Source organism: Labeo rohita, chromosome 25, assembly GCF_022985175.1.
Source record: "Labeo rohita strain BAU-BD-2019 chromosome 25, IGBB_LRoh.1.0, whole genome shotgun sequence".
Lineage (NCBI taxonomy): Eukaryota > Metazoa > Chordata > Actinopteri > Cypriniformes > Cyprinidae > Labeo > Labeo rohita.
Window position 1 is genome coordinate 3,871,896 of NC_066893.1, and position 144,179 is coordinate 4,016,074.

The 144,179-nt window shown below is 35.2% G+C and overlaps 5 protein-coding genes and 2 long non-coding RNA genes across 15 annotated transcripts in view; 5 read left to right on the forward strand and 2 right to left on the reverse strand.

The window, feature by feature from the left end:
* The first annotated feature begins 3,947 nt into the window (after positions 1 to 3,947).
* LOC127156205 (mixed lineage kinase domain-like protein) lies at positions 3,948 to 12,677 on the forward strand. The gene is made up of 11 exons (XM_051098950.1): positions 3,948 to 4,148; positions 5,363 to 5,815; positions 6,035 to 6,151; positions 7,801 to 7,978; positions 8,099 to 8,199; positions 8,299 to 8,434; positions 8,683 to 8,767; positions 10,712 to 10,851; positions 10,929 to 10,978; positions 11,088 to 11,231; positions 12,286 to 12,677. The coding sequence occupies exons 2-11, from the start codon at positions 5,368 to 5,370 to the stop codon at positions 12,324 to 12,326; spliced, it is 1,440 nt and encodes a 479-aa protein (XP_050954907.1). The 5' UTR covers positions 3,948 to 4,148; positions 5,363 to 5,367; the 3' UTR covers positions 12,327 to 12,677.
* Positions 12,678 to 25,409: 12,732 nt separating this feature from the next.
* On the forward strand, positions 25,410 to 31,223 carry LOC127156191 (NACHT, LRR and PYD domains-containing protein 12-like). Its single transcript, XM_051098919.1, is given in 9 exon segments — positions 25,410 to 25,477; positions 25,808 to 25,855; positions 26,214 to 28,025; positions 28,118 to 28,291; positions 28,608 to 28,735; positions 28,738 to 28,774; positions 29,068 to 29,241; positions 30,615 to 30,787; positions 30,897 to 31,223. Coding segments are annotated over 8 exon segments (2,610 nt in total). The 3' UTR covers positions 30,784 to 30,787; positions 30,897 to 31,223.
* Positions 31,224 to 37,973: 6,750 nt separating this feature from the next.
* On the forward strand, positions 37,974 to 92,524 carry rassf7a (Ras association domain family member 7a). Of its 5 annotated transcripts, none has more exons than XM_051099879.1 (7): positions 37,990 to 38,117; positions 38,210 to 38,328; positions 83,561 to 83,719; positions 84,867 to 85,729; positions 86,808 to 86,982; positions 88,438 to 88,524; positions 92,242 to 92,524. In XM_051099879.1, exons 3-7 carry the CDS (start codon positions 83,617 to 83,619, stop codon positions 92,271 to 92,273), a joined length of 1,260 nt encoding a protein of 419 aa, XP_050955836.1. In that variant the 5' UTR covers positions 37,990 to 38,117; positions 38,210 to 38,328; positions 83,561 to 83,616; the 3' UTR covers positions 92,274 to 92,524. The 5 variants fall into 5 exon arrangements, with proteins under 5 accessions (XP_050955834.1, XP_050955836.1, XP_050955837.1 ...); XM_051099880.1 differs by lacking the exon at positions 38,210 to 38,328 and adding an exon at positions 82,991 to 83,169; XM_051099877.1 differs by lacking the exon at positions 38,210 to 38,328 and having other exon boundaries at positions 37,974 to 38,117.
* A 5,830-nt stretch (positions 92,525 to 98,354) lies between these two features.
* Positions 98,355 to 99,324, reverse strand: LOC127156296 (uncharacterized). Its single transcript, XR_007825720.1, has 2 exons — positions 99,137 to 99,324; positions 98,355 to 98,697 (listed from the first exon to the last, which is right to left on the reverse strand). It is a non-coding gene; the product is annotated as an uncharacterized LOC127156296 (long non-coding RNA).
* Positions 99,325 to 102,106: 2,782 nt separating this feature from the next.
* On the forward strand, positions 102,107 to 120,798 carry phrf1 (PHD and ring finger domains 1). Its single transcript, XM_051099797.1, has 18 exons — positions 102,107 to 102,240; positions 102,890 to 103,028; positions 104,397 to 104,522; positions 105,000 to 105,187; positions 105,562 to 105,645; positions 107,429 to 107,559; positions 110,413 to 110,504; positions 110,591 to 110,748; positions 111,036 to 111,168; positions 112,086 to 112,198; positions 112,372 to 112,565; positions 112,671 to 112,793; positions 112,905 to 113,059; positions 114,910 to 117,912; positions 118,539 to 118,609; positions 119,362 to 119,454; positions 119,546 to 119,674; positions 119,878 to 120,798. The coding sequence occupies exons 2-18, from the start codon at positions 102,935 to 102,937 to the stop codon at positions 120,010 to 120,012; spliced, it is 5,022 nt and encodes a 1,673-aa protein (XP_050955754.1). The 5' UTR covers positions 102,107 to 102,240; positions 102,890 to 102,934; the 3' UTR covers positions 120,013 to 120,798.
* Positions 120,799 to 128,162: 7,364 nt separating this feature from the next.
* On the reverse strand, positions 128,163 to 136,420 carry irf7 (interferon regulatory factor 7). Its single transcript, XM_051099002.1, has 9 exons — positions 136,293 to 136,420; positions 135,683 to 135,842; positions 135,257 to 135,425; positions 135,087 to 135,178; positions 134,876 to 134,927; positions 131,476 to 131,571; positions 130,326 to 130,715; positions 128,873 to 128,988; positions 128,163 to 128,786 (listed from the first exon to the last, which is right to left on the reverse strand). Exons 1-9 carry the CDS (start codon positions 136,307 to 136,309, stop codon positions 128,640 to 128,642), a joined length of 1,239 nt encoding a protein of 412 aa, XP_050954959.1. The 5' UTR covers positions 136,310 to 136,420; the 3' UTR covers positions 128,163 to 128,639.
* Positions 136,421 to 141,487: 5,067 nt separating this feature from the next.
* LOC127156181 (uncharacterized) overlaps positions 141,488 to 144,179 on the forward strand; it is a 4,757-nt gene continuing 2,065 nt past the window's right edge. For 3 of the 5 annotated variants that reach the window (XR_007825689.1, XR_007825690.1, XR_007825687.1), the window contains exons 1-2: positions 142,553 to 143,584; positions 143,667 to 143,809. This is a non-coding gene — a long non-coding RNA (uncharacterized LOC127156181). The other 2 variants (XR_007825688.1, XR_007825691.1) reach the window with 2 other exon arrangements.

Below are 144,179 nucleotides of genomic sequence, written 5' to 3' on the forward strand. Positions count from 1 at the left end.
CCCTCCGGAGGTCGTATCCTTTGGAGGTCGCATCCTCTGTAGGATGCGTATGCGGAGTGTCCTCAAGCCTAGAAATAAATGAGATGGCCTTCGTAGGACGGACGGAAAAGGAAAAAGAAAGTATCACGTTGCTATGACAACACACTAACAGTCTACACTGGACTCCACAATGTTTGTCACGCTGCGGCCGCCTAGTTGCTCTCTAACACTAAATAAATAAAGGCAAATTATTTCTAAACTTGGAAAGTAATTTGAAAAGAAAGTGTTTTTTACTTGTTTTATTTTATTGCATATTTGAGGAGCTGCAGCATAAGTACAACTGACATCTGTTCCAGAAAAAAAGGAGAAGAAAAAAGGAGGACAGAAATGTATTAGTTTTACTTTTTATATTTAAACACCACATCGTCGCTTGCGTTTACATCTGCCAGCATCGCGATTTATTTTCAAATAAACGACCGTTGCTTACGAGGACGCAAAGAATTTTGGGTTATCTGTAGCAGCGAAGGATACACCGCATGTATCCTCCGAATTCCTGTGAAAGAAGGACGCATTCGAAGGTCGCATTTGGAGTGTCCTACTTGCTTTTCTGAAATGAGACAGCCTTTATGACGTATGTAGCCTTCGAATGCAGCCTCCGGAGGGTGCATCCTTCGTAATGAGACACAGCTAATGTAGGTCCCAGTTCGTCGATATAATGACGCCGAGGGGCGCCGTTGACGTCTTCATAGTGACGCTAGAGGCGCTTGACCGTTCTGCAGTTTTTGACGCCTCGGGAGTGAGAATGGGTTGTAAATACGCATTTCGTATGGAATTAAATAACAAGAACTTTGAGTGTCTTGTTCATCATATTTATTTTGATATAAAACAACAGAGCTGAAATTAACTGCGGTCAAGCCAGCCGCACTTTTTTTTTGGCTTGCGCGTGTAATCGTGCACTTACGGTACGGGTACTGAGAGCAGGCAAAATGCATGTAAAGAAGCTGTCAAACCGGCATTTCCTATATACTTTTTATTCGTATGTTTATAAATACATTACATTAGTCCATAAACGTTTATATTGTATTTTAATTATTCTAAATAATTTGTTAATGTAAAAAAATAATACTATTAATGTGTTTTATTCCGTTTTTTTTATTTTGATGTTTGTGTGTGTGTGTGTGTGTGTGTGTGTGTGTGTGTAGGCTCTCTCTCTCTCACTGACTATATATAGAAGAAGAAAAAGCCGTCACACCGGCGTTTCCTTTTAGTTTATGTAATTTTGTGCATAAACGTTTGTATTTGTACATTATTAAAAATAATTTATTAATGTTAATAAATGTTAATATAAAAGTGTTTTATTTAATCTTTTATTTTAATGTTTGTATGTATGTATATATATATATATATATATATATATATATATATATATATGTTTGTAAATACTTTAAATTTCTACATAAACCTTTGTATTGTACATTAATAATTCTAAATTATTTATTAATGTTGAGAAATGTTAACATTAATGTTTTTTATTTATTTTTTGTTTTGTTTTTCCAGTGTTTATATATATATATATGTCCCAATTTTTAAACACTTTTCTTTACAGATTTGCTCATTCTTTAAATTCACATTTGTTCAAAGTGATCCTGGCTATCAATGTATTAATTTCAAGTCATTTTACTGTACAGTTTCAGTGAAAATTAAAGGCAAAATCATCCCAAACATACTTGCACTTGTATAATTTCTTTATATAGGTTAGCTCATACAAAACAACATATGTGTCCTAGCACTTGGATTATTTCCATATATTTAAACACTCATAAAAAAATTTCCTCTGTAGGTTAGCTTATTCTTTCAATTGATGTTTTTTCAGAATGACCCTGACTATCGCTGTAGTTATTTTCAAGGCATTTTACTGTATAGTTTTGGAGAAACACAATAACAAAATAAGATAAGATAAATCTTTATTAATCCCGAAGGAAATTATTTATCCAGTGGCTGCATAATTAAAATACAATACAATACGACAAAAAGAAAAGTAGAAGAAAGTCACCCTAAACAACAAAATAGCTCCTAGCACTTGGATTATTTTCATATATTTAAACACTCATAAAAAATATTCCTCTATAGGTTAGCTCATTCTTTCACTCCATCTGTATTCAGAGTGACCCTGACTATCACTGTAGTTATTTTCAAGACATTTTACTGTATAGTTTTGGAGAAAAATAGAAATAAAATCACCCTAAACTACAAAATGAGTCCTATAGCACTTGCACTGTATCCCATTTTCCAACACTCATAAAAAATATTCCTCTATAGGTTAGCTCATTCTTTCAATTGATCTGTATTCAGAGTGACTCTGACTATCAGTGTAATTATTTTCAAGACATTTTACTGTATAGTTTTGGAGAAAAACAATAACAAAATCACCCTAAACAAAATGCATCCTGTTATTTGCACTGTATCCCATTGTTGTTTAGGGTGATTTTGTTATTGTTTTTCTCCAAAACTATACAGTAAAATGTCTTGAAAATAACTACACTGATAGTCAGGGTCACTCTGAATACAGATAGAGTGAAAGAATAAGCTAACCTATAGAGGAATATTTTTTATGAGTGTTGGACAATGGGATACAGTGCAAATAACAGGATGGATTTTGTTGTTTAGGGTGATTTTGTTTCTAATTTTCTCCAAAACTATACAGTAAAATGTCTTGAAAATAACTACACTGATAGTCAGGGTCACTCCGAATACAGATCAATTGAAGGAATAAGCTAACCTATAGAGGAATATTTTTTATGAGTGTTGGAAAATGGGATACAGTGCAAGTGCTATAGGACTCATTTTGTAGTTTAGGGTGATTTTGTTTCTAATTTTCTCCAAAACTATACAGTAAAATGTCTTGAAAATAATTACACTGATAGTCAGGGTCACTCTGAATACAGATAGAGTGAAAGAATAAGCTAACCTATAGAGGAATATTTTTTATGAGTGTTGGACAATGGGATACAGTGCAAATAACAGGATGCATTTTGTTGTTTAGGGTGATTTTGTTATTGTTTTTCTCCAAAACTATACAGTAAAATGTCTTGAAAATAATTACAGTGATAGTCAGGGTCACTCTGAATACAGATGGAGTGAAAGAATAAGCTAACCTATAGAGGAACATTTTTTATGAGTATTTAAATATATGAAAATAATCCAAGTGCTAGGACACGTATGTTGTTTTGTATGAGCTAACCTATATAAGGAAATTATACAAGTGCAAGTATGTTTGGGATGATTTTGCCTTTAATTTTCACTGAAACTGTACAGTAAAATGACTTGAAATTAATACATTGATAGCCAGGATCAAAGTAAAAGTATTTACAAACATTATATATATATATATATATACACACACACACACACACACACACACACACACACACACATACAAACATTAAAATAAAAGATTAAATAAAAAACATTTATATTAACATTTATTAACATTAATAAATTATTTTTAATAATGTACAAATACAAACGTTTATGCACAAAATTACATAAACTAAAAGGAAACGCCGGTGTGACGGCTTTTTCTTCTTCTATATATAGTCAGTGAGAGAGAGAGAGCCTACACACACACACACACACACACACAAACATCAAAATAAAAAAAACGGAATAAAACACATTAATAGTATTATTTTTTTACATTAATAAATTATTTAGAATAATTAATATACAATACAAACGTTTATGGACTAATGTAAAGTATTTATAAACATACGAATAAAAAGTATATAGGAAACGCCGGTTTGACAGCTTCTTTACATGCATTTTGCCTGCTCTCAGTACCCGTACCGTAAGTGCACGATTACACGCGCAAGAAAAAGTGCGGCTGGCTTGACCGCAGTGTGTCGTTCTACTTCCAGAGGTGAGAACTGTCCGTCTTGACTGCACTTATTTCACTCCTCCCCTCACTGCAGCCGACTACTCTCGCCTACATTTCAGGCGAGGCGAGCCGCCTCTAAAACGAGCCTAATGACTAATCCGGTTTCAGTTTGAAAAAGGAAGCTGCACATTAGGATAGTGAAGTAGAGGAGGAGTCATCAATCATTCAAACCAACGCTTCTCACATTGCTGTGTCAGACTGTCACCGGTTCAGAAAGGAAAATAACTTAAAAGTAAGTACATAAGTTATGTCTTTACATATAAAATGCATTTTGATTTTTGATTCATGTCATATTATGCCATAACCCTAATATGTGTAATAATGTGTTTGTTTGGGTTCTACTATAGAAGAACTAGCAGTTCTGTGAGCTTAAAAATAGTCACAAAGTTACATGCGAAGAATTACCAGGTCAAAGTCAGCTTTTTTGATTACTTTATATGAAATGTTTAGGTACAGAGGTCGATATTAATTTTTTTTTTTTTTTTGATAATGTCTGAAAGGATATTTCACAGTCAGCTTCCTGTTTATGGTTTCAGCTTGAACTGATTGTGAAAGTAAATTAGGTTGACTAGTATATGGACTTCTTCCCGAGATACAAGGAAGTCTAACGTTAACATTAGTATTGTATTTTTTTTTTCAATAATATTTCATTTCCTACAATTATTTTGTGTTATCCTATTCATTAGAAACATTATTAATGATTTTAAATCATGTTTCAACCAGAACACTGGGTTTAAGAGGAATAAGGAAATGCTATGTTTTGATTTGTTGCCGCAACTTTCACTTCCCCTTAATGCTGACATGTAAAAAAATTGCATACAACTTCTTACATTTTTTCGACATAAGTTATTGCCAGCATTTCAGCGGAAGAGTTTTTCCGTGACTGCATTTGCAAGTTTCCTTTCCTCATAATATAAATAAATAAATAATCAGGAGGCATGAAATATATCTACAACTATGTATTTATTTTTAAAAATTGAAAGCTGTTATAATACCATATATAAAACAGAGTACAACATTATTTGCACTGCTTTTGAACCTCTGTTAGCAATATAAACTGATGTTGTCCTATGAAAACATAGCTAATATTTAATCATGGATCCTGATTTTCTGTGTTAGTTCAAAAAAAACCTCTTTTCATAATGCATAATGTTTTAAAGCAGCATTATAATAGTTTAATGAACATGTGCATTGGGGTGATTTGTCACATTTGTTTGTATAATTTATACTTTTAATTAATTATTTTTAGTTTCTACCACTGATATTGATATTTTTGTATGTTACCTTTTCCAATTGGAAATTGGTTTGTATTTATATTGTACTGGTTAAACTTTTGGTAAATAGAGCGTATTTTCCAAATTTTTTCAACAGCGTCAAAAGAACATAATGCTTCAGTCATTAAAGATATTGCAAAATATTTAATTTTTGAATTGTTTTTATTCTCAGCTGCAATGGACATCATAGAACCAATCCTAGTCATCGCAGAAAAGCTGTACAGCCTCTGTGAGGAGGTGAAGGCCAACAAGAAGCGCTGCAAGCGCTTGGCTCACCGTGTGTACACCCTGGCTGAGCTGGTGAAAGCCGTGAAGGTTCATGGCTTTGGGACTGAACCCGAACAGGTTATAAATGGGCTTGAAAATCTTAAACTCACTCTGGAGTCAGCAGAGAAGGTAGTGAAGAAATACACTTCCTTCAGCTATTTGAAACGGATTGTCAAAGCGCATGACCTCGGCGAGGAGTTCAGCGGCCTAAATGAGAGGCTCAACGATGCAGCTCAAGTGCTTTCTCTAGCGCTTCAGGTTGAGCACAGAGCAAGTATAGAGAAAGTGTTTCAAGAAGCAACACGGTGGCGGGAAGATGAAGAGGACAGACAGAGTGACTCTCTGGAACTTCGGGATTGTAAGTTGTATGGATCTGAATTGGAATAAAATGGCTACTTCCAGGATACAACTGGAACCTTTAGACCAGGCCTGTCCAAACCTGTTCCTGGAGGGCCAACCCTAATTAAACACACCTGAACCAGATAAACATCCTGCAGGATGTTGACCCTCCAGGAGCAGGATTGGACACCCCTGCTTTAGACTGTGTATTGACAGAGTATAAATCTGTCTCCTCTAGTGCTCCAGTCTTTAGCTGAGGAGAGCAAAGGAACGAGCACAATGGTTGATGCTGTACAGAAGACAGTTGACCAAACTCAAAAAGAGGTGCTGGACATTAAAGAAATCCTGGAATCATGTAAGTACAGAAAAGTGGGTCAATGACAAATAAGAGTGTCCATAAAAAAAGAAAAATATTTTTAGAAAATGATTGTCAAGTTCTTAAAATATTGTTTGTATATCATGTTGGTTTCATATGGTTTAAAAAAAAAACTTGAAAGTTTAAATGCATTGGTGTTATTTATTTTAATTTATTGTCATTCAGAACATCTTTGTCTTAAAATATATTCATGAATTATTTTGCTTAAAAATCTATTTTTAGCAATTCTCATTTGGTACTTAAATCTACAACATTTTTAAAAACATATTAGATCAAGTAAACACAGAAACAACTTTGCGCTGCTGCCTACGGTCGCGTCAAGGATCAGACAAATTTGCAGGCCTGTCTTGAAAAGCAGATGTTTTGGAAAGTGCTATGCCATCTAGTGGTTTAGAAGAAAATTATATCAAAGGTGCCTTTTGAGAGAGAGTAAGTAAGTAGATAATGAATAAAAGAGGGCCCAAAACAGAACCCTGAGGAACACCACTGGTAACTTTAGATTGTTTTGATATGAAATTAAGTTGGATGAACTGAGTACAACCAGAGAGATAGGATCAAAATCAAGACGATGGATGGGGGCGTGCATGAAATCCCAAACGAATCTAGCCTTTAAAGGAGTAAATCAGGGGTGCCCAAAATTGGTCCTGAGGGCCGGTGTCCTGCAGAGTTTAGATTCAACTTGTCTCAACGCACCTGCCGGAAGCAAATTTAAGAGATGAAGAAACAAGAAACTAGTGAGAAGTGAACAATTTAAGTAACTAAAATGGCCAAAGATGCTAAACAGTCTTTGTATAAGTGAGTTGGTAAAGGATCGAGTGGACAGGCAGAAGATTTGGATTTCTGAATAAGACAAAGTATCTTCTCAACAGTTGGTGGAGTGAAGATAGAAAGATAGTGTGGAGGCACAAAAGAAACCGGATAGAAACTGGATAGAGAGAATCAGAGTTGTTCACAAGTAATTTTTGATGAATGATTTTAATTTTAGAGTGGTGGAAAACACATTTGGTTTGGGGAAAATCAGGTGGTGTTTTTTTTTTAATTTAGCATTCACTTCACCCTTTAAAATGTATAATTTAACCTTCAAACTGCAACGTGGGTGTCAGGTCGTGTGTAGGAAGGAGACGTAGGACAACGAAATATAACAAAATGGCTTTAATAAAATCCAAACAAGGGTACATCCAGACAGGAACAGCAGGGAAACACACACTAACATAACTTTAAGATCAGACGACAACCACAAAACTGAATACAACTTATAAAAGGGCGCTAACGATACAAAGACAGGTGTGAGTGATTAACCAATAAAGACTTAACAAGGAACGGAACAGGAAAGACCAAATAAGAGCATAGAAGGGAGAAAACAACACAGGGGTGTGACAGTGGGTAAATGTGCTCAAATACTAAATTTAATGTAAAAAAACTTTACATAAACACAAGTTTAAGTTTTTAATGCTTATTTGTTGTACCACATGATTTGATTTAAATGTTTGCCTAAAAGAGGTCACTAAGAATTTCATTAAATTAACAGGGCTTTTATGAAGTGTAAAGTAATGTTAAATTTCACATTGTTAAAGTAATGTTTTGAATGGTGCCTCATCTGAACAGTTTTATTTGTCCCTGGTTGCCAGTGAAAAAACCCCAACTTCATCTGCAAGACATTAGAGAGATTAAACCAGAAGAACTGACCTACAGTTTTCCTAAAAAAACCCTTATGAAGTGCAGCCATTCTGAGCTTTACAAAGGGACGTACAACAAATTCACTGTGGCTATCAAGAGATACTCATGTCCGACATGCACCAGCCCCAGGTAGATGATAAAAATTAATTGTGGTCAAATGTTAGATTTTATTCAGAGTGAAACCAGTCTATACCATATCAGTCAATTTCATGACTTATGTTTCCTTGTTCCCATATTCATTCTCTCCAGTGAGCTGAGGAGCATTTTTAACAAGGAGGTGGAAACCATGAAGCGCTTTGAGTCGCCGAATATCTTAAGAATGTTTGGGATCTGTGTCGAGAATGAAAACGGTGTGCCAATCACAAATCACTAACCAAAAAATAATCATCCAGTTGAAATTTACTGGAGGTAAACATGCATCTACTTATCATTGTGTCCTTTTCATACAGGACCAAATGCAAGTTACCTGATAGTGATGGAATACTGTGAGAAGGGAAACCTTCGACAAGTCCTGGACAGTAACTGCAATCTGCCCTGGGAGAGAAAGACTCAGATGTGTCTGGATGCAGCGCAGGGACTCTACAGGTCCAAATCTAGCTATACTGGCATAAAAAAACCCAGCATACTGTAATTCTGTTGATTAACGGCTTGTTCTTCTTCCTCTGTGACATAAAAAATCTGACTTTAACTCCTCCTGGAGTTTAAGCATACACAAAGCATATCATGACTTAACTTGAACTTTTTTATCTAGTTAATTTATTCTCATACAGTATGTTTGTATATAGAAAAGGTGTATTAGTCATCTCAGTCTCATTATTTTTTGCACAGTACAGGCTGCATCAGTCAGAGGAGAAGTTTAAAGTGCATGGCTCCATCAAAAGCAGTAATTTTCTAGTGGCTGCTGGCTACAGAGTGAAGGTAATGGATATTCACTTTCACAATATCAGCATCAGCATCATTTAACCACCAAAACAACCACATTTTTTGTAGTTCCCAAATCTCAAAAATCCCAATCCCCCCCCCAAAAAAATCCCAAAATCCCAAAAATCCAAAATGCCACAAGACACAAATCTCAAAAATCCCAATTTAACACCTGGATGTCAGGGTTGGAAATTAATGAGGGCTTGTGGCCAAAATGCCACCTAAATTCAAAACAAAGCAGCAAAAAATGCCCCTGCACCATTAAACAATGCATTACAGCTGTCACGATTTAAATGAAAAGTAAAAATGAATGAAAAGTGTTAATTCATGGAATTGCATTTAGATTCACTCACACTGCTTCTTTCAATGTTTTTACATGGTGTATCTTGCAGCATTGAACCTTACAACCAATCAAATGCATTTCTGTTGAATTTAGGAATGCATTGGCCAGTCAGATTAGTGATAGATTAGTCAGCGCTGCAAACAACTGAATTCCCTCATCATAAACAACACAAAACAGACGCGATGTGAATAAAACCTTAATTCACTGATTATACCAGGGTTTTTTGTTTGTTTGGTTTTTTTTTTGTTTTTTTGCATAACTTGCACTAGACTAGACCATGGTCATGGACCGTCTTGTTTGTCTGTAAATCCAGAATGTGACGTGCCCAAAATGCAGACACAAACAAAAATGTTTTTAATATTAGTTTCTATACTGATATTAATAATCATTATTACAATATAAAGACCAATAATCTACAATAATGATTTTTGTCATAATATTGAAGCCCTATGAGCTTCTGTTTTTTTACATGTAGAATTTAGATACAATATTAAAAAGTCTGTTGTTATTTATATCAGTTTAAAATATTGATTATCATTTTGTAATTGAGTATAAATTAAGTAATTTAATTAAGTATTTGACATTAAAGACAACATAGTATGGTGATTATAATAATAAGGCAATTATAAAAATGGAAAACGAATGGAAAAAAAAATGCACTTGGATGTATGTACCTTTTAAATGTATGCCTTTTTAGGGCTTTTAGGGCATCTAGGGCAATAATCTTATACAGTTTCATTTCTAAAGACTGTTTTGAATAGCTATATACATGTACCTGTGAAACTGCTTTAAATTACCTTTTTCACATCAATATGCTCTCCATACACCATAATGACAAAGCACAAAACAGGTTTGTAACAACTTTGCAGATTTATTAGAAATAAAAAACTGAAATGATTCCATTGCATAAGTATTTATACCCTTTTCTGGGATACTTGAAATTTAGCTTGGGAGCATTCATATCGCTTTTAAATGTTACTACACTTCGAGTGGAGTTCCTCTGTGGGCATTTAATTTGAATGAGTATATTTGCAAAGACACACACTTGTCAATAAAAGGTCTAACAGCTGAAAATCAGAGCAAAAACCAAGCCCTGAGGTCAAGGGAACTGCATATAAAGCTCAGAAACAGAATTTGCAACAAAACACCTATAGGTGCTTTAAGTAAGTACCGTTTTAAGGGTATGAATACTTATGCAATGTACTTATTTCAGTTTTTAATTGCAATAAATTTGAAAAGTTGTCACAAATCTTTTTTTGTTTGTTTTGTTTGTCATTATGGTGTAGATTGATGTGAAAAAAAAAAAACTATTTAAAACAGTTCAACATAAGGCTGCAACATATCAAAACCTGAAAAAATAAGAGGTTTGAATACTTTCGCAAGGCACTGTAATTTGCTAATAGTTTCAAATGACTCAAATAATTCATTTTAATTCATTCATTCATAACAATTATTATATCACATTAAATATATTTTATTTTCTTTATACATGAGAAAACAATTTTATATGTATATATTTTTGTTACTAAACCAATTTTGTCTAACAGAAGGTTTTTGGTTTGGGTTTCATCGTAATGTTCATTTGTATGTTTCGCAAGTTGGGAGGCTTTGAGTTGGCAAAAACAGAAATTTCTCTTCAGAAGAATAAATCCAAAAGGAGCAGTGCTTTACATTACAGCTCTCCCCAGCTGCTTCAGAATATCAACCATCCTTACGACAAAGCATGTGAGATCTACAGGTATGGCAGTCCAAATATCATACACGCACATCTTACTCAAATAAAGGATGGTTACTGACTATACATGCTCTTTTTAGTTTTGGCATTGTCTTGTGGGAAACTGCAACACGAGAGATTCCTTTCAAAGGTGTGTATCTCCAACACTATCAGTATCATTATTGCGTTTGTCCTGAATATTACTTGAATGTTATTTAAACTGAATATATGATACACTCTTTCTGTGCCTGTGTTTTTAGACTGTACAAACCCCACTCAGGTCTTCCAAAAAGTGTGTGCAGAGAAGGTCATGGAGCCACTTCCACCAGACTGTCCTAAACCGCTAATAGAGCTCATCAATGCCTGTCGATCATTCGAGCCCTTCCTACGACCAACGGCAGGAGGTAAGACCCTGAAACACAGGTGAAGTGGGTCGTCACATTTTCTTCTGTGATTAGTAATGCGTTACAAAGTACAGTACACAGGTGAACAGATCATGGAGAGCTAATAATGTGGCATATTTTCATTTCATTGATACTTCAGATGCTATTATGTAGTCCTCATTCTATGTGCGGCAACACAAAGAATCTCTTGTTACATCCTTTTCGCTGTGCCATGGACGGGCAATGGCAATTAGTTTGAATCACCAGAAAAAAGTAAAACCCGCCAATTGACAGTGTGACACTTTTCTCTTTTGTTATATTATTTTATTTTATTTATTTTTTCAATTAGATTAACAAACTTTTAACAAAACATTAAATGCTTAAACAAAGATAAGGCAAACATAATGGCTATAAATAATTTCTAAGTTATACATAATAAAACCGGAGGACAAAAACAGGAAGGGAAAATGATGATGAGAGACATTCCAAATGAAAATACACAATCAGCCTTGACTAAAAATACATCAGAGTTCATCAAATGTCTTGCACTTACACAAAGGTTTGGTGGGATAATTCAAGAAAGGACAAGCAGGCTATAATGAACCCAATAAAGGCATAATGTTACAATTAATCTTTACTCTTACTCACAAAACTGACATCACAAGATTTCGCAAATAGATTATGTGAATATGTGACCAAGAACACATGAACTGTCATTTTTGGTGATAGCAATACACTCTTAAAAATAAAGGTGCACCATTTTTGGTTCCACAAAGAACCATTCAGTCAAAGGTTCTTTAAAGAACCATCTCTTTCTTACCTTCTTATAATCTGAAGAACCTTCTTTCACTACGAAGAACCTTTTGTGAAAAAGAAAGGTTCTTCAGATGTTAAAGGTTCTTTATGGAACCATTTAGACAAAAAGGGGTTTTCTATGGCATCGTGAAGTGCCTTTATTTTATTTTATTACTTTTAAGAGTGTATAAAATCTTGAGGAAAAAAATTATGGTCTTATTTTCAGTGATTTTTTTTTTCTATATTTAATTTTTTTGTATTTTATTTATTTATGTTTTAGTATTGGTCGACAAGCTCATTAAAATGGTGGAAGAGGACTAATGGAGGACCACTGCATCTCTAACCAAGGCTGCTGGCAAAGTGTCCATATATATTCTGATGATGCAATCTGTTACGATCAACCTGGGGAATATTCCAGAAAGCAGGATAAACTTAGTGTCACCTAAACCATTGTTACCTAAAACCTTGTTTACTTGGGTTACATGATGCATATAATATTGATATTATTGTGAATGATTCATCCATGCACGTTTCTTTCTTTTTTTTTTTTGGACCATGTAATTTTTTATCAAAATGTCATAACTTACGTCGTAATTTATCTGTGAACAACATTCTTCTCTCTGCTGACATCACTTCTCCTGTCACGTGTAGTCCAAGATAAAGACAAAGTTGTTGAATAAAGATCAAAAGGTTTAATAAAATCGTTTACATAAATCTGTCAGTCAGTGCAGTTTCATTGTTATGACACACTGTGGCGGCAAGGGACTGCATCGAGTGCGTCTTTAAACTGTTCATTCTACACTCAACTACACGTTTAAAAATGCTTACTCATTCAAAGAGAAATGAAATGAAACACGTTGTTTAAATCATTTTAACTTTGAGCGCCATTTTTAAAGGCTCAGCTGACCAATAGAGCATCGATGCTAAGACAGTTTCCGTTTACCTTAGACATGACAACTTATATAATATGCATGACTCGGGCTGAAGGACAGACGAGGGTAATCGATCGCGCTCAGTCAATCTCTTTTCTGATTCGCTGTCTTGTTAAGTGCAAATATACTGAACCTAAGTACAAATCAGCATGGTACACATTATGTTATCATTACTAACTTAACATTCGGTACACATGCAAGTGTAAAATGAGAAGGGCATAACCTTACGAAAAAAGAAAACACGCAAATATCGTGGTTGCTGCTTGTTGCAGTCCTCTGTGGTTATGCTCGTCAGTAGCGCGGTATTGCGATATTCCCCTCCCTAATGGACGGAGGAGGAGCCAAGGTGGAGGTGTGGCCAACGACATCCGTGGGACGACCAATGGCAACCTCCCGGTCTCCCTCTTGAAGCCAACACGGAAGTGACTAAAACTGCAATTCAGCGACTGGCTGCAAAAGGGAGTCAATCCCATAGACTCCCCATGTTAAAATGCCCAACTTTACAGCGGAAAAAAATATGTTTACAGCCTGGTACAAAAAGTGGTTTTGGTCTGTATAGCTAATTTTGGCCTTCATGTCAACTGTGAGGGGGTGAATTTTTTTTTTATAACTCATCCGTTTAAATTATATTAAGCCTTAATGTTCTGCATAATTTAGGGCGTGGCCACTTGAGTGACAGGTGGATTGTCGCAGCTGTCAGAGCCGTATAGAGAGAGAGTTGCGACAACTCCATTGACTCCAATGGACCAGTTTTTTACAGCAATGGCGAATCATGGAGGCGCGCAATAGTTCCCGGAAGTTAGCGCTAATACTATCAGCGCCATAGAGATGCAGCAGAAGAGACCGCTGTGATCCACTTTTACAAGGTAAGACATTTATAGAAGAAAACTATATATTATCAGAGCAGCTAATTAAATTACCTAATGCATTAAAACAGATTATTATTAGATTATTCCTCACTAAATTAGTAGATTTAGGGGGTATTATTCGTTCTCTTAAAGCAGTTTAATTCATCGTTGTGTAATTGAGGCTTTTAAATGTGATTTTTGCTGGTGGAAAGTTAAATATTAGAATTAAATTTATTGCAAAGGATGCTGATGGACCTAAGTGAGAATGAAATAGAGGCAGGCAATTTTCATTTGAGAATCATACCAGGCTAAATTACCAGAAATATATTAAATACCACTACTGTATACAGTTGAAGTCAAAAGCTTACATACACCTTGCAGATACTGCAAAATGTTAATTAAAATAATTTATATTACCAAAATAAATACGTTTAAACATTGTTTATTTAGTACTGACCTGAATGAGATATTTCACATAAAAGATGTTGTTTACATATAGTCCATAAGAGAAAATAATAGTTACATTTATAAAAATGACCCAGTTCAAAAGTTTACATACAGTTCATTCTTAATACTGTGTTAATATTGGTAAATTAATTCAAATTTTGCAGATTCTGGAAGCTGTATGTAAACTTTTGACTTCAACTTTAATAAATGTAATCACAGTAAACCTGTACTTTATTACTGTGTTTTATATTTACTGTACTTTTGTACTTCTTATCTACTATAGAAACACTGTGTGGAGGAGCAGCGATGCCACAGGACTGATATGTGATAGAGCATCACTTTACCATTTCTCCCATGTTTTTCTCCTTCTCTATTTTGCTCTCAGAACAAGAACCACCTGAAGACTCCCTGTAATGAGAACACCTTTGAAGAGATGACGCCAACTCTGAATAAACACACCAAACTACCACATTTTCTTTGTATTATAATCAACATGATCAAATCATGTGATCATTGCTTTATTGTATTAATTGTTTCTGCTGAATACATGATGTTAACTAACTGCATGATTTGTATAGCCTAATTTTTCTAACATTTCTAACATTTCTGCCAGATGAACATTACTTTAACAGTTACACCTGTTAACAGAACTCTTATTTGTAACGTAGAAACATTAATTTTCCTGTAAAGCTGCTTTGAAACACTGTATAATAAAAAGTGCTATACAAATAAATGTGAATAAAATAAAACTTGATGCATCTTTTTTCTCCTCTCCATGTCAGTAGGAAAACCATTCATTCATTCTGCTTTCTGTGAGTGACTCTGGAGCATTCCCATTTAGCACAGGAAACTACAAGGACAACATGCTTTTCCGTTTATTATAAATGAATAAATCAGTTGCTGTAAATAAGTGTATAACATATCAACATACGTAAAATATATGATTAAATGTGTAAAAACAATGTTTTAAGTTGAATATACTATGAAAATATTTATATATTAATAATTATGGGGTGATCAAGAATCAAAAACATTAAACAAGATGAATTTTCCTTAATTTAATTTTATAATTTACTTATTTGGTATTAAGACAACATACCAACAAGACAATACCATTTCAAAACAGCAAATGCAGTCTTTAACCAAAGTTACTTTAGCCTAAAATATGTTAACAAGGCAAGTAGCGATAGTTGACCACATTAATCCTCAAATATTAGCGTATTTTATATTTTAAATACAACACCGATATATCTACATATACATACTACATATGCATATCGATGTATTTTATAAATGATGTAAATACATTCTTTTATTTTCTACTAATTAACCAAAATCGCAGTTCTGCCTCTCCAACTCCATGTATTCCAATTGCCCGCTATGAACTTCCTGGAACTATTTGAAGTCTCCACGAATCACGTGACTATCGAGCGTTTTGAACTTCCGTTGTCGCAACTCTCTCTCTATACGGCTCTGGCAGCTGTCACCACCGTCGTGCTAGGTGGGCGTGGCTTCAGCAACCAGCTCCACCCACGCCCCGCCTTTGCCCATTTTCGATTATCCGGGAGTGACGTGCAGTGACGCGATTCCAAGATGACTACGGCCGACTCCCGCCCACTAAGAGCTTCAAAAATGCTCTTCAGAAACCTAACGGTGACGTCACGGACACTTCACCCATATTTTTTACAGTCTATGGGGACGACAGATGGAGACAGAGCCGATCTCAGGGGATCCCAAGGTGAGGACGGAGAGCTGATGGAGCTGGGTGACACCGCTGGCACAGGAGGCCAAAACAAAACTAATAGTTCATAATGAAAATAGCAGAGAATCTGTGACATCTGTTTACATCCTGCCCTTTCTTACTATTGCAAGCTCGCATTCAGATATGCTTCCATCCAATCAACAACCAAATGACAGAATCATGTCACTGACTATGGCCGTGTACTTTATTTATTTATTTTTATGATTAGCCATTTTGCTTTCACATTTGTGATGACACGTACCACATATGTATGAGTTTCATATTGTATTTCAAACATCCCATTACAAAAAGACAAGCTTGTGACTGCAGATCAGCGGTGTGTCAGATGAGAAAATGTTGCATTCAATATTTGTGAGGTAAAATAAAAATTGATTTGTTATAATGCTTTATAATTATAGAACATTATAATACAATATTGGCATAATCTGTGCCATCGAAAATTAAAATCTCACTGCTTAGCAAATGTCTTTAGTCTTTTGTCTAAACACTGCATGAAAAGTTATTAATATTCAGATATGACCCACCCTACATCGCATTTGTCATATGACATCATGACTTCTGAATGACATATGGCACCAAAAGGATACACAAAGTACAGTACCATGACTTTTACTATAGACTATCCAATATTTACTTATTTACTTTTTTTTTTTTTTTTTTTTTTAAACAGACATTCTGGTGGTGAGGAGATGTTTAAACATAAAATGTTTAAACATAATATCAGTGTGAAGTACTACATGTTTTAGTCAAATAAACTTGAAAAATCAAATACCGCATGTTGCCATTGTTTATATGCTTAATATTGGCAAATTTGTTCTTATGCTATATAAAATTAAATAGCATAATTACTTCCTGAATATATGGTCACATAGCCCATTGTTGCTAAAAATGACACAAATTGTTAATTGTGAATGAAATTTGTGTAATCCTGGTTTTGATTATAAGACGATGACGATGTTTAGCAATCTTTTTGAGCGTGCTTAATTTCCAAAAACTACCTCAAGTACACTGCGTGTATATGGTTCGTCTTGTACAATTAACAGCTAAACTCTGATGACTTCAACTCCCTGACCAGAGTTCTGCAGCGGTCAATAACATAAATACCAGCTGTCAGTGCACTGTAAAAACTCCAACTTGCAAATTGTTCACTCAGTTTAAAAATGTAAGTCAAGTGGACACATTTTTAAGCAAAATGTTGAGTTTACACATAAAAACAAGTTAACTCAATGTTTACTATATTTTTCTCAATGAACACAAATAAGAAAGTTGAGCAAACTCAGTATTTTTATTTCTTCATTTGAGCGGTCAACTTGACATTATTGCGCATGCGCAAAGTGCCGTCGCTGAACTATACACGGAGTTTACTGCTTCAAACATAAACAACGATGGCAAAGGGAGTGGATGTCTTCTTTTAAGGTAAGTTCTTTCTGCCCAGATTTAATATAGAAAGTAAGCCAAATAAACTACACAGTTAGGTTTGTAAATGTTCTTTAAAGAAAGAATAAACATTGTTGAATGAAGCTAACTAGTTAGCTAGCTTTGTTTTTCCAAGCATGATCAGCTAACGTTAGCATTTGCAAGGTATGTATACAGATATATTTTTATAGATACAGTTCAAATGTCGATTAAACGAGTATATAATTAACCAGATAGAGGTTAATTATGTGTTGTATTTCGTTGTGCTAGGCGATATAACTTACTAGTTTATCTGGCACACAGTTGTTGTTGTTGTTTTGTTTTTTGTTTTTTTTGTGAATCCGCAATACTGATGCATATATGTGAAAGTGCAAGACGTGTAAGATGATAAACGTGCTTATTGACACACAACCGAAGCGTGCAGAAAATATGCGATCACAGATTCATCTCTCTGTAGCACAGTGGTTCTCAACCTTTTTTGGGCCAGCGCCCCCCTACCCATTATCCAGGTCCCTCACTGCCCCCCCATCAAATAAATCGTAGTCTAATTGTCCTCACTGAATATTAAAGTTGATTATTATTATTTTGTGTTTATAATAAGGACTGTTATTATATTTACAGTAATTCAAATGTATGGGGTTATTATGATTTTTAGGAAATTACTTTATTTCAAGAATGCATTGAATTGATCAAAAAAGTGTAATAACATTCATTTACAGAGTCTTTAAGCATGTTGGTGGTTTTTAATTGCAACAGCTTCAGTGTTGTTGAGATGTGGATATATCTTGTTGCCCCAAATTTAAAAAGACTAAATAAAAATGACACAGTGGACATTGTTATTTTGGTGAGTAAATACCACATTTACTCATGCTTTACTTTACTTTACTTTACTTTACTTTATATTTACTACTTTACTATATTTTATAGATTTTGTGAGAATATTTCAAAGTTTACTTAAAAAAAAAAAAAACTAAGTACAACCCTAATTCTAGAAAAGTTGGGACATTTTGTAAAATCATAAAATCTGTAATTTGTTCATTCTATTTAACTTTTATTTAATTGACAAAAGTACAAAGAAAAGATTTCCAAAGTTTTCACTGACCAACTTGTATTTTGTAAATATAAACATATTTTTTATTTATTTATTTATTTATTTATTTATTTGAAGTATGCATCCCACTCTAAAAAAGTTGGGACAGAGGCAAAATAAAAGTGAAAAGGTTATAGAACAACCAAATAAACTGTTTTGAAACACAGCAAGCAGGTGAATTGGTAATAGCTGAGGGAATCATGTTTGGCTATAAATGGAGCTTCTCAGTCTTCGCAAGCAAAAATGGATCATGGCTCAAAATTTGTTTATATTAACAAAATAAAACTAAGTTGGCCAGTGAAAACATTGGATTTGCTATAGTCAATTAAATTTCAAATCTTGCTTTTCTGTCAGTGTGTTGTGCCAGCTATAATAATAAAGAAGAAATGTTTCTTAAGCAACAGTCAGCATAATTTCTGAAAGATCATGTGACACTGAAAGCTTTAGTAATATACTGTAGCTTAGCATGAGAAGAGAACACATTTTAAAATATATTCAAATAAAAAGTTTTTTTTTTAATGATAGATTTACTGTTTTTAATGTAGGCTGTTTTTTTAAAAAAACAAACAAATGCAACCTTTTTTATGAACCCATTAACAAATCATACTGACCTTTTTTAATGCTAGTGTATATTATAGGCTATATTTTATTTATAATATATAGGCCCGTTTTGAAAGCATGTATCTTAACCCTTAAAACAGCTCATACATAATATCATTTTTTTTATGTCATTAAATGGCACATGACATTCATCACATTTTTGATTTATCATTTGAAGTATCATTATCATCAGAAGCAAAAAAGAAGCAAAAAAAAAAAAAAAAACCAACGTGGATATATTAGGCTATAACTGTGAGCTTTGAATAAACTCCTTAGTTATTTGGTATTCAAACCAAATGCAGCCAATCAACAAATAAAAAGTATTAATATTAATTTTTCTAAACAAGAAAAAACATCTCTTGCTTTATCGTGTATAAATGCTTGATATTGTTTTGACGCAGCGGCTGCGCTACAGAAAGTCAAGCAAACTGAAGTCGTTGCTAAGGAAATGATACACCGTCAGGTCTAGGAGCGGGAGTACTGGTGTAAACTAGCAGCGAACACCACTACTACACAGGCCGCGAACAGCGCGACACGTTGTGTTAAAGCTCATAGATCCCGTTATAATCAGTCGTTCAGTAACAACCGAGCGCGAGCGCTACAGTAAACGGAAGCCGCGTTCTATTTCTGCCTGCGCTGCCGACAAGTTGAACAATAGATATAGAAAGTGCGTTTTGAAGTATCCAGTCAAGACAGCGTTAGGATGTGGCAGACCATTTTCTTTAGCAAGTTTCAGCTCATACATCTTTGGTTTAAACTCGTCTTGACCAAACGCCCCCCAGGAACAGCTCAACGCCCCCCTTTCAAAAATATTGCTTCCAGCGCCCCCCGATGCTGTCCGAACGCCCTCTGGGGGGCGGTACCACCCCCCGTTGAGAAACGCTACTGTAGCAGCTTAGTTCGCTTAAATTGTCAAATACACATAAAGTTATGTCAAAATGTGATTATTTACATAAACAATCACTTGTAAGTCTGAAATGAGAGTCAACGTCTGAGATAAAATCGCCTGTGTGTCAGTAAATTTGATCCGTGCATTAACGTTAGCCTCATAAACCTAAATAAATAAATAAATAAAAAGCTAAGACAACACTGACTCCTCTTGACTGAACAAATTTAGCAGCTTCAATAAGAGTCAGTTTATTCCATACAGTGAAGATATGCAGTATTTTTTTATACATGTATTTTTTTGTATTATTTCTGACTTATTACTGTACTGGTAAAAACTAGTCCTTATCCAGAATTGTATTATTATTATTTTTGTTATGTTTTAAACATTTAATGTCAATATTTAGTAGGAAATATAATTTCTTTTTTTTCTTTTTTTTACTGCAGGACACAAAGCCAGAGGATGTCCACACCAAGGGTATGAAGATGAGCATCTTAACCATTACTGGAAGATGATGTTGTCATCCACTCAAACCTAAAGGTGCCTAGGATGTAGTACTAGAGACACAGATTGTGTTGGAATATATACATGGCCTTACCACTGCTGTTGCTGTCCTCTTTGGCTTAATTTAGATCATCCAAAAAAATGAAAATTCTGTCATCATTTACTCACAGCCATGTCGATCCAAACCCATAAGACATTTGTTCATCTTTAATACACAAATGAAGATATTTTTAATGAAACCTGAGATATTTCTGTCCATTCACTGAAAAACTATTCACCTAAAATTCTGATGCTTCAAAATGTTCATAAAGAGATTGTAAAACAAATACATAAGAATCGAATGGTTTAAACAAAGTCTTCTGAAGAGACGTGATCACATTACACATCACGCATTTCACACTAAATGCTGCTCCATCTCTGCAAGTGCTGTGAGTTTGAGCCTTATATAACATGTATTAAAAAAAAACCCCAGAAATTGTATTATATTTTAGTTTTCTATACAGTGACAGCTTAAAAGCTATCTCAATTAGCACTGCATTATAAGTACACTCTAAAAAGATGGTTCTTTAAAGGTCTATTTAGAACCGAGTTTAGGGTTTTTTTTTTTTATTCCTGGCTTTTTTAAAAAAAAAAAATAAATAAATTTGTAACTGTCAAAACACCTCATTACTCATTTTCTGGACATCAACTATCCAGCTACACAGACTATCAACACAGTTTCAACAGGTGAAGTTCTTTCTTACAATGTCTATAAAATGTTAACTTTCATATTGTAACTTGTTTCCCATTGCCAATAATGTCTTTTTCTTTTTTTTTAGGTTCTTTTTTGTGTGACCAGCTCTGTTCGGTTAAGGATACTCTCTTCTCCACTAAGTAATAGAGGTAATGAGTTTATTCATTGTTAGATTTTTCTTAAAATTATTACTTGAGTCTATGCTTAAGTGTTAAAGCTATATAAAACTATCCTAAGATCCCACTTTAAATCACTTTTTCTTTTTTAAATATTTTGAAGGGCATACTGCTTATATGTCAATTTTTGCTTATGGCCTTCATAAGCATAATTGTTTTTACATAAACACATGGACACTCTTTAACTGTAAACTCAACTGTGTATTTCAGATGCATCATATTCACAACCTCATCATCTGCAGAGAAACTGCCACTCAATCACACCACATTGATGGGCTTAAAGGCATCACAGAGGATCCTGAAGATACATTATTCCTGGAAATTTTGTCATTTATTTTCTATTTCTATTTTTACTTTCTGATGTATTTGTCAACTGTCATTTATTATTTGTATTTAGCCAATAACTGTTTTTAGAGCATTTTCATTTTTGCTTCAAGTTCATGTCAATTAAAAAAAATAAAAGTACCTAACTGAAACTACATGCTGTTTTGTTTAGTTTTTGTGTGAGTGTGTAAAACCCTAATACAGGCTAAAATACTTTATAGGAAAAACAAAAATGTTAATAGATAATATATGTAAATAATATTAATAAGTAAAACTAGTATCAAAGGTATAAATATACTAATATTAATGAAAATAAACTATTTTCAAATGTACTATTTTCTAAATCCTATTTCATGCATCCCTACAATTGCGTCTCTTCAGGAGACTTAAACTGCTCAATTCATATTAACTTATATATTTATTTAATTATTTATGATCTCTTTATGAACGCTTTGAAGTTTTGGGTGAACAGCCTTTCAATACAGAAGTCTCTCAAATTTCATTAAAATATTTTAATTTGTGTTGAGTGTGAACAACGGTTTAGAACAACATGGGAGTGAGTAAATGATAAATTTTCAGAATAATTTTGCATTATGGATGCGCCAAAATAATAGATGGAGCAAGATGAACGTTTAAAATGACGGTAAAGTTTAGCTTCCTTTAAATTATATAAAAGTTTTTTTGTGACTTTTGATTTAAAACTTTACTTAAGGCTGCAGAATTGTAATATTTTTAATGTTACATTTTTCTGGCACTTAAAAAAATAATTTTTAAGTGTGTGTTTTTTGTTTAAGAGTGTTTTTATTGTAAATAGTCACATCCTAGTTACATCATAGTTTGAGTGGAGAAAAGCTAAATTGTGTTCATTTTGCAGAATGCCAATAAATACTTTCTGTAATGATGACAAAATCTTGTTTGTGTTATATTTACAGTATTGTTCATACTGCATGCATTTGTATTCTTAAAGGATGTGGAGGAGCATACAATGTGGCTTAGAGTCTGGATGTAAGATTTAAAGTTATACATTTAAATAGTAATAAATGCAGTTGAGTTGGCTTAAAATACTAAAGCAACCGGCTGCAAAGCTTTTTTGAGGTTACTGAACTTCAAGCAAAAAATTACTGGCACAACTTAGTTCTTGAAGTTCAGTAAACTCAAAAAAGCTTTGCAGCTGGTTACCTTAATATTTTAAGTTGAGTCAACTTAACAATTTAAGTTAATCTGCTGCAAAGCATTTTTGAGTTTACTGAACTTCAAGAACACAACTTCCCTCCCTTAAAGTTGAGTAAACTCAAAATTGCTGTGCAGCAGATTAACTTAATTTTTTAAGTTAACTCAACTTTTTATTTTTTACAGTGTGGGGCAATCCCCAACAAATTTTTTCAGCTTTTTTACTTCCTCTCAGAGCCTCTTCTGAAATGAAATTGAAATTGAAATCCGAAGTCAGTGCTTTGGACCAGGCTGTCAGCATAAAGTGAGTATTTAGACTTCTTGTGTAAGAAGTGTATCTATATGCTCGATCAAAATAGTTAATGATAACCTTTATGAATAATGTAATTTACAAGATAAAAAAAACTAATGATACATTCAAGTTGTGAAACACTATAAGAGATTTTGTCATGTGATGATCATGTGAAAGTGGTAAACTTCCTAAATGTTAGAGCCATTAAAATATAAATGCAGTTCTTTAGTTTGTTAAAAGAGTTACATTTATTATTACTAGATTGTTTAACATATAAATAGATATGCTTACTTTAAACATTTATTTACATATAAAGTTAAAAGACAAAACAACATTCTTTCTTAGTTGTTGCTGGCTGTTAATTTGTTGTTGTTGGCTGTTAATAAAAAACAATAAATCGTTCATCTACAGTGCTTGCACAGACACTCAGTTTTTTTTTTGTTGTTGTTGTTGTAGGTTGTACTCCTTTCATATATTCGGAGATGGGAAGTAACGAAGCACAAATAGTTTGTTACTATACTTAAGTAAATTTTTTTGGTATCAGTTACTACACTATTTATTTTTCTGACTACTTTTTACTTTTATTCCTTACATTTGTACTGAAATGTCTGTACTTTCTACTTCTTACATTTTCAAACCAGGCTCGTTACTTTAGTTTTAATCAGCAATTGGTGGATCACCATTCGATAACAAATCTCTAATAAATCATGGATTGGTTAGTCTTGACTGGCAAGTCACTAAAGTACTAAAGTACTAAAGTACTGTCATCACTCAAAATACTCTATGCTAAAGGACATCATTATCTACTGTAAAGTTACTGTAGTAATTTAGCAAACAAATGTTATAAAACATAATTTTGTCCATTCAGAGGGAGCTAGGGCAGATAACAACACAACCCTTATGAAAAAGAAAACCAAAATCCATGGTTACTATAGTTAAACCATGGTAACCACAAATGAACCATGGTTTTGCTACACACACCATGAGATGTGTAGTAAAACTATGGTTGTAGTGTTAAATTAAAACAGACTGTAAACAATCTGACAAAAAAAAAATGGTTACTATATTGCTGTAATAAACCATGGTTAATTCTGGTAAGAGAAAAATATGATATTTGATATTTTTGTAAAGATATTGTCATGATGAAATCATTATTGTATTAATTTTGACATTTAGGCAATTTAGAAAATATAGTTTTCTTAAATCTATAGTATTTAAACCATTTTAAGATAAAACAACAACACTTGGTCACCTTAGGCCCCAGACTACGGTTTTAAACATTTATTTAAATGTGATGGCCATACAAAATAAATAGGATTGTCCATGGTTTCAGAATTTGTTGTGGGTGTATGGGATGGCCTGGATGAGTGTGAGATTTCCCAGCCTGAAATGTTGTCCCAGTACGGCCCTGTTCTACATGGTGGATGTTTAGTCTTGATACATTCATTAGCTAACAACTTTTAAATGTTATTTTGTATTATTGTGTCAATATGATGTGAGGTCCAGTTACCAGCGTGACACTAAAACAGGTAGCAGTAATGGGTACTTTTTATTTAAGTACATGTCTGAGCCCATACTTCTTTACTTTAACTTAAGTAAAAAAGTTTAGTCAGTACTTCTAGTTTTACCAGAGTATTTTTAAACATGAGTATCTGTACTTCTACTTGAGTGAAGGATGTGTGTACTTTTGCCATCTCTGCATATATTACATAAAAGAAGTTTAATTGCTTTGCTTTACTGATTAAATTCAGAATCAACGGAGGACATCAGTGCCCCTCTGAAGCTGTTTTCCGACTAATGGAGGACATACAAACATTCAGAGATGGGTATTTTTCCCCAGGATACAGGTATTTTCATTAAATATGTCTTGTTTAATGTTTATCTGTCAAGTATTATGATTAGGTCAAAGTTAATCACAATTAGACTCACAAAACCCCAGCTGTGTGTCTATTAAGAGTGAGCAGTTACCAAAACCTCTACCAGGTTTAGGAGATGAAGACATTCCTTGTGATTTTATGTAAATCTAGAAATACAATAACCGCTAGACTGTGTGTAATTTTCCATTAAATCAAATACTTCTCAAATCAAAGCCCAATGATGCAGATAAGATCTGCTTCAGTATAAGAATCAGTTGTACTGATCAAATCATAATGTTTACTGACAATATTTTATTAGTCCAGTCCAACAGAGGAAGGTCAACTCACCAGAGCCCAGCTGTGTGTCTATGAACAGTGAACATTCATTTCTACGTTCCATTGATTTTAAAGATGAAGGCATTCCTTCTGGTTTATGGTAAATAAAGATTATGACTGAATGCTTTAACAGTGTTTGTAATTTGCATTTAATGGGTTAAAATCATTTGTCATTTTTTGTTTGTTTGTTTGTTTGTTTTCTCATTGGATTAAAAAAAGTTAAAAATGCATGTATATCAGACAACAAGACCAACATGTTCTCGTTCCTAACTTGTCACATATTGACGCTTGGTCAGGACCCCTTTGGCGTCACTTCTTGACGCTCAGGGTACACATGCCATATATATATATACTGTATATATGACACTAAAATTATGTCATACATTTGAAATGCTAAAAAGTAAATGTTAATTTTATATTGTTTTTTCAGTGTTCAACAGGAATCAAGTAAACCTAGGAGGAACATTACAGACAGAAGGTGAGGTACATTAAGACACAGATCATTCTGAACTTTGGCACAGCAATATCATATGAGCTCTTAGCATGTGCTTAGGATCAGTGATACGTCAAACCTGTTCACCCTCTCTGTCCACCCAATATTGTTCTGCTTCATGTTCACAGTACCGTTTAATAAAGAGGCAAAAAGTCTCAACATAATATGAAGGGAAAAACAATTGTTACAGTCACTGTCCGTATAAATTTTATTCATTTGATTATTTATTTATTTTTGAATAAATGAATAGATTGGACAAAATATCGTATCATGTCATTTACATATTTAAAACAGTTTATATTTTGTCCGTGATGCAATAACCTCATGTTTTTAATTCTTATAGCGATTTCTCTGATGTTCCTGCCATCCACAACAAACTTAAATCTTATCTAACTGATAAGTTTCAGTGCTTGTATGAGGGAACAGGAAAGCAGGGAAACCCAGTACTGCTAAATGAGATCTACACAGAACTCTACATCACAGAGAGTGAGACTGGAGAGATCATTAATGAACATGAGGTGAGACAGATTGAGAAACAATTCAAGAGAGCAGCAACAGAGGACACACTGATCAAATGCAGTGACATCTTTAGACCTTTACCTGGTCAAGACAAAGCCATCAGAACTGTGATGACAAAGGGAGTTGCTGGCATTGGAAAAACAGTCTCTGTGCAGAAGTTCATCCTGGACTGGTCTGAAGGGAAATCGAATCAGGATGTCCAGCTCACATTTCCACTTTCCTTCAGAGAGCTCAACATGATGAAGGACAAAAAGCTCAGTCTTCTAGACATTCTTCAAATCTTTTGTACTGAAACAATAGAAACTGACATTTCAAGCAATAAATACCAAGTGATATTCATCTTTGATGGTCTAGATGAGTCCCGCCTGGATTTGAATTTTCAGAACTTTGTGAGACTGTCTAATGTAATGGAGTCGGCCTCAGTGGACGTGCTGTTGATAAACCTCATTGCAGGAAATCTGCTTCCCTCTGCTCTCATCTGGATCACCTCCAGACCAGCAGCAGCTGATCTCATCCCCTCCAAGTTTGTCAGTCGAGTGACAGAGGTACGAGGCTTCAATGATCCACAGAAGGAGGAATACTTCAGGAAGAGAGTCAGTGATCAGAGTCTGGCCAATAGAATCATCTCACACCTGAGGTCATCAAGAAGCCTCTACATCATGTGTCACATCCCAGTGTTCTGCTGGATCTCAGCCACTGTTCTAGAGAAGATGTTGAGTAAAGCAGAGAGTGGAGAGATTCCGAAGACTCTCACTCAAATGTACACACACTTCCTGATCATTCAGACCAACATCAAACATGAGAAAGACTATGAGAAAAAAATAAAAGATAAAGATATGATTCTTAAACTGGGGAAACTGGCTTTTCAACAGCTTGTGAAAGGCAATGTGATCTTTTATGAGGAAGACCTGAGAGAGTGTGGCATTGATGAGACAGAAGCATCAGTGTACTCAGGATTGTGCACTCAGTTCTTCAGACAGGAGTTTGGGCTGTACCAATCGAGAATGTACTGCTTTGTTCATCTGAGCATTCAGGAACATCTTGCTGCTGTTTATGTTCACATCTCCTGTGCAAATAATAAAAAGAATGCTTTTGAACAAAGTACCCAAAAGAGTCTGTTTTCAAAATTTTTTAACTTAAGGATATCTTTATCCAAACAGCTTTCATTATCAGGCCTGCATCAAAAAGCTGTGGATAAAACATTACACGCTAAGAACGGAAATCTGGACCTTTTCCTTCGCTTCCTTCTGGGTCTTTCATTAGAGTCCAATCAGACTCTTTTACATGGCTTAATGGTGCAGAATGGAAACACCCCCAGTAATGAAAAAACAGTCAAATACATCAAACAGAAGATCAGGATGAATCCTTTTTCAGAGAAGTTCATGAATTTGTTTCACTGTCTGAATGAACTGGGTGATCATTCACTAATGCAGGAGATTCAGGATTATCTGCAATCTGGAACAATAAGTAAAGTCAAACTCTCCTCATCTCAGTGGTCAGCATTAGTTTTTGTGTTGTTGACCTCAGAAGAAGAGATAAATGTCTTCAAATTAAATGAATTTGTTGGAGGATGTAATAAAGCTGATGAAGTTCTTCTTAATCTGTTGCCAGTGGTAAAAACATCCAGATCAGCTATGTAAGTAACACTGACATCAATCAACTGTTACAATGTAAATAGTTAGGCATCTAACCAGAAGAGTGAAGAGAATCTACTTGTTCTTTTCACAGGCTTGAATACTGTGGTGTTACAGATGAAGGTTGTGCTGTTTTAGGTTTCGCTCTGAGATCAAACCCCTCACATCTAAGAGATTTGAATCTGTCATGGAATAAAATAGGAGATTCTGGCTTGAAGCTGCTCTCTGCTGGACTGGAAAATCCTGAATGTAAATTGGAGAGACTGTGGTAAGATCATGTCCCTCGAGTAAGAAATGACATTCTACATAGTCATCTCATAGTCAAACTAAGGTATAAATTTACAATGATATACAATTTTCTGACACAAAATTTGTAAAATGATTAGTTAGCAGTATCAATTTATTGCCATTCTGCTGGACCCCACCACTGATTTTAATATAAGACACTTAAAATAAAACACTAAAATCAAATTAAAACAGTAATTAAATAGATTAAAACTCTAACCAGTTAAAGAAAATGTGAATCTGCTTATTTTAAACCAAGAACTGATTTAGGATTACTATTGTAATATTGTTCTCTGTAGGTTATGGAAGTGTGGTGTCACAGATGAAGGCTGTTCTGCTCTGGCTTTAGCTTTGAGATCAAACCCGTCACACTTGCGAGATCTAAATTTGACTGGAAATAATATTCAAGATTCAGGAGTGAAGCTTGTGGGCTGAAAAACCCTCGTTGTACACTAGAAAATTTGTGGTAAGGCCACCTATCTCAGAGTCAGCCATTATCTCCTTTTGAGTTAATCCTTCACAGTCATAAAGGTCAATTTCCTGTTATGTTTTTTGCTGCTTGTTTCAGGATGGTTTGGTGGACAAAAGCTTTCAAATATTAATAAATGCTTTTTTTAGTATTATACATTATATAAGTTTTCATTCTGGCACATTTAGGATTTGGCACATTCCACACACACACACTGGACTCGTATCATTTGCTGAAATGAGCAGATCACCAAACTGACTGAGCAATGAGTAGCTCATTGTTTTCCACAGGTTGAGGGATTGTGGTGTTACAGATGAAGGTTGTTCTGCTCTGGCTTCAGCTCTGAGATCCAACCCGTCACACCTGAGAAGACTGAATCTAACTGGGAATACACTCAAAGACACAGGACTGAAATTGCTCTGTGATGGACTAAAGAATCCTCTCTGTAAACTGGAGATACTGTGGTAAGAACATCTCTGTGAATCTGCCCTGAAAGAGACGTATGCCACTTCCTTTGCAAAATGTGGAATTTATGGAGAAAATTGATAAAGTATACAATGATTTTAGCCTACAATGGTTTAGTCTACATTAAATGTTCCACTTTCATTAATGGAGATAGGCCCTGAAATTACTTTAAGCCATCACACAAAAGTTAAACCAACATTTTATGAATCAAGACATATTTGTTTGCGCTTCATCACTTTTCCTGTGGCATGCTATGTTTTAATGACAGCAAGGAGTGCTATAGGTGCACAATAATTCATCTTTAAACAAAACTGCAGATGTTTTGAAAAATTGTTTTTTTTAGCAAGAACATTGATCAATAATGTGCACTTACTTTGATATTATGGTGGACACTGTTGGAGTCGTTGCTCGAACGGTCCATTGTCTGGTTTTAATAGGTTCAATACATAACAGCTTACTGTACGACTGCAGCTGCACGGAGGTGTTGATGTGAAGGCATCTCCACAACATTATGAAAAATACCACTGTATTGGAAGGACACAACTTGAAGAAAACTTCAAAATTTGCATGTTTCCTGTTTTTACACTGCGATAAATATAGGTCTATCTGTTTCCACTAAAAATAGTTGAAAGATGTTTATCTTAGCAAAACTGCATAAATTTAATTTTATTTGAATTGTTTAATACAGTCGAAATACTAGTTGGCCTGAAAAGAATGAGATCAACTCTATTCTAAAATATATCTGAGAACTATTTTAAAACAGTTTTGTTTTTGTTTTGTTTTTTCATGGATATTTTAAAATATATATACTAAATAAACAAGGATACTCGATGATTTTTAGCAATAAAAATGTGTGTGTATGGCACAAAATGGCATTTATTGTTCGTATCTCTTATTTTTAATATCTTGTATCTTTGACAGTGTTAAACATGGTGTCACGTGGATGGTAATATGCATGGAAATGATATGCAGATGAGGTTATGCATAGTAAAACAAGGTGTTGTCAGCTCCATATATGGTGATTTCGGGGAGGAGACGGAGTGGAGATGCACATATGCACAATCTTCGCCTGACTGGGATTTATAAAGGGATTTTTGCGTAGGTTCTGGCGTACGAATGGTTTTAGAAATCCGAAAACTTTTGTGCATATGTACGCTTTTAGGATGAAATCTGAAAATTCTGAAAATACAAACCTTACTAAATTGAAAGTTTTTGCACCAATCTCTCTTATCTCTTATCCCTCTTTTTTTCAACACCTATTTCTTGATTATTCAGATTCTTTGTTGATCTTTCATCTGACCTTCCACTGATAATAAAGCTTTACTGTTTTATGTTCTGAGTTGAGAGAGTGATGTGTGTTCATTCTCTGCAGGTTCAGTAACTGTGGTGTTACAGATAAAAGTTGCTCTACCCTGGCTAATTCACTAAGATCAAACCCCTCACACCTGAGAAAACTGGATCTGACTGGAAATAAACTAGGAAAATCAGGAATGGAGCTGCTCTCTGGTCTAAAATGCAATCCATATATACACTGGAGGTAGTACTGTGAGTAGTAATTATTTTCTACTAATATGTAACTTACACATTATCAATATGCTTCTAACAGATAGTGTGCAAAAGTGACAGTCTGTGTATTTTATATTTGTACTAACAGGTTTTAGATGGGTGTAATCTACTGATGGAGAAAAGGAATCACGACTTCAACGTCACCTTCAACAGAACCAATAAACATTAGAAAAACAGCGACATCAAAGTGACATCAGTTATTTTACATTTATATCATACCGTGATAGACCTGCTGAAGTGATAGACTTGACTATGAACAGTTCTGACATTTCAGATATTAAACATTCAACTGAATGTTAGCTGAAATTGTTAAACTATAAGTTTAGAAGGATGTAGGTTTAAGGTTAAAATTTAGTTAATAACCAGTTTAAGAACGTGCAAATGGTGAAAAGTTGACATCTGTACAATGCTTATCTGACTTTTATTTCTTCTGTTATTCTTTTATAAGTGGACTGTTTATAAAAGACTTTTTGTTTGTTTGTTTTGAACTGTGATATATCTATATATGAAAGTGCAAATGACAGTGCTATAGCCACTTTCTTTGCACGTCTTTTTATGTAAATCATCACTTCTTTTCAGTCAAATATCATGTATGTTACCTCAGTTTTTATTCTGGCAGCTAGGTGTGGAATGTTCGCAGGCTTTTTGAAATTACTTTTTAAAAATAAAATGGGTGAATTTATCTATAATTCTTTTTTGTTTTTTTGTTGAGGGCATTTAAAACCATTAGGGTACCATTTTCCCCAAAATATCCACAAAATAAAGTCAAGATAAATTTTTATGCTATGGACTACCTTGACAAGAGAATTTCAGTATTTCAGAGAAAACGGATTTCACAGTAAATTATCTAATTTTCAGCAGTAAGAAAAAAAAAGTGTTTTAAAGCCTGTTGTTTTGTAGAACATCACAGTTATATATAATATGAGAATAGTGGGGCCTGTAGATATAGATAGGGAGTAGGTGTTATTTAATAAAAATATAATGCTGCATTTACGCCATATCGTAATTACCGTAATTTTGAGATTACAACATGTGACGTTCTACTCGGAGCTGTTCACGTCCTCAGACTCGGATTAATGCTTTTCTATAGCAACACTATCAACGCCCAGCCAGGAGCCTACGTTGGTCAGGTCATACAGAGGTCATGTGGTACAAGTCATAGCTCTCAGAAGACTCCCAGTTCACAAGTTGTAATTACGAGTTCTACAAGGACGTGAACACTTTTTACAAGTTGGAATCTTGTAATTACGGGAATTCCGATATGGCGTGAACGCACCTTAATTATATTCTAAGAATTATCAGAATTGTTTTCTCAAACGTAGTCAGTGGGGTAAAACGCCCCCAGGGGGCAATGGGCAATTATTGTAGATATTCTGTTCTGAACATCGAATCCTTTGTTTTTCCATCAAATGTATTCCAACTAGTCGGGTGAATAAAAATATTAGGACTTTTTAAAAAAAAATTACCTCAAATTAGCATCAGGTAGCTATTTAGCTAGCCAGTTAGCATAAGCTAACAACATTTTTCAAACAGGCTATTATAATTTTGTAATTTAGAATTTTTGATTATATATTTTTTTCAGGCTGAAACTGCCTTACTCTTTCAGGGGGTGTTTTCTCCCACTGCACCCTACAATTCTAGCTCCAGCATTTTAAAAAAAATATCTTAATGTACTACAAATCCCACTTAGCCACGTATCCAGGAAGTAAGTCCCGTTGCTAAGCAAACTCACCTGCTTGTTGTACAGGCAGGCAGAAGTGAAGCGCTGAATCCTGACACTGAATATAAAGTTGTTGAGGCTCAGAAGGTAAGACGTTAAGTACTGTGCTATAAGCACAGCTGTGTCTGTGAAAATAATAGGCTACATATTTATTTCAGGGCAGGCCGAACAATTTTTTGCAAATGTTGAGTAAATCATCGATTGAGTTTAGTGGATCCGGTTTATTAAACCCCAAACCTGCTGCTGCTGATTCTGAAGAGCTGATGATCGATCAGAGTCTTTTACCTGAGAAACTGGTACGAGCTTAATGATGAGACTAAACATCAATTATTATTATTATTATTATTATTATTATACTCATGTTGAAATAGAAATGTGCCAAATTGTGTGTAGCCCTGCAAACAAGCACAGCAAACATGGACTTAACATTAATGTTAAGTTGATGAATAAATTAATAAATTAACAGAAATGTTTCTTATTTGGTTTAATATTTTTATTATTGTTAATATTATTATAATATTATTTAATAATAATAATAATAATATGATTATTATATTTTAAATAACAGTTATTGTTGTAAGTAATAATTCGCAAATTTATGGTACTTCTAATTATTATTATTATTATTATTATTATTATTGAGAGAAGAAGAAGTAGAAGATTTTAAAATATTTTGAATAGCAGTTGTAATTTTCATCAGAAAAAAATCTAATTACATTTTTTAACCCCAAATTGTGCAGCCCTATTGACACTCATAAATTGTTAAATGTGATCATCAGCACTCAGACAATCAACATAAACCAATAATACACTTTGAAAAACTGACGCCCAGACGTCCACAAACAGCCAGATCTGCATTGCAGAGACTTCCAGACCAGAAACACACAAAGTGATACATTGTGATTAGATCCGAATAGGTCATGCATCTTTACTGCAGGTTTACACACTTACAGAAACACTTTAAAGTCTGAATCACTAGGGGGCGCCATCTGCATTATGATACCTGCTGTTTGTCTCTGCTTTATTTCAGAACTATTCCAGGTGTGATTGACAGGAGAGTCTCATGTGATCACTGATACAGACTGGCATTCATGTCAGATGACTGTGATTGTGAACTCTGTTCTCCAGCAGCGCAGCTTCATCTCTGGCAGATCGCTAACATGTCTGCTCTTGCAGGTTCAGTGTTTGGAGACGCAGGTGCAGGACTGTTATTCCACATGTTTCTGAAAGATTTTCCACAGATGACAGTCAGATAACAAACACCGCAGCATTCCACAGACTCGCATTTTGGACAGAAGCTTTTTTGTGCTCATCCAGATATATGTTATTAATATTTGGAAAATGGGGAATGGAAAATTGTTAATAAAGGCAAAAGCAGTCTTTCTTTTTTATTAAATGGGGTTTTAAGGATATGAATCTTGAAACTTTATCAACAATTAATATTTACAAATTATGTAATCTTGAATGTCATATATTAAAACAAAGAAATAACATACACTAATATTTAAATGTTTAGGGCCAGTAAAATTGATAGCTTTATTTATTAAATTAATGCTTCTATTCAGTAAGGGTGCAATAAATTGATCAAAAGTGACAATGAAGACATTTATAACCTTGCAAAGTATTTATATTTTAAAATAAATGCTGTTTTTTTAACTAGGAATCCTAAAAAAAGGATGAAGCACAACTGTTTGTGATAATATTGTTATTGACAACACTGATAATAATTGGAAATGTTTCTTGAGCAGCAAATCAGTATTTCAGAATGATTTCTGAAGGATCATGTGACACTGAAGACTGGAGTAATGATGAAGAAAATTCAGGATTGCATCAAAGAAATAAATATGTTTTATTTGAAAAGAAAACAATCTGCTCTGTGCATTGAGATAAATAAACAGGCCTGCTACACAGTGGCGGTCCGTGTGGAAATTTTTAGATATGTAAATTAATAATGATCAAAGCAATGACTGATTTGAGTTTTTTAAATGTAGAATTGTTGATAATTATGCCCCCATACTCAGCTGAAATACTTCTATATTCTTGATATTTAATGATGCATTATAGTCACTTTTCAGTATATTAAATCAACAGAACAAATCTTGCAGTGCCAAATACAGACTATAACCATTTTAAACATTTATTCATCAATAGGGAGCTCCATCTTGTCTATGTGAGGAACTCCATCCACCTGAAAAATGTATAAATTCTCTTGATAAATTCTGAAAGATGATACTGAAAAAACAAAAACATTATAAGCATCTGAGTTTTGTACATTTGTTGGTTAATTAGTAAAAATACTGTAAAAAAAAAAAAAAAAAAAACTAAGACAACTGAATTCCAGGTTCTTCTATGTTTATATGTTTACTCAGCTCGACTGTTTCTATTTCTGTTTCTGTCCCAATGTTTACAGATACAAAGACAAAGTCATTATTGTGTATTGTTCAGTTCTTTGGGTCATCTATTATCGTCGAATCCAACATCAACATGAGTTTGTCAACCATCCCCACCAGTTTTCCTGCAGTGCAGTCCTCATCTCCTGAGCTCTCAGATGAGCTCACCACTGCCTTTGCCGCAGGCCGATAGTGGGCAATAATGGAGGATTCTTCTCCATTATCTGAGGAGCCTGAGTATGGGGACCTTACCTCACTGCAGTGGTGGGGAACAATGGAGGCAGGAGAAACTTTTTGCCCCACATCCCTGGTCTTTAGTGATGTATCTGAGAAGGCTGAGTCCCTGCACTCAGACTTCCCGGATGAAACATTGAAGACCAAGCAGCCGTGGAGGCAGAAAAAGACACACTTGTGCCTCCCAGGTCCCAACAGGGAGCACCTGTGCCTGCCTATACCAAGAAGAGGGACCACGCCTCATCCCTGGTCTTTGGTGAGGCATCTGAGAAGGCTGATTCTCTGCACTCATGGTTCTCAAATGCAAGAGTGAAGACCAAGGAGCACCAGAGGAAGTGGAGGCAGAAGAAGCCTCAGGGTCCACATTTGCCTGCTAGGTCTGAGAAGGCTGAGTGTGGGGACGGCATTCTCACTAAGCAGGGGAAGCAAGAGCAAAAGAACTGGAGGCAGAAGAAGCCTCAGGGATCAGCTGAGCCTGCCAGGTCCCCACAGGGAGCACCTGAGACCTAACGGAGAGGAAAGCTCAGGATCCCTGACTATCTTAAACGACATATGCTAAAGGCCGTTTCTGAACTGGAAGCACCTGTGCCTGCTAGACCCCCAAAGGTAGTACCAGTGCCCACAGTGTCTCCTCAAGACACACCCATGGGCACCAAATCTCTACAGAGAGAATCTGTGCCTGCCTCAAAGATGCCAAAACCAAAGGTCCCTGAGCTACTGAGGCAGCAGCAGAAGCCTCAAGCCTCCTCTGTTCAAGGAGCACCCGTGCCCAACAAGACCCGAGAAAGGCAAAGGCCTAAGATACCTGAGCAGCTGAGGCAGGAACTGCTTCAGGTTATACCTCCAGACTCTTCTGTGAAGGGAGCACCCGCACCCAGCAAGACCCCAGAGAGGCAATGGCTGAAGATACCTGAGCCACTGAGGAGCTCTCGGCTCGAGCCTCTTCTCAGAAGGGAGCACCTGTGCCTCAAAAGACCCAGAAGAAGCAAAGACCAAAGTACCTGAGCAGGAGTGTCTGCCAGGTCTCCACCGGCAGAGGCAGTGCCCATGCCAGCTGAGCCTCCGAAGGGAGCAGCAGTGCTCTCCAAAACCATTACGACAAGAAAATGGAGGCTTGCTGAGCATAAGAGCATGCCTGTCTCTGCCACCCATGGATCACCCCTGCCCTGCAAGACCTCAAAAGTGGTGCCTGTGTATTCTGGGACCATACATGTGACCAAAAGTTCCCCACAACAGAGAACAAATCCCAAAATCACGGAGCAGCACAGGCAGAAGCGGAGGGAGCAATGGAGACAGCAGCAGAGACAGCGGAGGCAGCAGAAAGCTTCGGTAAGTCCCTTCTATCTCTGTGGTTTAATTACTTTCAGATTTATTCGAAAAGTTAAACACTGCCTTCACCTAAGCTACTATGTTGTCTAGGTCATCTGTCCAAAATATTTATATTTATGGAAACACTCCTTTAACCTGCACAGCGTTCCATGATTGTGTCTGTTCCTTCAATAGGACAATGTTTTGTGTGAGCCGCCTCCACAAAAAAAAAATGGGTGTGGAAACTGAGAAGGTGCAGCTGAAGGTCAAACGGGGGAGGCAGAAACACCAAGCTCCTCAGCCCAGGTCCCAGCTCACCCTGAAGATTGTAAGTCCCTTCTCTCTCTCAGTTTAACTTAGACTTATTTAAAAACACTAAAGCTACTTTCTGCATCCACTATGCATCCCTCCCCCGCACATACACCCGCCATCGCCCCCCCCCCACCCATAGTGAAATTGTAGAACCAATATGTCTTTAGATTTTCAGAATCACTCATTAAATCTTCTCAGTGTTTCATAAATATATCTTTTCCTTCACTAGGACCATGCAGGTGTGGGCCGCCAGTTGCCTCGAGAAAAAAAGGAGCGTGTGGCAGACAAAATCAAAGGCCAGCAGTTGGGACCAAGCGACTTAAAGCATTTATGCAGCATATTCATATGCTTAATGAAATATTTCTAAATATTTAATATTTGTATGTTGTATTTGAATGTATTTAATATGATTGTATGCATAATAATAAAAAAAATAAGAAATACAATCTGTGTCTATCTATCTATCTATCTATCTATCTATCTGGGACAACACACATCTATGAACACTTTAAGCCAATATTGATCATTGCCTGCACCAGGACTTTTTCTACTGTACTTCCATCAGTACAGCAAAAAAAATAAATAAATAAAAAATAAAATAAAATAAAATAAAATAAAATATTTTTTTTTAAGTTAATCATGTCATGAACCATTTTTGCTTGATATTTTGACATGTAAGAGGTCATTTTATTGTACTAAAGATACTGTTTCAGAACTTAAAACTTCCTCTGCAATTCGAAAAGAACATTTATATTTATTATCCTTAATTTTATTGTTTTTACTACAATAAACACTATGAAAGTGTAAAATATCCAATGAGTTAAAAAAGAAAATATATATTATTGTAATTTTTACTGATAACAAATTTCACCTTTTTGGTTGCCTATAAGCAGCAGTTAGAAAGTGAATTCATTTTAAATTCTATATTTTAAAATTACACCAAGCAAACAGAAACTATAATTACTATATATAATTATCTTGGAAACTGGGAATTTTTCTTCATTTGCACACCTTGACTTTCCACAGTAAACAACAAATAGCCAACTTCAATACAGTTTGTTACGTTTACAATTATTTCGACTAGATAAACACATTTGGTAGCTTAGTAGCTCGTCTTAAAGGTCAAATATGGCAACGCGCGACACCGATATCGACGCGACGCACGCGTAAGCGAAGTCTTTGATTGGTCAACTGACATCGGCGTCACCTGCGCGTCGCGTTCACTCAGAGTACACTGGTTGCCATGGGAGAGTTCTGAGTTAGTGGCGTCGTATAGCTTGTTTTATAGCACATACACGGACGAAACAGCGTGCGAAGAAGTGCGATGAAATGCAGTACGTTCGTGGTAAGTGTAAATACACATTCTTAAACTGGTATAATCGATGAATTAAGTTTGCACGTCAAACAAATCTACAGCTAAACGCTTCTTGTCTTCAGACGCTAGTTAAATGACGAATGAACACCTGCTAGGAAAGTAAACATCCACTTCATACATCCACTAAAGTCTACGTGATATCCGTTGGATAAAAATTACCGCAAATATGGCTCAGAAAAGTGTAAGTCAGTTCTTAGAAAAGCTGCAGTGTTTGTTTGCTTTGATATTTTGTTAATGAAGTGACATTTGTTTTTGTATTTATTTGTTTAGGAAATTAAACCTGTAACTTACGTTCATAGATTGATCTGGACTGTAAGTGTAAACCATACTCTGCTGCTCATTATCTTTTTAATGCAATATTTTTTTTTCCATTGCTGAGCAAGAAACGGATATTAACTAGAAGTTCACATGCCTGTGTTATGTGCATTCAGATGACCATCACTGTCACAGAGCTCATGTGTGCTAATGATAGCAGTGTCTTGCTGGAGCTGTGATGTGATGTTTTGTGTCATGTCAGATGTGCAGTCATTATTTACATGTGTGGCGAGTGATTGATGTAGAAATGACATCTTTGAAAGACTGATTGAGTGGCAATTTTGACAATGTACATTCACATAAGATGGAGTCTCCAGTCGTATCTGTGGTCTAGAAAAAGCAGTTTTAGTCTACATAAGCACGGTCCCTCTTGTGCTGATCACCAGCCGAATGCTAGTACTTATTTCTTTAACACTTGTGTTATTAGATATATATGGTTGCAGACTACACTTACTGTATGATGGGTGATCAATTCAACAAATAGGGTGTTTTGATAGTTGTTAATTGATTTTTTTTTCCTTTTCACCATGCCAATAGATGTCAGTAGAGACTTAAAGATAATGGCCCTAATATAAACAACATTTTTCTTAAGTTAATACAAATTGGCTGTGCAGAAAATCCTAATTTGATGTTCCTGGTGAAAAAAAATAACCAGCGTTTTAAAAAATTGCTTGTAAATCTTTCATTATACTGTGTTATCACAAAAACTTAGAATCAATTCTTTATCAGCTTGTTTTTTAATTTTCGTTTGGACAACTTTAAAGGCAATTTTCTCAATATTTAGAATTTTTTTTTTTTTTTTTTTGCACCCTCAGGTTCCAGATTTTCAAATAGTTGTATCTCAGCCAAATATTGTCCCATCCTAACAACATCAATGGAAAGCTTATTATTCCAAACATAGCCTTAAAGGGGAAGTTCACTTCCAGAACAAAAATTTACAGATCATTTACTCACCCCCTTGTTATCCAAGATGTTTGTGTCTTTCTTTCTTCAGTCGATAAGAAATTGCTTTTTGAGGAAAAAAAATTAGGAATTATTTCCATATAGTGGACTTTACTGGTGGGCTCTAAACAATCCCAGCTGCGGAAGAAGGGTCTTAACTAGTGAAATGATTGATCATTTTCAAAACAAATTGACAATTTATGTACTTTTTAACCTCAGATGCTCGTCTTGTTTAAGTCTGTGTGAGCTGGGGGTTTTTTTTTTGGTTCGATACGTTCAATACAGTTAGGGTATGTCAAAAAACTCTCATCTTATTTTCTTCCCCAACTTCAAAATCATCCTACATTGCTGCAGAAGTACCGACCCAGTGTTTACAAAGTGAATGTGCAAAGAAGGTCAAACACCCTTTACAAAACAAAGGTAAGACATCGATGTAGGGTGATTTTGACATTGAAGAAGAAAACAAGGCGGGAGTTTTTCAACATATCTTAAAGGAGAAGTCCACTTCCAGAACAACAATTCACAAATAATTTACTCACCCCCTTGTCATCCGAGATGTTCATGTCTTTCTGTCTTCAGTCGTGAAGAAATTATGGTTTTTGAGAAAAGCATTTCAGGATTTTTCTCCATATAATGGACTTGATTGGTTGACCTTCCAAAATGTAGTTTAAATGCAGCTTCAAAGGCTCTAAACGATCCCAGCCGTGGAAGAAGGGTCTTATCTAGCAAAACGATCTGTCATTTGTTTCGGAAAATAATTTTTTTTTATACTTTTTAAGCACAAAAGCTTGTGTAGCACAGGCTCTGGGATGCGCATTCACGTACTATTGAATCACGTCGAAAGGTCACACAGAACTACAGACCCAGTGTTTACAAAGCGAACACGCAAAGACTAACAAAGTGCAAGTAAGTCAAACACTGTTTACAAACGAAAAGGTACAAGGATGTCGGACGATTCTGAAGTTGTAGGAGAAAATAAGATGGATTTTCTTAGCCATATTTTACCTTTTTTAGCCGGAGTACACAGACAATGAACTTAGACGTGATTTGTAGTAGTGATGGGAGGTTCAGATTATTTTTGAGTCTCGTTCAGCAAAATGAACAAATCTTTTTTTGAGTCATTTTGTTCATTTTAGCAAAATATAATGAAGTTGTTATGTGTTATTTACCTAACACATCTACTGCTTACACAAATGTTGATCACACTACAAACAAGACAAAACTATAATGCTATAAGAAACAGAAAAGATTAATTCATTGTTTATCTGGGTCTGTAGTCTATGATTAGCTCACCTCACCTCTTATCTGACAAGTTTTCGGGTTCGAGTCGCTCATTCATCACATGACAGACCCATAAGATGAACGAATGACTCGAAAAACCTAAAGACTCGAAACAGGTGAACTAATTCCAGTGCAGAACCTAATAGGATGTTGTGCATGCGCGACTGAACGAATCACTCCCTGAGACGACTCATGAATGAATCGTTCAAGAACGACCCATCACTAATTTGTAGCATTGTGGACACGCATCTCAGAGCCTGTGCTACACAAGTTTTTGTGCTTAAAAAGTATAGAAATTTGTATTTAAAAAAAATAATGGCCGCTCATTTCACTAGATAAGACCCTTCTTCCTCGGCTGGGATTGTTTAGAGCCTTTGAAGGTGCATTTAAACTACATTTTGGAAGTTCAAAATCGGGGCAACAATGAAGTCCATTATATGGAGAAAAATCCTGAAATGTTTTCCTCAAAAAACATAATTTCTTTACAACTGAAGACAGAAAGACATGAACATCTTGGATGACAAGGGGGTGAGTAAATTATTTGTAAATTGTTGTTCTGAAAGTGGACTTCTCCTTTAACTGTATTGACCCAAATTACACAGACTGTGTATCGCAGAGACGAGACAAGACGAGCATTTGCATATAAATTGTTAATTTGTTTAAAAAATGACCAATCGTTTCACCAGATAAGGCCCTTCTTCCGCAGCTGGGATTATTTAGAGCCATTTGAAGCCGCATTTAAACTACACTGTAAAAAATGAAAAACACAATTTGTTGAGTCAGATTAAAATAATTTGTTACCCTGCTGCCTTAAAATTTTAAGTTCAGTCAACTAAAGTAAGTTTAGTCAACTTGAAATGATAAGTTGTACTAAGTAACAACTTAGATATTTGTGTTTGTTAAACTTAACAAATGGGTAAGTAACTCAGCTCCCTTAAAATTTTAAGTTGATTCAACTCAAATATCTAAGTTGTCACTTAGTATAATTTAACATTTCAAGTTGAATAAACGTTTTTTGAGTTGTCTGAACTTAAAAGTTTAAGGCAGCCAGGTTACAAATTATTTTAAGTTGACTCAACAAATTGTTTTTTACAGTGTATATTTAGGAAGTTCAAACTTGGAGGCACTACTGAAGTCCACTACATGGAGATAATTCCTAAAATGTTTTCCCCAAGAAACATAATTTTTTATCGTCTGAAGAAAGAAAGACATGAACATCTTGGATGACAAGGGGGTGAGTAAATTATCTGTAAATTTTTGTTCTGGAAGTGAACTTCTCCTTTAAGGTGTGTTCATATTTACCATTGTTTGGTGACTTTTTGAAAGAAAACCAGTCGTTTCAATAGGAATGCACATGAACAAGAAATTTGAGTGACGGCACAAGATTTGCCCGCGCAGATTTTGCAGAGGGTTCATTTGTTCATGCGAATTCACTGTGACAGACAAGTGACTTCTGTGTGAGCTGTGCTTATACATTGCTACACTATTGACAATAGACAATGAATCTTTTTTGCCTGCAAAATTTTGCTGAAATTATGCTAATGTGACAGTGAGTGCATATTTACAGGAATAGTTTTTGCTGAAACTCTTCTTACCCTCAGGCCATCCAAGATGTAGATAAATTTCTTCATCAGATTTGGAGAAATTTAGCATTACATCACTTGTTCACCAATGGATCCTCTGCAGTGAATGGATGCCGTCAGAATAAGAGTCCAAACAGCTGATGAAAACATCACAATACTTCACAAGTAATCCAGTTCATCAGTTAATATCTTATGAAGCCAAAATCTGCATGTTTGTAAGAAAAAAATACATCATTCTGATGTTTTTAACTTCAAATCTTTCAAACCACTTCTGGCTAAAATACAAGTCCTCTATCCATAATATTGCTTTTTCTAGTTAAAAAGTTGTTTGTCTGAATAAGGAGAGAAATCTGCAAAATTTGTCAAGCAAAAACAGATCTAAACAAATTTGTCTGTGAATTGTGATGTGAAAGGACAACAGGAGATTGACTTTTTCACCAGAGGAAGTGTATGGATTATGGACTTATATTTTAGCCAGAAAGTTTAAGGTTAAACACCTTAATGAGGGATTTGTTTATTTTACACATGCATCTTTTGACTTTACAAGATGTTAACTGATAGACTGGAGTGGTGTGGATTATGTATTTATGAGCTGTTTGGACTCTCATTCTGACGGCACCCATTCACATCCATTGTTGAGCAAGTGATGCAATGCTACATTCTCCAAATTTGATGAAGAAACGAACTCCTCTACATCTTGGATGACCTTGGACGATACATTTTCATTTGTGGGTGAGCTATTCCCTTTAAGCAATTTGTAATATTTCCTTTGTGAATTCCATTCATAACAATGTTCGGTAATTTCCATGATAAATTCCTTGCACTCCCTCCTCCCCAAACGTGATTTACCGTGTTCTTTCTGGATAACGTGGGCTAGTTTTTGGCCATCATGGGAATTAAATGGTGTCGGTCTCTCCCTCCTGCAAAAGCTCTTCACAGTGACTCATCTGTCCAGCTGCTGGATGGATTGAGAACAAAAAGCGCTTATGTACCAGCTGGAGATAGCGCATAGTTCTTCACGGGCACCCGCTTCACATCGCACACACACATGCTTTTGCCTTCCAAGTTACGCTTAAGCTTTACATTTCCCATGAGAGAAATATGTCGGGAATTACCCTTAAAATTACTGAAATGCAATCTTTAATTACTGCATTGCATTAAATGTTCTTGAATAAGACAGCTCAGAAGAAAATAATGAGCACTGCAAGTGATATCATTGCCTTGTCACATCAGTTTCGGTTTATAGAGTTTTGTAAAAGGAAATGGGGAGTCTTTGGTATTTGTACTAATATTTTTGTAAAACCAAAAATATTAAAGGAATAATTCACCCGAAAATAACAGTTCTTTCATAATTTACAATTGTCACTCCAGACTTAGTTGACTTTTTTTCCCATGATGGACAATGCAAAATTTGTTCAAAAATATGTAAAAAGAAACCCATAACCACTACTTCTAAATTCATTTAGATCATTTTTAGGTGTACAAATGTCAGGGTGATGAATGGTGTAATAATTAAGAAAAGATGTTTCATTAGAATGATTTTCTCTGGCTCGTTTCCATGAAAATATGCACTCATTGATGGATTTCTTTGACCTTTACATGCATGTTTCACATCTTTTGCAGTGTATTTGCACATGACAGAGCATTTTCGAAATGCTCGAGTTAAAAGAAGATCTATTTATAAAAAAGCGTGTCTCTAAACGTTGTGTTTTTTTCATTACAGCCCCACATCTTGCATTTTTTTAACCACAAAAACACATTCTGTGTGAACGGCCCCTTAAGGGGTTTTTGCATTCCACTGTGCTGCTTTTCTAATTGTTTTTCTATGTAAATATGCATTAGATGAGCATCTGCACTTGTGGTACTCAAGTTAAAAGAAATCTCCAGAACGTTTTTCTTTTTCTTCATTAATCTGTCCTGCATTTTTAAGTGCGTTAAATGTGTTCTTTGTGAAAGAAGACCCCTAAGGAGTTTAGAATATATTATAATTTAGGAAAATAAGCAGTGTTGATGTTTTGTTTGTCAAATCACAGTCATGTGGTGCGTGCAGCCAATGTGTAGAAATGTGTAGAGGGAAAAAAAAGCAGGAAATGATATAATCATATTTAGCAATCATTTCTCTTTAGATGATTTGTTTTCAACTTTTACAATGTCTTTTTTATACTTTTTAATGCATTAATGTTTTCGTACTATCTGCCTCTGCTGCTCTAAAGAGGAAGGTTTTGATGTGAGGTTACAAGCTTCATACTTTTTTCATAGAAACAATTTTTTTTAAAACAACATTTTACAAATGTGTATTGAAGTCGTAAAATAACTAAATTTTCCTGTGAGATTGTGTTTTTTCAGAATTAACTTATAACTCTTTTTATGAGCCATTTTAGGGTGAGTTTTCTGATTAAATAAATATTTGTTATGAGCCATTTTAGATTGAGTTATCTTTTTTTATTAAGTAAATAAACATTTTTATGAGCCATTTTAGGGTGAGTTTTCCAATTTTTAATGTAATAAATAAACATTAAATAAATTAAATAATTTTTATTAGCAATTTTTATTTTATTTCCAGTTTTTCATATAAAAATAAATAAATAAACTAATTAAATAATTTTTACAAGCCATTTTAGGCTGAGATTATTTGATTAAATAAATAAATTAAATATTAACATTTTAGAGTGAGTTATCTTTTTTTTATTAATTAAGTAAATAAATATTTTTTTATGAGCCATTTTAGGTTGAGCTGTCCCATTTTCATGTACTAAATAAATAAATAAATAACTAAACAAATTAAATCAATTAAATAATTTTTATTAGCCATTTTAGGGTGAGTTTTCTGATTAAATAAATAAATTAAACATTTTAGGGTGAGTTTTCTGATTTTTCATGTAAAAATAAATAAATAAACAAATTAAATTAAATATTTTTTATATGCCATTTTAGGATGAGTTTTCCAGTTTTTCATGTAAAAAATAAATAAATAAACTAATTAAATCATTTTTACAAGCCATTTTAGGCTGAGTTTTTGATTAAATAAATAAATTAAATATTAACATTTTAGAGTGAGTTATCTTTTTTTATTAATTAAGTAAATAAACATATTTTTATGAGCCATTTTAGGTTGAGTTGTCCAATTTTCATGTAATAAATAAATAAATAAACAAATTAAATTAATTAATTTTTATTAGCCATTTTAGGCTGGGTTTTTTGATTAAATAAATAATTTTTTAAATTTTCATGTAAAAAAATAAATAAACAAATTAAATAAAATAATTTTATGTGCCATTTTAGGGTGAGTTTTCTGATTTTTTTTTTTATAACAAATTAAATAACATTGTTATGAGCCATTTTAGAATGAGTTTTCTGATTTTTCATGTAAAAAAATAAACAAATTAAATAAAATAAGTTTTATGTGACATTTTAGGGCTAAAAAAAATAACAATTTAAAAATAAAAAATAAAATATTTTATGAGCCATTTTGGAGTGAGTTTTCAGATTTTTTCTGTTTAAAAACAAACAAACAAATAAATAATATATTTTTATGAGCCATTTTAGGGTAAGTTTTCAGATTTACACTAATAATACATTCTGAATTATAGCACTGAAATATGTAAAAAGTCAGATTTTCATTTTCATGATATGTTACTTTTAATGGCTGACCACTATTAGGTTAAAGAAACATTAAAAAAAAAAAAAAAAAAAGCTGAAACATGTCTCATTGTGATCAGTCCCTAAAACAATGCTGTTTGAAATCACTGTATAGTGGCTTTTTTTCCCTCTACTTCTCAGAATATTTATGTTTGTGTGAACTATTACAGATTTAATTTGAATAGCTCTTCTCACTTTGCTTTTATGTAAATCTCCTTGGTTTAAATCAATAGTACGAGTCTGAATGTGTCCTGCTCTGCTTGAAATCTTCAAGGTTGCACGTTTTGCCTCCAAGTTATTAGCATTCCAGTCACAGACAGATCAATCAAGAACAAAATGGATCTATTTTCTGGATCCAACTGAACTGACAGTTTAGCACAGAGACGAACTGTTGGAGTTTATGGAGCGTATTATTGCTCCATGATTACATCAGAGTCAGTGTGATGATTGTAGGGCACTTAACATGATGAACCTGATGAAACAACATCATGAACTCACTGGAAACACAATTCAACAAGATCAGTTTAATAGTTAAAGAGAAGGTTTATGATCCTCAAGTGTGGTTTTTAACTTGTTCCTTCGAGTCTGGTGTTTTTACAGATTCTCGGTGATCGCTAAAGGTCACGGCTGAGCGAGCGGCCCCTAAACAAGCATAAAGTTGGAGCCTCACCATGGTGGGATCTCTCGCCGTTTGATTTCTTTTGTGACTCTTTCAAGCGTCCATTCCTCCCCCAAATGCCCCGACAACTCCTGCCCGCCCCAACCCCACTCGTCAGTTTTTGTGTGCTGCTCAAACCCTGGTCATGTGACTTTTGTCCCAGCACAATCGAGGCGCCTCGCCATTGGTCGTCCGCTTTGAAAGAGCATCGGTTTCCCGGGTAACGGAATGGCGGCACCACTTCAGATGGTCTCGGCGCCCCCTCCTAACGTTTCACACAGACTCTCACGTAGCGAGTCAGGTGCCTTCGACTGTCTCTCGCGCTCACACGAGTCTTGCACTTTCTAAAGATAGCGTTATAGGTGAGTAACCTGTTTTTATTGCCATACTGGGATGAGCTTTTTAAAGTCATGGAGTTTGTTCAAACTTGTGGGGTGTAAAAAAGTTACATTTGCAAGAAAGTTTGACAAAATAAGCTTGTTTATTTGGTGTTCTGTTCCATTTATTTACTCTAATCTTTAAATGTGCTTGTTTGTGGTAATTGGATGCATTATTTTGTGATACCGTGGTTATGTGATTTAGTCAGGTGTTCTTCAGGGAGAAACAGGTGAATTTGAGAAATGTGCTGGAAACATTTGATGCTGTTGCTGGGGAGAGTTTTTATCTTTATTGTAGCTTTGAATGAGAAATGATGGTAGTTTAGCATTTTGTTTTAAGGTTTTTCCTCCTTTTTTAGTGCAAGTCTAATTGTTGCCTGCAAAATGTATGAATTTCATTGCATTAGATACAGAATATCAAACCAAGTGGCCTCTCACTACAATTTGTAACTATTTTTTGAAAATGATTATTATTATTGTTATTTTTTTTCTTATTATTCTTATTTTATTTATTTATTTTTATTTTTTTTTTTTGGCAAATTTGTACAGCCTCCTTCGTCTGTTTTCATGCAGTCTGCCTCTGCTGCATCAAGTAGGAAGGTTTTGGCATGTGGTTATGAGCTTCGTACTTTTTTTTTTTTTTATACAAATTATACTTTTATACAATTTTTTTTTATTTTTTTTTTTTTAAACATAACATTTTACACATTTCCACTAAACTTGTAAAATAACTATATTTCCTGTGAGATTGTGTTGAATGATTTTTTAAGAATTAACTCATAACTCATAATTAACTCATAATATTTTTTAAAATAAATAAATATTTTTTATGTACCATTTTATGTGAGTTTTCTGATTTTTTATTATTATTATTTAAAAATTTAATAAATAAATTATTTATTATAGGAAAAAAAATACATATATATATATATATTTACAACCCATTTGAAGGTGTTTTCTGATTCGATAAATTAATTAAATACATTTATGAACCATTTTATTTTATTTTTTTTTTAAATAAATAATTATTTTTATGGGCCATTTTATTTGAGTTTTCAGATTTTTTTACATTTACAAATAAAAGAAATAAATTCTATATTTTTATGAGCCATTTTAGGGTGAGTTTTCTGATAAGGAATAAATTTTATTTTTCTGAGTTTTTTATTATTAAATAAATAAACAAACAAACAATACATTTTATGAGGCATTTTAGGGTGAGTTTACTGATTCAATTTTATATTAAAAAATTTATAAATTGAAATAAATAAATTATATATTTTTATGAGCAATTTCAGGGTGTTCTGATTTTTAAATAAATTAATTAAATAAATAAAACATTTTTATGAGCTATTTTAGAGTGCAATTTCCTTGGGGGGGGTATTTAAAAATAAATAAATAATAATAATAAATAAATAAATCAATAAATAACATATTTGCATGAGTTTTCACATTTTTATTTTATTTAAAAAATAAATACATAATTTTTATGAGCAATTTTAGGGCAACTTTTCTGATTTGTTACAATTAAAAGTAAAATAATATGAGCCATTTTAGGATGAGTTTTCGGATTTAAAAATAAATAAATAAATAATATATTTTTGTGAGCCATTTTAGGCTAAGTTTTCAGATTTTTTTAAAAATAACTATTTAAATAAAATATTTATGAAATATTTATGCACCATTTTGAGTTTTGTGTGAGTTTTCTTATTTTTTTCTGATTTTTAAAAAAATAAATAAATAAATATATTTTTATGATTTTACTGATTCTTAAAATTAAAAAATAAGTACAATATTTTTTATGAGCCATTTTAGGGTGAGTTTTCTTTTTTTGTTTTGTTTTGTTTGTTTTTTTTGTTTTTTTTTATAAATTTGAGCCATTTTAGAATAGGGTTTCTGTTTTTGTTTTTTTTTTTTTTAAATAAATAAATAAATTAGTTAATAATTAATATATTTTTATGAGCCATTTTTTTTTTTTTTTATTAACGTCATCATTTAAATAAATACATATTCACTCAAGTGTATATGTATACTGTGTAGACACATCACTCAAGTGTCTACAGTTTTTAGGCCCCCTGTACTTGTACAGTTTACATTATAATTCTTCTTTTGTATACTGATGAGTATATAAGTGCTTATTGAATGACAGTATGTCATTACTAGTTTCTTGAACAATCCTGAAATTCGTGTTGACCTGGTGCCCTCAGGAATGATTCCCTGTCTGGAATCCACCCAGTACTGTCATTTACACAAACCTGCTTTATTAACACCGTCTCAGCACCACCTACAGCGCTCCTGCAGCTAACAAAGCTTCATTCATAGTGCAGATCTGCTGGCTCCGATTCAGTAACATCTGTTGGATACGTTCAGAAATTGTTATGACATTTGGTTATCAGGCTCTACAAATGAATTAACAAGACTAATTCCTGTGAAATGGAACAAGAATATCTTTATGCGCATCTGCTGCGCTGTCTGAAGCTCTTTGGTGGTGATGAAGGATGAAAGTGAAATGTTTTGAAAGCGTCATTGTTCTCTGTGTTTGGATGTCTGTCAGACGGTCGTGCCGGGGGCCTTTGAAGGATGAGTTCACATGGCTTTTGTTTCTCGTGCCCCATGACCCTCAGGTGATTTTGTTCTTTCCTCTCTTCCTGAGCTTTTAAAAGCCTTTCTGACGGAAAGAAAAACAACCGTCCCACCCAGAAACGCCCCTCTGAATTTGTCACCTCTCGCTGGAGATGAGATCTTCACATACTGTTTTACTGTCTTACAGTTGCAGAGATCTTCAGCTAGTTAGTTGTGTTTGCCGACGCAGGCATTGCTGTGTGATTCCTCTTACTTATGGTTGGGGATTTACTAGTCTTAGCTGGTCTTAGCTGGTCTTAGCTGGTTTAGTTGGTCTCCCAGTCGGGCCAGGCTGGTGTTTATCTGGTTGACCAGCTGGTCTCCCAAAATGGCAAATGCCCAAAGCCTCTCTAAAACCAACAAACAGACCAGCTTGACCATGATTGGGCACCTGCTAACCCCCTAAGGCTGGTTTAAGCTAGAGATGTGCAAAACTACAGATTCTGTGTGGGTAGTTGATTTTGATAACATTTATTAAAGGTCCACTACTCTTCCCCTGAATGGGGGTCAGTGGCAGCCCTGTGATGGGTACATAGAAAATTATGATAACTGGCACATTTGTAGTGATGGTCATAAATAGTGATTTGATCCATTTTGGACTCTTTAGGAGCAACTCTATAGCGCCACCAGCAGTTCAAGAATTCAAACTTTAAATGCTTATATCTTTTAAACCCTTTGTTCTAGAAAAAAAAAATATTACAGTTGATTACTCTCCTCATGCTGATCATATTCAGTAGCGTATATTAATTAGAGGTTTAAGTGCGTAGCGCTGAAACCCAATTGTTAGAATGGTCACAGATCAGCAATCTCCACGTAAAACTGATCATGCAGACCCAACTGTAAATCGTAGAGACTTGAAACTTGGAGGGATGGTGGTACTCAGATTGTCTGCATCAGGGGTGGTCAGCCCTGTTCCTGGAGGTCAACACACCTGATCAAACACACCTGAACCAACTAATTAGGATCTGAAGGAGCACTTGATAATTACAAACAGGTGTGTTTGATCAAGGTAGGAACTAAACTCTGCAGGAAGGTAGATCTCCAGGAACAGGGTGTCAGGGTTGGGGTGTAGGGAAGTGGCGAGGACTCAAGTTGCAGGAGAATGGGCTTTTTATTTAATCATACAATAAAACGAAACAAGAACAAAAACTACCCCAAGGGGGAAAAAAGACTATCTGGCTGGCAGCACAGCTGGACAGGACGACATAGGACAGGACACAACAGGATGCATACGATGACGAAACCCCCGCAGGACTGAAAACACAAGGACAATAAATAGAGAGCAAACGAGGCAGGTAATGAGGGAAACACAGGTGGGGCAAATGAACCAATTATCAGGAAACAAGATGGGTGTGGTCAAGACAATAGGCATGAGAGCACATGGCACATGGAAACAGGACAAAAGCCATGCGCTCATACAAAAACAAAAGACAAGACAACACAACAAGACAACACAAAACAAATCACGTGGACAGAAGAGCATACAGACCGAGCAAGTTCGAGACCGCATGCTCCCACAATAACACAGAACATGGAGCATGAGTGTCCGAACCCCAACACAAACAGAACGCCACGCTCCAACAAGAAACAAGGCACGCAGGCAACATGAAAACAAGACATGATGGGAGTGCCAGGGCTCTGTCACAAAACCACAAGAAACCTAGACAGAAGTGACAGAACCCTGACACAGGGTTGGGCACCCCTGGTCTACATTGTCACCAAGGTTCACCCCAATCGGCCTGACGGGGGCGCTACAGCGATCAAAAGTACGAAATGGCTTCTAAACTGTTAGTCTCAAGTGTCTTATGTCGTTGGAATCCTTGGCTTGGATTTGATCGTCACAAAATTTTTGGGTGTTCTGCGTTTTTTGAAAAATCTACTTTTGCGGACTACACCTAGGTTTTTTGCAAGATTGGAACCAAACCAGTGCAGGAAGATTCTCTGGAGCATGAATATCAATAATTATCAAAATAAGTTGAACTTTCGACTCACCGACGCAAAGGGACACCAAAATGTTCAAAAGTGGCAGGGCTATGAGAACTCATACATCCTATGTAAGAGCTCAATCTGAGGTCACATGAAAAAGATGCAGAGCTTGGCCACTTGGCCACAGTCTTGGTCCAAAGTGCCACAACTGTCTATAAGGATATTTGCATATCTCAGAAAACATGGGTGCCATTGGCTAACGCATTTTGAGCACCTATTCGACAAGGTTAATGGAGGTTTGACTCAAGGCCATAAAGGTCTGTGAGAAACTAGATAGAAATCGGCCACTGGGGGGGTGATATTGCATTTTTCAGGGGCGTAAACGATTGTATATTGCATGTTTTTTCACATACGATAGACCTCCTTATTCCAGACAGCTTTGATTTTATAACCACTGCTGTCAATCAAATCGTTTGTTAAACCTACTTTTACGTACTTCTAGGTTTTTTGCCTCAAGGGAACCAAACCAGTGCAGGAGGATTCTCTGGAGAGTGAATGTCAATAATTATCAACTTTTGACTCTGCATTGCAAAGGGGCGCCAAAACCTGCGAAAGGGCAGGGCCTTCTTTACTAAAATGGCTATAACTTTTGAATGGAATGAGAACTCACAACGCCTATGTAAAAGCTGAATCTGAGGTCACATTAAAAAAGTCTTGGCCACTTGGTGGCACTATAAGACCGGAAAAAAAATACAAAACGGCTATAACTTCGCAACAGTTTGTCCTATCGACTCGAAAATTGGTACGCACAGTCTTGGTCCAAAGTGCCACAAGTGTGTATAAGGACATTTGCGTATCTCAGAAAACATGGCCGCCATTGGCCAATGAATTTTGAGCACCTATTAGACAAGTTTAATGGAAGTTGATTAGAATGAAACTTGGTGGGCCTGTTTGACTCAAAACCCTAAAGGTCTGTGAGAATGAAAACAGTTATGCTGCCAAATATTTTTGTGGAAACCATGATATATTTGGTAACATTGTACAGTTAGGTTCATTAGTTAAGTTGTGTTGTCACAAGTTGTGTTTGATAACATTAGTTAATGCACTGTGAACTACATGAACAAACAATGAACCACTGTATTTTTATTACCTAACATTAACAAAGAATAATAAATGGTGCAATAAATGTATTGTTCATTGTTCATTCATGTTAGTTAATACATTAACTATTGTTAACAATTGACACTTTATTGTAAAGTGTTACCGAAAGTTCAAAAGAACAGCATTTCTTTGAAATAGAAAGCTTTTGTAACATTATAAACATTGTTAATTTTTAATCAGTTTAATACTTCTGAATAAAAGTATTTCTTTCTCAGCCAAAACAGCAACAATTTTTCTTTAAATATTAGGTGAGTTTTAAATATTAGCATGAGACAACATCACAGCAAATGTAATTTAAATGCAAAAATATGGGATATCTATAAATTATACAAAAATCTTAGAAATTGACCAATATGGTATAGCTGTATCATGCAGCCCAATGCAAAACTATCAAAGGCAGGCTAGAAACTAACAAGCACTGAATGTTCAGGTGCAACTTAGGTCACATAAAAAATATCCAATAACATAATTTAGGAGAAAAATGCAGCCATCGGCAATTAAATGAGCTGAGCTGAGCAATCACAAAACTTCTGCCCATTTATTCCTTTCCAGAGAAGAGGAATCAACATAGAAACTTTTCTAAAAAATGATAAATAATGTAACTGCAGAGTTGTCAACTTTACTTTGAGGAAATTACCTAAATAGTGACTAGAAAGATCATATTCAGATAGTCTGTATTGTTTTCTCTGGCTATTATAGACAGAGTGTTTTTAGTGTAAGCTTATCTTCTATTGAACGATAAATGTTTCTTTAAAACCTTAGATGTTGTTGAATATATTTTGCTTTAGGGCTGCGTTTAAAATAGACCTGAAACCCAAGACATTCTGAATTGTCTTGAGCCTGAGGAGAAAGGAGAAAACTTTCATTGTTGACAGTGTGATTTGGGGCTGTCCTGTACTGAGTTATGGGAGTTTAACTGCAGAATGAGGAGTGTAAGTTGCACTGCACACAAATCCCAGCAAACGACAAAGAGCTCTGTCATCATGTGCTGACCGTAATGACAGAGTCGGGCTATATTTAACCGCGCTGCCTATAAACAACAATCAAGCAGTGCTACCTTGTTTTGTTCCTGCTTTCGCTTCGTCCCGCACTTGATGTCAAAGCGAAGTATCTTATGGAGAGTCTTTATGTGTGTTTGTAAATCAGTCTGTTCCAAACTGGACTACCTACACAGAAAACTGTTTTTAAAGCATCAACACTTATGACACAAGGGTTTTGCATTTATGTAAATTGCAATATTACAAAAGAAAATTGACTCAACTTGATTCCAGTAGTTTAAAGCTAATGTATATGCATAAAAATACAATCTGGATCATAATGTCTACAATTAAAAAAAAAAAAAAAAAAAAAAAAAAGTCATTTAAACAACAAGTTTAAAACACACATGACAAGTTCTTAAAAATGTTTCCTTTGCATTCACTTGAGAAGAAGAAAAAAACCTGTTATTTTCAAGAAAAATGTAAATTGAATGACTCTAAAATGTGAAGTATAAAAAACATATTTTATATATGTTAGTGTAAATATATTAATTGTTATTTTCAATTAATATTTTTACATTTATTTTTCAAGGAGACAATGTAATTTTCACTTTTCATATATAAGCTTATGGCATTTAAGCATATAAGAAAGAGACGTTACATATTATTAAGCAAGGCTGTACCCGCCTAAATTAATGAATTAAAAAAGCTTTTTTTGGCAAATCCAGGTAATTTACTATAGAAATGATATATATATATATATATATGTATATGTATGTATATATATATATATATATATATATATAATTTTTTTTTTTTTTTTTTTTTTTTTTTTTTTTTACATTTACGTCTGTTATAGTGCCAGCTGTTGTCTGTTCCCCTTAAAACTTTGCATGCTTGTTTAGAATCACCTTTTGTACATGCTCAGCAGGTTTTGTTTTCCTTTAGGCTTTATATGATTTTGGGTAAATTTGGCCTGGCGCCTTTTCTAAATGAGCCTGTTATAGCTATATATGAGGAGTTTTATCGTATAATATGAATATCGTGCGTATGTGCGAAAAAACGTGGCGTACTATCGTCAACGGCCTTAAAAAATGCAATATGGCCCCCCCCAGTGGCAGATTTCTTTCACATTTCTCTCAGACCTTTCAGGCCATGAGTCAAACAAGCCCACCAAGTTTCATTCCAATCTGCCTCCATTAACCTTGTCTAACAGGTGCTCAAACTTCGTCTGCAATTTTTTTTGAGATGCGCAAATGGCACTTTGTGTGGCACTTTGGACCAAGTGTTTTTTTTTTTTTTTTCCCTCTTATACCGCCACCAAGTGGCTAAGGTCTGCATTTTTGGCCTGTGACCTCAGATTGAGCTCTTACATAAGTGTTCTGAGTTTGCCAAAGTTATCTCATTCTGTTCAGGAGTTAGACATTTTACTAAAATTTTGACCGTGTTGGTGTCCCTTTGCGACGGTGAGTCGAAAGTTCAACTTTTGTTTGATAATTATTGATATTCACTCTCCAGAGAAGCTACCTGCACTGGTTTGGTTCCAATCGGGTGAAAAACCTAGATCTAGTTAGCAAAAGTAGGTTTTTCAAAGCATGCGAAATACCCGAAAATTTCGGCACATTCACGATCAAATCTGAGGTGTGTGTTTTATCCGGTGTGAGCCAAGGATTCCAACGATATAAGACACTTGAGCCTGCAACTAACGGTTTAGGAGTTGTGAGCGATTTAGAACTATGATCGCTGTAGCGCCCCCATCTGGCCGATTGGGGTGAGCTTTGGTCACATTGTAGGCGGTGTGAGTACTACCATCCCTCCAAGTTTCAAGCCTCTACGGCTTACGGTTTGGTCTGCACGATCAGCGGATATCGCTGATCCATGACCATTCTAACAGTGCTACACACTTGAACCCTTAATTATTGAAATAAAAGTAATAGCATTAGAGTTGCTGGTCCCCATTGACTTCCATAATATGGAAAAAATACTCTCAAAATAATCTCAACCTGTTCACACAAAGCTGGCACGCCTGTTTCAATTATGGGCATATTCTTTTTTTTTAGTCAAGGTCAGATTGTTTCATCAAGCAAAAATGTTTCACTTCCCTCTTGAAGAAGCACTTTGCTGGTTGTTTGTAACAAGAAAGGTTCACAGCCTTAGCAGAAACAGTCATCCAAGGTCACTGGTGTAGATGCGCACTTAAAAGAACATGACAGTCTCTCCATCATATTCTTTAAAACACGTACAACTTTCCTTTATCTGTGAACTCTGAGGAGTTTGCGTTTTTGGATGAACTAATTCTCTTAATTGTGGTGAAGTGCTGATTTATAATGTTGAGTCATTGTTGTGGGTTGATATTGAAGTCTGCAGCCTTGGCACTGGTCTGCTTTGAGCACCTGTCCATGTTTTGTCCACTGATATAAAGAGACTCAAGTGTCTCTGTCAATGGATTCTTTAAAGTGCACCTGCGCTTTGAAAACATCTCCTGCACGAATGAGGAAATCTGTTTGGGGAAACTAATGGGTCGCATCTGTTCACATTTTATGTTGAAACAAGTTTATCTGCTTGGCGTCTTTTCTTTATGATGGAGTATTTATTCTTTTACAATGTGCCGAATGGCTTTGTTTGCCAATGGAAATACAATGACAAGACAGATAAGGTAAGAAAGCGGTCACGTTCATATTCATGCAAATCCTTTGGCAGTTCAATTGTGTTTCCTCATAAAGTAGGTCATGCGGTTATCATGCTTTTCTGGTGTCTATAAAAGGTGGATGCCTTTGAAGTTTTGTTTTTTTTAAAGGTGCAGTTATTAAGTTACTCTTGGCAAGTCTGTTTAAAATTACAAACTCGTTTTTTTTTTTTTTTCTACATGAGGGTAGTCTCCCTCATAGAGGCCACCATTTTGAGATCACATGACCAGGCCAATACAGGCCAATTTCAGACGCTTTTATGTGAAAAAGTCACCTTTATTTCTATAGCACTTTAGAGCAGCTTCACAGAGATAAACTGAAAAATAGCAGAATTAGATCAGATAGGGCTGCACAATAAATTGTATTTCTAATTGTGATCATGATTTCCGCTTCTCTTAATTTGTTAAACAATGACTCTATGATTTTGAGATCCATCTTTTCACACTGAGGACAACTGAGGGACTCATATGCAACTATTACAGAAGGTTTACACTCACTGATGCTCCAGAAGGAAACACAATGCATTAAGAGGTGGGGGTGAAAACTTTTGAACAGAATGAAGATTGTACATTTTTCTTACTTTGCCTAAAGATCTCACTTAGTACTGACCTTCAGAAGCTACAGAAGATTCTTACATGTTTCCCAGAAGACAAAATAAGCTAAATTTACTCTGATCTTCAAATTCCAAAAGTTTAACTGTTTAAAAGTGCAGTTCAACTGTTCAGGAACAACAAGTGACTCATGAACAACTATCACTAAACAAAGCGTATGTAAACTTTTGAACAGGGTCATTTTTATAAACGTCTTTTATGTGAAATATATTATTCAAGGCAGTACTACATAAAAAATAACATGCATTTTGTATGATCCCTCTTATTTTGGTTGATTCTGCAAAGTGTATATAAACTTTTGACTACAACTGTATGTGTATGTGTTGTACTACGGGTGAATCTTGGAGTGACGTTAGAAAACCTCCAAAATAACACAAAATTAGCGCAGCAGTCCTAAGATGCCATGTTCCCTAATTACAGTAATAATCTAATGTTAATTTGATCTCTGATTTAGCTAAAGTTTTTACCCCACCACCTGCTTTACGTCATTAACAGCAGTTCAAACTAGAGGTGTCACGATAAACCAATCTCTGCAATCTAATCTGAGCTTAGTTTTTAACAGCAGATGACACTTTAGGCTAGTTTTTAACCGCACATTCAAACGCTCATGAAGAAGAGTGCTTGTGCGTTCAACTGAGTAATTTAAGTGTTTTTTTTTTTGTTTGTTTTAAGCTTTATGATACGAGATTAATGTAAATATGTTGCGCCAATCTTTTGAACTTTATGAACGATTATTTTAAATTCAAGTGGTGTGTGTGTAAGGAACTAGAAACAAGCAGAGTACGGCTATTTCTAAAACACGCAGTACCATCTGCTGTTAAAAACTAAGTTCAAGAGAGAATCGCGATGCATTCAGAAAATCGCAAAATCGATTCACAAATTGATTTATTGTGACGCCCCTAGTTCAAACCAATGTGATTTGAACAACAGATGTGCGAGAGACTTCCTACATTTCAGGAAACCATAGGTGTAAATCACGTGGGGGACGGGGTGGACAGGACCCCCCCATCTGAGGGTTGTCCCACCTAAAATTATCAGTACAAGCGACTCTGTGTATTGTAAATAATACAATGGACGTATACTAAAAATATAACTATATAAACGCGAAAAAAAACGTTTTAAGTTCAGAAATGTTTTATGTCCCCTCTCCCTTGCCTAACAGTGGTTTGGTCCACTGCCTCCTTTCCCCAGTGCTTCCAAGTTGGGCTACTTTCATACTGTTGGCGCAAGTTGTTTTCATGTCCGCGGGTTGAAGCGACCCCAATAATGTAATATTTAGCCTCTGAAATGCTATTTTTACCAGAGAAACCCCACCAAAAAACAAGGGACCCCATCGAAACGCAATTGGGCTATTTTTGGGCTAGTTTTGAGTAGCAATTATGTGGGTTTTGTTGTGATAACCTGGCAACCCTGGCTTTCTCCTCCTTTGCCGATACACACGAGTCTGGTGGGAGAGCGCAGAGTTTTTCAGTAGTTATGTGTAAGTAACTAAAGGCTGTCAAGGCTATCTTATTCACTTTAAACATCGGGTGAAGTGATTCTTTTTTTCTTTAATACAGATGATGCTGGATCACTAATAAATTAGCCATGACAAAAAATGATGATATCCAGTGTATTTTTCTATGAGTGATTATAAGGTTATTAAGCTTCGTTTACCGTAGCTTGTCACCCACTAATAAGGCTGTATGTGAACTGATATTAGGCTGATATTGTAGACCTACCAATGTGTTGGGTGTTGCTCAATATGTTGTTAAGTGGCAGATTAGTGGGCTTGCTGCGGTTGAATATCTAAATAAGAGACGTCCTCAGTCCCAGACGAAACCTAAAATACTATGTGGAGGACGCAAAATAATTCAATAATCATATTATGACCATGTGATGAACCTATGAGATGAACTCATATTTAAACAGCATGCTGTGTACACATATCTATCCTTACAAGTAAAATTGTGGCTGTATTATTTGTGTCCCCTTCAAAAATTGCTCTTAAGCAATTTTATGTTTATTGTCCCTCCTACTGTTAGATGAAATTTATGTCCTTGCAGGAAACAATTGTACTGTAGCTAGGTAGCTGGTTAGTTAATCCAACAAATCATCATATATGGTAGTTAATTAGCTAATTACGTCATTTTTCGGGAAACACACCCTAGTGTGACAGTACATCCACACCAGTAGGTGGCAATATAGAGTGTAACCACTGATGTGTTTCCTAACGTTTATACACCAAAATATTTGTTGTGTGTTTAATTCACACATTTTGAAAGAAGATTGTAACCTGATACTGAGGGAATGTAAACTTGCCCCGGGACGACTGTGGTGAGTGTGGGGGGTCTGAGGCCCTGCGGGGGATGGGCCGAGATTACAGGTTTAGGGAGTTTCCCTCAGGAATGTGAGTGTCAGTGGAACGTAAAACAGACAAAAAAAGACTTAGAATCACCTTAATCCCTTAATGTTGGCCAATCTGAGACTAAACCTGACTCATTCACACTTCACTGAATCACAGACAGTATTATTTATCTTGTATTGGCAGTGAACAGAACGTGTTCATCACGGACCGCTGTACTTATGTAATACAGCACTGGTGCAGAAGGTGATTGTTTTGCTCTTGATGGTATATGAAGGGAGAGGACACATTAATAATTGACTGATGGTTTTGTTGTGTGCATGTTTGTGTGTGTCGTGTGGACAAACATGCTGATGGAAATCAGGCCAAAGGCTCAGTTGTTACTCATTATGCAGTCACTGTGACAGTGCTGTACAGGGCTGTAAATACCATATGTTTACATCTACAGTATATGGCTGTTGTTTCAGTGTATGAATAGTTGAATTTCACAAACATGTCTATGTAGGTCACATTTCCAAATTCAGAAGACATATATTTTGCATGAATAAAATGATGTCTAACTATGTATGTTTGTATGTATCTATTTACATTGTGATAACATTTTTCTAACAAATCACATTTTCCAAATTCTCATGACTAAATGAAGAAATGACTAAATGTAAACAAACAAACATTAGATAAATAAATTGATATAAATAAATAAAATGACTCCTACAATACATATAATGCATAAATAACCCATTAGGGTTTGTTTATTTGTTTGTTTGTTTAAATAAGTAAATAAATGTCTCCTACATACATGCTGGACTTATATGTAATGCATAAATAACCAGATAGGACTTTATTTATTTATTTATTTATTTATTTATTTATTTGCAAACATAAATAAATAAATATCTCCCAAATTAACTAAAATGACTAACTAAATGAAGAAATGACTAAATGTAAACAAACAAACATTATGTAAATAAATTGATATAAATAAATAAACAAATAAATAAATAAATAAAATGACTCCTACAATACATATAATGCATAAACAAGCCATTAGGATTTATTTATTTATTTATTCATTCATTCATTCACTCATTCGTTTATTCATTTATTTCATGCATAAATAACTATTTATTTATTTATTTACAAACATAAAAAATAAATACATAAATAAATACTTACATACATACATACATACATAAATGTCTCCTACAATATATATAATTCATAAATAACCTGATAGGATTTATTTAATTAATTCATTCATTCATTCAATTATTCATTGATTTAATGCATAAATAATCATTTATTTATTTATTTATTTATTTACAAACATAAATAAATGAATGAATGAATAAATGTCTCCTACAATATATACAATGTACAAATAACCTGACATTAATTAATTAATTAATTTATTTATTTATTTATAAATTAATTAATGAATTAATGAATGAATGCATTAATTAATTTATAAATAAATAACCATTTAGGTTATTCCGTTATTATTTATTTATTTATTTGGAAACATAAATAAATCTTACTATATATACAGTGTATGTGTATATATATATATATATATATATATATAATGCATAAATAACCAGATAGGACATTTATTTATTTATTTACATAAATAAATATCTCCCACAATACATATAATGCATACATAAGCCGTTATGGTTTATAATTTATTTATTTAATTATTTGCATAAATAATAATAAACATACATACATTAATAAATGTTTCCTACAATATATATATAATTGTTAATAACCAGATAGGACATTTATTTATTTATTTATTGTTCACACAAATTTCTTCTGCATTCTTTTATTTTCTATTAATTTATATTTATTAGCTCATGTCTGTAGTCATTTTTGTAATTTATGCAATTGTTAATACATTTGTTTACTCATTCATTTTATTTATTCATTTAAAAATCTGATTGTGATACTGTGGATCTAACAAGAACATTATGAATAATAAGAAATCAAACTCTAAAGTAAAACGTATGGACACATTAAGGTAATGTGAAATGACAAGGGAAAGGGAAATTAGCTTAATTGGCAGAAAAATATTTATGCTTGCAGGCTTGGTTTTCTTTGAATTAAATGCAAAATTTAATTTCACTTGTTTTTGTGTTGTAATATGACACAGACATCTTTTCAGTAGATTCACCCTCATAACCATCATGTTTTGTGATGGAGCTGTTTGCCCACTTGAGTTTTTGCTGTGTTGTTTGGTTTCTATGGGAAGCTGATGGTCCGGTTTCACTGTTTCAATAACAGCACATCATTACCAACAGTAAAGAAACTTCGCAGATGAGATCTCAACTGATTCGCCTAGACAGCACCGAGATTAAATCCAGATCAAACAGAGATTTAAGTCTATTTTTATTTCTTCTAAAGTATTTTAACGGAAACATCCGAGACAAAACTGAGACCTTCATTGAATCTCCCAATCTGTGGGCAATAAAACTATCCTCTGAGCACCCGAAAGACACACAGATCTGTTTGAATAGCTAAACATGTGACTTCCGTCACAAGCGTCTGGTTACACTCACACACAGATAGCTGACTGGAAAAAAAAAAAAAAAAAAAAAAACACCTCCTGATGCTCACTCACGCCAAACACACACTGGGATCAGGATAACAACAATATTATCTGCACAAGATTTTTTGTTTGTAGATTAGTACATTTGTATTTAAAAAGTCATTCATTGTTGTATTTATTGCAATTTTGTTGTCTTAAAAGCATTTGGAATATAATACTAATAGATACATTTTACGAAAACATGTCTAAGTCAATTCTACATACATAGGTACATTTAAAATGTTATATTCTGTATTATGAATGAACTCATAGAGAGTATTCATGCACCGGAAGTCTCACCCATAGGCTTACTTCTGTGTTTAAACATAAGGTGGATAAGGTGGGAATGTTTAGAACACACATTTAAAAAAGAAATGTAAAGTTTAGATTTTGTACTGGTACTCAAATGAGATTGTATGTATGTAGGTATGTATTTATTTATTTATTTAGTAGATTGTGTCTTATTTTCTAAAATATTTTGTGCAAATAATGTACTTTCAATTATGATGGAATTTTACTGCTACATTAAAAAATTAAAAAAATTACAAGAGTCGTAATATTTTGAGAATAAACTCAAAATATTTTAAGGAATAAAGTCAAAGAAATACAAGAATAAAGTCAAAATATTTTGAGAATAAACTCAAATATTTTGAGATATTTTGAAAATAAAGTCAAAATATTTGAGAATAAAGTCAAAATTACAAGAATAAAGTCAACATTTTTGAGAATAAAGTCAAATATTTTGAGATTTTGAGAATAAAGTCGAAATATTTTAAGGAATAAAGTCAAAGAAATACAAGAATAAAGTCAAAATATTTTGAGAATAAAGTCAAATATTTTGAGAATAAAGTCGAGATATTTTGAGAATAAAGTCGAAATATTTGAGAATAAAGTCAAAATTACAAGAATAAAGTCAAGAAATAAAGTCAAAATTTGAGAATAAAGTCAAAATTACAAGAATAAAGTCAAAACATTTTGAGATATTTTGAGAATAAAGTCGAAATATTTTGAGAATAAAGTCAAAATATTTTAAGGAATAAAGTCAAAATATTTTGAGAATAAAGTCGAAATATTTTAAGGAATAAAGTCAAAGAAATACAAGAATAAAGTCGAAATATTTTGAGAATAAAGTCAAATATTTTGAGAATAAAGTCAAAATATTTTGAGATATTTTGAGAATAAAGTCGAAATATTTTGAGAATAAAGTCGAAATATTTTAAGGAATAAAGTCAAAGAAATACAAGAATAAAGTCGAAATATTTTGAGAATAAAGTCAAATATTTTGAGAATAAAGTCAAAATATTTTGAGATATTTTGAGAATAAAGTCGAAATATTTTGAGAATAAAGTCAAAATATTTTAAGGAATAAAGTCAAAGAAATACAAGAATAAAGTCAAATATTTTGAGAATAAAGTCAAATATTTTGAGATATTTTGAGAATAAAGTCGAAATATTTGAGAATAAAGTCAAAATTACAAGAATAAAGTCGACAAATTTGACAATTCTTGTATTGCTAATACTTTATTCTCGTAATTTTAACTTTATTCTTAAAATATTTAAGCTTTATTCTCGGAATGTTGACTAATTTAATTTTTCTCAAAATAGGATGAATTTTTTTTTTTTTTTTTTTTTTTTAAGTAGCACTATAGTTTTAGTTTTCAATAGAATTATGTCTGTGTTAGCAAAGTTAGCAATTATAATTAGCTTTGTAGAAAACCGATCGAAAACTGTTCTAAGTACTGTACTCCGTCCTCTAATGGATGGGCGTCGATAGTGAGTGACAGAAACTGCTGAAAACAAAACAAGACACTCCTCCTACCTGGAGATGTGGGCGGAGTTTTGCCATGTCAGCACAGTTCAGTGAGGCGGAGAGAGAGAGAGGGAGAGAGTAGCTGAGAGTGGGAAGAGCTGTCAGCGCCGGAGCATTCCTGAGGAGCGTTCAAGAGCGGAACACACTCACTCACCGCCACACAACATCTGCACATCTGCTTCACACTCGCTGAAGAACTGCATCCGTCTCGGAGGAACTACAGGATATTTCTGCTTTTGTGTGGAAGTAGCAGTCGAAGCAGGAGGATCTGTGTTGTTTATGAGGTAAGAGAACGGAGTTCTCTGCATGTTCGCTCGCAACTGTAAATCAACCTGTGGCTTCAAATCAACCTGTTGGTTACGAGCCGCTGCGGTGTCGTTTGTTAGAGCGCGGAGATCTCAGGGTCAATGTCATTTTACATTTAGAGGAAAACTTTACTGCTTGCCTCGGATTTCATTATTTCATTTAAGCACTATCTTTATTTCTAAAATATCTAGAAATAGACACAAATCAGAGAAACTGAATGAAATGAATGTGGATAGACTAACTTAGCTCAGATGAATGAATTGGTTTTTGGATGAACTTGAAAATGGAGATGTTTGCAGATTTTGGTGAATCTGCGAACAGTTTGAGATATCTTCTGAAACTCTCTTTTTATGAAAATTAACCATGGTTTTATTATAGTAAAATCGTAGTAACCGCGTTTTATTGGCCTATTGACAATAATTTGTATAACCACAGTTTGACTACAAATACCATTGTTAAACATTAGTGTAGTGTAGCAAAACCATGGATAATTTGTAGTTACCATGGTTTAACCATTGTTTTATGGTTTTATTTGTAGTAACCATGGTTTATTTTCGTAAGGGTTAGATGAGACAGTTTCTTAGAAGAGTAATTTTAGTACATTTAAGCAAAAGGCTCACTTTGCTCTCCATTTAATCTAATTTTGGTCTAGAAAAACCTGTGAGCTATTAAACATCTTAGTTATTTTTCTAAACTTATTTAGGAGAAATAACATTTTTACTGCAGTAAGCATAAAAGAGCTATATAAGGGGTGTGTATGATATAAAACAAGAATCTGATGAAAAATCGAAGGGTTTATGATGAGACTTTGGTATCTTGGAAATCTGAGTACAGTTTGAGACTGTTGAGATCTCTTCTAAACTCTAGATGAGACACGCATTCGATTATTTGAGTCTTTTTTCTCACAAGTAAAATCTGAGCAGTAAACTTTCTATCTAGAGAAACAGTTGGGAAACTAAATATCTCCTTTGAGACTTTTTCAAAACTTTCTCTGAGGAAATCAAAAAGCAAGCATATAACGGAAGTAGAAAAGAATTTGGTAAGAAATATTTGAGTTTACAATGAGACTAAATTGCAACCTTTGCTATCTTGCAAACTCTAAGCACAGTTTGAGACTTTGAGATTTCTCCTGAAACTGTCCATTTGAGATGTCCAGTTGATCTCCATTTAGTCTCCATTTTTTTGTCTTGAAGGTAATAATGTAATCTAGAGTTTTTCTTTTTTTAAAAAATGCATGCTTTCGACTCTTTTCCAAACACTCTCATGATAAATGAGACGTGGCTCATAATGTGATGGGTAATTGATGATAGCATGGAGCTTGGATTTAATTATGCGTCCATGTGTTTAGATCCACATTAATCATGCTTCTTCAACTGGCCACTTCTCACTAAGTCCTTCCTGAACTCGCTGTTTGCTTTTAATCTAACCAGATTCCCCTGTCAGTCTGCGTTTAACCACATTGGCCTGCTAATGACCAGACCGCATGCTTTAAAATCCAGCACACCACCAAATCTGGTTAGTGTATTATTAGGAGTCGTGTGATATCATTATCTTATTCCAAACATAAAACCTTCCCAAGTGTTTATGACGAATATTGCAGATGCAGCACTTGTGGAATATGGCTCACGTGATGTTTATTCATGACTAATCAACTTAAATCTGTGACGTGGAGTCAAAGGCAGCAGGTCAGCTCAGCTCTGGTGAAAGTGACGGTTCAGCACTTGGCTTATTAAGCAGATCAGGGCGATGCTGATGTGATGTACTGTCAGATGGCTCCGTTTAGCCCTCGTCCTGTTGCTGATGAGAAACAGCAGGTCTGAGAAAACAGCTGTCCATTAGAGATGCAGGCACACTGCGGTGCGGCGCTAAAACATCGATCGAGGGAGAGACGGGTGTGGGGAGTGCCAGTAGTGACTGGCTGTGCTAAGAATTATTGCATTATTGCACTGGAGAGTGAGGCTGATGATACACGGGGCACCATTTTGAATAATTTTGCTGGGCAACTTTTTTTAAGTGATGTTGCTTGGGCACTTTTCCATTGAGAATGGGTAACACATTTCTGTCTGGATCCATCTTGGGCCCTGTGTCTCACCTGGTTGCCCATTGATGGCAACATTGCTCAAAAAGTTGCCCCGTGTATCATCAGCCTGAGTGTCAGTGATCTTGAAGTTTATGGTGTGTTTGTGCACACTTGTCATGTAGGGTTCGATTGCTCTGTTAATGCGGTTTATTTGAGTAAGGGTTTGTTCAGATTTGTTCAATAAAATCATGTGAACTTGCTTTTGATACTTTACTTGAATTAATTATTATTGCCCCATTGCTGTTATATATGTATTTTAAGTAATTTTGAAAGCTATTGTTCGCTTGGGTCTATTTTTATTACTACAAAAAATGTTATAGAATTATCTGAATACTCGATTAATCGCCAGAATAATCAACTGATTACTTGATTGCCAAAATAATCGTTGGAGCTCTAATAATATGTAATATAATGTGTTGCAAGGGTATTTGTATTTAAAATATCTCCTGTTGAAAAAATGGATGAATGAATGGAGAATATTTTATTGCATCATTGTGCATTGTACATTATTTTTATGCATAAAGTCAAGATAATATATGTCTCCTTTATGATTTTTTTGTCAAAGAAATAAAATAAAGGATGCATATAGATAATGAGCTAATAAAAGCAATGTGAAGAGCCTAGAATATTAGAATTTGATATGTTTAAATTTATAATGAGTTGTTGGACTTAGAAGTAAGTATCTTGAAAAATCTGAGCTCAATACACAAATAAGATACACAAATAAGGCTCACTTGATAATTTCTATATAGAGAAACAGACAAGAACATATATAGCTAGATGTCAGAAGAATGTGAGGAAAATGAGTTTCTAATGAGATGTTTCACGTTTAATTGCATACTGGTATCTTAAAGGTGGCAAGCCAAAAGTGACTGTGGTAAGGAACCAAAACTCCATCAGTGACAGAGAAAAAACCTTGGGAGAAACTAGGCTCAGTTAGTTTCATATCCCATGGTAGTAGGAAAGACATCATGGTCTTTTACTGGAAATTGATGCACAGAGTGAGTTTCATTGACTGCTCTGCTGACCACTAAAGCTTCGTTGAGTTCTCTGGATCAATGTGGAGAAACACACAAGCTTTCATCAGGGTTTGTGAATGCTCCTGTGCTTTAAGATGGACAGTTTCACCTCACATGCAAATCATTTACTTGCTTTGTAAGTATTCGATAAAAACCTCTGCTGGTTATCTCTGGATCTTTGTAGTTCTCTGTAGTCTCTCATAACATGTAAGCCTGTCTTTTTCACACCCCATTGACAAACTCAGGAAGGTGTAAAAATATGTGTTTGAAAGTGTGAAGATTCCCAGATAACACAATAAAAAGCCTCTGATTTACTGTCAAGGTCAGAGTTTCTAGACAAATCAAACCCACATACATGTTTTGTGTAAAGACCTATTTTTTAGAAACATTTCCAAACATTGCATTTTAGAAATGGCAGCAGAAACATAAAAATGGAAGGTCTTAACGCAAGTAGAATGTGGGTGTAACGTTTCTGGAAATGTCTCTTTTATTTCTATTAACTTTGAAATTTCCAATAGAATTTTTCCTGAAGAACATTTCAGTGAACAGTTCTTAAAGGAACCATTTTTAGAACATTTTAATCATCCAACGAACCTTTTTGCACTATAAAGAACCTCTTGTTGAACAAAAAGGTTCCACTGATGTTAAAGGTTCTTTGTGAAACCATTAAAGCCACTAAAGAAATTGTGTTGTACTAATTAATCTAGGCCATTGTTTATATCTTCTGAACATTAAGAACAGTTATTGAGTGAGTAGTACGTTATTTAATGTATTTAGATTGGCAAAGTAATCATTAAATGCTTTGTATTAACATTCTTGATTTTTAATGCTCCGAAACTGTCTCATCTCTCATCTAGGCTGTATACAATCCACATTATTTAAACATATATACTGTACATATATACTATAATTTGTTGAGCCAACTTAAAATAATTTGTTCCCTCCGGGTGCCTTAAAATGTTAAGTTCAGTCAACTCAAAAATGTTAAGTCAACTTGAAATGTTAAGTTGTACTAAGTGACAACTTAGATATATGAGTGGATTCAACTTAAAATTTTAAGGCAGCTGGGTAACAAACCCAGCTTTTAAGTTTAACGAACCAAATGTTTTGTTTAGTCAACTCAAATATCTAAGTTGTCACTTAGTACAACTTAACATTTCAAGTTGACTAAACATATTTGAATTGACTGAACTTAAATATTTAAGGCAGCAGGATAACAAATTATTTTAAGCTGACTCAAATTGTTTTTTTTGTTTGTTTGTTTGTTTGTTTAGGAACTGTTATTGTGGGGAAAAGGTGCTAACACATTTCCACTAGATGGTTTTTGTTATTTATCTTGATATAACAATCCAAAAAATGTCTTTGCATTGCTTTGTAATGTTTCAGAAGTGTGTTGTTGAATATAGAAAAGATGAACCAGCTGCAACCAAACGCAAACAGTTTATGGAAAAGTCTGTAGTTGTCGACCTACCCTTGAATTGGTGTGTTTGGCCAATCGTAGAATGAATTACCATGAGATTTAAATGCTGACGTGAGATATGAACCATCTCCGCCATACTTGAATGGAGGAAGTGAAAGGTGTTTGTTTGACACTGATTCATACGGCAGCTCCTGTCTGATGTGATGGAAAAGCAAAACAACCACAAACACTGATTGTCTGCTTACTCAACACACAACAGCTGATAACATCCTTAACGCTATCATCTGTGAAAATCTGCAAGGACACACAAAGATTTTGTCTTATGAGTCGAAACGTGCATGTCAAAAGACATGGCATGCTGTTTTGAATGGCTCTTTGATTTTTTTCAGAGAAAAAATATATAATTCATACATCACTTCAAAATTCATTTTAATATTTTTTAAGCATAAAATAAAAAAATTTCAGGGTGGTACAACTGTCCTGATATCATGATAAGGGAACCTTAGAAGGAGTTTTGTTTTTTTTGGCATGTGTTTGTAATTTTTAAATTCAATTTTTAAACATTTTGAGAGCAATGCAGTTATGTTATATAATATTATAAACATTTGAAAAACTTGTCTGCCAAAGCAAAGTCATTTGGTGGAACCATTATGCAGAAACTTGAAGAACAAACTGGAAATTTTGAACACAAGTGTGAAATCTCTTAAAATAGAATATAGTATCAACTTTTTATGACAAAGCAAGGTTAGTTCAGGTTGTAAAATGTCATATTGTACAACCATTTTCCAATAAATCCGAATATCATAAAGTGATATTTATGAATTAATGATTTATGACATTTGTAAGAATACTTTTAACTTTTTGAAAGTCATGATTATTGTGTACAGTATTCAAGGTGAACAGAAAATGTTTTCAGATTAATTTTTAGTCTAAATTTAAATAGGAAACTCAACTACAATTTCTAAGAACTTGCCACATGCATTTTAAACTACAATTTCAATAGATTTTACTTATTTTGAATGCTCTTAATTGGAAATGTTGGATATGAGATATTTTCAGATTCAATTGTCTGCTTCCTTACTCCAATCTGAAACATTTTTAAGTCTCACAAAGTGTGAATTTGCGAGACAAGTGATGTTATTTTTAGCGAAGCACAGTCTTAATGTTTTTGAAGGTGAGAGATGTTTCTATTTTCTTCCTCGTCTCAGCATCTGCTGTTAATTTTATTCTGCACAATCACAGTTCAGGGAAAGGTTTAGTTTGTCTCATTTTCTCATGTCTCATCCTGACACTCTTTACAGCTTTTCTCACAAAGCTCAGTTGTTTGATAATCTTTGATAATCTGAAAAAGCTTAGATCTCAATCCTCTGAGTTGTAACTTTGTTTCATCCTCGGTTCCCATGTCTTGACTGAAGAATCAATCTCCTATGGTAGGATTTGCACGCATACTAATTTAAACGCTTGTCTGGTCCGGGACGCTGGCATAGACGTTGCCTTTCTGCAAGGAGACTGGCAATCGTGTGAAAACTCCAAGTGCTGACGCTTTCCATGTCCCAAGGCTGTCTGAGTAATTATTTAGCAAAGCTCACATAATGAGAGAGTGAGTTCGCTATGCTTCGGCAGCCTTCACCCATATAAATATCCTCCCTTGGAAACCACAAGCTGTTCGCCACTGTTGCTTAGAGCCGTTGCCCCAAAGTTCCCATCTGTGCCTCTGCTTGACTGCATAAGTAGACCAGCCATTGATTGGCAGTTTAATGCGTTACAAATTACGCCATAAGCGAACCCAACAGCGACCGCCCACTTTCTCAACAATCTTCTTAAAGACTTCTGCACAAGCATAATGTATATCATGACTTAACCTTGAAAGTTTATTCTAGGACTGAGTAGGGTTCAACTGATGAGTGTTTCTCAGGGCAGATACCGACTGTTACAGCTCAAGTAGACTGATAACCAATATTTTGAACTGGTGTAAAAATGAAATGTCAAAATTAAGAATAACAAGGGCTCTGACAAAAACTTATTTTAAATGCTTTTAAATTATTTTATCATTAAATCAGTGATTATTGAAACAAATTGCACAGTTCGATTTGATTTCCGACAGACTTTGTTGACAGAATTTGAACACCAAATCTGTATTGACAGTGTTATAGTGATGCGCATTGACAAGTTTGGTTTCAATTGTAGCGATCTGTCATGCCATATTAAAGGTTGACAAAACGGTACTTATTGTTTAAATTTTGTTTTAAAATTGACAATTTAACATGATTCTGACTGCCTAAGTAGAGCAACCATTGACTGGCAGTTTAATGCATTACTAATTACACCATGAGCGAACCCAACAGCAACCACCCACTTTCTCAGCAGCCTTTTTAAAGACTTGCACAAGTGTACTGTATGTCATGAGTTAACTTTGAAAGTCATGATAAATCTGTATTGAAATGTTCATTCTAGGGCTGAGTAGGGGTCAACCATGTCTTTTTCAGGGTGATACCGATTATTACAGATCAAGTAGACCGATAACTGATATTTGGAACCAATGCACTTATCTGGTGTAAAAATGAAAATTAATGTCCAAATTAAGAATAGCAAGGGCTTTGACAAAAAGGTATTTTAAATGCTTTTAAATTATTTTATCGGTAAAAAGCTTTTTGAAAATGGCTGATACCGATAACCATAGAATTGCTTAATATCGGCACAGATAGTCGGTCGAACCCTAGGACTGGGTATTGAAACAAATTTCACAGTTCTTGAAAGTCATGGAATATCTGTATCGAAATGTTCATTCTAGGACTGTGTAGAGCTCAACCGATAAGTGTTTTTCAGGACCGATACCGTTTATTACAGATCAAGTAGACCGATAACCGATATTTTGTACCAATGTGCATATCTGGTGAAAAAAATAAAAATTAATGTCCAAATTAAGAATATCAAAAACATATTTAAATGCTTTTAAATTATTTTATCGGCAAATCGGTTTTATTAATCGAAAATATTAATAACCATAAAAATGCTCAATATTGGCACTGATAATTGGTCGACCTCTAGGACTGGGTATTGAAACAAATTGCACAATTCGATTTGATTTTTGACAGACTTTGTTGACAGAATTTGAAAGCTGAGTAAATCTGTATTGAAATATTTATAGTGATGCGTATTAACACAAGTTTGGTTTCGATTGTAGCGATCTGTCATCCCATATTAAAGAGTGACAAAACTGCATTTATTGTTTCAATTTTGTAATAAAATTGACAGAATTTAAGATTATTACATCTGACTGCATGAGTAGACCACTTTCTCAATGACCTTCTTAAAGACTTTTTTTTTTTTTTTTTTTTTTTTTAATTATTTTATCTGCAAATCGGTTTTGAAAATGACAAAACCGGTCATTGAAAATATTGATAACCGTAAAAATGCTTAATATTGGCACTGATAATCAGTTGAGCCCAAGGACTAGGTATTGAAACAATTTGCACAGTTCGATTTGATTTTCAACAGACTTTGCTGACGCAATTTGAAAGCTGAGTAAATCTGTATTGAAAATTTTATAGTAATGTATATTGACACAAGTTTGGTTTCGATTATAGCTGTTATAAAATTGACAGAGTTTAGTATGATTACATCTGTATTGAAAGGGCTAGGTATTGATGCAAAATTCACTTCGATTTTGATTCCGATTCACAAGCTTTTGGTATGATTTCAGTTGAATCTTATTTTAATTTTATTTGATATCAGTTCATTTGGATATGTATCAGAAGCAGCATGTTATTTTCTCTGAGAGAAAAAAAACTACAGGGAACCCTGCCTGTTATAAGTTTATTAAAACATACATTAAATATTACATTTAAGTAAAAATAAACAAATAACAAATATGTAATATAGTGCATATATTTAGCAAAATGCTCCCCTCCTTAGTTATTTTTTCTGTCTGATGATGATCTTTCAATGGCTTTCCTGAGATAAATGCAACATTACATGGCATTTTTTTACAAGCTGTTTTTTTAATGGTGTCTTTTTGCAGTTAAAATGCTGATTGAGTGATTATATGAAACGTGGTACATTTTAGTAAGTAGTACCATTTCTTTCGTCGCATTATGATGTTCATTCTTGTTTATTTCATGTAGTAACTAGTAGTAAAGTTTAAGAGATGATTGGTTCATGTGCCACTTGCACTGAAGAGATTACATTGATCCTTCGTGCCACATTCAACTTTGTGTTTATTCATTTCATTGCAATTTAGTGGAAAAAGAAAGCAAGGCAAGTTTATTTATATAGCACATTTCATACACAGAGGTAATTCAAAGTGCTTTACATAAAAGGAAGTAGAATAATCATAAAAACAATCATAAAAACAATGATCACAACAATAAAACAAAAAATGTAAAATGTAAAAACTGATTAATATAATGATTTAAAAATGATTTAAAAATTGATTTAAAATAAATTTAAGACAGTTAAAAACAGAAAATGATTATACATAATGCAGTCAGTTCGGACGAAGCACAGTGCTCATTCAGTAAATGCACAGCTAAACAAGAAGTTTAGTGAAGTTTTGTTTATGCATCTATTTTAAACAACCGACTTAAAGATTCTTGGATTTAATAATCTATGTCAGTTTATCAAAATTAGAGTCTATTCAAATCAAGAAATTAATATTTTCAACCCCACCCTTAAAATTCTAGTTTTTGAATGCGAACATAAATGAGATTTTTACTTCTTTATCCCAACTGCTGCATTCTGTTGGTGACAGGAATCGCCTCATCCACTCTTTTGGTGGATGAAAAGCCTTTATCGTGGATTTTCAGCTTCATTACACTTGCTGGAATGGTGATCTGGAATAGAGCAGGCAGGGGGATGTCAAGAATGCACACACTTCTCAATGCTCCCACACCAGGAATGTGATGTTTCGTAACACACGCATTCCACCAACGCTCTGACTGTGAATCAACACTGAGGTTTCCCGCCACAGGGACTGGATGTGTCACCTGAAATTGCGCATTCCAGACCTTTTCCAAACAATCCCTGAAACTTGAAAGGGCCGAATAAAGACCCTTGACCTTCACCAGTGAAGGAATGTGGAAAGGTGATTGAACGGCCATGTGCTGTATTGGTAGGGGTTGAATTTAACACGGTTTTTGAACAAATCTTACTCCTACTGAGTATAAAGATAGCTTTGGTCAGATTTCAACTTAGCATGGAGTCTAAAACATTTGCTTGTTTGAATGAATGTTCAAAAGTGGTTATCCGGTGGGTTTTCTGAATAACATGCTGAATAGTCTGTCTTAAAAAAGCCCCAGGCTGGTTTAAGTTCTTTAATAGGGTGACAGATTTAACTAAAAAATACTCTGAAGAACTATAACTTTATTACACAAAGCTATCATAATCAGTGTTGCCAAGTCCACAAGTCCACTGTTTTCCCGCGGAATTGGGCTACTTTTACACTGTTTCTACAGGTAGTTTTTGATGTCTGTGGGTTGAAGTGATCCCAGTAACGTCATATTTAGCCCCCGAAATGTGAATTTACCAGGGGAAACCTGACAAAAATGTGTATTTTATCCCCCAGAACGCGATTATTAATGGGGGACTCCCCTCGAAACGCGATTGGGCTAATTTTGAGTAGCAGTTGGGTGGGTTTTGGTGTGAAACCTGGCAACCCTGATCATAATCGTCACAAAACTAAATAATTGTGTATAATAATGGAAAACGTAGATGATAGAAAATATCTTTATGGTTAACAGGCGTGAATGTTACTGTTATGAAGAATTCTTTTAGACCATTAGCACGCTAAAGTGAAGCACACCACTAGTATAGAAGCTAGTATAGTATAGTAAAGTTGTCTTTAAAATCCATCCTTATTAAATCACCACACCTAGTTGGTTAGTAAAGATTACTTGCCAAATCAAGTATTTAAAAGAATAAATGTGAAGTTTTTCTGCTTTATTATACTGCCTAGATCTAGATCAACTTGCTAGTCAACCTTACTAACCGACTAGCTGGTTAGAATACTGTATAAATATTAAAATTTAATCTCCAAATGTATTCACAAAAGAAATCTAGATCTTCAATTTAAAAAATCTAGTCACCCCCTTGTCATCCAAGATGTTCATGTCTTTCTGTCTTCAGTCGTAAAGAAGTTATGGTTTTTGAGGACAACATTTCAGGATTTTTCTCCATATAATGGACTTCATTGGTGCCCTGAATTTGAACTTGCAAAATGTAGTTTAAATGCAACTTCAAAGGGCTCTAAACTATCCCAGCTGAGGAAGAAGGGTCTTATCTAGCGAAACGAGTGGTCATTTCTTTTGAAAAATAAACATTTGTATACTTTTGAAGCGTATACAAAAAAAAGCTGGTGTAGCACAGGCTCTGGGATGCGCGTCCACGACACTACGAATCACGTCTAAGTTCATTGTCTGTGTACTCCGGCTCAAAAAGGTAGAGTATGGCGAAAAAATCCATCTTATTTTCTCCTACAACTTCAGAATCGTCCAACATCGTTGTAGCTTTTTGTTTGTAAACAGCGTTTGACTTACTTGAACTTTCTTAGTCTTTGCGCGTTCGCTTTGTAAACACTGGGTCTGTAGTTCCGCCTACGTTCGGTGTGACCTTTTAAGATGATTCAATAGTACTTAGCGTCGTGGACACGCATCCCCAGAGCCTGTGCTACACAAGCTTTTGTGCTTAAAAAGTATACAATTTTTTATTTTCTGAAAAAAAAAATGACAGATCGTTTGGCTAGATAAGACCCTTCTTCCTTGGCTGGGATCATTTAGAGCTCTTTAAAGCTACATTTAAACTACATTTTGGAAGTTCAAAATCGGGGCACCAAGTAAGTCCATTATATGGACAAAAATCCTGAATGCTTTCATCAAAAACCATAATTTCTTTACGACTGAAGACATGAACATCTTGGATGACAATGGGGTGAGTAAAAAGACAAATAAAACTTAATAGACTTGCCAGTCAACCTCTCACTGACTAGTTGGTTAACCTCACTAAATGAGTAGGTACTGAGTATAAAATACTCAAAAGTATATTTACAAATTTTGATATTACATTTAGTAATAATAACTTCATCCTTGAAGCACAACCATTTTTTTTTTACTAGTTTGTGCTAGTTACTAGTTGAGAAGCCAACCATCCAGACCCATCCCTAGTAAAAGCTTCCTCACTTTACAATTCTTCAGATTACAAAGACAGACTTTTTTATTTTAGGAATTGCCTGCTTCATTGAATTCTAAAACTGTGCTATAAGTAAACTGGGTCAACTTTAAATTCATGTTAACTTCAAGAAGTTTCTCTTCAGAAGGAATTTGATGGTGGATGTACAGTTTGTGCACCTGTTAAAAAATCTCCACTTCTTTACAGTCTGACCACAAGGGAGTTTGCTCTTGTTTTAATATAGCCGCTCACAGTAGGTGCACCTGTTCTGTCTTGCATTGAAAATAGGCCAATGCCTCAGGCCTTCCTTTGTTGGCGATCTGTCTTTTACACCTCAGGCTTTGATATTCATCATTTCGATAAATTTGGAACAGAATGCAACTTTATAAAAACTGCGGAACATGGTTTTAAATTATTTAGCGCAGCAGGCATGTAACAGTATTAAATAACTTAAAAACCTGAAGTGTAAAGCTACACGCAAGCAGATTTGGAAAACAGAGATGGTCTGGCTGTAAAGACGATGCATACACTAGCTAAAATTGGCTCGCCTGTTTAGTAATGTCTGTAAACAGATACTTCTTATTTCATTTCCTCAGTGGAAAAACACATTTAATTGGTTATGACGAACAGCAAAGAAAATAATGTTTCAAAGCTGGCTTCTCTCATCTAGGGCTAATGTTATTTTCTCTGCAGATTCCCTCATGGTCCGCTTACACCTGGATGGTTTCTCTCATGAGAAGTGAAAACCGCCCACCTGTCTTTAAGACTGAGAATTACAACCCATGCGTTATACTTAACGTCCAACAGATTCTTGCGGTTGCACTCAGAATTGGTTTTCCAGATGGTGTTGGCCTTAATTTGTGATCTTATTGCGAACTTCATTTAGAAGTCCAAAATGCAACTTCCATTGGAGGCTTGACAAAAATGCTTGCCCACACACTTGCAGCCTCTCTCGCTGTGTGTTTATCCCACTTGTCGAAGCCAAGATAGGGATTTTTGGGCAGTGAGTGGAGACAGCCTCTTTTGTTGTCCCAGGCTGCCTTTGTTTAGGTTAGAGGTGAAGCCTGGTCACTTTTGGTGCCCTCAACATTCCTCTGTCTAAAAGCAAAGGGTCACGCTTCTAGAATTCATGCTGTCGAAAAAAAGGATAATGCTGCATTGATTTAGTGTTGAAGTGAAAAAACTTTTGGATACTGTGAGCGGAATTCTGATTGGACAGTCTACAGTTAGACTAATAAATAATATTAATGACATATAAATGATTAAAAATGTAATAATATATTGAAACTTATTGATGTCTTTTATCAGGACAGTTGTTCACTACCAGGATGCCTCCGGATGACTTAAAATGATCTAAAATATGATAAAACAACTAAAAATAAAGATATTTCTTATTTGAATTCACCCCCATTTTTAAGAGCCATGTTTTAGAGATATGTATAGAATATATGTATTATGTACTTAAAGAATTTTCTTCTGCTCACCAAGCCTGCATTTATGTGATACAAAGTACAACAAAAACAGTAAAATTTTGAAATATTTTTACTATTTAAAAGTACTGTTTTCTATTTGAATATATTTTAAAATGTAAGCTGAATTTTCAGCATCATTTCTCTGGTCTTCAGTGTCACATGATCCTTCAGAAATTATTCTAATATGCTGATTTGCTGTTCAAGAAACGTTTTTTTATTTTTATTATCAATATTTAAAACAGTTGAGTACATTTTTTTTTTTTTTCAGGATTCTTTGATGAATAGAAAGATCCAAATTAAGCATATTGATAAAGTGATGATAAAAACATTTATAATTTTACAGATTTCTATTACAGATAAATGCTGTTCTTCTGAACTTTCTATTTATCAAAGAAATCTGAAAAAGTCTACTTATCTGCTGTTTTCGAAATAATAATAATAGTAATAAATGTTTTTTGAGCAGCAAATCAGAATATTAGAATGATTTCGAAAAATTCCGCTTTGAAATCACAAGATAAATGACATTTTAAAATATATTCAAACAGAACATGAACAACAGTTATTTTAAATAGTAAAAATATTTCAAAATTTTACTGTTTTTGCTGTACTTTGAATCAAATAAATGCAGGCTTGGTGAGCAGAGGAGACTTCCTTAAAAAAACATAAAAATTCGTACTGTACAAAAACTTTTGGCTGGTAGCGTATTAGTTATAAATATTTTTTTTATAAATTATATACAAACTAATATATATATATAGTAAATATTGTTGTGTCTAGACCTACAGAATTCATGTAAATACAGTTTTATTTGATAAAGAATATACATTTTTCATATGTATTTCTATAAAAATATTTTCAGAAATCTTTATCCTTAATTCATATACAGTAAATCACAAACGACTGGAAAAAGAAACAATATTGTCATGGACAAAGGGGGATTTTGAATTAAAAAATGCAGAGAACCCCAGTTTTAGGACCTTAGCTGTGAAAATAAATAAATAAATACATAAATAACAAGATTATTTACTTACTTTTTCAGTAAAAACAGCATTTATCTGACTCAAAAACTAGAAAAGTAAATATTTCAATTTAAAAAAGTAATATTCCTCACAGCAGTGCAGTGACTCAAAATAATAAAAAAAAAACAATTGGAATTGCCCAAACTAATTGTTGCTAAACTAATTTGTAAATTTGGTAATTTAACCATTTTGATAAAACAAATTAGACTGATGTAGTGTTGGGAGATGTGTTTGGAATTTATCTCAAGATCATATCTGCTACATCAGTGTACTGTAAAATGTATAATTCAGCATGTGTTATTTAATTCTTAGGCAGAACAACTAAGCAGTTTGCGTATATTTCTATGAAACACGACTGACCATGGCCTGCTGCATCAAAGTCAACATAACACAACATTCCTAACCCATTTGCTTCCACAATCTGATGCATTTTAGAGTGAAGCAAGATACTCATTGAAAACAAATCTCGAGTAGGACTCGATTTTATCTGTTAAGAATTGCATTTATGAAAATATACTTTTTTGGAAGAACATTTACCAATGAATACTTACCCATAAGGCCAGAAGTGTGTATTGAGTAAACAGAAAAATCCATTATGTCATGTTTATTTTAAACATCCGTCTGGATCTGTAAATCAGTCAAATGGCACAATAATAGACTAAGTCCAATTTTGGCATTTGTTCCTGGCAACAAGACCATGATGAAAGAAAGTCTGTTCAGGTTATGGATGGAAGCACTCAATGCACACGGATCCGGCTGTAATTCATGCGTGAAAGCAGTGATACATTTGTAGGTGTGTGTTTGTTCAAAGAAGGCTAATCAGTCAATCAAAGAGGAAATACATACAAAAATGTGAACCACTGGATGACTCACCTGTGGTTTTGTTTGTGGGGGGCATGTTCTGGACTTGTCTGGAGTTGTTAAATGGTTATTTGATTGCAGAAGTGGGCATACTATGAATGGGTGGGTGGTACTGTGGTGTAACAAAGGAAATGTGTACAGCGCATCAGCATAGCATGCGCACAGATAGATTTTCTTACAGTGTGTACCGGGGTTGCCAGGTTTTCATAACAAAACCCACCCAATTGCTACTCAAAACTAGCCCAAAAGTAGACCAATCCCATTTCGAGAGGGGTCCCCTGGTAAAAATAGCATTACAGGGGCTTAATATTACGTTATTGGGATCGCTTCAACCCGCAGCAACAGTATGAACGTAGCCCAATTCTGCAGGAAAACCTTGGACTTGGCAACACTGATGTGTAGCCCTACACAATTCTATGAAATAAAATATTCTTAATTATAATTACAAAGCTAAACTTGACGAAAAAAGATTAACATGGACAGAATCTTAAAAGGGTCTCGGATCCACTATCAGACCTTAAGTGTCTTTGCTTTGAATAGGTGTGACCCTTTATTTGAGTTATTTTATACATGAACCACCCTTAGCCAGAGATCTTGCTGATGCATCGCTTCTGCGGAGTGGAGATGTCATCCAAATAAATCACCTTTGAGCCATAATGAGTAGAGACAGTAATAATTCTCTCTCCTCACACCCACCAGACAGTCCATGACACAACCTCTCTGCTTTCTCAGCACCGCATTCATTCAGAGATCAACTGCTGAGGAAACATTAAATCAGAGCCACACTACAGCTGACAGAGAACGCCGTCCCACCCTGCCCTTGGATTTTACAACGTTTTTGTTTGTTAAAGCTGCAGAAAATCAGACATGTCAGGCCATGTGTTTGTGGCAGAGTAGGACACAGATGCGTTCTCACTCAGGTATTTTTTAAGAAAGAGCAGTTGTTGTGTATATAAGGGGGCTGACGATGACATGCACCATGGGATATATACACCTAAACAGCTGCAGCAGAAAACAGTGTCCGTACTGCATGTGAGACAAACGGCCTTTTGTGTGGATTCAGATTGTATTAGTCAGATATGAACATGTGTAATTTCGCTATGGCGAGTGACCTGTTTGACAAGATATGTTTGTCAGTATCACTGTAGGGTGCCTTTTGGTGTCCTGTACATAAGTAACTAATTTGCCATGATAGCTTAATATAAAAATTACTATGAAAGGGTGTGTTATATTAGTCTAAGTTTTTATATTCATAACAAAAGCATTACTTGGCTCTTTAGATACATTTTTTTTTTTGATTTTTTTTTAAGTTTTTGTAGGAGTATGCATGTCCCATGCACTGCTCATTAAATTTGAATTAGAGTAGAATATAGTCAGATGTTCTCCTGTTAATATTTTGTTAAATAAGAGATTACTCAATTTGACACTATTGATCATTTGGTAATAAAAACAATATTTTTATTTAATAAAAAAGAAGAGTTTGTCCACCCTGTCGTATTGGTGGATAGCTGCTCATCCAGCCTGGTTTTAGAGGGGTTTTGGCCACTTCCTTAGCTGGTCAGGCTGGGAGACCAGCTGGAACAACCAGCTAAAACAAGCCTGAACAGCCTGGCCAGCCTTGGAGACCAGCTAAAACCAGCAACTTCCAGCTAAGACCAGCCAACCAGCTTAGGTGGGTTTTAGCTGTCTTTTTCAGCAGGGAGCTAAGTTGCTAACAGAGAGTGTGTCTCTCCTCCCTTGAGGTGCAAGATGACGTTTACACGCTACATTCTACAGATGTGTGTTTGTTCTAGTGTGAAACTTCTCTCTCTGTTTTTAGAGGATCACTACTCTATCTAATACATTTTCAATGATTTATTAACGGTGACATTGCACAGTTGTGGTTTCAATAAGAACAACTGGCTAATTAAATCTGCTAGCGTTAAGAGAAAGCACCACGCCTGCACAATAACAGTGCGCTTGTTCCTCAGGACATATTCCCAAAAACCCGCAAAACATAAAGAGGATGATGAGAGAGAGGAATGGGATAATTCCAGTAATCATAGCTTTTGGAAGACACGCTCAGAAGGGAGGAGACATGGAAGTTTTAGATGTGTCTGGGGTGGGTCTGCATTTCTGAAGCAGTGGGTCTGGACATGTGCGAGTGATTGTATGTGAGAGATGGATCCATGTGACAGCGATCCACCCTGATCTCAAACACAAGCCTGATGTGAGTCAAGTCGTAATACTAAAATATATATTTTTCTGTTCTAACACGAATCCAGTGAACTTAAGTGTGAAGTGGCCGACTAGCCCAATGTGTCTGGCACCTGTTGATTCCTCTGCGATTCATCTTTCACGTCTAGTACTTTGTTGTCATGGTGACCGTGGGCTGCGTTGAGAAGTGTACCCTGAGGCCATGGACTTGATTTAGTAAGATCGAGCCTGTTAGAGGTACAGGAGACAAAAGAAGATTTGTTTTACTCTCGGCTCTCTGCTGCACACGGGCCAACAAGGTAGCATTCCTCCATTTCAGTCCAGATGGAATTGGGGGGAGAATGCTTCAGCGATGGCCAGTACTGTTTGAGAGTTTTTGAAGAACAGAAAAACAATAGATCAAGAGGCTTACAAGAGAAGGTGGAAAAAACAGATATCAAACTTTAGAAGATTTAAGGTTGGTCAGAATTAGAGTTAATCAGAATACCTAGGAAAAAAAGTCAAAATTGTGAGGTATAAATTCAGAATTTTTAGGAAAAAAGTCAGAAGTGCGAGGTTTAAAGTGAGAGTTCCTAGAAAAATAGTCAGATTTGTAAGGTTTAAAATCAGAATTCCTTGGGGACAAAAGTCAGAAATGTGAGGTTTAAAGTGAGAATTCCTAAGGGGAAAACAATTCTGAATAGTGAGGCTTAAAATCAGAATTCCTGGGGAAAATGTCAGAATTGCGAGGTTTAAAATCGCGAGGAAAATGTCAAATTGTAAGGTTTAAAGTGATAATTCCTAGGAAAAAAAGTTAGAATTGTGAGTTTTAAAGTGAGAATTCCTAGGAAAATAGTCAGAATTGCAAAGTTTAAAATCAGCATTCCTAAGAAATTTCTAGGAGAAAAGTCAGAATTGCGAGGCTTAAAATCTTATTTCCTAGGGAAATAATCAAAATTGTAAGGTTTAAAGTGAGAATTCCTTGGGAAAAAAAAGTCAGAATTGTAAGGTTTAAAGTGAGAATTCCTAAGAAAAAGTCAGAATTCTGAGATTTAAAATCAGAATTCCTAGGAAAAAGTCAGAGTTGCAAGGTTAAAAATCAGAAATCGTATGAAAAATGTCACAATTGTGAGGTTTAAAGTGAGAATTCCTTGGAAAAATAGATCTGAATTGCTAGGGAAATAGTCAGAATTTCAAGGTCTAAAGTCAGAAGTGCTGTGCCACTAGATTTTGTAATCTATGTTGTTGGAAAATTTACTCAAGACAAACTCTGTTTGTGGCCTAAATATCAAATGACTCATACATGTGTTCTCAGGCTGGTTTCTAATTATTTATTTAGATGGCTCAAATGCCAAGTGGCTGCTTTCAGAAACATGCTTAGGGCTGGGCAAAATATGACCCTGGTGTGTTCTTGTGAGTTGGAAAGAAATGCTCTTTTAAACATGACTTTAAGGCCTAGAGATCCAGAGCATCCATCATTGGGCACTTGGCAGCTGCTAAATGGTCTGCTTAGTAGCTTAGCACTGCTGTTAAATGTTTCATAAGTTAATGCAGTAGACTTTACTATAGAATTTCCTCACAAAGGGTGTAATATGCAATATTCCAAGTGCACAGAGCCAACATGTCTCGCTTATATTAATCTCACAAACAGTGGTTCATTCAATATCTGCATGACTGAAGCATTTGAATGCTACAACTTACCTTAGCAGCGCCATCTGTTCCTGCTGTGGGCCTTCAAAGTGGAGTCAGACACACATGCAAGCACATGCAGTCTCTGAACAACTACGTTCTGCTTGTCTGTTCCCTTAAGCATTCATCTGCTGAAATGCCTTTGAAGAGAGCCAGCAGTACATTTAATTGGAGTGGAGTTATGAGTCCATCAACCTCCTGCTAATAATAACTCCTGAAATTTACTTACCCACTGGACCTGATGTTCAATCACGATTTCATGTCTCATGGCTGGAAATCCTGCAGGATTTGAGGAATCAGGTAGAAACAACTAAAGTTGAAAATAGCTTGCGTTTTTTTCATGGATGTATTTTGGACCTTATTTAAGAAGTTTAGACTCAGATGGACAATTTGGTCATTTTGTCTACTCAAGTTTTGAACTCCATAGACTATTTTAACTAAGTACTTGAGTACTTAAAGTTGGGACCATGGATTCTTGTGCACTATTTGGTTAAATATTCTATGCAAATGTCCGTCACATTGATGTCTTTATCCCCCATGTACTTGTAGACTTGTACCATTGCTTTTAGAATCAGACTTGTGAAGAATCAGGGGGTTTTAATGGCCCTCACTTTTTGCTCTACGTTGTAATCTTATTCAAATTGAGAAGACATTACATTAACATGTCACTGTTGCTGTTTTGTCGTTTCAGAATCCAGACATTACCATGCATTGCTAATATAAGCTGATCTGTGTTTATTGTCTCTGATGGAGCTGAAAGTTTGGGTGGATGGAGTTGTACGAGTGGTTTGCGGCCTGTCAGAAGAGACATCATGTCAGGACGTAGTCATTGCACTTGCCCAAGCCATTGGTAAGTACCTCTGAGAAGAAAGTTTTGGGATATGGTCCTCAGTGTGAAACACAAGATCCAGTGGGCAAGGCTGAATCCAGATCCAACTCCTCCCACCTTACATATCCCTAAACCTACCCATCTCCACCCCCTGATCCTTAAACCTACCTATTTCCACCCCTAAATCTGTCCATCTCCTTTTCTGGTTGTGGATGTACACCTGCCCCCTGGATCTTGTGTACTGCAGTGAGAGCCTATTAACTTTAGGTGGGGAGGTTAGAGGGCCACTGTCTTGTAGATTTTAACTCCAAACCTATTCAAAAACACCCGAGCAAGGGGAAAACTCTGCATAAACGTAAAACTCTGCAAGGCAGTGGCCCTCTAGAACCAGATTTGAGGAACCTTGGGTTAGATGTTTGAACATCTGGGCTAGTAACCAGTAGGTTGTAGGTTAGAGGCCCACAAATTGGTAGTCCATGAGCCTTTGCCATAATAGTAAGTACCTCTGAGAAGGAACTTTATGCGGGGAGGTTAGAGCAGGGTTTCTCAAATCTGGCCATATAGGGCCACTGTCTTTTAGAGATTAACTCTAAACCTATTCAGATGCACCTGAGCATGCTTATCATTGTCTTTAGAATTACTAAAAAATTACAGTTAAGTAATCTTGATCAGGGTTCAAGTTAAACTCTGCAGGGCAATGGCCCTCCAGGGCCAGAACCTCGGGTTAGATGTTTAAAGATCTGGGCTAGTAACCAGTAGGTTGTAGGTTAAAGGCCCACAAATTGGTGGTCCAAGAGCCCTTGGACCATAAGACCCTTCCATAAGACACTTGAAGTAACCTTAGGACAGTTCCCCTGGATCAGAGGTAGGCAAATTCAGTCCTATAGAGCCACAGTCCTGCAGAGTTCAGCTCCAACTGTGAAAAAAACCCTCACCTGTCTATATCCTTAGTAATCCTAAAGTCATTGATTAACTTGTTCAGGTGTGTTTGATTGGGGTTAAAGCTGCAGGACTCTGCAGGACTGCAGCTCTCTAGAGCCAAACTCACCTACCCCTGCCCTAGATCCTAGATTTTTTCACAGTTGGAGCTGTGGATTATCCACATAATAAGAGTAGCGATACAGTATAGCACATTTTTAAATTCTAACTACCTCTTTGCACTCTACAGGCCAGACGGGTCGTTACGTTCTCATTCAGAGACTGAGGGACACTGAGCGCCAACTTCTGGCCAATGAGCGCCCACTGGAGTCCCTGGCCAAACTGGGCCAACACAGCAGTGAGGTGCAGTTCTTCCTGCGGAGGACTGGTCCCAGTAGCAGTGAAGAACAAAGTCAGCACAACCGCACCCTCCCTCACTCCAAGCCTTCCACATCAGAACCCAAACGGGGACTGCCGAAGAAGTCTTACACCTTCAACTTGGGCCCCTCCAGTTCTCCCCATGTGAAAACTAAGGACTCTCGCAAAACACCCTCTCCTGAACAGAGGGCATCCCCAGTTCCGCACGCGCAATACCTTCCAGGGCCAACTAAAGAGGAGGTGTTCCGGCATGTTCTCCAGCAACGGGAGCAGCTACGTGCCCTCGAGTCCCAACTGTTGGCTGTGGACAAGGAATGTGAGACTTGGGAACAGGCGCCTGCTGATGAATCATCCCTTCAGGCAGAAATGGAAGTTTTGGAGAAGGCCCTGTGGAAGAACCAGCAAGAGTTGGTGGACGAGGAGTTCTGGGAGGAGGAACTAAGGATAGAGACCGAAAGGGAGCGTGGGATGAAGCGGCGGTTAGGAGAGCTGCATGCTAAACTGGATGATTGTGGGCAAAAGTTGCATGAATTCAACACTCGCGCCATGCAGCTGGAGGAGGACATTAAAAGAGAAATGCTGCAGGTGGACATCTTGCCCACCCAGTCTGATTCAAAAGACTCTTTGGAGGTAGTCGAGGCAGATCTTCAAAGTCGACAAAAGCAGGGGGAGGAATTGGAGGCGGAGCTTTTAGAGCTTGAGAAGGCTTTGGGGAGGGCGGAGACTCTGCTGAAGGTAAGCAGAGAGGGCATGGCTCTAGAGAGAGGCTTGTAGCTGTTGGCTCCAAATGCTGGAGGGTATACATCTCCCCCTTTGTGGAGATGTATGAGGAATGAACTGAAAATTTTATAGTGAACAAATGAACTCATCGTTTGAAATTACTCCACACGCCGAGCTTATGAATTCTGACTTTGCTGTGTTTAGAAACAAATGTTTTTATTTGGACAAACATACATTTCTTTTATTTCCTGTGCATTTTATGCCCTGAAAGGACAAAATAAAAGCATAAACCTATTGAATGAGTTTCTTTTCCTGCTGGGCATGCATGAATTTCAAACTGTACATAATTATGCACCAGCCTCAGTTTTATAACCGCATTTCAATATTTCAGTATTCCAGTGACTTAAATCAAAGACTTGCAAGTCTGTGAAGATGATCTAAACTATTTTATACCACAGTGCCACTTAGAAGTCCTCCTTATGTGTTCTTCCAGAAAGCAAGGAAATCAACCATAACTAACCTGATCTTACATAATCAGAATCTATTCCCTTAAACAAGTCATGCATGCAGATTAGGTTGATCCTTTAACACACCATGGTGAATTATCATATTTTCAAATAGCTGCTCAGGTGATTACTTGAGTAACATACTTTGTGGTTACCATTGACTTGTCTGTATTTGAATTTGGCTTGTCAGTTGGTAAAGTCAGAAAGGTGTCAAATATACCCATAGAGAACAAATCCTAAGATTACTGTAATCACAGCCGCAGGGCACAACTCACTGCCATGGCTGTTTTTGCTGTTAAAACATGGCGCCCCCTTGTGACTATTGGTGGAATTACAATACAAAAGAAAACAGAAGCAAAATTGTTGTTTATTATGTTGTATTTAGACAACACACACAATGATTTATAGGGATTGATTAAAGAACCAAAATTCTAAAACAAAATTGATAACATATAAAACGTATCCAATAGTAAGTCATTTGTGACATACTACAATGCAAAAAAGATAGTGTCAGATAATTCGTATTTGCATTTAAACTTTTTTATTCTAGTAAGCAGGCTGTTTGTGATTGTTCTCTCTGTGTGTAGGCTAAGCAGGAGGAAGTGGAGGAGTTGAATAAGGAGCTGCGACAGTGTAATTTACAACAGTTTATTCAGCAGGCTGGAGCTCTGCCTACACATACTCAACCCCGCACAGACATCACTGAAAACCCAGAACAACAGGACCCGAGTCAAGAACAGCAGGACAAACATAAAGACAGTGGTATGACCTCCACACACACACACACACACACACACACACGTCTGGTTTATTATCTTTGTGGGGACTCTCCATAGGCGCAATGGTTTGTATACTGTCCACACTGTATTTTCTATCCCCTTACCCTAACCCTACCCCTAAACCTAACCCTTACAGAAAACTTTCTGCATTTTTACTTTCTCAAAAAATCTCATTCTGTATGATTTATAAGCTTTTGTACCCATGGGGACCACAAGCCGGTCCCCACAATGTCAAACATTTCAGGTTTTACTATCCTTGTGGGGACATTTGGTCCCCACAATGTAGCAAAAACAAGTACACACACACACACACACACACACTAAATAATAATAATAATAATAATAATAATAATAATAATAATGGAATACTAGTTTACTAGAATACTGTTTACTGCATACTACACAGTATATACTGTATACTGCTAACTAGTTCTAATTTTATTTTATGTAATATCATAGCGTTTATGCACACATACTCACGCATTTTCAGTACACTTTGAATCCTCAAATGATTTACTCTACTACATTTGCTATAATGTGCAGTACACAGAACACTCTCGGTATACTATATCCCACAGTGCAATGTGCTTAACTTGACCCTCCATTTTTGATGTAACAAATGCAAACTGCAAACGTATGATCTACGGATTTTCTTCGGAATTGTTTATTTTAAAACAGCATGCTACTCTAAGTTTTTAAAACAAAATTGCACTAAAAATGAAAGATAATCGCTGGATAATGTTTGCTAAATTCAAAGGAAACATTCAACGTGAAGAGCTGACGTGACGTTGTAGCATACTACTGTTTCAAATGTTTATACTTGCATAATGCATACTGTTTCACATGCTATTTTTTAAAATAGTACTCAGTACGTCGGCGCCAATAGCCTTGTGGTTAGTGCGCCGACATATACCACAGCTGTGCTTGAGGCAACCCGAGTTCAAATCCTGTCTTGGGGTCCTTTGCCGATCATGTTCCCCTCTCTCTTCCCAATACTTTCTAGTCATCTCTCTACTGTCCTGTTTATTAAAGGCACAAAAAAGCCCAAAAAAAAAAGAAAAAAAAAGTGTACAGTATATACTTTCAGTATGCAGTATACAATGCTAAATTGTCGCACTCTATAACATATAACATTGTTTATGCTTATTAATTTACAACATAGCATCCAGTCATCTTGAATTTATGTTTAAATTTCAATTTAGTATGAATATGTCTTATGTAAAGAAAGAGATGCTAAACATCTCAGCTCATTTCTTACTTTTGAAATGGAAAGTGCATTGCAACACAGAGTGATTTTTGATTGTATACTGCATTTTGTTTTCATGCATAAACATTGCACACTGAAAAACAGTATGGTTATATGGTCATTAGTAGTACAGATATTTCAGTATTTATATGGACTTATGTTGTTGTTGTTGTTGTTGTATATTTCCCACAGATTCGCCCCCACGTCCCACTGCCAAGCAGTTCTTGGGTCATCCACGCAACCTGCAGCACCCCCTGGTGTCCAGCCTGAATCCTGAGGGTGTGTATGTGTGACAGATGCTGCTGCCGCTACTTCCCTGCCTGCCCCGCACCGCCCTGCACCGCCCCGCAACCCCAGCTGCCACACGCCCAGTGGCGGCAGCCCTTTTCTGGGTGAAGGTGCCTGCATGGTGGCCCTCCTTAACCTTCTTCTGATCAACATGCCTGATTATTGTAGCACTTTAGCTGAAAGGCATTGCATCAACTAATTTACGCAACATAACCATATAGTTCAGTCCAAAACTGATATATTTTCAGTCGCTGTATATTGCTATTAATATACAGCACATGCTAATTTTGTCTGTAAATATAGATGGTATATATTACAATGCTATGAAATCAGTATGTAGTGCCTTTCAAAACAAAGTGTGAACACAACCTGTGCTCTTCAACACTTTAGTTTAAGGGATAGTGGGTTGGTTTCAAATTACATCTTACAAGTTGAGATATTTTTGCTTATGAAGATGTAATTTGGCTTAAAGTTTGATGCAAACTAAAGTGTTTCTGCCATGTTCCCTTGAGTTCTACACTCCTATTCTTCTTTATACTCTTCTGTCCCAGTTCGGTGTCCTTGCGTTGTGAGTCCTACCAGCTGTTTTGCTGATTTATAGTGGAGCTGTGTGTGTGTGTGTGTGTGTGTGTGTGTGTATTATTAAAGGGATAGTTCACCCAAAAAGTGTAATTTCGGTTATCATTTACTTTACTTGGTGTTCCAAACTTGTATGACACCTTAGTCCATGAAACGTAAAATAAGATATTTTGAAGAATGTTCACGCTGCTCGTTTCCAACCAGGAATATTTTCTCAGACTTTTGTGATGAGCTGGAGCATAGGTTTGATGTGTTTACCGTCATTGATGTCAAACTGGGGCAACGTGTATGTGACAAGTTTGAATATACGTAAGTACAAATGAGATATGAATGGAAATTGATCTGTTAAGAACAATTTTAGATCTCTTTCTCACAGAAATATACTTTATATCTGACTTTAGAAGATTTGAAATATAGTGCAAAAAGTGAGAGGACACTTTTATGATGGATTGCTTTTGAACTTGACAGCCTCTAGGGCTGGTTTTATCAAAATTAAAGTTTCATAATGTTTTTAAGAAGAAAATGACAGGTGATATTTAGTTGTATGGCGTTACTTGCTGAAAAAGTTGAGGGGAAAAAAAACTTTTAGGTTTTGGTTTGTTTTTAAGCTTGAATGGGGCTGGATTTACGAAAACTTTCTTAAGAAAGAAGTTAAGAAATTTCTTAAGATAACTTAAGAAAACTAAAAAGTTTTGTATGACGGTACTCACTGATCAAGTTATTTATTTATTTATTTATTTTTATTTTATTTTATAAACTGCCTTTTCCGTAATAATGTTAATTTCCATTTTTTGACAAGAAGTTTAGCTGTCGTTTTTTTTTTTGTTGTTATTTTTATTTAGTGCAGTGTGTATTTAAAATCGCCAAAAATTGGTCATATTTGTAAAAGTGGAAATGAGGTCTCTATTGGACTCATTTTTGTAGTGTTTTTAATTCATGTCATGCATAATCATGACTGATCATTGTTTAAATTATTGATGCAAATTCTCTAATAACAGTAATATGTATATATGTACACTACCAGTCAAAAGTTTTTTTTAAAGAAGTCTCTTCTGCTCTCCAAGCCTGTTTATTTGATCCAGAGTACAGCAAAAACAGGTATTTAATAAATATATAATGTATTTAAATAGAAAATAGTTATTTTATATAGTAAAAATATTTCAAAATTTTACTATATAAAATAACTATTTTCTATTTAAATATATTATGTAATGTATTTTATTCCTGTGATTTCAAAGCTGAATTTTTAGCATCATTACTCCAGTCTTCAGTGTTATTTGATCTGTCAGAAATCACCTGATTTGCTGGTCAAAAAAAAAACATTTATTGTTATTATTATGTTGAAACAGCTGAGTAGAATTTTTTCAGGTTTCTTTGATGATTAGAATGTTCAGAAGAACAGCATTTATCTGAAATAGAAATCTTTTGTAACTTTTGATCAATTTAAAGCATCCTTGCTAAGTAAAAGTATTAATTTCTATAATTTCTTTCCCAAGACTCCAAGCTTTTGAATGTTATAGTGTATAATGTTACAAAAGCTTTTATTTCAGATAAATGCGGATCTCTGGATTTTTCTATTCATCAAAGAATCCTGAAAAAAAAAAAGTTAATAAACAGTTTTAAATATTGATAATAATAATAAAAATGTTTCTTGAACAGCAAATGACCATATTAGAATGATTTCTGGAGGATCATGTGACACTGAAGACTGAAGTTATGATGCTGAAAAATTTGATTTGATCACAGAAATAAATTACATTTTAAAATATATTCAAATAGAAAACAGTTATTTTAAATTGTAAAAATATTTCTGAATTTGACTGTTTTTGCTCTACTTTTGATCAAATAAACACAGGCTTAGTGAGCAGAAGAGACGTCTTTAAAAACATTAAAAATCGTACTGTTCAAAAACTTTTGACTGGTAGTAAAATTAGTCTCATTGTATTCTTATAAATAAATGAATGAATAAATAAAGTAAATTCGAATAACCCAGTACATTCATTAAACATCTTACCTTTGGGGATTTTAGACAAGTTGGAAGTCTGAACTTTACAGTGATTTTTAAGAACATTCTTTTCAGAAATTCAAATAGATCTTAAGTTTTGTCTTTAGAATAATTAAGGAAAAAAGCTAAAAACATTCTTAAGAAATATGTTTAGAAATACAAAATAATTCTTTATTCTTCATTTAGAAAATATTAGATAAGAAGAATTCTATTCATAAAAATGGTTTATAATTTCAGCCCTGTTTACTACATGCTTTTGAATGGAAAACCAGCAGCATGAACATTCTGCTAAAAATCTTCTTTTGTGTTTTACGTAAAAAAATCAGTCATATGGTTCAGACACTATGAAAGCGAGTAAATGAGGACAAATCTTAATTTTTGGGTGATCTTTCCCTTTAATTACGGGATGGCTTTTATGTGTGATCTGAATTCCTCTTGTCTCCTTAACTATTTGTCAAGATGTGTTGAGTGGACAATGATCCAAACAGTCTGAATGTTAGTACAAAGATTGTGAACACTGTACATAAAACAGTCGTTTTTTAGCATCACATCTGTGGCATGTGATTGTAAACCACCAGTATTCAAACATCTGAACTATTTCTGTACTCATATACATTTGAACAATTACAAAACTGGGACTTTATCAAAGCTGGACCAGTTGCTAACTGAAACTTTCCCGTTATGACATTGTCTTTGTATAAACGACATATAAATGACAAAGTCTGATATTTTAGTAGATGTTTATCTAGTTATCGATTGTTTTTCTGGTGTGTATATGTTACTTACGGGACACCCTGCAAAGTACGACTGCTGGAACGTCTCTTTGTGTATTTGCTATTTCCAAAGAACAAATTCCATCAAATTTATGATTCCCACACATTATCAATGCCTTGTGCTGTACTGCATATTCATTATACGACCGAGGCAGTGTGTTGCCGGTTTAGCGAGCGCTATAACTCAGGGTTCATACGCAGTTTGGACGTTTCTCTGGGTTCGAGGTTTCTTTCTGTTCTGTTTCTGCTGTGTGCATGTGTCTGAAAGCCCGCAGATGATGTATTTTTGTACTTCTCATGACTGAACTTCGCAACAGCATCACTCAATGTACTTTTCTATGTGTCTTGCAGTCCTGACATCCAGAGAATCGTCTTGGCGGTAATAAAGCTGAAGCACAGGGCTAAGGATTTATAATGACTTTCTGCTTATACTCAACTCTGCTGTCTTAACCTGTCGCCTATATAACCGTTTATGTTATATATTCACTGTATATATGAAATATATATTTACTACTTTTTGGTACATTTCAAACCATGTATTTACTGTAAAATATTACCAGATTTTATCTCGAGAACTTTTACTTTTGTCTATGTATTTAAGTACAATAAAGACTGTGCGTCGTGTCTCAGATGACTCCTGTTTGATGGTTAGTCAGTAAAGCTCACAGTTCGGTCATCGTTCATCTTTTGCTTTCTATTACTGATTCACAAAGGTCAGGTGTTAAGTGAAAGCAAACACAGAGAATGTTTTCTTACAGTTAAACTGGGTTAATAATATACATGGTAGGGCTAAAATTTGTATTCATATCACACATTTGCAGCCTATACCAGGGTTATTATAGTTAACTAAAAAACATTTTCCTTACTTAAAATGTGTATATAAATATATGAAGAGTTCATTTGCAAAAGCAAATTGTTTTTAACAATTTTCAAAAATCATGTTTTTGCATTGTGCATTCCAATTAATCTCAATAAAATGATGGGTTATTTTAAGTAAAAATAACTTAAAAATACAGCTAACATCATAAAACACAATAACAACAACAATAATAAAATCGTTATGTTATATAAAAAATCTGTTTTTGCAAATAAACTCTTCATATACAAATAAAAACCTATAAAAATAAAAAAAAGAATAAAAATGGCACACACTAACAATGAAATAACTGTTTTATTAAAATTAAAATAAAAAAATTAAATATTAATAAAAAAGAGTTTGAGACCACTTAAAACACTAATATTAGAATAAAAATTAATTAATTTACATTTGCTTATATTAATGTAATACATTTCATCTTTAATATATATAGGTAAAATACATTTTTGTCAGTGTGTGTGCGTGTGTGTATATGTATATATGTATATATATATAATTTTAACATGGATTTTTGTTTATTGAATAAACATTATTCATGTTATAAAGAGAGTATGTCACAGTTTCCAGTAACTAGTCTAGAGAAGAAAAAAGTGCACATCTTACCTTATTTAATTCTGTGTGGACCAAAGGACATCGTTTTTGCCGGTGATTATGTGTATACACATACACACACACGTGTATATATATATATATATATATATATATATATAAAAATTTTCATATGGATTTTTATTTATTGAATAAACATTATTCATGTTATAAAGAGAGTTTGTCACATTTTCCAGTAACTAGTCTAGAGAAGAAAAAAGTCCACATCTTACCTTATTTAATGCTTTGTGCACCAAAGGTGAAGCAAATATTCACATGACGTTATAGCTCTAAATTACTCGTGGAATGTTTTTCTTGTTACTCACATGTAAATCGTTGCGTAATGCTTTCCTCCATTTTCTGATACAACCAGGCGTGTCAATAAGTTCTTTACTGATTCGCTTGTGCGACAACGCATCATGCAAATTTTCCACCAGATTTGAAATTTTTCAACTTGCGTGGAAGACACAATATCGCAAGTTTATGGAAGGCCAGTAAGGTCAGAAACACACAAAATTTTAGCATAACAACACATTACCCAATTTGCATAATTTGTGTCGTCTCCGGCGAGAATTTGCATCTATTCGCGTAAATAGTGTGTGCACACCAAACGCAAAGCGAATAGTGTGCGTTAATGGAAAGGTCAAAAATGCACAAATTTGGACCTTAAGCAAAATGTGCCCAAGTTGCTTGACGTGCCCAATTTGCATCTGTTCGCATCTTTGCATTGACCTGTAATCTACCCGAGCAAATAATTAAATTCGCTTTTGATGTGGACACACCATTATGGGCACAGCGAATGACACAAATTGACTGACATTGGTTGTTTAGAATTTAACTTGTTTTAGAATTTGTTCAGATTTGCATATTTTTTGACCTTCAGAGCTTTCCATAAATGCGCAATATTGCATCTTCCATGCATCTTCCAAGCGGAAAATTTAGATGCTGCGTTGTTGTTAGATGCACACTTATGTACATTAGACACTTTCTATAAACACTTGCTGCTACAAAGACTCAATCGGATTATATATGTTTATTTGTGCAGTGCACTATGCGCTGCTTCCCTCAAAATCTCTCTTCTGCACAATTTAATGCACAAAATATCTCTTTTGCACAATTTCATGTACAAATGTCTCTTTTGTAAAACGTCATGCACAGTACTTATGTAAAGTTTTTTGTTGTCTAAAAGTTTTGTATGTGTAGTCCACTATTTATTATAGTATTTATAGTATGTGTAGTCAAATGGTTAACCGTTGTGTAAGTCTGTAATTGCTTTTCTTATTCGTGTACTGTTGTATGTTTATATTGCTTAACTAGTATGTAGCACCATGGTCCTGTGAGACACGACATCTCGTTCTACTATATGCCCACACATGTAGCAGAATGACAATAAAGCTCGACTTGACTTGTGCAAACCAATCAGCGAAGAACTTATTGACACGTCCGGTTGTATCATAAGATGCAGAAAAGCATTACGGCATGATTTTATTTGCGCAAGTGACACGAAAAACTAGTTAACTAGACCGATAACGCTTTGCGCTTGATGTGAACACACCATTTAGGTTACAAATAAGGTAACTGTGACACCAAACGGGAAGCGAATATTGCACATTATCTCACGTTTACAGAAAACCACGAAGGTCAAAAACATGCAAATTTTAACCTTAAGCAACACATTGCCCAATTCGCTTCATTCACATTGCTCGGCGTGAATTTGCATCTATTCACATCTTTGCATTAACTTCGTATTTAATCTACTCGTGCAAATAGTTAAATTTGCTTTTGGTGTGCACACACCATTATGGGCGAGGCGAATGACACAAATTGGGCAATGTGTTGTTTATGTGTTAAAATATGCGCATTTTTGACCTTCATGGCTTCCCATAAATGTGCGATATCACGTCTTCCGTGCAAGTTAAAAAAATTTAACTCGAGCAGAAAATTTGCATGCTGAATTGTTGCGTTGTTCGTATCAGCGAAGAACTTATTGACAAGTCTGGTTGTATCAGAAAATGGAGGAAAGCAATACATGATGATTTTATTCACGCAAGTGACATCCCATGAGTAATCTAGAGCGATACATGATGCAAATATTCACTTTGCGTTTGGTGTGCACACCATTTAGGTTATAAATAAGGTAATAGTGTGTGCACACCAAATGTGAAGTGAATATCATGTGATATCGCACGTTTATGGAAAGCCATGAAGGTCAAAAATGCACAAATTTTAACCTTAAGCAACTTGTTGCCCAACTTGCTTCATTCACGTTGCTCAGCACGAATTTGCGTCTTTTCACATCTTTACATTGACTTTGTATGTAATCCACCTGGACAAATAATTCAATTCGTTTTTGGTGTGAGGCATGTTAAAATTTGTGTATTTTTTGACCTTCATGGCTTTACATAAACACTAAATTTTCAGCTCATGCGGAAAATCTGGATGGTGCATTGTTGCGCAAACCAATCAGTGAAAACCTTATTGACGCATCTGGTTTTATCAGAAGATGCAGGAAAGCATTATGCCATGATTTTATTCACGCGAGTGACACAAAAAACATCCCACAAGTAATCTAGAGTGGTCAAGCAATGTGCCTGTTTCACGTTGCTCGGTGCAAATTCGCATCTTTGCATTGACTTTGTATGTAATCTACTCTGGTGTGCACTCACCATAACAGATCTGTTCTTTCTCATTTCACCACAAAGTCTGGAAGTCTTCTTTAAACATAACTTAGCACTTTGATTCAGTGAAAACCCCTGTGAATTAGACAGAAATTGTTTGTCTGAGCTGCTCTCTATTGGTTTGGCTGTTTAGTTATCATGATTAACTGTATGAAAGTGGATTATGAGGATCAGATCAAGAGCCTGTCTGACAAGAGAGAGATTAGACTCGAATCCTCATCAGCTGCTGTCTGTCTGTACAGCTACAGACGCTATACAATACAGCCATACAGATAAACACCAGTACAGGTGAGGCCCATGAATTTTCTTTAATGAGAATGATGTTTTAACTCATTTCACTGAACGGGATAATCGCAACTGAAGGCCGGTTCTGGAGAGATTCAATCAAATTAAATCTGTAATCCGTGATGAATTCCTTTATGTGGGCCAGAGCCATTAACAGACACACACGATAATGATTGTTTGTTACACAGACTGTGTCCTAATAATGGCCATACATTAAAAATGACCGTTCAGAATTGATTATCAGGTAATTTAATTACTCTTAAGAGGCAGGATTTACATTTTATAGAACTCAAAACCCAAAATTGAACTGTAAGTGACTTAAATCTTTAATAAAATTCAGTGAAGTAAATTCATGCCGTTCATGTGCCTTTTCGGAACAAAGTCTGGATTAAAGAAATTATTGACTTGTCACACCATGTTAAACATTTCTTTCACACAAACACACCACAACCTTTAATATTTCAGTGCTAAACGTATGTCTGAACGTATATGAAACATTAGGATTTTATTTGATCTATTTTTTATATTTTATTTAAATATAATATAATATAATACAATATAATATGTAACATTAGGATTTTATTTTTTAATATATTTTATTTGATATATTACAATGTGATACAATATAATATAATGTATACTGCAAAATTAAGGTTTATTTTTTATATTTTAATATAATAATATAATATGATATAATATGTAAAATTTGTATTTTTTTATGTTTTTATATTTTATTTGATATTATATTGTATCACATTATAATATTATGTAAACTGCATCATTACAGTTTATTTTTAATATAATATGTAAATTTTGTATTTTTATTTATTTTTTTATTTATTTATTTTATTTGATATATTATAATGTAATAGAATATAATATAATATATACTGAAACATAAGGGTTTGTTTTTTATATTTTGTTATAACATAATATAATATAATGAAAACATAAATATAGTGTTTGTTTCTTGTTTTCTTTCTTTACAACACTTAATATTTTGTTTCTAAAAGTAGGTTTGTGTACGCAAACATTAGAATTTATTTTGTATAATATAATAAATATAATATAATATAATAATGAAAAAATATGCATAATGAAATTATGCAAATTATTAATTACAAATAATTTTTAGTGTTTTTTTTTTTACCAAATTTACCTTTTTTTAATTGTTAATAATTTGTTAATAACTTAGTGTTGCACCACACCTTTTTTTTTTTATCAAATTCTTACAACAACCTTTACTATTTTGTTGCTAATATATTTTTTAGAATTATTTTCAATATTTGTATATTTTATTTAAAATATATATTATAAATATAATGTACACTGGAACATTTTTTTTTATTTTATTCAATATAAATAATAATACAATAATATATAATACAATACAATAATATAATACAATATAATTATAAAACCAAATCTAAAAATGCTGATAAAAAAATTTGCTGATCTAAAAATTAAAATCTTACAACCTTAAATATTTTGTTTTTATACTCAAACATTTTTTAAAATTATTTCTATATTTTTCGATTTTATATAATATATTTCATAAAATATAATGTACACTGAAACTTTAGGATTTCTTTAGGATTTTTATATTTTATTCGATATATTTTCATAATATAATACAATATAATTGTGAAACCAAAACTGAAAAAGCTGTTCAGAATGAAAGTTTAATTATTACTATGATAAATAAAAGGAAAAAAACATGCGTAGCTATGATTCAGAGCTGGTTCAGTTTACACATTGACACTCCCACAGCTACTGTAAAGGGATTTGCATAACTGTACAAGTTCAAAAGTTCAAAGCTGCTGCTTACGTGCAAAAACAACATTATTATTATTATTATTATTATTATTATGATATATAAAAACTAGGAATAAGTGTTCAGCAGCTTCGTCTAGAGGTATATGAGTTTAATCAGGAGCACATGCCCAGTACATGCAGCACATGTCTGTGACACACTGCACGTACTGTATGTGCTGATGTCACACCACATTTACATTGATCTCACAGCAGTGCGCTCATTTCTCCAGCACACGTTCCGCATGGGAATCGAACACACAACCTCTGGTTTTCAATGTGCAGGGCTTTACCAGTTGAGCTACGGGAACAAAAAGACTCGTGGAGGGTCAGGGGGACCCGAAAGCGTCCCTCCAGTGACCGTATCCGCCTTGACCCGCTCAGGAGTCTCCGGTGGGACGTTCCCACGGCCGCTGAAGTCAGGCACACATCCAAAAGCTGGTTAGCCGCTGTCACACGCACAGTGGAGTGGAGAATAGGCGCAATGTGCGTTAGTCAGTGGCTTACCTGCTTTCAGAAATCACAAGTTCTGATGCCGCTGGAAAGCCTGGATAGCTCTGTAAACATCTGAATAAATACAAGAGAGTGTAAAATGACAGTTTCTGGAACTCTACGCAATCCTGTACAAATGTCTTCTTTATAATTATATTAATATATGATAATTATATGATAATTATATGATAATTATATGAGATATAAAATGACAGAATCTAATCTTCGACCATGTGACCTGTTTGAAACGCTTGCATGTGTTTTTAAATACAAGTGAAGCTTTTTAAATCCTGTTTTGTTAATACAGGTCTCGATTTTTAATTTATCACTGACGGTGAAATATTAATCATAATGGAATACGTCCATATATCGCTATATACGTCTCAAATACAAGGAAAATAAATCTGAAATGTTAAAGGACGAAATTATGAAAGCGTATCTGTCCACCACGTTCAAATAAATCGATAAATATTATTTTGACAGACAACTGAAGGAAAAAGCCACACTTACTCACCTCAACTTCCTAATAAAACCGTTAATAACTGGATGAAGAGCAAATCCATCAATCCTTAATTGCGTTCTGTAAAAACACACACGGCTGGAGCTGTTTTCCTCCAAGAAAATAATTTCAGAAATAAAGTATTAAATTGAGGATAGTACACTACACCAGCGCAGAAGTTCAGCTCACTTGCGCTATCCCAACCCTGCCCACTCCCCTGCAACTGCAACCTGACCTGCTTATGCAAATCAGCGTTTGATTGACGTGACGCCCGGCCAATAGCTGGCCGAGCTCTTCGCTGAAAGGCCGCCTGTTAAATGGAACTATCGAATTACAGCGTCGGAGGGGTTTGACCGTGCGCGTCAACTGGTTTGGTGGATTTTCTCGGAGTTATAGCGGGGTGCGGCGCGTTCGGTTTTGCACGTCGTACTTTAGGAATGAACCATTTTCGCCGCCCTTATTTTGCGCTTTTCTGATTTGTTTTAGAAATGTACGCGTCACACTTTGCGTTTTGATTTTTGCAAGTGGAATCTGGTGTAAAAGTGCTCGGTTGATACAATTATGTATTGCTTTTACGTGTTTTAGAAAAACGGAGCTCCCCCCGCATCTTGAAGGTGGTTGAACTCTGTTCGCCCGTGTATAGTAAAGCCATGAAGCTAGTGTGGATGTGCACGTACGAAGGATGCAGAGAGAGAGGGGGAAAAACAGACAGAGAGAAAGAGCGAGAGAGAGAGAGAGAGACAGAGAGAGATGGCGCGAAAAGTCATTTAAAAAAAAAAAAATAGTTGAAGGTTTTAAATTTTACATTTTATTAAAATAAAAATAATAAATGTATTACTATGTTAATTTTATATGTATTCTATTTAGTAATAATGAATAATTACTATAAGATTATTATTTATTCATATATTATTAATTTATTTAATGTATGAATTTATTTAAAATAATTAATTTTTTAAAAGATTTTAAACTATTAGATTTTATTTAATTTTTAAAGTTAAAAATGCATGTAGGAGGAAAAAAACAATTGTTTTGTGAGAGAACGCAAAAGTTTTGCAAGTAAACACAAAGCTTTTGGGAGGAACACAAACCTTTTGTACGAGAATGCAAAAGTTTTACGAGCAAACACAAAGTGTCTTGTGGAAACGCAACTGATTTGCGAGAGAAGGCAAAATTTCTCAGGAGTACAAAAAAGTTTTGCGGGGAATTTAATAGTTTTGAAAGAGAAAGCAAAAGTTTTGCGAGTGAACGCAAAGTTTCTTGGGGAAGCCTAATTTTTTGCCCAAGAATAAAAAAGTTTCACAATCAAATGCAATTTTTCACGGGGGAACACAATATTTATGAGAGAAAGGAAAAGTTTTGTAAATGAGCACAAAGTTTTTTTGGAGGAATGCAATTGTTTTGTGAGAGAACCCCCCAAAAATTGCAGGTAAAAGCAAAATTTTCAAGAAACACAAAAGTTTTGCAGGGAAATTCAATCATTTTGCAAGAGAAAGCAAAAGTTTTGCTAGTGAACACAAAATTTCTTAGGGAAACATAATACTTTTGCGAGAAGATGCGAAAGTTTTGCAATCAAATGCAATGTTTCTCAAAGGTTTTGCAAGTGAGCACAAAGTTTCATGAGGGAACACAATACATTTTTACAAGAAAATGCAAAAGTTATGCAAATGACTGCCAAGCTTTTTCTGGGAACACAAAAGTTTGGTGCGAAAATGTTTTACAAGCGAATTCAAAGTGGGGAAATGCAATTCTGAGAGTGAACAAAAATTGTTCAAAGATAAAAAATGAATGCAAAGTTTGGGGGAACACAATTTTTTGTGAGAAAATGCGTTTTGCAGGTGAACACAAAATTTCTTAAGAGTACACAAACCTTGGATGGAAATTCAAAAATGTTGCAAATGAACGCGAAGTTGAACAAAAAGCTTTAGGGGGAACACACAAGTTTTGTGTGAGAATGCAAAAGTTTTGCGAGCAAACACAAAGTTTCTTGGGAGAACGCAATTGTTTTTGTGAGAGCGCGCGGAAGTTTTGCAGGAAAACACAACATTTTTCAAGAGTACACAAAAGTTTTGCAGGGGGATTCAGTTGTTTTGCGAGAGAAAGCAAAGTTTTTACAAGAGAAAGCTTAAATTTCATATTTTCTTGTGGGAGCAAAATACATTTTTGCAAAAGAATGCAAAGGTTTTGCAAGTGAACGCTAAGATTTTGGGGGAACACAAAAAAGTTTTGTGAGCGAACACAAAGTTTCTTGACTGTTTCTTGACAATACGCACTACAGCTTTTGCGAGACAACAAAAGTTTTGCAAGTTAGCGCAAAATTTCACAGGGGAACGCCATGTTTTGACTGAAAATACTAAAATTAAAAGTTTCATATTTAAGTCTAATCCCGCCAAATATTTGCAGGAAAATTTAAATAGTTTTGTGAGAGACAGTTTCTTGAGGAGCGCAAATGCATTTAAATATGGACAAATTTTTCTCCCTTTCTGACTTTCAGTAATCAGTAAATGTTGTGAATTAGACTCTTTTAGCCCATTTTTCATGCTCACACTGTTTGTCTAAATAAATTATTCAATACTGTGACTAAAATGAATAAATAATTTAATAGAGACAACACCCCTATCAGAATTTACCAGTCAGTTTGGACAATGCATATTGACCAGCAGAAGAAAAACAATATAGTACAAATATGTAAACAATGTTATATTAAACCATCTTGAATGCTAGTGAAATAAGCAAAAAAATGAAAAATGAATAAAAAAATAGCCAAAATGTAAACAGAATACCTTAAAATGGTCGAAGGGCTGTGATTGCCTTCCTGTCTGTCACCTCTGAACGTTTAGCTCATGAATATTAATCTAGTCATGCTGAATCTGCTTGGTAACCTTGCTCATTAATATTCATAAGCCCAAACCTTTACCCAAGTAGGATTCATTGTGAAATCTGTCAGTTGACTAGCGCCCACCATTGAAAGCCTATTGGGTGGACCTCACGTCACCTAATTAATATTCATGAGCAATTCGTTCTCATAGTAGGATTCGTAATTTCTCCAGCCGGTAGCGTCAAAGACAAACGCCGTGTGGACTTCAAAACACAAATAATGTCTTACACAACCTTACAGGGTAGGTACAAATACTCAAAACTATAACCTCCCCGATGAATTCAATAAATGAGACATTTACCGCCTTTAAAAGCTGCTTTATTCGGCCTGGATATGAAATTTAACAAAAATAGCTGATGAGTTAAATTTAGACTAAGGGCAAGAAACACAACTAGCGTGTTAGCTTTAGCCCTAGCTCCAGTGCAAGTGCTCAAGTGCTTTATTTTCACAAAATACAATGACGTTTGGTGTTTTGCAGTGATTATTTTTTTGTGTTTTCAACCCATCTTATTATAGTCGTCCTGGAGTGAGCAGTTTTAATGAAGCATGGCAGTGTTTTTTATAGCTGGCTTGGTGTTAGCCGTTAGCATCAAGTCAATAACATTGTTTCGTGTAAATAAAGCATTGAGAGTTGGGCGCGTTGAGTCATTGGTATCAAACTGTACAAAATTAAGACATTTTAATGTGTCGTGCAAAAAAAAAATATATATCTAAATCAATACTTTATGTGTTGGTGTGTCTATTCAAATTTGGCAGTTTGATTTAGCAGCTGAAATGTATGTGATAAAAAGACAAAGCCTCGTTTACTAGGTTATTCTGATGTGTTAATGCTGTTTAACATTGTATTTAAATGTTGGTCACACAGTGTATAATGCATTTGTGCCCTACAGGTTGTTCAGTGCTGAGATACAACTAGATCAGATCAGAGGAAAACCATGGATGAGGAGGACAGCCAGGATGAGCTGATCAACAGGAACATCTCCCACGGAAAAGGAAAAAGACCTGCCATGTCCATCATTTCTGATGACGGTTAGTAAAGATGCATCAATAAAAGGAACAGCACAGGAAGTGTTTGTGATGTAAATGATCTGTATGTTACACTGGAAAGCCTGACATATGAAGTAAAAGTCTGAAAAAGCTTATTTTTATGAAATATGAAGTTCATTAGGACAAAATAATAATAATAATAAAAAAATAAGTTTGCATGTGTGTTTTTGTCAGATTGGATACATCAAGCTTATATGGCCCAAACTGAGCAAGAATAGTCACTCTAATGATTGTTTTATTAAAATCTGTAAGGATTAGCGAAAAGATGTGTGAATCGCAAGCTGAAAGTGGATGTTTGTGCAATTATACACTACCAGTCAATTTTTTACTATTTTTTAATATTTTTTAAGAAAGTCTCTTCTGCTTACCAAGCCTGCATTTATTTGATCCAAAGTACAGCAAAATCAGTAAAACTTTGAAATATTTTTACTATGTAAAATACTAGCTTTCTATTTGAATATATTTTAAAATGTAATTTATTCTTGTGATTTCAAAGCTGAATTTTTAGACATCATTGCTCCAGTCACATGATCCTTCAGAAATCATGCTAATATTCTGACTTGCTGCCCGAAAAACATTTATTATTTATTATTATTATTATTATTATTATTATTATTGTTAATACTATGTTGAAAACAGGTGAGTAGAATGAACAGAAAATTCAAATTCAAATTTTTTGTTACATTATAAATGTCTTTATTATCACTTTTGATCAATTTAAAGCATACTTGTTAAATAAAAGTATTCATTTCAATAATTTCCTAACAAAAATAAATAAATAAAATTAAAAAGCTTTTAAAACTGTTTAAAATATAATAATAATAATAATAATAATAATAATAATAAATGTTTCTCAAACAGCAAATCAGTGTATTAGGATGATTTCTGAAGGATCATGTGATACTGAAAACTGGAGTAATGATGCTGAAAATTCAGCTTTGATCACAGGAATAAACTGCATTTTAAAATATATTCAAATAGAAAACAGTTATTTTAAATAGTACATATATTTCAGAATTTAACTCTTTTTGCTGTATACTTTGGATCAAGTAAATGCAGGCTTGGTGAGCAGAAGAGACTTCTTTAAAAAACATTCAAAATCTTACTGTTCAAAAACTTTTCACCGGTAGTCTACTAAAATGCCTTTTACTTGCTAAAAATGGTAAAATATAATTTTTAATTTACTTCTCTTTTTTATTTTTTGACACAGGTTTTGTTCATGTTAATATGAGGCCTTAGAAATCTGTGTATCAAATGTGATACAGCTGTTTTACAGTAAAGGTCAGGATTGCATTTAATTTTCTGTTTGATTTTTAATGACTTCTCTTCCTGCATGTCATCAAAATCCAGAGGACAACTCAGAAGATGAGGGGCAATCAGAGGAAGGAGACACAGGCAGTGAGGAAGATGATGATGATGAAGAAGAGGAAGTCCTTGATGGAGAGGAGGAGGAAGATGATGACGATGAAAGTGACGGTAAGCTTTAAATTTAACGTGCCTTTTTTATTAATCTTTTAAAAGTTGTCAGTCAAATGTGTTAATTTAGTTGATCATATGAACATTTTTAAAATTAAAAAAAAAAAAGGTTTTTGGCTTCTAAGGCCGCCTTTTGGAATATCTAATTAATGATTTTCTGCCAAAATAAAAAAATCTTCTTTGGGCCTGTTATCACAGTTAAATGTTAAGTTCACTAAAATCTAAACTAACAGTTCTTATGTTTTTCTTAGATATTGCAATGTTTAAAATAAATGATTTATTCTCATATAAAAGTTTTTCATTCATGTTTTTTTTTAATGTTTCAACTTCAGCTTCTTAAAAGTGTTTTCCGACACGTCATATTATGTGGCACTTTACTTAGTTAGGAGTGTGTTTAATTAGTTATTTGTTTGAATTTTGCCCTAAAATATGCATATCATAACAACAAACACTCATTTTGTGTGTGTGTATGTTTAGATGAGGACTCTGGAAAGGTGCTGGAGGGAGCTGTAGGGAATGCTGCTGTGGATGCAGCGGCTCTGAGCTCAGACGAGGATTCTGAGAAATGCCCCATCTGCCTAAACTCCTTCCACGAGCAGCCCGTGGCCACACCGGAGTCCTGTGAACACTACTTCTGTCTGGACTGCATCCTGGAGTGGTCAAATGTAAAGTATAAAGTTCTTAAATATAAAGTTCTTGCATTCAGCATTATTCATAATATACAGCTACAGATAGTTGATGCAGTAGTGTTCATAACAGTGTTATTTTAGTGTAATTGAGACAATGATACTAGTTTTTGTGTATAGCTTGAATTATTATTATTATTATTTATTTTTTTGTATATATATTTTAAGTTTTGATTTTGATTGTAGCTACAATTTTTGTAAATTTTTTTTTGGTTTTAGTTATTTTAGTACATGTAGTTAAACTAAATGAAAATTGGAAATGTTTCCCTTTTTTAAATATTTTTGCTGAACTTTCATTTTAAGTAAAAAAAAAATAAAAATTAAATGATGTCACTTTTTTTTTTTTTTTACAGAATGCTAACTCTTGTCCTGTGGACCGAATAGTCTTCAATAACATTCTCCTGAGAAAGTGCTATGGTGGGAAAGTTCAAAAAACAGTGAGTCACATAAAGCAGCCTTACATGAGGATTATTGTTATGCATAAAATGATTTCTTCACACCAAGAGCAATAACTATAAAGTTATCTAACTATCGAACTGCAACTATTGATATGATTTCCGCAATGCGGAAAATGCGGACGGAATCACAGAATCCAGTCATAAAAACTGATTTTACTGAATAAGGCGAAATGTCACGGAATTTGTCAAATTTGAATAAATTAATCAAAAGTAGGTCATTACACTTAAATCAAACCGCAATATTGCCTAGCATCTGTAAATATTACGCCGTCAAAATGAAAGTCCGGTTTAACTTGAAGACATTATATTACTACTATTACTACTGCTACTACAATTCAGTGTTTCTGCAATATACACTACCAGTCAAAAGTTTTTGAACAGCAAGATTTTTAATGTTTTTTTGAAGTCGTCTCTTCTGCTCACCAAGCCTGCAATTATTTGATCCAAAGTACAGCACAAACAGTAAAATTGTGAAATATTTTTACTATTTAAAATAACTGCTTTCTATTTGAATATATTTTAAAATCTAATTTATTCCTGTGATTGAAGCTGATCTTTTCTTCAGTCTTCAGTGTCACATGATCCTTCAGAAACCATTATAATATGCTGATTTGCTGTTCAAGAAACATTTTATTATTATTATTTACAATATTTAAAACAGTTGAGTAGGTTTTTTTTAGGATCCATTAAGTAGAAAGATCCAGAAATCAGCATTTATCTGAAATAAAGGTTCTGTAAAATTATACATTATAATGTTCAAAAGCTTGGAGTCAGATTTTTTTTTTTTTTTTTGTGGAAAGAAATGATAGAAATTAATACTTTTTATTAGCTACGATGCTTTAAATTGATCAAATATTCAAATAGAAAACTGTTATTTTAAATAATAAAAATATTTAAAACGTACAGCTGTAGTTTGGATCAATTAATGCAGGCTTGGTGAGCAGAAGAAATTACTTGAAAAAACATTAAAAATCTCACTGTTCAAAAACCTGACCAGTAGTGCAGTTGTTGTTGTTTTTTACATTTAATTTTTAGCTTTTAACTTATAACATGTTCGTGTGTTCAGACCTCATTATTACTATATTTCTGACATCTTGAAGAACACAGTGGGCCCCATTTATAAAAACTGTGTAAATTAGTAAATTCTGTGTATTTTGCCTGTAGAACAGACTTTCCTGAAAACTCTCCTCCAGATTCACAAATGCTTTATAAACATCTGATTTGATAGTTAAACACGTATGTTAATGAATTCCAGTCATTCATAAATAAGGTGCACATGCACGCTCATTCACAATTAGTATATAATTAGTTATTAATTATAACGCAGTGTAATATTCTGGACTTCCTTCTCAGGTTTAGCTCTAGTATATCACATAAATGCAAAAAAGGCTATTAGGCCTTTTGCCTAACAATAAATATTCAATAATCTTGTGTCCACCAAAGCTGAAAAAAATGCAAGGCGCTCTTCTGAAAACGGCCAGCTGGTGTCGCTTGTGTACGCTTTAATTGCACAGCGAGCTGAGATGCTTTGTTTGCTTTGATTTGGAATATCCACAACAGAAATGGTTGTTCCATGGTTGTTCAGTCATTCTACAAATAGGATGGTTGATCGGTGTAGCATTTGTAAAATTTTGAAAAAAACGTTTCCATGTAATCGATCGTTTATACAAAAGATTGATTTAAACAAATGAGGTCCATTGAACACAGTGTAATATCAGCTTCAGCTGGGCTGACTGGAGGGTATCTTTCTGTGTTTGATTAGATTGCAGTGAAGAAGCCTGTAAAACCTGGGGAGGAGCAGGTGGATGTGGACTTGGATCAGACCAGCTGTGAGGTTTGCGGTGGTCGAGATCGTGAAGATCGTCTCCTGCTGTGCGACGGATGTGACGCTGGGTAAGAAATCTGTGACAAACTCTCAAATATAGGAGAAAGACAATATCAGTAATGTCCAGTCCTGCTCCTGGAGGGCCTTCCTGCTGAGTTCAGCTCCAGCACACCTGCCTGGAAACGTCTAGTGAACCTGATTACATTAATTAGCAGGTTCAGGTGTGTTTATTTGGGTCTGGACTGAGAAGCCAAACTCTGCCAGAAAGTTTAGGTACCTTATAAGGTAGGAGCAAATACTCAAAGTTCATCAATGAATTCATAAAAATGAGGCGTATTGCTTCTATAAAAACAGAATTAACATGAAATATAACAAAAATAGCTGATGGGTTCAATTTAGACTGACAGTAAACACAGCTAACACATTAGCATTAGTTTTACTACATGTGCTTAAGTCTCAATTTCCCCAAATAAAATGACTTGGGTTTTTGCATTCGTCATTTTTTGTGTTTTTAATCCACTTAGTAACTTTCTTGGAGTTAGTGTAGCTTAAATGAAGCGGGTTGAGCGTTAATTGCTAGCTTGATGTTAGAGTCAGATCTGTTAGTACAGAAGCGGTCTTGACAAAAATGGTCATGGACGGTTGAAGCGCAATGCAGTTAAACCATATTTAGTGTGTATATTTTCTTATAAGGGTTTCCTTTTGAGTACAAAGTTGTCTCAATTGTTTTTGGTAGCTAATGAAGCCAATTCTACATTGGCGGGGATGCACATACGTTTTTCGATCTGGTTCTCTTGAGAGCCTGGAAATTTGGTTTGATGCTCACATTGCACGTAGCGTGACCCATTAAATATAACTATCAAAAATAAATAAATTAATAATTAATAATAATTGTTGCACTTTGTTAATTTTTAAAGTAAAAAAAATAAAAATAATAAATAAAGTGTGATTATACTATTATATTTTTTTAAAAATGGTATTAAATGAAAATACAATTATTTTATAGTACTAAAAAAAATACAGTGATGATGACTTTTTATTTATTTAGCATGAACTATTTTATAGTACACTTAATACAATGCTAATATTTACAAATTTATTTTTTTCTTTTATTTATTGATTGATTTTGAGTTATATAGTACACTAAATGTTTACTAATATTTATTTTTCATTTATTTTAGTTTTTTAGTATTTTTTTTTTTTATAGTACATCTAAAAAATACAGTGCTAAAATTTACTATTTTTTATTTTATTCATATGTGACCCTGGACCACAAAACCAGTCTTAAGTCGCTGGGTTTTATTTGTAGCAATAGCCAAAAATGCATTATATGGGTCAAAATTATAGATTTTTATTTTATGGCAAAAATCATTAGGAAATTAAGTAAAGATCATGTTCCATGAAGATATTTTGTAAAATTCCTACTCTAAATATATCAAAACGTAATTTTTGATTAGTAATATACATTAAGAACTTTATTTGGACAACTTTAAAGGCGATTTTCTCAATATTTTGATTTTTTTTTTTTTGCACCCTCAGATTCCAGGTTTTCAAATAGTTGTATCTTGAACAAATATTGTCCTATCATAACATACCATACATCAATGGAAAGCTTATTTATTCAGCTTTCAGCTTATGTATCAAATCTCAATTTTGAAAAATTGACCCTTATGACTGGTTTTGTGATCCAGGGTCACATATTGCAAGAATTAATTTATAGTACATTTAAAAAAAATACAATGTTAACATTTACTTACTTATTTTTTTATTATTATTTTATAGTACACCTAAAAAATGCAGTGCTAATATTTATTCATATTTATTTTTGTTTTATGTATTTAGTTTATATTAATTATTTTGTAGTAAACAAAAAATGCAATACTAATATTACTAATTCTTTTATTTTTAATTATGTATTTTTATTCATTTTATAGTACAACTAAAAATACAATGCTAATATTTACTAATTTATTTTTCTTTTCTTTTATTTATTTTGCATTAATTATTTTATAGCACACTTAAAAAATACAATGCTAATATTTACGAATATATATTTACTTTTATTGTTTAGTTTAGTTACGTATTTTTGTAAATTATTTTATAGTACGCTTAAATGCAATGCTAATATTTATTTTTCTTCTTTTATTTACTTATTTTGCATTAACTATTTTATAGTACACCTAAAAATACAAAGCTAATATTTCCTAATAGTTGTTTGTTTGTTTGTTTGTTTGTTTGTTTATTTTAGTTGTGTATTTTTGTTAATTATTTTATAGTAAACTTAAAAAAAATACAATGCTAATATTTACTAATATTTTTTTTGTTCTTTTTTTATTTATTTATTTTATATGAACTTTTTGACATTTTCAAGCCTAGAATCACAAAGCTTTTCTTTTGGCGGGTACCGGCAAAGAAATATGTGCGCTGCCAGGTTTAAGCGCTGCTGAGTGAAGTGCGTGTCCATTGGCCATGTTCAAATCCCATGATTTTTTTTGTGAACGAGAGGTTTGGTATATGAGTATAAGAGAATATTTAAATTTATTACATGTATACAAATCAGACAGATCTTCCCCAGTAATCTGCATTAATTAAATGATTAAATAATCTCTCTATCCAGTGATCACAAATGACTGTAATTGGTCAATCTTGACCAGTGCTGAGAAAAGTAACAGGTATCCAGTGTAAACTGCTTATTGTGTTACTTTAATGGCGATTTGGACACTAACTTTAATAGGCATTGAATTGAAAGATAGAATTTTACTGAGAGAATTATAATTTAGAATAGGTATGTCAGAGTTCTTCCAAATTCTTAATGATAATGTGTCAACTCAATCTTCTGGTGATGTGTGCTGGACATCTGCAATCGTTTAGTGCACTTAAACATTTAATGTGATACTCATTTTGTGTTTGTCTAATGGCAGGTATCATATGGAATGTCTCACACCGCCATTGGACGCTGTACCTGTAGAGGAATGGTTCTGCCCTGAGTGCATCGCCAATAACCGCACATCAGGTCATCTTTCATTCCTCAAAAGCATTTTTTACTTTTAAGGCTTGTTATGCATTGTATCAATAACCATGTGTTTTTTCTTGCATTAGGTTCTGAACAAATCAGTGAGGAGGAGAGCAGCTCTCTCCCCACCACCAGCCGTCCCCGGTCCAGACCCACCCGCGCCATCGCACGCACCCAGCACAGTGAACGAGTTCGCGCCAACGTCAACAGACGGCGCATCACACAGGCACGCACTGCAGCACAGGTTTGCATGATGCTTTGCTGTCTAATCATACATGTGTAACAGTGTTGTGTCTGCTGGGCTGAGATTGGTGTGTCACTGAGATGATGCATCCGGTCTAACCAATGTTTGTTTTGTACAAATACAAATAAATGAGTTAATTAAATACTAGAACAAGTATGAACATCAATATTATAACTGTTCGTTTTGCTCATACTTGGGTTTGGTGAGTGAACTCAGTGAATGTTTTGTGCAGTACTACTATAGATATGAGCTAAGTGTGTGTTTGATTCTGTGCGGTATTGTTTTAGCTCGCTCCCAGATATATGATGCAGTCCACGTGGCTGGATGAGACCATCAATGCAGTAGTGGCCGGACTCAACACGGCCGTTTATGTGCGAGACTTGACCCCTCGCGCCAAACCCCGGCGGAGGAGGAAGACAGGTGAGACAGATCTGTTCTGGTCGATCTTATTTTACATGGTCAAAACCTCTGAAATCAGAAAATGCTTCAGAATCTGAAAAAAATAAATATATATATATATATATATATATATATATATATATATTATATTATTATTATTATTATTATAATATTATTATTATTATTATTTATTTATTATTTTTTTAAGAGCTCTTCTGCTCACCAAGCCTGCATTTGTTTGTTCCAAAGTACAGCAAAAACAGTACATTTTTTGAAATATCTGTACTATTTAAAATAACTGCTTTCTATTTGAATATATTTTGCAATATAATTTATTCCTGTGATTTCAAAACTGAAGTTTTAGCATCATTACTTCAGTCACATGATCCTTCAGAAATCATGCTAATATTCTGATTTGCTGCTCAAAAAATATTTAGTAATATTATTATGTTGAAAACAGCTGAGTAGAGTTTTTTTTTATTTATTTATTTATTTTAGGTTTCTTGGAATAGAAAGCAATTATCTGAAATGGAAATCTTTTGTAACATTATAAATGTCTTTATCACCTCTTTGATCATTTTAATGCATCCTTGTTAAATAAAAGTATTAATTTCTGTAATTTCACTTTCACAAAAAAAATATGATAAAATACATACTGACTCGAAGCTTTTGAATGGTATAGTGTATAATGTTACAAAAGCTTTTTATTTCAGATAAATGCTTGGATCTTTCCATCAATCAAAGAATCCTAAAAAAATGTACTCAACTGATGATAATAATGCTAATGTTTTTTAATTATAATAATGCTAATAATAATAATAATACCTGTTTTGGATCATAATAACAAGGTGTAATCAGATGTTTTCGATTTCATTAACCTGGATGTTCAGTTGGGTGTGGATCTGTCAGATCTGAATTAGATTGTCTTGTTTGTGCAGTTAAAAGAAGGAAAACCAAAAGCAAATCCTCATCAGCCTCAGGGGGAAAAACAACCACGGGAGTGAAGAGACGGAAACGCAAAGTTAGGAGGTCAAAATCAAGAAGAAAAGTGGTGAGCTCTCAGCATATGTATAATCACAACATTGGTCTTTTGAGATGTTTCTGTAGGCTGTGATTTTCAACACCAGTGTTGATTGCTCTATTATAAATGCTCTGCTGTCATGAAAGTTTGTCTTTATGCATCATTAAAGTGTTTTTAAAGTGTTTAGCATTTTGCGCTTTCAGGTCGCAAAGAAGGAAACCGGTTCGAGACGTCGTATTGCACGGAGTTTAGGCATTAAGAAGCCCAAGTCTGGCTCCATGATTCCCTCAGTTTATCGGCCTTCAGAGTACAGTTTAGGAAGTATGCGGGCGGAAATCGGAGCAGCGTCCCTCTCTGTGTATGGAGATCCTTTTGACCTGGACCCCTTTGATGATAGGTGACGTTATATTAACGCTACTATGATGGTCGTCGTTGTTAACAACTTATAAACTCTTTTGGAAAAGGTGAGTGGTTAAGTTAGTTTTTGGATTTATCTATTTAGGGAGGATGAGATTGAAGTCCCAACACCATCCTCTGTTCTGGATGCTAAACGCCGTGGCCTCTCCCGTTCTGCCTTGCGATCCCATCAGCCTGTGGCCAGACCCATATCTGCCGGAGTCTCCAGGTAACTGGTTACAGTGGAGGAAACAGATGATTTCCGCTTAAAGGTGATAAATCTCAATTAAAATAAGTTTGATTTTTAGATGGGTGATCCTAGTTGTGTGCTGGTTTCCAGGCAAGGTGCTAGTATCCCACAGGTGGGAGATGTTGCAGAGGAAGCCCCTGTATCAGATTTGCTGGGCAGCATCCTCAGTGGTCAGAGCATGCTCCTCATGGACAGTTCAGATGTGGTCATCAACAGAGATGGTTCCCTGAAAGCAACTAAACCTGGTAAGTCATGCTTTGGAGAGTTTTATATCAAATCTATAACTAGTAACTCGAAGGGTGTAACTTTGGTTTGAGAAGTTGGGGGGGGGGGCACAAAATGGGGGACATATTTTTGATTTAAATCCCATTTCCAGCATTTACGTACATTACATGCATACACCCAGAGGTGAAATAAGGTGGTCAGGGGGCCCTAGGCTGCTCTTTGTGTGAGGCTCCCCTTAATCATTATGCCTTACTGGAGAAATGTATTTAGTGCCATATATAGTCCACACACTAATAGTAAGGTAGACTGGCATGTACACACAATGAGACAGCCAGTCCTACAGTGTTTCCTCTACATTCCCAGCATCCCCGCAGGATTTTGTGAGACTGTAGTGGGTGCACATTGGTTCCTCTAGGGGTTCAGGGGGTATGTATGCCCCCCATAAAAACATTTTGTTCATTTTAAATTTAAATGCAAAATCTGGTACATTTTGAGGGCGGAATCAAATGAAGAAATAAGTTGTAAACAATTTTCTGCTCTAGTAGTAATTTATTTATTGGTTGCAGGGCACAATTTTCACTACATAAATTCTTATAAAAAGCTACAAATGCTATTCTGACAAGAGCAGGGAGTGACTTTCTTTTCAGCTTTTGTTGTTTGATTATCATGAATGCTGACATTTTATTCAAGAGACAAGATAAGACACGAGTTCACAAGAAGGAGACGAGGTTGAGATTTTTACACATTATTAAAAAATTCTCAATGACCGTACATGGTCTGCAGCTACATTTTGAATTGTTTGTCTTGTAATAAATGTCATTTCAATTCTACTTTCTGATTATGAATTATCATATGCAGTAAAAGACAACAACGCTCAAGCACTGTAAAAGGTTTTGCCACAAACTCAACTGACTGACTTCTCTCCTGTATGATTTCATGTGAGTTTCTTCAGACCTTAGAACTGTACATGAATTATGAGCTTGTAGAATGTTTGAACTTCTAACTGATGATCTTTTCACGAATTAAACATATAAATAAAAGCAGTATAATTAAAAAAATAGGCTAAACAACACAGTTCTTTCTTAGTAATATTAAGTGCAAACAAGTGCAGCCATAATCAAAATAGGCTACTCTCTCAATATTCAAAGTGCAAATAGAGACCAAATTTTTCAAGCATGATACAGAGCTATAGACAACTACACAACCTATTATAGCCTACATACAAATAACAGCCTTGATATGTTATGTAGCCTAATTTGCGTGCATTGAGGATCCGCTCTCAAAGCGCAGGATATTAAAATTGCTTTTGAATGCGCATGTATGTTTTACTTTTGAGTTCATTTTAACGATTGCGAAAAGTCTCGGCGGTGCTGAGCAGACTTTCTACAATACAAGACATTAATTTAACAAACGAATTTGAAAGTGGGGGGACACAAACAGGATTTTGAAAAGTGGGGGGGGACTTGTCCCCCCGTCCCCAAATTATGCCCCTGAGTGACTCAAGCAGGAGAGTGTTTTTTCCTCAGTTAGGGTTGCATGCTATACAGGTACTAAAATGAGGTACAATATGAATATTTCACACATTTATGTTGACATTTTGGCATTTGTGCGGTAAGCCTTGACACATATGATGCCTGTCTTACTAAATCCAAGACTAACATCTCTATAAATATAAAATATAATATAAATGTAAATGTTCTTCACATAATGGATGCAGCATTAGTATTTTTTTTATTTGCAGCCACACACATAAGACAAACCTTCTTGTACTTCTTAAATGCATCTATTCAGATGGTTTCAGCAATAATTAGCTTGATGTTGCATGTTTGTCAACCTTTCAAAAAGCAGATGTTTTTTTTGTTCCTTTCAGTGTCCCTGTCATTGCCAAGAAACACTACCCCTAGAGGTTCAAGCTCAGGGGAAACAGGAGACACACCAAACTCAGAAACAAGTCTCACTCAACCCTCTGGAGGGGCTGGTCCTTCCTCTAGCCCCTTGGGATGGCCCTCACCGGCACACAGTTCACCTGGGTTTTGTTCCCCACCAAACAATCCCACATCTCCACCCATACACTCTCTGCATCTTCCTCACTCACATCCATCTCCCTCGGGACATCCCCGATTGAATCCGGGAGCTCCTCATAGGCCGATCACCCTAAACCCACCAAGACCTGGAAATAGCCACTTGAGCACCAATGGGGTTAAAGGCCAACCCCACTCAAGGGTGCCAAATGGTGCTTCTGACTCTCCCCATCAAGACAAGAGTGGTCCTGTCCAACAACCACCTGTCAAAAAGCCACCTCCCAAACCTGTATGGGTGGATGTTTCTGTATTGCCAAGGATACCAAAAATTAAAAGGGACAGTACCTCTAGTGCAAATAGTAGCGGTGGCAGCAGAAGCAGTACTTTGCCTGGGTCTTCAGGGACCAACTTAGCAGGCAATACAGGAAGGGAACGTACTGTTGACCAACAAGGTACGGGTGCGAGTCAGCAAAGCAGGACAGTAGATGCTCAGAGGCAAAGAGCAGACAGAACTGGTGCTTCATCTTCATTCTCTAGCTCTTTCACCTCCACTACATCATCTTTTAGTGCCTCTTCAAACTCACGCCCATCCTCTTCTTCCGTCAGTTTCCGTATAAACTCTAGCGGAAACCCTTGGCAAGCTCGTCGACTTCCTGCATCAGGAGGGACTCTGCCTGGAGATGATAAGGAATCAGTAAAGAGAAATAATAAAAGTAAACAGATGCTGTTGTCTTTAAGAGCAAAAGCCAAAGAGGAGAAAAGTGAGGTATATGATCCCTTTAACCCTACAGGGTCTGATTCCTCTGATAATGAACCAGAAAATGAGGGTCCTGATTTTGGCGTCCAAAATACTGCATCTCGGGTGCCAATTGGAGCCAATGAGGATGCCTGCCATCAAATCAAATCTGAGCCTCTGGATGTACTTTCAGATACAGAGAGAGATATGGAAATGTGTGCAGAAGTTAAAACGGAGCCAGAATCTTTGTGGGACAGCCCGTGCCAAGAATCACCACAGCATTCGGACACAATGCATAGTCAGACTGCCTCAGGAGGTCCTGCTTTGGGTTCTACTAGATGCGAAGCAGGCATGGATGCCGGAAATAGCGGAACTCTAGGAAGCCCTTTTCAGAAAGCTGAAGGGCACTCCAGGTCAAGCTCGTCATGCAGTGAAAAACATGTTAAGGTGGAGGTGAAGTCTGAACCTGAGACTGGGCTTTCACCTGTTAGGCCCCAATCAAAGTTGTTGGAAGAGTCTCTAGGGAATCTACAACACGTTTCTAAAGGAAATGGGATGTGTAAAGAGCTGCCTTCAGTCAGTGGTGCTTTAAATTCTTCTAGCGTAGCCAAGGACAAGGAGGACAGACCTCACCAGTCCCAGTCTAAGGACAGGAAGCGGTCACCATCAAACTCGCAGAGCCTTTCATCTAAAGACTCCCATAAAAAGAAACATTCAAAGTTGAAAGAAAAGAGAAGGTCACGCTCAAGGTCGAGAGATCGGCGAAGATCACGTTCGAAATCGAGAGAGAGGCAGCGTTCCCGCTCAAGATCGAAAGAGAGGCGACGTCCACGATCAAGAGACCGGAGGTGTTCTTCAAGTTCCAGCAGTAGAGAGAGGAAACCGAGCGGGAGAAGAGCGAGTCGTGAGAGGAATGACAACCGAGGGAGAGAAAGGCATAGGAAGAGGTCAAAAGAAAGCAGGCGCTCCCGATCTCGTTCGTTTTCTAGATCTAGATCCAGAGAAAGGAGGAGAACATCAAAGGATCAGGGTGAGACTAGGGTAAAGAGGCAGAGGTCAAGATCAACATCTAGAGAGCGTAAACGGCGAGAGGATCGATCGGAGAACTCTCGGCGTACAGAAAGAAGCTCCCATAAGTCTATAGAGCCCGTGTCCACTGAATTACAAGAGTCTTCGCTTAGTGCTAACAAGACTACAACCCCGGTGAAGACTGAGAGAGATGCAAGACCACATGAGTCTGAGACGATTGTTGTATTACCGTCAGTTAAACAAGAGACTCAGTCAGATGAGATCAAGCCTTATGAACTTGGGTCATCAAGGCATGATGACCCAACCAGGACACTTCAAGAAAGCAAGGATGATGTTTTACGTGAGCTGCTTAAGCCTAATGAAATTAAACAGGAGAAACCTTGGTCCACTAGTTCTGTCAAGGAGTTTAAAGACATCAAAAAGGACGAGGAAGTCTGTCTCAAGATATTTGGAGAATTAGATGACATTAAAGAAATGAAGAAAGAAGAGATGACATCTTTAGACATCTTCAGTGAGGATTCACCACAAATTAATGAAATTAAATCAGGCGATGCTGATTTAGAAAAGAGCCACGCTGGCTTACAAGATGAGATGAAAGTACAAGAAATGGTTGTTGAGTCAAAAAAGATAAAAATTGAAAAAATATGGCCGGATGATGATGATTCACCAAGCTGCAGTGACAATCCTCTTGTCATCAATTTGGAAACGCCTGACATGGACGCAGTGAATTGTAAAAAGGAGCCCACTGAGTCATATCAGTCGCCACCTTTGGCGGAGGACATGGAGATGTCTCCTCTCCAACAACCAGAACCGCCAATAAAACAAGAACCTGATGTTTCCTCCGATGAAGATATCAGTGTTGATTACTTGATTGATAATTTGGACTTCATTAAGAAGGAAATGAGTGAGAGCTCTGTGGCTGACTCGACAGAAGCTGTCGACCCCAAGTCTGTCGTCCCAGAGACTCCAGCAGCGAATAAGCAAACGACTGAAACGGTTACACCTGGTGTAAAGTCTAAATCGCAGGGAAAGCGAGTTACTTGGAATTTGCAGGAACCAGAAGAACCCCAGTCTGAAAAATTAAGCAGTGAGTAGACGTTTTATTTTTATTTTTTGATGCGTTACTTCTTGACTTTACCTATTTAGTTTTTTTAGTTTAGCATTTTCAATTTTCACATTCGATTATGAGCGCGATTTGGCGTAGCTTGTCAGTGATTTACGGCTCTGTGTATTAACTGCCGCTCCAGCTGAACGCACGTGATGGAGCTTTACTACTAATCAAAGTACCGGCTTCATTGACTAAGCGCGCCTCACAATATCGTGCGATTAATCATGCAGCCCTATACAGACACTCCTGGTTAAGCTTGGCTGGGAAGTTTAGTCTCCGGGAAAAATTCAGCCTTCAAAATGAGACACCGTATTGAAAGTTTAACGCTGGTTCTGGTGTGTTTAATTGGGGTTAGAACTGACATCTGCAAGTCAGTGGACCTTCAGGAGCAGGATCCCAAAAGCATTGTAAGCTTAAGTTGATGGTGGAGACCATTGGTGTCAATGGGTCTATGATCTACTTAGGCTTACGATGCTTTTGGGAGATGCAGCTTTGGTCTGTAACAAACTCCGCAACTATTGTTTGTAAACCATTCAGGTAACATGAAACTAAAATATTTTTGAAAACTAGTAGTAATATTCAATGTTTTCCCCTGCCTCTTTTAGAACTTGCGCTCTTCAAATTGAAACTCAAGCAAGAAGGGTCGCGAAGGTCTGCTACAAACCAACAAAATCAGGTACAGATGCTAATACTTTGTCTTTCTTGTAGTGTCTTAAAAAGATAAATTCCCCCCACACCCACAGTTTGCGTTATCAGTTTTCTTAACCTTGAATTTTGTAAACGTGAGGCTCACAATTGCATTACTTGATTCTTAGAAAGACAACAAAAACTTTGAAGACTGTTGATGTCTAATGTAAACCACATTGACTTTCATTGTCACTTGCTTCGAACAACCAGAAGGTGTCATTGTTACTATTTGCATTCACAGTATGCAGCTTGCTCTCTCGAGGAGGTGAAAATAATACTGATGCAATTTCTGTAGCACCCATGTGAACGAAACTGAAAGCAACTGTATAAGGCTTCACTTCGGAAGAAATGAAAGTTAACATTACTCTTGAAAAATTGCATCGTCCTTTCACAAGGAGTGTCCCTGACGAAAACAAGTTTATCATGATTTATGAGGGTTGTCGTGTATTTTCAGCAGTTGACACAAAATTTTTATGTGACTTTTGCATTCATCACCTACATAGTATCATTAATTTAAAATTTTTAATTTAATCATTCATGTGACATATTCGTGCTTGATTCGTTCTTTGCATTCCCAAAGGGAAATCCCAGAGCATGACAGGAATTGAGACACCTCATAAATATTTTAAGCGTTTTGTGGGAAATCACATTATCGTGGGCGGTATTGAGTGCTGTAATGAGTGCTTTAGTACTACAATAATCCCATATTATTTCACATTAAAGGATAAAGCTTTCTTTCAGGCTGAACCCAAAACCAACCTGCCTCCCCAAGATGAATCAAGCAAACCGAAATCCTGCAAAGAATCTTTACACGACTCCAATCAGAAAGAGAAGGTGACTAAAGCGCGATTAAGACATACAAGTATCAATTTCATTGCATTGTCTTGATGTTGTGAATTTTTAAACAATGCTCGTCTTTCTATAGTACATGAAGAAGCTTCACATGCAAGAGCGAGCAATAGAGGAGGTCAAACTGGCCATAAAGCCCTTCTACCAGAAAAGAGACATCACAAAGGAAGAGTACAAAGAGATTTTGCGGAAAGCCGTTCAGAAGGTAAGTTTACTTTTGTGGTTGTTTTTCAGCATCCACTTCCTTGTATGTTGTTTACAACCGAAGTAATCACCTGTGAGAGGCACATTTGCATATGCAAATGCAATTTTCTCTCCCTCCACTCCAATGGGCCATTTTATTCAATGAATTATGAAAGCATTATGTGAAAATGACCCCATTTATATCTTGTTTGCCCCTCTCACAAGGTGTGTCATAGCAAGAGCGGTGAGATCAACCCGGTGAAAGTAGCCAACCTGGTCAAAGCCTATGTGGATAAGTACAAGCATGCAAGAAAACACAAGAAGGAAGAAACTGGCCAAAGCCAACAAGCAGATGTCTAGAAAGACACCCAAACTGCAATGTGAGGCCGAGGTTAACAGCTATGTATCTAATAGCGATAGTAGATTTGATTGTTTTTTAAAAATCTGTGCATTTCTACAATGACATAGGAAACTCTTAAGGGCTCAACATCGTCAACAGTTATCAAATTAACCTTTTTGAATGTTTGTATGTTTTCTTTTGAATGTAAAGATCATCTGGGAGTGTCCAGGAGTGTACAGAATGGGTTGAAAATCTTTAAGTTTGCCATTGTTCAAAACAGCACCCTCTTTGTGAATACTATGCTATTTTAAAGCTTATGACTCAACAGGAAGTGCAAGTTGTTAGACAGGCTCTTGCATTGCCAGACACACATTTGTGTGCATGTATGAATCACTGGAGAGGATAGTTGTTTTTTTGTGATTAATGATGTAATTATGTTAAGGAACATGAGCAGGGTCGAACATCCAGAAGATCCTCTCAGAAAACTCACAAAGAGTATTTATTTGAATTAAAATAGCGTTCTGGTTTCCAGTCTTTATGAGACTCTGGAATCACTTTGGTTGACTGATTTCTTTAAAATCTTTTCATTTACTAATATAGGTAAAACAGGAAAACTCGCAGTAGACCTCACCCTCATTGAAAATGGTTTTGTTGTAAATAGAAAAATAATGTTTTCTCATAATACTTTGAGCAGCTGTTATGTACCCTTTCTGTTCAGTTGAAATGTGACCGTTTTCATTTTAAATCCTGCCAGCTGAATGTTTGCCAATTGTTTTTTTTTTTTTTTTTTTTTTTTTTTTTTTTATGTGGATGACATGCTTACAAACAACATTAAGCCTATAAAATAATGAACCATTTCTGTATGCACTTCTGAAGTTTCAATGAAAAGTATTAATTAGAAAAGTTGATAGGTAAAAGTTTTGTTTTTTTTCTGAACTCTTTTCACTAATTGTCATTTTAATTGCTCGAGAAATGTTTGTAAGATTTCTGAATTGATCATGTAAGTTCAGTTGCATCTCACGGTGAGGCGTGCAGAACGTTTGGCCTGTTTTCCTGTGGCGAATTGCATCGAGTTGATCTGAGAGTTGATTCTGATCTCTTAACCTGAGTGAACTTTATCTTATGAATCCAAGCAGTCACAGAATACATGAATTATGATGTGAATTGAGGCATCCGCGTTGCTGTCTTTGTAAATAATTTTATTAAAAACTTTATTTAATAAAAAAAAAAGGGTATGTTTGTTTTATTGTCCAAAAGGGTTGACTATAAATGTATGCATATGCATACTTGTGTATTTAAATTTCAAGAGTGAATAAAACACAATTGTTAATAAAATAAAAAACAGCACTTAAATTAAGCATTATAATTTCCAGAATATGACTAAATTGCACGAGGCACTCAATATTGTGTGTGTGTGTGTGTGTGTGTATACAGCTGAGGTCAAACCTTTACATGTACCTTTGCAGAATCTGCAAAATGTTAATTATTTTACCAAAATAAGAGGGATCATACAAACCCGACAAATTCTTTGGTTTTTCAGCATTTTTGTGTATGTGAACACTTTCCAACAATGACACTATGATTTTTGAGATCCATCTTTTTACACTGATAACTGAGAGATTCATACGCAACTATTACAGAAGGTTCAAACGCTCACTGATGTTTCAGAAGGAAATACGTTGCATTAAGAGCCGGAGGTTGAATGTATTGATGGCATTTTAAATGCAGAGATATCGTGACGAGATCCTGAGGCCCATTGTTGTGCCATTCATCCATGAACATCACCTCATGTTGCAGCATGATAATGCACGGCCCCATGTTGCAAGGAACTGTACACAATTCCTGGAAGCTGAAAACATCCCAGTTCTTGCATGGCCAGCATACTCACCGTACATGTCACCCATTGAGCATGTTTGGGATGCTTTGGATCGGCGTAAATGACACCGTGTTCCAGTTCCTGCCAATATTCAGCAACTTCGCACAGCCATTGAAGAGGAGTGGACCAACATTCCACAGGCCACAATCAACAACCTGATCAACTCTATGTGAAGGAGACGTGTTGCACTGCGTGAGACAAATGGTGGTCACACCAGATACTGACTGGTTTTGGACCCCCACAATACAGTAAAACTACATATTTTAGAGTGGCCTTTTATTGTGGCCAGCCTAAGGCACACCTGTGCAATAATCATGCTGTCTAATCAGCATCTTGATATGCCACACCTGTGAGGTGGATGGATTATCTCGGCAAAGGAGAAGTGCCCACTAACACAGATTTAGATTTAGACAGATTTGTGAACAATATTTGAGAGAAATAGGCCTTTTGTGTGAAAAAGTCTTAGATCTTTGAGTTCAGCTCATGAAAAATGGGGGCAAAAACAAAAGTGTTGCATTTATAATTTTGGTCAATGTATTTTGCCTAAATTATTTTTTTCCCCAGAAGACAAAATTATTTAAATGTCGCGATTTAGCTCAAAGGGAAATGTATATTATGATTAATTACAATTATTTATATCAGCTGCCAGTAGTAACTGTAGCAGAATTAATTTTCCATCAACTAATCTGTTCGTCTAGCGAACATTCAGTATAATTTTTATATCAACCCTAAGAAATGATATTTTCTTGGCCACAGAAAATAACTTCCTTAAAGTACCATTGCATTAGAGCATGTAGCTCGAATCGGAATCGTAAAGGGACATTAATTTGCAAGGCAGAATCAGAATCAACACTCATGTAATTTGTGCACAAGAGTTTTATTAACGAAGGACTAACACATAACTAATCTAAACAAACAAACATGAAGTCACTCATACATGGGGGAAAGGTCAGTGAGAAGCAGTTAGAGAGAGACAAGGAAATGAAGCTATGAAAAGAGTCAGTTAGCCACCTGAGTGAAACCATCAGTGCTGTCTACAGCTTATACTAAACCTCTGTTTTGTTTAGTTAATTGTACGATACTTGCATTGCCTTGGTCGTTGAACAAGTGTCCAAATGCAGTCTCAGGTGAAAGTCTTGATGGTTTGGAGCAGTGGTGGTCTTGGAATTGCAATCACGCTCTTCCGGGTCTGAAGAATGATGATTTCCAAAGATGTTCTGACTCAATGGTGACTGGGAGTTTCTTCCCATGTGAAATGTGAAGAAGAACCAAGAGCTGAGAGGGACCCAGCTGAAGTCCTGTGATCCTTGGGGAATGGAAAGACAAGGCCGCAAGGCCTGGCGCATACTTAGGGAAGTCCTGAAAGGTTCTAGCTCATCTTCGAAGGTTCTGAAAGAACCACTGACTGACTGAAGCAAGTCATGAAGATGAATTCCAGGGTTGAGTGGAAATGTCTGGCTCTTTGTGGTCGAGAGCCAGTGTTGGGGCCTGTGCCGGCTCAGGCTCCCCGTGGGTTCCTCCACACGGGCAGCAATCGGAAGAAGAGAGTGAAGAGAGAAGAGAGAGATCGGTCGATGCCTTTAAGCTCTCTGGAGGCTGTGCCTCCAGGAGGTCCATGAACCAATGGTAACTTTCGCCTTTGGAGGGAAAGTTTACGACTCTTTGTCTGTGAGCATGGTAATTTGCATATGTAATTCGATTGGGTGCTGATGCAAAAACTACTAAGGTTTCTTAAAACACTAATATGTTGCATAGGTATCAACATCTAATTTACACCATCTTTTAGATCATGAAAATACAAATTCAAAGAAACCAAACATGACATAGGTGGATTATATGACTAGTCATCTATCATAATGCATGCATAAAACAGTAGAAATACAAATACAACAGACAAAATTAAAATACAATGCAGTAATACTGTACACAATGACCTGGGCTATGTGTGATAGGAAGGTCAAAGAAAGGTTTGTCTGTGAATGAATAGGAAAGAGTCCATTTCTATAGGCATTGTGTCTTTACTATAGAGAAATGTAGTGTGCTCCGTTTGCATTCCTTGAAGCAATAAAACCTGTGATATCAGATGGTCACCCTGGCAGTTAAGCCCTTTTGGGGTGTTAGTTGCTTTGGGGGGTTGTCTTCAAAACTCCAGCATATAGTTGGGTTGTTGGTTTTAAAGATTATTTGTTAAATGTAACAAATAACTGTATGTCTGATCCCAGCAGGCACTGGACGTCTATATAACGTCAGGTTGACGTTGGACATGATGTCGGACAGACGTTGCATTTTGGTTGAGAATGAAAATCGTGTTGACATCAGTATTTGACGTCAATTTGACGCTGACTTAATGTTGGATTTTGGTTACACAACCTAAAAACAACAAAATATCAACGTCAGCTGACATTGGTATTGGACATCAATTTAACGTTGACATTAAACGTTGAATTTACATTGAATTTTGGTCAGCCGATGTCGCAACCGAAATTTAACCAAATATCAGCGTCTTATGACGTTGTGTGCCTGCTGGGATTGGTCAAGATGCTACATGAATTTACCCTGATGTTCAGAATCAAAGTTTGCATACCCTGGCTCTTAATGCATCGTTTTCTAGCCCGGCTCTTGTCCGACATCTTATCAGAGTGGAAGCTGAAGCGCGCATTACAAGACATGGAGGCGCCAGCGCGATCACCTGCATTGGAAACATTTTCAAATACGCCGTCACTTTTGCTCATAAATTTAAGAATATTATATCGTTCGGAACTGTAAAGGGTCTACCTGTATTTGTGTGCACTCACAATACCAGCAAAACGTTGTGCTTTTATAAAATAAAGACACATACACACACACACACACACACACACACACACACACACACACACACAAACAGGATGCGCTTTCTGTAGTTTCGTTTTTGAGCAGAAGCGCTTCTGATAAACTGAAACTAACCGAAAGTAAATAGCCTATTTGCCTTACTGATTTGACAAACAGTGTTGGGAAGGTTACTTTGGAAGTGCAATAGGTTACAGATTACAAGTTACTTGATTTAAAATGTAATAAGTAGTGTAACTTTTCAATTACTTTATTAAAGTAATGTAACTTATTACTTTTAATTACTTTTTGATTACTTTTCTACATTTCTAATATTTTCAACTGTTAATCATTTTGAAACATTTAAACCAGGCAGAGTTAAACTTACAGTAGCACTCGACACTGATTACTGTCAGGTTTTCAAAATCCTTCATCACTTGAATTAAGATTATAATAAGTAAGGGATAACATACATCTTTATTTTGTGATAACAACTGGCTGGATGTTCATTATTCCACTTATTACACAGCTGCTTGATAGATTATTTAGATGTTTCGTGTCAAAAAAATTAGACACGAAACACTGATCTGAGCTGAAATATTTGAAGCTTCCATGAAGAAATCAGTTGCTAGCAAACGGCAAGTTCAAGCTAGACATTTTAAGGATACAGTGCAGTCATACCACTTTTCTTACACAACATTTCACCACATAAATAATTAAATAGTAGTACTAGTTTGTTACTTTACATTACAGTGTACAAAAAAAAAAAAAAAAAAAATGGCAGCAGCTGCGTTTGTATGAAACAAAAGAGCGAGTCCACGATACCAGGATGACAAAATTAGGAAATTGTCTACATAATACTGAATTAAGCTTTAATATTTCATTAGCTAACTAAACGCAAAGCTTCCGCCAAGAAAAACTATCAAGCATATAGCGCTGACTTAAGTTGCCCCGAATGAGTCTGAGTTATTAGTTTTTTCCAGTTGTTATCGGGGAATAACATACCTTGGAATGTCATGACTGACCAATCAGAATCAAGCATTCCACGGAGCCGTGTAATCATTTAATTTAAAGCACAGCCACCACAAATTTAGACTTTTTTTTTTTAGTTATTTTTTGGGGCTTTTTATGCCTTTTATTGTGATAGGATTGTAGAGAGATGACAGGAAAGAGGAGAGCGGGATCGGCAAAGGGCCTCAAGATGGGAATCGAACTCAGGTCACCTTGAGCACAGTTGCACTATATGTCAGCACACTAACCACGAGGCTATTGGCACCAACACCCCAAATTCAGACTTAACAGCACTTATTTACTTTGAGATCATTGTGAGGGTAAATACAGATTTGAAATCATAACAAGAAATAGTTTAATAGCTATGATACTGGGTTTAAAATTAAATGTTTGCATAGTTATGACAGAAAACACTAGCATCTAACAATGCCTTGGAAAAAACAACCTTAAAAAATAAAGTTTATGCATAAACCCAAATAGGAAATAAAACAGTTATCAAATAAGCATGTGTCTCATTTTGTGTCCTAAACTCCTGAAATATTGGTGTCTCATTTTAGAGCAGTCAATGCAATTTATGAAAGAAGTCAGTTGAATCTGTAAGTGGGGGTGGGTGTGTGAAAAAATTCAGATGTAATCCCCTTTGTAATCACTGGCATTTTTCAAAAGTAACTGTAATTTAATTACACATTTTTTCTCAGTAACTGTAACTAATTACAGTTACATTTATTTTGTAATTAAATTACGTAATTCCGTTACATGTAACTAGTTACTCCCCAACACTGTTGATAAATATATCTATAGAAAGCTTTAAATTACTACATTTAAATTACTACATTCTACCACAACGAAATAAATGAAATCAAAAACAAAAACTCTTTCATTATAAAATCCCTAAAGATGCATTTCTCTCTGAAGGCGCATATCAAATGTGGCGAGTCATCAGCTCGTCTTCTTTGCAATACTTTGTCAGAAAATACTAGTTTATTAATAAATTACTCAAATACTTCCTTACTATTTCCCTCCGACGCACTCATGGTAATTACTGTGCACTTCAACACTGAAATCTTCCAGCTGCGTTAAAGACGCGCTCGCTACTGCTGCTTACGGGACACTAAACATCGTCCGAGCCGCTCTTGACAGTCGCGGAAGCCTAGTCTCGTGTTGTTTCCTCCAGCACGGCATTTTTTATTTCATCACTATGAGTAATGGATGTCTAAAAGATAAAGGAGAAGCCTAAGCCTAAACCAAGCCCGACGCCCGGCCCGCGTCTGAGCTACGATGAAATAAGTGAAATAAGTCGAGGCTCATCGGGCCCGGGCTGAAATGAAATGGCTTTCAACCACTGAGAGAAGCTGGTCATGCCAAATCTTTGATTTCACAAATATTGCAGGTTTACAATGACACTAGCTCATTCAAGTCCCCTAAAAAGGCTGGTCGTCCGCGTAAGACAAATGCACAAGAAGACAGGGTAATGCAGAAACACTCAATGGGGAATCGGTTCAACACTGCAGCTGGACTTGCTTGCCAGTTCAGTGCTGCACAGGTTAAGGATCTGTTTAAGAAAAGCTGTACTGAAAGCACACTCTGCAGTGGCCAAGCCTCTCATCAGAAAAAAGAATCAAAACACTAAGCTAACCTTTGCTGAGGAGCATGTTGTGTGAAGAGAGGAGAACTAGTCCAAAGTTCACTGCAGTTCGGCAGCAAACTAAGGAAAGACTGAAGCCCAAGTGTGTAAAGAAGTCATTGAAAGGTGGAGAGGAAATGTCATGGTTTTGGGTATGTTTTCTGCAGCAGGAGTTGATGCAAATGTTTGTCAAAACCTCCTTCAGCAATATATGATTCCTCCCCTGCAAGCATCTCCCAATCAGCCTGCAATTTTCATGCAAGACAATGCTCCCCGTCACATTGTGAAACTGGTGAAGCAGTTCCTTAAAGCTAAAAACACAAGTAATGAAATGGTCAGGTCAGGCCAGACACCTGATCTAAACCCAACTGAAAACCTCTGAAAAATACTTGGTGACAAAGTTATGGCTAAGAAATCCACTACAGACACCAAACTATGGAAGAGATCACACCAGTGCAGTGTGAGAAACTAGTGATGTCCTGCAGCCACAGATGTGCTGATGTCATTCAAAGCAAGGGCCTCTACACTTCCTATAAATTTCTGACAGCTGTAACCCTCCAAAATGTTAGTTGTAATCTTCTTCCGTGCTACAGCGGTTACTGTTCTCTAATCTTGATCCCTGTGTTTTCCACAAAATAAAGATTCTGTTGAAATGATCAGAGACCTACAGCTATATTCAAATTTTAAGAAAGATTGTTGGAATATTAAAAAAATAAAATAAAATAAAATAAAAAAATTATATATATATATTGTTCTATAGGTTTTGAGCTCCACTGTGTGTGTGCGTGTGTATACACAGTTTATTTAAAAGTTCTACATTGTGTATTGATAAAACAAGATATTTAATTATATATGTTTATTTAATTTTTATATGCATAACATTTTTATGCATAATCATTCTTTACATTCTGGTATCAGCATCATTTAATAAAACAATAATAACAGTCAAACAGTAGTTTATAAATAGTGCATTCATAAAGCGACAGACAAAAAGCGATACAAGTAGAGCCCTTTGGGCGAAAGGTGAAAGATTCTTCACTAGAAGACAGGATATCAAAATGAGGTTTTAACACTCATTAGAAAATAACAAAAAACGATAATGTTTCAAGTAATTAGCAAAAATACAGTTTCATTGAAATTGCCATTACACGGCTGAGCGACCAGCAATGAATTCAGAGCAGCTACAAGTCACCTCTAAATGGAAATCACCTCTGGAAAGTTTTGTGATTAACTATAACAGTAGCGAAATGAATTTCTCTCTCTCATTCTCTATGTGTATATGTGGAAAGAAATGTCATCTGGCTGATTTCAGAGTGAAAACAGATGCTTTAGGCCACTGAAGGCAGACCCAAAGAGTTTATAAGTTCAAAAAGGCTGTTGTGGGAGATCTGCAAGCTAATGCTTTCATTGCAAAGAGAGGACGCTCCCTCCATTTGAGCTCTCTCATGAAGTTCACGGCAAATCAGAGGTACAATCTGTGGAGATGGAAAAGATGCGTTATAACACTGAAATGCAAATAAAACAACTCAGTGTGTTTCTTTTTTTGTTATGAGATATTTACTTTGACAGTAATCAGTTTTCTCTCCAGTGGTTTTCCATCCAGGAGTTTCTGTCCGAAGCACAAGTAGATGGTGTAATCCGGAGAACCCCGTCTGTTCTCTTTATAATCCATCAGATCTGAAAAAAAAAAAAAAAAAAAAAAAAAGTCATATCTGGCTCAAAATGGAAAACTGTAAGCCATGCTAAAGGGGAACAATCATGGTAACGGGGTTGAAGGGTTTTTTTATTAGTATTTTTTAAGCAATTTGTGAGTGAAAGGAGTTACCATTATTTTAAGCGCATTTATTGTAAGGATTAAGTATAGTCATTTTTAATGGCAATTTAAGTAACAGGGTTGCATACAGCTTTTTTTTTTTTTCACATGTATTAATTCACTCATTAGGTTTTAGCTAGTTTGGGACCAAATTCTGTTTTTGTAGTTAGTGATAAACGTGTTTTCAATAAATTAAAGAAATGTGTGTGTGTGTATATATATATATATATATATATATATTCCCCCCAAAATAACTAACTGGGGGTAACAGGGTTGAAGGATGAGCAGTAAAATAAAAAAAAAATAAAAAAGTGAAAAAGTTGAAAACAGATTTTTTATTATCTTCCTTACATGCAGTAAGAAAGCACCCAATGATGTCTCTTCCTAAATGTCACAGTTTTAGCGAATATTCTGTTTTTGTAATGTGGAAAAATCATGGTAACAGGGTTGCAAATGCAAGTTTTCTTTTTTTTTTTGCTGACAATTTGTCATTGAAAGGAGGTGTTTAACAGTTTTTAATTTTTTTATATTATACATGTATTTTATAATATAAAGTTAACTCCAAAATGAATGTCAAATTGAGTAACAGGGTTGCATACAGTGCTTTACCATGAATAAATTTGTCACTCAGTTGCTAGCTAGTTTTTTTTTTAAGTTCATGATAGATGTTTTTCCATAAATTAAATAGAAGTATTTGTTCTTTTTTTGCACAGTAACTATGGTAATAGGGTTGAAAAATGCTCACAATATTAGCGAAAATTCTGATTTGTAATGGGGAACAACCATTGTAACAGGGTTGCAAATTCAACACGTATTTTATATTTTATAATATAAAATTAACTTCAAAATGAAAAACGTTCCAAATTGAGTAACAGGGTTGCATACAGTGCTTTTCCATTAATAAATCTGTCATTCAGTAGGTGTTAGCAAGCTAAGTTAGTGATTGATTTTCTATAAATAAAAATATTTGTTCCTTTTTCTTTTTTGCTTTTTTTTCCACAGTAACTATGGTAACAGGGATGAAGGATGCTGCAATTTGCAATTTAGATGAAAACAGGGCTGCAAATAGTAGACCCAGCTAAAAATTGTTTTTTGTAATAAAGGTAGTTAAAATTAGTTTCCAACTACATATAAATTGGATATTAATTAAGCATATTATACAGATTATTCAGCATGGCCATTTCCTTCTCATCGTTCATACCTCTTAGGTATTCATCAAAGCTGAGCAGTAGCTCTCTGGTGTTCCGATCCAGTTTTCTGGCCTCTGGGCTCTGGATCTCAGACAGGTCGCTGGTGCTGACGAACACTTTACAATCATCCTGTCGGAAACCGTAAATGCCATACTGGTCTACCTCCAGCAGCAGACCTCTTTGAATGCTGTCCAAGATGCGGTTAGTGTACTCGATCTGCTTTTGGTCAGTCAGACCCTCTGTGGATGGGAATCGGATTGGCTGTCCTCTCAGCTCAGACGGGTCGCACTGGTAGTGAAACTGAATGAATGGCGAACACAGGCGAGTTTTCAAAACTTCTGTTTTTCTGTAGCTGATGGAGATCTCCAGGTCCCAGAGAGCTGGAAGGTTCCATTGCTGTGCTAGAAGTAACATTATACAACAAAGATAGTTTTAAACATCGTTCAAAATTTAGTGAAAGGGAAAAATTGTGTGGCTACACATTTGTGTGGCTATTCGTAATTATTTAACGTTTTAGCAAATTTGTGGTGAGTTTATATATAATAATAAGATCTCAGTTGTGCCAGGTGACGCAATTGTCGCAATCGCATGATATACGCCTCAACTGTGAAAATTCGCATGACGCATTGTACAATTTGACATACAGTATACAGTTTGATATGTCCGGTTGTATCAGAAAATGGAGGAAGAAAATGTTCAAGCAAGTTACACGAAAAACATTGCGGAAGTAATCTGTGCTAATAATGCGATGTGAATATACGTTTTGCTTTTGGTGTGCACACCATTATTTTGTTGTTTTTTTCTGTGAAACAACAACCCTGGCCAGTGCTGCCACCTTGTGGAACAACTGATTAGTGCAGACAAACAAATTCAATGCACATGTGCGACCTGTGCATACAAAGTATGTGTGGTTACAAAAATCAAATAAGGCACATACTATTCTGGTGATGAAATTTGCATCACGTGCACGGTATGCAGGCCCTCGAGTACGCATAAAAACCGAAGTATACTTTAGGCTTTAGGTTTAAAGGTGGACCTTAATGCTTGCTCTTTTTTTTGGTTAGGGAATGAAAATGTACATATTCATATGAAATAGCCAACTTGTAAAATTAGATTGGGTTAAATAAAACTGTCAGCATCTGCAACAGCTTGTTGCGTTACCTGTAGTGTAAGGTTGCTGGTCTGGCGGAGGTGTGTAGTAGTTGCTTGGGGCGGACAGAATGATTTGTTGGGAACCGGTGTCCCATTGTTGGGATTCTGTGAATACAAAGGGTATATTGTGAATATGCCAAAAGAAGAGCTAATCTATATATCTCACTTCTTGCCGTTGATCGAAACTTGCTAATGTTGTGTAATTCCAGTGATGTTCGCATATGCAGAACGTTATGGCTAGCTGCCTTGTTTTTTCGCCCATATGGCCAAAAGTGTGGTCACATAACTGAAATTTTGCTGGCAAATAAGGTCTGTTGTCAACACACGAAGCGCCGCTCACAAAGAAATCACTTTTAAACCAGGAAGCCTTCTGTTGTGTGAACAGGAGCGAACATGAGCGATAATACTATAACAGCATAGTTTTATTGGATTTATAGCGATTTATAGCGAAATGACTGGATTTCATTCACAAAAATTTTAAATATTAATGCTACAACAATATCGTTTTAAAAATCATTCTAAATTTAAAAGAATGGTAAAGATGACACCATAAGTATAACAATACCGTCACGTGGAACGATATTATTGGAATCACTTTTCACAACGATTTTTTTTTTCAGCTGATGACACTTAGGAACTTTTTCACCTTTTCCAAATTTCCTGATTGTGCAGATTCATAGCAAAATCACTGGATTTCATTGACGAACAAATGTAAATATTAATACTATAGTAATATAATTTTAAAAGCAGTTCTAAATTGATACAAACAGTAAGGTAGAAACTGTTTTGACCTCGTGCAAAAACCTTGTTTTGATTGCACAGATTCATAGCGAAATTACTGGATTTCGCCCCTAAAAAAATTTAAATATTAATACTATAACAATATCGTTTTAAAATCATTCTAAATGTAAAGGAATAGTAGAGGTGACACCACTACGATAACAATACGGTCACAGGGGAAAGATATTATTGAAATCACTTTTCACAGCGATTTTTTTTCCCAGGAACCGTTTTGACCTTGCGCAAAATTCCTGATTGTCCGTATTTCTAATAGACTTGATTGTACGGATTACAAAACGAATGGATTTCCTCTCAAAGTATTACTATTATAATGATAATGATAGATATAGCCTTAAAAAGTTATTTTAAATGTAAAAGAATAATAGAGATGACACCACAACGATTACAATACCGTCACAAAGAAACAATAGTTTTGGAATCACTTTCACAATTGTTTTTTTTTTTTTTCCAGCTGATGATACTTAGGAACTTTTTCATCTTTGTGCAAAAAAGTGACTGGATTTCACCAACGAAAATTTTAAATATTAATACTATAATAATATAGTTTTAAAAATAGTTCTGAATAAAAAACAAAACAAAACAGTAAAGTATAAACTGTTTTGACCTCACAAAAAATTCTTGATTCTCCATATTCCTAATTGACTCGATTACAGATAGTGAGATTTGAGATAATGATGCTTTTTTTTAATTTATTTTTGCCGTTTTTATGCATTTATTTAAACAGGACAGTGTAGTTGGACAGGAAGCGAAGTGGGCTCAGGAAAGGTCCACGAGCTGGGATTCGAACTTAGGACACCTGCAGCGCAACGGCGCAATATGTCGGCGCGCTACCCACAAGGCTATTGGCGCCGATGTCAGCTGATAATGCTTAGGAACTTTTTCACCTTTGCGCAAAAATTCCAGATTGTCTGAATTCATAGTTAAATATTAATATTAAATAAATTCAATATTTCATTAAATATTAATACTATAATAATATAGTTTTAAAAATCGTTTTAAATTTAAAAGTTTAAATACATTTTAATATTAATACTATAACAATAAAGTTTAAAATTGTTCTAAATTTAAAAGAATAGTAAACGTGACATCAGAACTATAACAATAACGTCACAGGAACAATGTTATTAATGCTTGCTGTTGATGCTTTTGGCCACTTCAGAAAATAATAATAACAATAATAATAATAATAATAATAATAATAATAATAATAATATAGTTTTAAAAATAGTTCTAAATTAAAAAAAAAAAACCACAGTAAATAAAAGTAGAAACTGTTTTGACCTCCTAATAGACTCGATTGTACTGATTATGAAATGACTGGATTTCCTCACAACATTTTTAAAGTATTAATACTACATTAATAATGATAAATATATAGTCTTAAAAATCATTTTAAATGTAAAAGAATAATAGAGGTGACACCACAACGATAACATTACCGTCACAAAGGAATGATATTATTGGAATCACTTTCACAATGTTTTTTTTTTTTTTTTCAGCTGATGATACTTAGGAACTTTTTCATTTTTGCGCAAAAATTCCTGATTGCATGGATTCATAGTGAAATGACTGGATTTTACCCACGAAAATTTTAAATATAAATACTATAACAATATCGCTTTAAAAATAGTTCTAAATTTAAAGGTTTAAATAAATTTAAATATTAATACTACAACAATATATTTTTAAAATTGTTTTTAAATTTAAAAGAATAGTAGAGGTGACATCATAACTACCACAATACCGTCACAGAGGAACGATATTATTGGAATCGCTTTCACAACGATTTTCTTTTCAGCTGATGACGCTTAGGAACTTTTTCACCTTTGCGCAAAACTTCCCGATTGCGCGGATTCATAGCAAAAAGAATGGATTTTACCCACAAACATTTTTGTTATTAATACTATACCAATATCATTTTAAAATTTGTTTGTTAAGTTTAAATAAATATTAACATCACAACATCACAACTATAACAACACCTTTATAAAGGAATGATATTATTGGAGTCACTTTCAGAACTATTTTTTCCCAGCTGATGACACATAGGAATTTTTTGGCCATTGCTTTGGATTAATTGCATGGATTCCTAGTGAAATGACTGGATTTCACCCACGAAAATTGTAAATATTAATACTATAATAATATAGTTTTAAAAATAGTTCTGAAAATTAAACAAAACAAAAACAAAAACAGTAAAGAAAAGTAGAAACTTTTGTCCTCATGCAAAATTCTTAATTGTCCATATTTCCAAATGTCTCGCTGTACAAATTATGAAATCTCCGGATTTCCCCCACAAATGTTTTTAAGTATTAATAATATGATGATAATAAGTCTTAAAAACATTTCAAATGAAAAAGAAAGGTGACACCACAACCAAAACAGTACTGTCAAAAAGGAACAATAATATTGGAATCACTTTCACAAACATTTTTTTTTTCCACTGATGATGCATAAGATCAGACAGATTCTTATTGAAATATCTGGATTTCACCCATGAAAATTTGCTGAGCAACAGTAATTGTGACCACACCTTAAGATGTTATTTGCAAAATCATGATTTAAATTGCTAACTCTAAATATTGACATCATAGTGATTCTACTGTACCTGTGTGTTGGTGATTTATTTCCATTCTCTCCACCTGGTTGAGCAACTCCTGCTGTATTAGACATAGTATATATTTATTATATATATATTTTTAAATATGTAAACATTATTTTTAATACTTAAAAATATTTAATATTAAAATAATAATAATAATAATTCTTATTATTACATATGAGCATGTCAACAGTCAAGTCATAAATCTGGGTCTTACCTCCATTTGATCAGGCATGTAATTAGATGGATCGTAGGGCTGAGGAATGAAAGGAAGTTGAGCTGGCTCTACACTCTGGGTCTCTTGGTGATCTGAAGAACGACATTTGCCAGGGTTTTATAATCAACTCATTTTCTAATGACAAGTGCAGATTGAGTAGTTGAACTCACTTTGAGGACGGATGATGCGATAGACTTTGTGTTGGTCGTCCGGATCCTTGGAATGATCCTCTAACATCTCGAAGGTTTTTAGGCAATGAAGCGCACAACGGAAATTCGTCTTCCATTTCGCTTTGTCATTAGGGTGCTCGTTGATCTTCCCACTGACCACAGCCCATGCCTGTAACACACCACAATTGCCAAAAAAAAAAATGTATTTCAAGTTAGTATCATAATTAAAATTGCTGTATCAGGTGTGAATGGCATGCAATGTCATTATCAAACCACTGAGTGGGCGGGGCTTCCCCTCAATGGTTAGTCCCTACTTTAGGAATCCCGCCCCCCCTTTAAAGATTTCCCCCAGATACATCCCGCATGAACCATTCATGCAGTAGTGAAACAATGCCAAAGGTGGCTGTAACGCTAAAAGGAACTTACCTTAAATATTTTAACATCGGCGTCCCCAAGGTCTCTTCGTGAGTTGTGTTTCCAGGGGATCCGAAATTTGTCATTGTCTATCATGCGCAATCCCTCATATTTTCCACTTTCCACCTGCTCTATGAGCCACGGGCCAAACTGTGGTTTGCAGACTGCACTTCTTGAGGAGGGGAAAAAAATGATGTCATCATATGCTGTCAGCTGTCTACTGAAAGCACTGAAAGCTTATTTTTACATTCATAATATTTTTATCTTACATGACGAAAGCTCTTTTTTACACAATACAACATTTTTATGTACTGTTGGATGCAACACTAAATTGCATAACATGTACCACCACATCTGCGTCTCAAAACCCAGTCAGCTGCCTGAAGTGAACTTCATAGTTGTGCATCATCACTTCCGAATTAGCTCAGCTGGTAGTCAAAAATACAGACTTTTCCATTGTTTTCCGTATTTTACACATGCAAAATGACGTTTATGTTTTGTTTGTTTGCTTTACAACGACCCTCCTCCTCCTTACGCTTCGTTCAGCGGCTTGTGAAAACGCGTCTTGGTTTTGAGACTCAGCCTATATTTTATAACAATGACAAGAATTTTATCATCTTACCCCTGCATCGCTGCCATGATTTCAGCTCCTGAAGGTGTTCCACTACTTGGTAGTATTCAGGAGTTTGGAGTTTCTCCGGTGTTTTATACGCACACGAAAGCGTCACAGACGCGTCACCCGGGTAGGAGGAGTCTCGGCCGTTTTATCAGGTTCAGTGCATTCCGAAAGCAAGCCAATCGAAAATAAAACCGACTTTCCACTAATTCGTCTTCTTGCATCATCGTATCCGGCGCCGCTGATGCAAAGCCTTTAAAATTACTGATCTACTGGCTTCAAACTACATTTATTTAGCAAATCAGCATATTTAGAATGATCTCTGAACGATTGAGACACTGGAGACTGACGTAATGATGCTAAAAATTCAGTTTTGATCACAGGACATTACATTTTACAATGTATTCAGATATAAAGCACTGACTTTAAACTGTTGTAATATTTCATAATATTAGCTGCTGTAAAACATACCCAGTTTAAAAAGCCACACTCTACTACTACATTTTAGTGTTGTTAATAGAGTTTTGCAGATGTGAACGTTTAACAAACGTTAAAAAAACGTTTAAACATGAACATTTGATCATGGAAAGTTAAGAACGTGATTATATATAGCCATGTAACATTCAAAACAACGTTTTTGTTACTTGTCCTGAATGTTATATTGACTCAAAGGCCTTGTTTAATGTGATTGTAATGTCTTCTCAAACTACGTCAGTTGTTGTGTACATTGCACTGTAAAGGTAAAGAGGAAAGTCCTTGAACTATATAACCTACAACATGTTTTATAATTACTGCAATAAAGTCGCTTTCACATTTACAGACGTTTGAGGAAGTTTCACGGGCGAAATCCAGTCATTCCGACAAATATACGTAGATATCGCTCATGTTCAAGTTGTTGTTGCTTGGTTTTAAAGTGACTTTTTAAAGTGTTTCTGCACAATAAATTTGCTAATGTGCTAACGCTAATGTGACCGCGCCTTTACACCACTAAGTTTACATGGAATTGCCTTTTTAGCCTACGACATCCACCCTTCTGTGTAATCAGGAGTTGTAAATCAGGCCACAGTGATTTACCTTAAACGCCTGTAGACAAACATGCTTTGGGCCTTGAGTCATGCTAGTCTTACTCTTGTTAGTGGTTTGTTTTGTTTTGTTTGAAACGTAGCTAATTAAGACTTACAGTACTGTTAATATAATGCTAGTAATTTCAATTAATTATAAGTCAATGGGGTCCAAAACACTCCGTTTGTGTTCAAAGAAAAAAACATTTTTCAAAACATCGCTTTCGTGTTCCACTGACAAAATAAAGTCATACAGGTGTGGATGAATGACTTAATGGTCAATAAATGATGAATTTTAATTTTTGTGTGAAATATATCCCTTTAAGTATATTTTTCACTCTATTACACAATCTTCAGAGACAGAGTGTTACATGCTAGTCGTTATAAATGCTTAACATTAACTAAATTAAAATGTGATCAAGTAGCCTATACTAGTTCAGTATACATCTAAATACAAATTTCAGCTTTATTTTATTGAATACAGTGATTAAATTGCAATCATTACTGAATGGGATTGAGACTACATGAGAGTACAGTTTCAGTGATACATAATTTCTTGAACAGGTGTTTGAGTTTCTGCACTCGATCTGGCAGCTGCACGAGAGAAACCTGAGAGAGCCGTGACAGTGCTGTTATTACACGTTCACTGCACTTTCCCCTGAAGTTCGAGGTGCGTGTGTCTGTTATTTCGCAGTGGAAAAAGGAAATGAATCTGAGGGTAACAGGAGCACTTCTCATTATAAACTCTTCGGAATAGCTTTCCTCCGGTGTGAAGTTGTTCCCCCAACAGCAAAGTCCCGATTCAGCTGACACGGGTCCTCCCCTACATCGAGCAATATCGTGGTTTCGTTTCCTTTTTTTCGCGATTTCATGAAAAACAGAAAGTTTTAGAAACCTGTGGCTGCATGGAAAAAAAAACCTAGGCCTATTTATTCAGTAGGCCTATGCCATTACTGAAATCACAGCTGGACAAAACTACAGCCAAACTGGTGCACCACTATCATAAAAACTACAGTAGGCTACTGTTTTTGTGAATCTCTATTTTCAGAAATGTGTACTATGATACCAACACTGCATAAAACTAATCTAGACTTAAGTTATGTTTTTGTTGAATTATGAAACTGGTAACTGAAGGTTTACTAATGATCAATGGATGCTTATCCATTACTACCCTCTAGTGGGGACTAAACCACTCTACACACTCTAACAACTTTTCTATCTGCAAAATCTCACCGAAAACATTTCAATGCTTCAAAACCTAGTTATTGTGTCATTAAATTGGCCAATGCAACCAAAATAAAAAGAGTTTTTATCATCATATGAGCCACGCTTGTCAAAATGTTAAGATGTTTTTTCACCATGGCAGTCAACTATGGAAATGTTTTGTTTTGCTTATTTGTCGATACTATACTATACAAGAATGTAATGTTTGTCTAGCTGAGCTTTTTAGATAGGGATTTCAATTGTAGCAGGATCGACAAAGGACCTTGAGACAGGAACGACCCTTTAAAGTCCCCATGAAAACAAAATGAAAGTTTTTTGGCTTTTATTATGAATATGTTAACCATAAGGTTATTTATAAGTTGGTGTGCTCCAAAACAACAACACAATTTGCATTTACAAGATATAAGCGTTCAAAACGTACATTATCTCACTTCCGCCAATTTGGATCAAGGATTTTGATGACGTCAAGCTGCACTTCAGCTTCTCATCAAACGTTCTGTCCAATCAAATGCTCTCTAGAATCCGAAGCGTCCCGCCCCCTACACTATAAATAGACGCTGACGCTGCAGCTGAGATCGGTCACTTGTTTACAGTGTTATATCTTTTCTATGGTGAATGACATGTATTGCACAAGGTAGACGATAGGGAATGATTCAGACAGTGTAAATATGCTTTCGATTGGGGCAAATAAGGTTTGGTTTTGTGTTTGTCACGCGAACCGCGGCAACACGCACGTCTGCTCTGGACTTTGGCTCCCCTGGTGAAAAAACCAGCATATGCTGGTAGGTATGTTCTGATGCTGGTTTAAGCTGGTCCTTTGCTGGTTTTTGCTGGTCATGTTGCTGGTCATGTTGCTGGTCAAGGACCAGCATGAACCAGCAAAGGACCAGCATAAACCAGCTAAGGACCAGCTTAAACCAGCATCAAAACATACCTACCAGCCAGTGGCGGCTACTGGTCTGTCAAATAGGGGAAGCTCATTTTCGGCCTACATCATAAAATTGTCTATTTATTTATTCACAAGAATGTGCCTTATTGTCATAAGTAAGTCACAATGCAAACAATCGTAAAAAAAAAAGCTTTAGTTTTATTATGCAAAATATGATGTATTTTTTCTTTTAGTCAGATGCTACTATAGAGTATAAATATTTTGCAATTTAAATAAGGTTATTATGGAGATTTATTTATTTATTTATTTATAAAGTATTTTAATAGAAATATAAGGTTTCATTATGTTATGTTAAAATTTTTCAAGATTACTATATATATATATATATATATATATATATATATATATATATATATATATATATATATTAATTTATAGTCATCCTCCATGTTAATATTTAAAATATTAACATGAATGAATGAATGAACGATCTAAAAAAAAATATTAAACTCTGTAAAAGTGAAACAAGGAATGTGGTGTATAATTGTGTGAAATGTATGATGAAAATCAAGCAATTTCGCCAAGCAAATATAAAGAAATAGGTTGCAGCAGTTTTTATTTCGACTGAACTTGAGAAATCCGCGATGGGACTGAGCGCGAATAGCTCCAGCGATTCCTTATAGTACAAAATCGCTGTCAGTCAAAAGGAGATGCAATCTTTCGACAGACCCTCCAATCATCACGCAGAAGCTCGGAGTCCAGGCCAGCCCACTCCTCATTTGCTCCTCATTCACCCCCAGAGACGCTGAGCGTCCGTGGGCGGGACATAATCGCAGCGTTTATCCAATGACCGTCTAGTTTCAAAGCACTGAAAAAAAACGTTCAAAGCAGCCGCATTGAAGTCAATGGACGCTGGGCTTCAACGGGGAAACGCACTGTGACGCTACGGGAATGTATGAGAAGAAAATCAAGTCAGCCGACCTGCTATATCTAACTGATTCTGAACAAACTCGTCTTTGAGATGAACGTTTTCTAACGCATTTTTAGTCAATAAAATGTTAATACAATAGTACATAATTTGACCATTAATTTTGTGACATTATAGGGGAAGCTGAGCTTCCCTTGCAGTCTTAAAGAAATCGCCACTGCTACCAGCATATGCTGGTTTTTTCACCAGGGTCGGGTCTAGAGACGCGATCACATGGAGCAGAACATCGAATCGGCATATATTAAACACTTTTATAACTACACAGCTTCAGCATTATGATCATTATTTTGTTTTAGTAAGAGTTTTATACTGAATCTAGGGGCTAATCATTTGGACTGTGGCTGTCAAATACTGAGCTCAAAAGCTCTGGCCCAAGCAGATATAAATTAAACGCTATTGGCTATTATAAAAAGGAAGCGGGGCTGATCGATATGTCCCGCCCAGTTTTCCTGTTTCAGTTGAAATTACGTCACCACATAGAATAACGTGTTACAAGGCACTTCAGTGGACCTTTAAAACAAGTCATTTCACTCGGCGGTCATCTTTGAAATGCCTCTGGGGCATGCAAGTGCAGCTCTTTGAAAAGGAACATCAAATTCTCCAAATCTGTTCACTTCTTACGATTAAATGTCATATCTGATATCACCAATGAAATTTGACAACAACTGCCTCATCAATATTGTTCCTTATGCTCCAATAGCGTTAAAAAAAAAAAAAATTTCAGGTTAGATCAGTCAGTGCGCATGCGCAGTATTGAGCGCATGTCTCGGAACGCTGTTTCTATAGTAACCGGGATTTCTAACAATAGCTGCAGTGAACTTTACTAATCAAGGATTGGCTCTTTCAGTAAGAAGGCGGGGCTTCGAGGCCATATTGAGCGTTGCATTTTTCCCCTTTCAAAACTATAGACCATTTCGCTAGATGTAAACATACTGGTCCCGATACACTTCCTGTTTCTTTTTTTTTTTTTATCTTTTTTAACATCACAAAAAATACAACCAACATAACATTTGACTGGATGAAAATGTTAGATTAGCACCTTTCCAGCAAACACAGTACGTTGTGACGACGTCGTCAGTTCGTCGTCCTTTGGTCAGCGCGACATTACTTTATGGCGACGTTGTGAGGACGTCGTGGCAAAGTTCCATTTTTTAGAATATTGGCTAACGTTCCAGAAACGTCGTGGGCACGTCCTCAACAGACGTCGCTAGTTAGTCCCATCGGGAACGTTGTGGCGACGTGGTCCCTTGGTCTCTATAGTATAGGTCTACCAGTATTTTATTTACAATATATTTACAATTGATAAATATAAAATGCTTACAATTTAAAATGTTAGATATTTATTCGTCAAGACTGACATTCCATTTATACATGCTAGAGAGATATTCAAGGCTTTAGAATGTTGGCTGACGTTCCAGAAACGTCGTGGGCTCGTCCTCTACAGACGTCGCTATTTGGTCCCATGGGGAACGTTGTAGGGACGTGATCCCATGGTCTCTAGCCAGCATACACAGTATGTTGTGAGGACGTCGCCGGTTGGTCGTCATTTGGTCAGCGTGACATTACTTGACAACGTCGTGAGGACGTCGTGGTAACGTTCCATTTTTCAGAATTTTGGCTAAGGTCCCAGAAACGTCCTGTGCACGTTCTCAAAAGACGTCGCTAGTTAGTCGCATGGGAACGTTGTAGCGACGTGGTCAGCTGGTCTGCAGATAACTTTTCATATTATTGCACTACATGTATTTGGCCTATCTTTTTAAGGTGTATACCATTTGGATAGCCTATAATAAGGGAAATATACTGAATTAATCAAGCATTTTGCATGATGGCATGAATTGTTATAGAAATATAATAATTATGCCGTCATTTAAAATGTAGATATATATGTGTCATCAAATTAATGACAAAACAAAACCAAATAGTTTGTTGGCAAATAACAATAATTTATGCTTGTGAATGACAGAAGAAATTTATTGAGAAACGGCATCGGACAAGTGAACATTTAAACCAGCGCACGTCACTTTTTGAGTGCTGCGTAAGTGCGCGTGCCCGTCACTTTAACGGTCAACTTCCAGCAGACGGACACGAAGGAAAAGGTAAGCGCTATAAATCTATTTTTATTCATCGTTTTTGATGATATAACGTTAGATATCATGTAAGATGATTAGTGTTTTGTATTTTTGTAGGTTTTCTATATTAATTTCGTAAATAAACGCCATGTTTGGTTATGTCGCGGTCTGAGGTAACGTTAACTGCTAAAATCAAGAGATATTGTATTCCTTCTTTTTAGTTAAGTTTAAAATGTAACACAATAAACTATACAGTATTCACTGTCAAATTAAAACTTCAACCGTAATAGTTTGTTTGACTGCCTGCCACTCTCGCTTTATGTTGCTCATGCTAGCCATATTGTAAGTTTGAATATAAACTACTGTTTAAACGTTTAATTAGACGCTAGCGAAATTACCTTCAGTGTATGTGGGAACAATAATTTCCGCATTTTCCCCTCGAGCAACAGACCTGTAAATTGTCATTTGCTCACTATTGGTGTTAAAGGTGTTTTTTACATGCTTGCTTTTTATGCTAGTTAAGTTACCTTTCATTCACAAATAAGATCTGATACGTTCGTTTTAACAAATCTTTTAATAAACAAGTGGTTAATTTTCTTTTAATAAGTGGTTAATTTTCTTTTAATAAACAAGTGGTTAATTTTCTTTAGGTCCTGACTGCCAATGAACCAGGCAATGATTCAGTGAGTTGCTTATTAGAAAAGATGCCCAATTTCTTACTACCTAGTAGACTCAATATTTTATTCATTGTTGTAAAACTAACATACTTTTTGTCAGCAGGTGGAGAGATAGTCTGGGCAGCGCCAAGCCAACAACTATTATGATTATGAGTAGGGATGATTATCAGAACAGGTACTGATTTGGCTCCTGACTTGTTCAGTACTGAAAAACTGACATAAGCTACAGGACCAACAGTGCTGCTATTGGTGTTTTTGTATTGTTGATTCTTTCCTCTTTAGAAATAACTGCATATCATCCAAACCATCTCCAAATGAATGGCTGCAAGGATCCAGGATCATGAGATAATCCGTCATGAAAACTGTTTCATAGGAATCAGCGAATCCTGGGTGAAGAACTAAACCTCATTGTTTTAGTGTCACTAACTATAGATTTAAATTGATTTTAGTGGCTTATATGTTTATATTTCAGGCCTGCCTGATCATTCTGTTGCCCTAGATGTGAAGACACACTGGAACTGCATTTCTCATGGTTGAAAGAGTTGCGCATCGATATCCAGACATACAAGAAGCCTTCCTGGACCCACACGACAAAATGCTCAGGAGGAGAGGCAGGTAATCCACAGGGTTGGATTTTACAATTTACTCATAACTAGATAGATACCACTTAAAGGAGAAGTCTACTTCCAGATCAAAAATTAGGGGTGCACCGATACCGGTATGAGGTACTGTATGAGCTTGACGAGTTAATATTGTTTTCTCACAGACATTACTCAGAAGTTTGTAGTTCTGTCAGATATGTCAAAAATAAGTAAGTAAAACAATGCACAAGTTATCTAAAGATAGGGAGAGAGAGGGGGGGGGGAGAGCGCAATTCTGTTGCGTGATCTTTATTGATGTTCGCTCACTTAGCACACACATAATTTGGATTAAAACTAATTTGGAAATATAAAATTTATAGGGGCATTCACTATAAAGCATACAC

What these genes read in the sequence shown, in the direction of transcription:
- LOC127156205 (XM_051098950.1), top strand. Translation starts at nt 5,368, where the DNA reads ATGGACATCATAGAACCAATCCTAGTCATCGCAGAAAAGCTGTACAGC. An exon ending in CTCTCTGGAACTTCGGGATT is followed by an intron (nt 5,816 to 6,034) that starts GTAAGTTGTATG and finishes TGTCTCCTCTAG; the next exon opens with TGCTCCAGTCTTTAGCTGAG. An exon ending in CCGACATGCACCAGCCCCAG is followed by an intron (nt 7,979 to 8,098) that starts GTAGATGATAAA and finishes CATTCTCTCCAG; the next exon opens with TGAGCTGAGGAGCATTTTTA.
- rassf7a (XM_051099877.1), top strand. Translation starts at nt 83,617, where the DNA reads ATGGAGCTGAAAGTTTGGGTGGATGGAGTTGTACGAGTGGTTTGCGGC. An exon ending in GGACAAACATAAAGACAGTG is followed by an intron (nt 86,983 to 88,437) that starts GTATGACCTCCA and finishes TATTTCCCACAG; the next exon opens with ATTCGCCCCCACGTCCCACT. An exon ending in GTCCAGCCTGAATCCTGAGG is followed by an intron (nt 88,525 to 92,241) that starts GTGTGTATGTGT and finishes TGTGTCTTGCAG; the next exon opens with TCCTGACATCCAGAGAATCG.
- phrf1 (XM_051099797.1), top strand. Translation starts at nt 102,935, where the DNA reads ATGGATGAGGAGGACAGCCAGGATGAGCTGATCAACAGGAACATCTCC. An exon ending in CCGGCGGAGGAGGAAGACAG is followed by an intron (nt 111,169 to 112,085) that starts GTGAGACAGATC and finishes TTGTTTGTGCAG; the next exon opens with TTAAAAGAAGGAAAACCAAA. An exon ending in CCAGTCTGAAAAATTAAGCA is followed by an intron (nt 117,913 to 118,538) that starts GTGAGTAGACGT and finishes TGCCTCTTTTAG; the next exon opens with AACTTGCGCTCTTCAAATTG.
- irf7 (XM_051099002.1), bottom strand. An exon ending in ACATGCCTGATCAAATGGAG is followed by an intron (nt 134,928 to 135,086) that starts GTAAGACCCAGA and finishes TGTCTAATACAG; the next exon opens with CAGGAGTTGCTCAACCAGGT. An exon ending in GAAAACTGATTACTGTCAAA is followed by an intron (nt 128,787 to 128,872) that starts GTAAATATCTCA and finishes CCATCTCCACAG; the next exon opens with ATTGTACCTCTGATTTGCCG.